The sequence below is a fragment of the Poecilia formosa genome, unplaced genomic scaffold, assembly GCF_000485575.1.
Source record: "Poecilia formosa unplaced genomic scaffold, Poecilia_formosa-5.1.2 Scaffold52, whole genome shotgun sequence".
Lineage (NCBI taxonomy): Eukaryota > Metazoa > Chordata > Actinopteri > Cyprinodontiformes > Poeciliidae > Poecilia > Poecilia formosa.
The window spans coordinates 1,640,110-1,784,288 of record NW_006799991.1 but is presented as its reverse complement, the minus strand read 5'-3'; the positions used below and the strand labels follow the sequence as shown (position 1 = coordinate 1,784,288).

Here is a 144,179-nt window from a genome sequence, read left to right as displayed (position 1 = left end):
CGAAACCATAAATACAAAATTAAAAAATTCTTCTGTCTTCTAAATCGGATGCAGGTCAAACAATATTACTGGCATACAGCAAACCTTCACATCTATTGGCAGCCTTGGTAAAAATGGGTGAAATTCTTTAAGTAAATCAACCTTTTATTTCACAATTATAATCTGAATATTTTTGTTCTTCTAATGTCTTGCACATAATAATACATTTTAACTAGTTTTAGAAATGTGAAAATACAATTTTACTGGCGAGAAAAGTGAAAACCTGTTTTAAATTATCTTTACCTCTTGATTGAAGCGTACCGTGAGTTTAACATGTTATTGTCTACTGTCAGACCCTTACTGCTGAACTTAAACTCACTCCCTATCTACAGTGAGAGCAATAATTAGGAAGTTTAAAATAACTGAAGCTGTGGAAAAAAGGCTGGACAGGGAACGCAGCTTATTTCACCACCACAGACAGTGAGAGTGGTAAGAGAGTTTGAAAACTAAAGTTCACAGTTTAAAGGACCGAACGTTCCATGGCGACATCATACTACTGCAATGAAATGGAGTTTTCTTTTAACAAATCTTGGCTATTAACACTTTCGGTTATTGTTCCTTGGATTTACCGTTGTTCAAACTTTTCTCTCCACACACAACGGCATAATTGCTGTGAAGTTCCATTAGAAACAATAATAAAAATATTATACGTTCATGAAATGAACTAAATAACTTAACCTCTCCGACGCACCAAATTTTCAGAAAGATGATTTACATTTGTTTTCCAAGAATGCAATAACTGTTTCAAACAGCGGTGGCGCCTTTCAGAGCTAAAAGAACGACGGTATCAAGCTCTACCCTGGTTAGCACCCAAAATCGCAGTTACCTCATCAACTTAGATCACCTTATCTAACTTAATTGTTCACCATGTGTTGATTTTCATCTCACTGGAAACGTATTAATATATAGTGCAGGAATACAATTTCTGTTTGGTGAGAATAACGGCATAAACGGAGTAGAAACACATTCAGGTATTGTTCTTCTTCGAGTCGTTTTAAAAATGCTTTTGCTTTCTCTTGCCACCCTGTGTGAAAATTATCCTTCACAGTGACTCCTGCAACCAAAGCCATTCGTACAAATCAGTCCAACAAAGTCGGTGTGCGACTTTACAGTCGATGAACATCCGGAGGACGCAAGTCGCTTCTAGGCTCTCGGTGAGGCACGTGACAAGTGTCAAAAATTAGTCAAAGAAATTGATAAAATGCCAGACTGAGAAAGTGTGCGTGTTCCAGCAGAGCTGTTATTGCCATTGATCAGCTCCAGGTTGAAGTCAGCTTTTCTCTTCCTCATTCTGTAAATGATTTGCCAGACATGCACAACAATCCAGGTACAAAATTCGAACCAGAAAAAAGGGTCAATGAAAGACTTTAATTACTTCCTGCGGTGGCAAGAAGCCAGTAATCCCAACAATCTTTACTACAACTACGTGTTGGCAAGTAGGGTCAGTCAGCGCTCTGCGTAGACAGGAAAAAAAAAAATCAAAACTTCATAAAGGTTAGAATAGAGTTTACTACATTTTAACAACACTGTGCCTGATGACACAACCAGGGCTACATCTGCTGGTGGTAAGAAAGGTTTAAAAATGTATGGCATGGGAAATACAAAATACTGCTGCTGTAATAAATTTCAAACACTGGATGAAATGCAACCTATTGCGCAGCCCTAAAATAACATTTAATCAGAGGCAACGTTTTTAAGTACCCAGCTGGCAACAGCTCGACAAACTTGGATACATTTCAAAGATCATAAGTGTTAACATTCGATGCAGAAGAGCCACAAAACAATCACTAATTAAAATAAGTTTTCCTATGGTTGGCTGGAATTAATTATCAGAAAGACTTTGTTTCCCCCCGTATTCATTAAACACATCAACACGTATAACTCCTACTTCTGTTGGTCTCTCAAAAAATAATTAGATCTCTAAAATCTATAATTAGACCAGCCACAATCTGGACTGGATTATCTTCATCTAAAAGTACAAGAAATGATGTGTCAGAGCTTTGTTTGGAGTGATTATAAAACCCAGGTTACCAATTTGAGGTGCAATCGGTTACGGGCCACAAAGTTACTCCAAAAACCTAAACTGAATGCAAGAATCAAGGATAAAACATAAGTAACAGAAGTTTACTGCATTTTTACAAATTCTGAATCTTTTGTCAATCGAATCTGTAAACTGAAACATTTTTTCAACACTCATTTTTTCTGACTTATCCTACTCTGGAAAATGATCTAAGAAAAGTCAAGACTTTTTGAGACTGTGTGTGAGTCCTGCAGGTCAGACCTCAAAGGAAATCAGCATCTGCCAGAAAAAGCCACGATTAGTAAAACCCAATCAAATCTTTTTACAAGTGCTGGCATGAACCATCCGGAGCATCACTGTCATTTCTTTCAGTCGCTATCAATTTGACAAAGTTGGAAAGCACACAACAGGGTTACGTTCAACAGATTTATTTAAATCCTCCCTCAGCAGCTAGCAGGGAAAAGCCAAATCATCCATTTCTCCCGATAAGCATCTCATAACATCTTAATCAGCACCAGCGGCTTGCCTCGGCCACGCCTTCCTCTTCCTTTATTGGATACTAACCGTATCAGGCACCAAAACACAAAAACACACTTCCTCTGCGTGGCAGCTGCCGTTATTACCGGTGATAACAGCAACCTTACACCTTTTTCTACCCTGCCTGCCTTATCTGCTGGACACATCAAACAGGGCCGCAGGCCTCCTACTCACTGTCAGCTGCCGGCGCTAACTGGACGCCCATTGTGAAACACGACAACAAAACAAAAAAGTGGTTACGCAACAGCCAGCGGGGCCATGGCGAGAGAGGGGCCCCCTCAAGACGCACCAAGCGGACACAAACATAACCTTTTACGGATGACGTCTTTTGTGGAGGACAGGTTGGCGTTAGTGAGGGGAAGCAGACTGAGCTCAGTGAAAATGTAAAATGGAGTCTTCTTGACTGACAGGAGCAAAAAAAAAAAAAAAAAAGGGGGGGGGGGGGGGTTGGTCATCAGAGGGTAGATGTGAAAGAGCCGAGATAAGGGGGAGGGGGCAGGAGCCCCTCTGTCTTTAAAATAATGAACAATCTCCTCCCTCTCTGCTCTCTCTAGTCTGGCAGTCTAAAGCACAGGACAAACGGCAGAAGACAAGGGGAAAACGTGGGTCGAGGAGGGAACGGGGTCGTAAGGGGGAAATTTAAAAAAAGAGGAGAAGGAGGAGAAAGTGTACGCTAAGCCCAATCAGGAACGCAGTGTGACGTAACAAACCTACGGAGCGGTTGGTGATCACATGCATGAATGGAGAGTCGCTATGGACCACAGGGACAAGACATGCAACAGTCTGCATGGGTGGAGAGAGAGAAAAAACACAGGAAGAACTGCTCTCTGCCATGTGCATCAGATACATATGAACTTAGTTAGAACATAAAAGAAACCTTTGTTATTATGGAGGAAGCATAATAAGAGAAGTGACAAACACAGCAGAATACACAGCATGAAAAAAAAAGAGACAGCCACCTGCTGCTTCAGCATACACTGTAAATATAATCTGTTTTAATTTAAAATGTCCCCAAAATGGAAAAACCACATGCAGTTGTAGAGTGGACAGTGAATGAGATCCCTGTGGCCCACCCTGTCGCTCCGGACCACCCGGAAGCAGAAAGCTCGGTGTTCTCACGGGATGTACAGGATCTCCTAATTACAATAACAACCCAATCAGCCACTAATGAGCCCGGGTGGGTGGCGTGGATAGCTGGGCCCAGGCTGGAACTTACTGCACCCCACTGTAGACCTTTTGAAAAGTGGGCCATCAGCCTGCCTTCTCTCTCTCTCTCTCTCTCTCTGTTTGACACTTAATTTGGCACCAGGAATGAGGAAGAGGAGGAGTACAGGGGTGTCAGAAAAAAAATAATAAAAAAAACAGAAGAAAAGGGTTCCAAATATGATAACTTCCCAGTGACACGATATGCGCAAGAGTAAAATTTGTTTCATCTTTCTACGACGTCCAGGAGCACAGCTCAGGACGCCGCCTGCAACAATGCCTTCAGACATGCCAGCACTTCTACTCTATTCAGCAACACGCCAGATTTGAATCTGCAGGTAAAAAAACAAAAAAAAAAAAAAAACAAAACAAGATTGTATTGAAGTTCAAATATTTCCTGGCTCACGTTCTGCAGAAAGGCATGGTGATGTGGACACGATCCAAACAGAACATGAAGAAACAAAATGTTCTCACCCTCTGATTTTGCTTCTTCTCTAAAGACTTAAGTTTCTGCTTCACTGCCTTTAAACCATGTGCTAGTGTGATTGCAAAAAAAAAAAAAAAAAACTAATAAGGAGTTATTCAGTGTTATTTTTAAGATATACAATTATTCAAATAAATTATAAGCAGATTATATATTATTTTGGGGGGGATTTGCAATTGTTTTAAAACAGTACAAGTCCACTGGTCTTGCCCCCTCTTCAGCCGATAGTAACTAAAACAGGGCTGATTGATCGATTATTGCAATGATCATCAACTAAATTGATTAATTGTTAATTGGAGCAAACAGAGTGGAAAAAAAGGACATTTAGCAAATCAACACACTTAGATCAGTAATTCAGCCAAAAATATTTACATTCTGCATTTAAGATTACTGGTAAACGAAAAATCTTTGTAAATACTTTCTACACAGAACTCCTCAAGTGGCACAGTTTTAGTTGAAATTCTATAAAAAAAAAAATATATAAATACATAAATAAAATGTCCTACTACTTCTAAAAGTCACCTTTCGCTAATTACTAATCGGTTCATCCAAAAAATATTTTCAACAGATTCGTCCTATACTGTAGCGATGTTAAGTCAAGCAGAAAAGGTTGAGCTTGATGGTGTTAGGCATTTTTATTTTGTTTTTTAGATTTAGATGGATTCTTTGCTACGATTAATCTATTACTGTCAGAATAACAGATTAATCGATAACTAAAATAATGGTTCGTTTCAGCCATAAAGTAAAACTAATCTAGATTCATACAAATTAAGACGCCAAGAGGAAATTTATCAACTGATTCTAAAAATCATTTCAACATTTGCTCTCAGCATAACTCCAATTTCTTTTTTCAGCACATAAATAACTTAAAAAAAAAAAAAATAGATAAAAGGTACAGCTGGTGCAAGTGAGGTGATCTCCTCATCAGCTGACCCATCTCCTCTGTTCAATGAGCCTTCACAGCTGCAGCCTCAGTTACAGTGTAGCTACAGTTTCAGACAGATTCTTCTCTTATTTTTAGAGTTGTATTTCCTGCTGAGAATTTAATATGCGTCAACTAATGATAGCTGGCTGGCAGAGATGAAGCGCATTACGGTAGCGGCTCGGGAAGGGGCATGAGAGAGAGGGAGCCCTTTACGGCGCGCAGAGCGGCTCGACTCCGCTGCGCATTAGCTCAGCGTGAAATCAAACCTGTCCTTCATGAGACCAGGTGCTGGCTAACTATGGACTGTGAGAAGTTTCCTCTCTCCCGCTCCCCGATGAGGTGATCTGCTGATTATAGATTTGTCAACAGTTCGGTTGCTGAGAGGGAAGATGTGCGGCTGCGGTGCCAGGTGGAGCTCTGGTGGAAAAATGCATTTGTTAATATGAATGTGGAAAGTCTTGAGACGTGAAGCCAGCCTGCCTGTGCGCCCGCTGCCAATCTCTGGTTTCTGTAGTGAGAAGAAAAAAGGAAAAGAAAAGAAAAAAAAAACACAGAGAAACTGCACGAGAGGCATTTTTAGTAACAAGTGCCAGCATGTACCTCCAAAACAAAGAGAGACGAGGACGTGAGCCAGGAAGAGACACAGAAAGGGTGTTCTGGTTATGAATAAGCTCAAAGCAGAATGGTAGGTGAAAATTATGGAGACGCTTGGAGAAGTTTTGGTTTCAAAATGTTCCATTATGCTGCTCCTACATTGCCGTGTCCTCTGTCCTTCAAACCAGGGGTTTTCTCTACCTCAGGGGTCTCCAAACATTGGCGCAGGAGGGAAACTGTGACCCTTGAAATGATTTTGCATCAAGTGAAAAACGGTCAAAATTTGGCCAAAAAAGAAAAGCAATCGACCACAAAAAAAAAAGATTTGACAAAAAATTTTGAGGAAACAAATTTTGGCATTTTTAATTTAATGAATTTTGTGGCACCCCACTAGTTTAAATTTGCCGGTTTTGGCCCCTAGGACAAAACGTTTGGACACCACTGCTCTAGCTGTATAAAGCACAAAGTAACACTGCCCCTCCCCTACCTGTTGCTGCACAATGACAGCCAGCTGACTGAAAAGAAGTCTACAACTTTTCCACAGTATTTATAAAACAACATAAAGACACAATCACCGAGGCGACTGAAGACATCAGATAGCGGTGGAGGGGAGGAGCGTGTGGGCCGGAGCACCTGTTCCTCCATTGCCTCAGTCTCCCATTGAGGAGCATGGCAAACCAAGATGACCCAGCCTATTTTTATACAACACCGGGTCCAGTTACAGCTGTGGCAAAGGGCCAGCTGGTGGCAGATTGGAGCAGCTAGGAAGGAGCAGCACGCAAAGCCCGCCTGAGCCGTCAGGTGGCTCGCTGAGCAAGAAGAGGAACCCAAATCAGATCGCTCTGGTGACTTTGGCTCGCCTCCCTCTCCCCACCTTCTGGCACCGCAATGGAGGGACAGGAGGGGGGCAGACGGTAAGGAGAGGGGAGACACAAGTACAGACAAGAGGGCGATGAAAAAGAGGCGAGGGGAAAAGGAAAGATCTTGTGTCACTGCTGCATGTTTATAAAAACAATGACTCACCGTATTCTAGCTCCGACAAGCTGAGCTCGACCTTGGACTCAAGGCCTTAAGGTGCCGGTGAGGGGGTACGAGAGGAGGAACGACAGGTGTGCAAGGAAGTGAGAAACAAGACTTTAAAGAAAACAACAACAGTGTTTTGGAGTAAAAGTGCTGAATGTTGCGTTGCGGACCGCTGGGTGGGTTTAAGAGTGTGGCTATAAACAGAGAGTGAGGCAGGAAACCATGGTATGCCAACACTGCGCTGAACACGGCCATGACGGAGGAACGCTGGGTTAAAGATTTCATTTCAAATCACATCTTCATGTTCGAGTTTAGTTTTCTTTACTTCCAAGAATAAAAACAATAGTCAAATACTAAAATGTTATTTAATTATAGAATATTCCTTGATAACTTTACATTATTTCCTGTTATTTTGGGCCAACTGACTTTCACCTTCAACGTCATTAGAAAAAAAAAAACAATTCAACAGCTTAAAGGCTAACGCTACATGTGCTGCTAGCATGAAATCAGACAGTAAGCTAGTAACAAGGAAAAGTATAGATTAATCTTTACTTTTTTAAACAGAGCTCAGAGCAATCAACAACAGGAAAACCTAATTCCCTTGATATAACCATAGGTAGGTAAATAAAACATCCCACTTTGTTCCTAATCTTGCAGCACAAATTAAATCATGCGTCAAAGTTTGGTTGAGGAACAAACCTGGAATCAAGACCTTAATGACATATTTTCCGTTTTACCCAGCAACTTGCAGCATTGTCTCACTTACTGTAGTTTCAACATATCCTGATTTTCTGCACTACTCAGCTTCTTCAAAAACTGATGCAAAAATGTGGCTTTTGAAAAAGACACATCTAAGCAAAAGCTGCAAAGATATTTACTGAATGTGCACATTTTATTACCATGCATGTTTGAGTTATCTCCCCTCGTTGGCTTAAATTCTGTTTTAATGAGCTATTAAAGTCAAAAGGACTGCAGCAAAATATCCTAAAGGACAGCTGGAAAAACATCAGTCCCACCAAGTAGAAAGAAGAATCTGAAAAATTCAAGCCACGCCTATGACAACAGCTAAACCAGGTGGTGCTAAAAACAAGGCTGGGGGGCAGGTGGGGTGCAGGGAGTGGTGGCTGGGAAACAGCAGCAGGTAATCAACAGCAGGCCGGGCGGCTCTGAGGCTAAACAGCACAGCAGACACAACCACAGACACAGAGTGAGTAATCCCAAAGACATGTGATGTTACTTTTCATCTTTCCACGTTAGCGAGCGGAGCGCGGTGTGGTGAGTAGAGGCCTGAGAGCGAGGAGGCTGGGACTCCATTACCCCACTTGACTCGCCGCCACACAGCAGCAGCTGCAGGGACCGGCTCCAACCAACGCTCTGACCCACAAACCAGCGCTACACACGAGTCTGGATGAGCTGCGCCTGCTCTGCTCAGCCCGCTTCTTCCTGTCCATCCGTACATGTTCCCTTCTTCCTTCTTCTTCTTCGCCAAGCTGTACTCTAAGAGAGTAACTCGATATCCTTAACTTCTTTTCCACAATGTAGTTTTTTTTTGGTTCCCCCGTGTCACTTTGTAAGGACGATTGCCCCATGCATATCTAATCTTATAGATTTTTACCAAATATGGCTGCCAAATGAACCCAAAACCAACAGACGCAGAGTAAAGTGGAAATTATTTCGTTCAAGCTGACATTTTTCCATGTACGTTCTGCATGAAGAACTCCGTGTGTGTAAGTGGAAAAGATTAAAACTATTAAGAGACGTCTAGGGATGGAAAATCGAGGAGGAAAGAGGAAGGAGGATGGTCGGGGGGGACGAGGTGGGAAGGGGCTCAGGTAGAATTTCACAGGAGAAAGTAAAGAAGCACGGGAGCAAACAGCATGACGGAAGTCGAGGGGATGGAGAGCCGAGGGTCAGGTCAGTTTAATGGCCCGTTTGTCTGCACCGTGAGACCACCGGCTCTCACTGGCTGCTGTAGGAAAACCACACACACACACACCAACTCTGCCTCTCTCCTTCCTTCTTTCCACATCTCTCCCTCCCTTTACCTTTTCCACTGCCCGGGCCTGGTCCAGCTTCAACAACTCATTCTCCAACCCACAGGCAGGCCAAGAAATCTGCATCGTTCACGTTCACTTCATCCACATCGACAACAAGCGGAAGTGGCGCGATGATCAATGGAGCTCCAATCAATCAATGAGTCACGGACAAACACGTTTGAAATAAAATGGAATACCGTATAACATATCCACAAGTCTGGATGGATGATGTTACATGCAAACGTTGACCGGCCAATAAAATTCCTCAGTGTAACGTCTGACAGTCAGGTCCCTGGAGTGGGAGGTCTGTGGCCACAGTGGTATTGTAAAATGACTTTCATTTATTATGCTGCCATTTAACAGCAAGGCATAATTCAATATGGGATCCATTTAACTATAATAGAATTAGGGAACACTTGATGTGGGCTCATAAACAGCTGCAGGAGCGTCAAGTCCACGTCCTTTCTCACAATGTCTCACCATCATGCCCCTTTACTCTAATTTGTACCCATTTGTCTGGTTTTATTTTATTTTTTCCCCAGTCAACAAATGTACCACCTAATTGTTCATTAGACACATTAGAGACAGATTACATTTGTTCTTTCACTCCTAAAACTATAGAGAGCCCTTCAGGGGTCCTGACAGTGGATCTCAAGGGCCCCCGCCCTTAAACTAATACTTCACGTAAGCACATTTTGATTGACGCTTTTGGTTCCACACCCAACCTCAGTTACAATGTGGTGTATCTGATCAACCTTTAGCTGAAGCCACAGTTTGTAAAGAGGTTTGAATGAAAGGGATCAAAAAGATATCATGTTCAGATGTATCAGTCAGGAGCAGGGTGCAGAATCCCAACAGCCTGATACAGAAACCAAACCACAACAAGGTGGTATCAATTGGAGAAAATGTGGAGCTGAACTGATGACAAAACAAGACTCAGGATGGTGCCAAAAGGCTCCAACGAGTTCTGGTTGTGAAAAAAACATCTGCATTATTCTTTATTTGTCTGGACTAAAGAGTGCCATTACAAGACAAAAGCATTTTCTTCTCAACTACACATCCCAGCATGGCTGAAATCTATCAAAGCTGAATACTGTATGTTTGTGAAATCACACCGATTACTATGAATTTAACATGAGTTAGGAAAACATACAAGTGTGCAACAAAAGATCCCATCACCAGAGGAATAAATTAAGTTCAACCCTTCCATGCTGTTTATTTGAAATATTGCTCAGCGTCGTTTTAATCTTTAACACACCTCACGTGACCACCACGCTACTGAGCTCTTAAATTTTTCAAATCTTCCGGTCCGAATTATTTTTCCATGCCAGCACTGGGACTTTGATCTCTGCTAATCATTTTCAGAACTGGAACATATAGCAGCTGTTTACCAAAAGACACCGACTTCCGGCAAATGCTTTCATAAAACATTATCAGTTTTACAGCCACAAAATCAGGGCCGGAAGCCCTGTTGTTTCTACCATCTTTAGGTAACGCAGCTTTGAACGGAAGCTCCTTATAAAGCACATAATGTTAAAAAACTTAAATTATGTTATTGATTGAACCAGCAAATGCACTTGAGTATATGCAGACAAACTGTCCTGGCTTTCATGGTGCAGATATTAAAAAAAAGAAACAATTGTCCTTACTGGAAAAATAATGTGCACATACTTGAATGTTAAATGGTAACAATCGATCATCCAAACGCCTCTGACTAGCTCTTCTGTCTTTAGAGAAAAAGCACTCACACATCACGATGCTTCTACTTCCATGTTTCACCATGGTAATAAAATGCTCAGCAATGCTTGCCCCTTGGGATGATTTTGGGTGGCCCCTGACTGCAGTTCAAGACCGGTTCATATTTGACTCTCCAGAAAAGCTGAAAAAGACACTTTTTGTAATTTCTATAGGATGACATGTTCAAATTTATTTCTTCTTCAACTGAAAATATCTGTTACAAAAAGTATTTTTTTTATTTTACTATACATGTTTTTTGTGATTTCACTTTTATATAGTAAACTGGGCCACCTTCCTTTTGTCTGAGACCCTTTTCCTGACCTAAAAATCTTCTGTTTTCTACTTTGTTACAGTAAAATGTTGATTTATTTTTTATTTTTAAGCAGATAAAAAGACAGCAACAACATTGTTTTGCTTCTCTAATTGACGGGGAAAAGAAGCACGACTCCCAAGTAGCATCAACTTGATGATTTTGGGCCACATTGCACAAAGTTTGGACACCAATGAGTTTTGATTTAAAACAGAAAGCGAGCTGCTTGGCTGGAGGTGAGAAGACTAACGAAGGACAGAGAGAGATTCACTGATTGCATCAAAACAGATGACAGTAAAAACAACAACTCAGAGCTCTGCTAGTACAGTTAGGCTCATACTGAAATCTGAATCTAATCAACAGCAAACAGACTGCAGTCTGGGTGAAAGGACTGATTGGTAAAGGTCCAACATGAATCAAGGTTGTAAAGTCAAATATTCTAATGAGGCAAAAAGAAGAAATTTAAAGACAGATTAGAATCTGTTCACAGTAAACACCGATCTCGGCAGTAGAAACAAGGAGTCGTCAAACAGGGGATGTTAGTCTACTGTCAGCACAGCTCCTGTCACCATAGTAATCCGTCTCAGGCTGGTCTATCAGGACAAAAACAGAGAGCCCTGTCAAACATAATCAGAGAAGGCCATGTGACCAGGGGCTGTTGTTCAGGACGTGCAGGTGGAAATGTTCAGCATCACTTAGACTCTAATAAGACAGGATGAAACAAAAACAAGCAGGAGAGAGAGAGAAAGAGAGAGAGAGAAGGGAGTGGAAATGTTGAACGAAGGAGGTTTTCCCACACCATAAAGGCCAGATTAGCAGGTGCGCACCTGTGTGTGTGTGTGTGTGTGTGTGTGTGTGTGCGCGCGCGTGTGTGTGTGTGTGTGCGTGTATGTGTGGGGAGGACGAGTCTGCGTCTGCAGGCTGTGCGCATCTGCTGTGTGAAAGGAAAACATCGCAGCGGCTGACAGTGAACTCGTTTACCCTTGAACGCAACGGCACACGGAGGGAGGGAGAAGGATACACAAAGAGTTGGAGCTCCAGCATAGAAGGGACAGAAAAACAAGAAAACACTTGTGAGGCGTGGACCAAGGAGGGGCGCAGGGAGCAAGGAAGCTTCTGGAGCAAGCAAAGAAACCTCAGCTAAATATCGCTTCATTAAATAAATCCGAAAAGAAAAACAGACCTGTGTGACTTTCAGGCAAAAAGATCACTTATATGCTCCTGTGCTTCTCTAGATCCAAATTCAGGAGGACGAGGGCGCCTAGGCTGCAGCCTGTTTTGGTGTCTTTTACACATGCAAATTACAGTTGTCAGTAATATTCAGCAAGGAGACAAAAAAAATAATAATAAAAATGTCACTGATGTTACCAAAAGGTGATGAATCTTGTTTCAAACTTAACAACTCCATAGAATTACCCAAACACTACTGCAGATGTCCCATAATGCCTGAGCTTGAACTCATACAGCTGCGTTAATGTGAACCATAACAAACACTGAAGCACATTCTAGGAAACACATGTAATATTTAGTAAGGAAAGTAAATAAATACATTTGGAACTCTAATTCACTACAACTTCAATCAAATTTCAAAGACTAACCCTATTTCAGAGTACATTTCAACTGAGATTTAAGAAGTAATTTCCATGTTTTCTCTAGCAGGTCTATTTTTTTTTTTAAATAATTAAAAGTGTGCTGTTTATTTTAATAGCCTTTGCTCCCCCATTAGTTAGCACATAAAATATACTAACTATTGTTAGTTAGTATAACTAAAAATATATAAAAATACTAACTACTGTCAGTATTTTTATATATTTTTTGTTTCTCTGGAGTATAAGACATGAAAAATAATGGCATCAAAACAATTAAAGTTATATTACTTTCAAGGGTTTAAAATCAAGATTTTTTTTCTTCTTTCTTTTAGATGTTTCTGGCTGGAAAAATGGAGCCATGGTGTGGATATCCTTCTATCACTCTTATGAATAAAAAATGTTTTTAAAACTACAGTTTGAGTTGCAAACTGCATGTCTGATAGTTAGAATACCAGCTTTTGAACTTCATGTTACTCTGCAAAGAAATCTTTAAGACTATCAATCGAACCAACGTCACACATAACATTATCATAACTTTAATAATCAATGTTCTGCTATATGAGCAGAGTTGGATTAAATTACGTTTTTCTGTTTTTGAATCAAAAGTAATAACGTCCCTCTAAAAATAGCCATTCAGCAGAAACGCGGCTATTAGTGAGAACGTATTTATTTTTCAACCGGAGGTGGATTTCATGTCGTTTAATAACTGTAAGCATTATTTATTTATTTGTTTGTTTGTTTGTTTGTTTTTTTATCGTAGCTGAATCCGTGCCTCCTTAGGACAGACGACAAGAATTACGACTCTGTTTGTGTGCAGGTAATTAACTGCAGAGAGCCTCACTGGGCACTGTGTCAAATGGCCACTTCTCAGTCATATGACTGTCCCTAAAATAAATGTAACCCATCAGGTTTAGCCGGACGGCCTCTCGAGCCCACTGTACACCACACATGCACCCGCTGCCCTCTCACACTCCAACACATGATACGGATACAAAGAAGGCATCTGTCCTTTGCACAGCGCAGCGCAAGAGCCGGTATGTTAAAAATGTGGAAATCCTCTGAATTTGACTCAGCAGGGGAAGCAGCAAGATGAAGACAGTCGATCATCTTTGCTATGTAAAAAATGATTTAGTAAATCTAATATTATTTGCTTGAAATTAACAAGCGTTGACGTGTTTTAGTGAATAACAGGCTTTCTTTTAAGATGAGACCTTACGTACGCGTGTGCTTGCATGAACAAGGCCGGGCGCAGTCAGAAAGACGACCCCGAGAGGGAAGGGTTATGGATCAGTTTCAGACAAAGACGGACATGTTGACTTCTCAAAGAGACAGCCTCAAATTCCTGCAGAGTTTTCACAAGCTTCGACCACCAGAGTCTGCACTCAAAGAGTCCCACGAGGGACAAACGTCTTCATTAATTCGGAAAAGATCTACAAACACTATTTAAGAACCATAGGATCAGGGCTCTTTCGCTTTTCTCATGTAGAAATGGGAAACAGTTTTTATCCTTTACAAACATTTAAGAAAATAAAACCCTGAAGTTCACCATAAATTTAGATACACGTCAAAGAACAGAAACAAAGAAGACATGAGGGAGGAAACAAAGGAAGGATGAAAGGGGACAAGGAAGGTAGGAAAAACTGAAAAAAAAATGGAACAAAAGGAATAAAAATAAATAAAAAAGGAAAAAAGACTCAAAAAAAAGAAAGACAGCAGGAAAAGAAAGAAAGACGACAAAAAGGACTTTTAGGCAAATATTTAGATTTGCAAATCTAAATATTTTTTCCATATTCTCTTTTTTCCATACTTGCTAGATTTGGAAAACAGATGGGGTAGGAACCCTGTTGTACTTATTAGGACATATCTACATAAAAATCAAGAAGCCCTGATATAAAAAAAACAAAACAAAACAAAAAACACACACACACACATCCCGCATGGTCGAATTACTTCCTTTTCTTGATACTAATTTAAAAATCAGCTGGTTGCTGGTGAATAGTTAAGCTTTAACATTTCCCATCATACTTTAAGTCCTAGACAATCCTGAACATTAAAACTTGTTTTGGAAACATTTTACATTTAAAATGAACCAAGAACCAAGAGTAGAGATCTTTCAGATCTGATTTCATTTCTGCCAAAGGTGAAATTGCTTTTTATTCATGTTCATCTGAGTTCCATGTTTCTAATGAAGCTAATGTTTCTTCCACACCAGAAAGGCGTCTAAATAAAACCCTGCATGTAGGAGACCAGAGCGTCACCTCAGCGAGTCTCGACACCAAAACTGATTCGCAGTCGCAGCGACCGATACTGTCTCTCTGTTCCTGTTTCAATATGAAAATCTGTGCTATAGGCTGGAAAACGTCCTGCAGTTCATCATGAAAACCATGGACTCATTAGATTATATCCCACTGTGAGTTAGTTCATCTTCCCAGAATAAGCAGAATCTGGTCAAAATGATTCTATATAAACTTTTCTGCATTGCTTTTATAATTGTTTAAAGTTGACATTTTAATTAAAATGTTATAAATCCACCGTCCTGCAACTGAACATTTTAAATGCTACGTTTAGCAGATGCTAGGTGTGTTTTCTTCTACTCTATAAATCACAAACTACTAAAACTGTTACACATATAAAAAGTAAGTCATAATTTTAGAAGTAGAAATGTATTTTTCTCCTTTAAACCAAAGAAATTAGATCTTATTACAGATTTATTGGGGGGAATTGTTTTTTTTTTCCACAAGGCTGTTTTTTTTTTTTTAGTAAAGGTTAAACTAAAATGCACAGACCCATTCCTAGATGAAACATTTGTTTTACTCTATGACTTTTACCTACATTATCAAGAGCAAAGGTGCTCGTATAAAAACTGCACAAAACAAAACTGATGCCTGGTTTAAATAAGCCAGACGCAAACTGTTAAATCAGATTGTTGCAGCATGGCGTAACAGCACAGTCTGTGTTTCTTTGTGTCTCCCACTCCCCATCCATCCCCCTCCTCACTCCAGCACATTTCTGTGCAGTGAGCAGAGTTTTAGATAAACAGTCTCACTCCTCTATCGAAGAATGAGAGTCGAAGGAGACGACATCGCAGGAAAGAGAAATAACCATCACTGCGAATCTATTTCAGTCCGTCGCAGGACTGTGTTCCAGGCCGGAGAACAACGATGGCTACATTTCACGCTTTACACCCAAAAACATCACCGTCGCCGACCGCTTGTGCTTTTGCAGAAGCTGCTTGACTGTTATTTAAAATTCTTACATTTCGCTTGTCATTAAGTGAACAGGAGAAGTTCTAAGATAAGCTTTTGTAGCTCATTTAACTGCAGTTGAACAACCTTCCCAGTCTTACAGTAGAAGATATGATGTGTAATGTTTAACTCAGACTGTATATCCAGCAGATAAAGCTGGTGGAAATGCATTTCTCTGACATCTTGTGTCAAAGTGGAGAAGCTTCAGCGTTTGACTTATCAAACAATATGGCGAAGGAGGAGGCTTCTATCCCAATATGGAGCCTCATTTATGAAGCCTCAGGATCATCATCAGGTAATACTTTGAGTAAACCATCGTTTCTCTATCATCATTTCAATGATAGAGGGAAAAAAATACTGAGATGTATGTCTGCAATGTGGTTTATATTCAAATCAATTGGACACACTTATCTAAAACCTATCTAAAAATACCTGCTGAGAAAAATTATTTTTGGACTTTCTATGAGTCTTATAGTCTCTAATTGGCCAGTAGTTCATGGGCTAAAGGTTTCAGCAGCTACAGGTTCGCACTTCTTGTGACTATATTAATCCTGTTTTTATAGTGAAGAAACACAAAGTAATAAATCTAAATGTGTAAAAGCAGCACATAGTCCAATTAAAGTGTTTTTAATTGTCATACCTGACCTCTTTTATGCTATTATTTCAAATGTATTCAAAAGGTTGAGAGTCACTGAAATGGGAAATCATCTGATTTTACAGTATTTCACCAAGAATTTTTACCAAATGGAGTCAATCAAGAGAAGCTTCACAAATTACAATCTGTGGCTGGCTATCTGGTGGATCTCTACAATTTATTTTATTCTTCTTATTACCAGAGATGAATATGAATATTTAAGGTTGTCGCAATAAGCAATTAATCAATTAATTAAATGATCAATTAAAACGAGCTTGATCATTTCCATTCTGATGGTCAATCATTTTGAAGGGCAATTTACAGAAAACTCATAATCCATTTTATTTACGGTTTTGGTTGTGTGTGTGTGTTTGGTTGTTGTGTTTTATTTTGGATGTATAAAATATATTTCAGTCTTCTTTGCTAAATCAAAGTTTATTGGTCTTTGAGAGGGCAAATTTGCATGATTATACTATTATCAACATAATTCTTGAAAATAGTCTCAAAACAACAATATTATTTTTTATCGCAATAACCACTGGGACAATTTATCGTCAAGCAAAATTGGTTATCGAGACAGATCTACAAATATTATTGTAGATATAATTCTAGGTCAATTCATTCACCTGGCTGCAGCTTATGACAGAATTTCACTTTGTCCCATAAAAAACACTTAATTCATAGGCAGACTGTAAATATCACATCTTTGTCCTAAGATCTATCTGGTTCGTGGCTTTCAGAGAGTTATCACCCATTCTTTTTGAGATGCTCTTAAATAAATCAATGGGTTTAGCGGAGTACAAGCAGCTTTGCTTCGCATCGTGACATTCTTCACCTCAGTTACCACCGTCGTCCTCTTCTAAAACTATTTCTCTGTCTGATGAACTGGATCTATGGTGGGTTCCATAGGGCCCACTTGGGGTGCCCACTCTTGAACTCAAATGCCTTATACACATTGTTCTCATGCATGGCCCCCTCATCTGGATACACACAAAACTTGCACTGTGCAGAAATGCGACAGTCAGAAGCTGAGAGATGAGATCCTGCAGAAAGCACACAGAGGCCAGGGTGCGAAGCAACACACACACACACACACCTACATGGTGGGCCACTTCAAAGGCATTCCACAACATGCACAGCATTGTCGGAAAATGCCAATGTGCACTTCAGTGAAGAGTGCCTGTGAATCCAAACAGGCTACAGACAAACACAAACGGAGGGCAGCTCTTAGAGTCCGGGTCTTTTGATTTGCGCCACTTCTCTTGAATAAAACAAGCTGCTCTAGACATTTTATTCACAGTGTAGGAATAATGGACAAGAATGTATGGAAAGCATGTACCTATGCATATGCACTCCTGAAATACCTGAGCTCACAGGCCTTTAAGGAGCAAAAAGAGGGCGGGGGGGGGGGAGACTTCCAGTTGCACAACTTGTTTTTCAGAAGTTAGACTAATAGACAATTCAGCAGTTGCTTCAGAAAACATCTCACTGATAAGTATGACTTCGATAGCTTGTGCACGCTCATCAAGAAGCCGTGACAAGGAGCGTTTCTTATGAGGCCTTCTGGAAGTGCAGTCGGCACATCATGACCGCTGCCCTGCATGTGGATTCAGAATGAAATATTTTAGGTATTTTGCTTGTTGTCCCCACCCCCACGTTTGCTGCAAACATCTTGAGATCCAAATATGGGCACTTCCCAGAGTACTCATGAACAGCCAATGAGATATACCCCACTCTCTGAGAGACGCCGAGCAGGAGGGAGGAAGAAAAAAGAAAAACAGCAAAAAGGAAAGAGCTGTGTGTCTGAGACACCCCCTTCACTGGCCTCCATTCTGTCTGCAGACATGACCTGTGAATAGTAGTCAGATCACTTCCTCTCAAACCACTGAGAGCCACTCTACTGGAACACAACCAAGTCCTGCCGCTGCAACACTAAGGACAAGGAGAGGCAACTGGTTCATAATGAGCAGCTTCTTTAAGGTGATTTGCCTGCTCACTGCTCTGCTATGAGCTCATGTTCTGAGACACTTTGCAGACTTGTGCAACACATCGTCCGACAACACTAAAAGCAAATCTCCCAAGGAGACATAATGTAGGGCAAAGGTTAAACCCCTGACAAACAATGAAAATGTTTATTAATCTCCAAACACTCAAAAATTCAGTCTGAACAACTTAACTTTAAATTTACACACACAAAAACCCGAAGGGGATCACTTTCATGTGATTATACATTATGTCACAAAAGTGAAGGGAAAAAAAAAAATTAGTTTCCTCATGTGGCAATAACTCATATTTCTGATTCCTGTGTTAGATCTGAGCAGCTGAAAATTTTCACCCTGAATTTTCTAAAACAAGGTCATTAAGCAATCTGAAATGGGACTATTATCTCACTCAGTCGCTGACGCTTAACAGGGCTGTTTAATTTGTGCTCTGTTAGATCATTTCTGTAAAACCTCGGCTCATTAATAAAAAAACAACAACACGCAGCAGAGACGTCCTCCAGAGAGGAAGAAGCCTTTACTGCACCATGATGTGGAGGTAAAGAGCAGCGAGGGTTAATCCACCACCTATGAAGAGACTTCTTAGTGTCTGTGGATAATTTGTTTACATTCAAGCTGCAGCAAAGCCGCATGTGTGTGGCTCTATGGAAAGCTCATTTGGCATAAAATGCAAAGGCCCTTTAAATGCAGTTTCATTTTTAGTTGATCAAAATGAACATTTCGGCGACCTAGAATAAAAATCCTTTCAGCCACCGATAAAATTTTAGACAGGAATGCTCAAAGGTTGATGATGACATTACCAAAATATCATTTTTATCATCCTTGACTTTCATCATCACTCCCATGAGCTTCATCATCTCGGTTACTACAAATCTACAAAACCTGCAGAAATCGGAGACAGAAAACACAACCAGCTGGTCAAAATGTATAAGACTTATTATCGCACACTCCTGATGCAAAACAATGAATTTTCTTTTCACTGCAAGTGAATTAATGATTAGTTTATTATTTTGCAAATAGAAATTAAACTCTGTTCCTGTGTTCTGATTTATGTGCACAACACAAGTGCTTCAAACTTTAAAAATGTTTTGTTGTGTGACTAAACATCTTGTCAAATTGACCATTATTTTCTGAAGTTTATCCTGTTGCAGTCTATTTCTGCAACAGAGAATGACAGATGTGTGATATCAAAACTGAAAAGGATGAAAGTTCAGTTTCATTTTACCAATGTGATTCTTCTAACTGGAAGTAATATTGGCATTATGGAGCGATTTAGACAGAGTCCCCGCTTGAATCTGACAGAATCTGCTATAGTTGAGCTAAAGATTAGGGTGATGACAAGGAGGCTTTCCGAACTCAAAAACTTGGAAGTTATCACCAAGGACAGCCAATCAAAATGCCAGTGGGAACATGTAAAGTTGGCTTTTTCCACTGAAAATAGAGGAAGGTATAAATACAATTTTCAATACAGAATTTGTAATAAAACGGCATATAAACAGACATTGTTACACTGTTCTATCACCAGCAGCAATCATTAGCTGAATGAAAATATTTCAAAACTAAAATCTGCCAGAGGTATAAATAATTTGGGAAGTTTATACACATTTTAAGCATATTTAGTTTCAATTCAGAGTAAAGAATAATAGGTCCTATATCAAACAAATATAAAGGAGTGTCGTTTTGAGTGTATGGCACAATGTCCTGCCCTATCCAACGATGTCTAGCGTCGTCGCCATGAGAGGCCTCGCTGCTGCTCACGGGGCTACTAATCAATCCTGCCGTTCCCAGTTTGGGCTCGCTGCCGCAGACCACCCTGGTCCAGCAGCAGCGACTAATCCGACCCTGGGGTCGGAGCTACGAGCTCAGGCCGCCGAAAACAAACCCGGGCGGCTGGGGGTGAGGGGGTGTTCGCATAACAATCCTCCACAGCATAACGGGAGATTATCAATTATTATTACGCAGCCGCAGCAGTTGAAATGAACGAGCTGCAACAATTAGAGACGTGCGAAGAGTCTGGGCATGCGCGAAACCGTAGGCGAGGGTCTCGTGACAAGAAAAGAAAAACAAAATAATTTATTCAGTGGTACTAAAAGGGGTTATGTTAAATTTATCTCTGAATATTCACACCGTTAGGTTTCTCTGAAAAACAAAGCAAGGTTTTAAACATTTGTGTGTTTACAAAAAAAAACAATTCACAATGACACCTGCGACATAGCTTTGAATTATATTAGTAATAATAATTATTATTATACTTACTTTCACCGTTTATTAGCCCACACTGGCATATAACACAGGTACAGAGGATGAAAAACACCAATTGTGCTCGCAGTTTCAGCGTCAACCACCTCATTTTGATTGAAGTTGTGCTCTCTCTCCCTCTGATGGTGTTTATGAAACTCCAATCCTCGGAGGAGGGGGGGAATGTTTATATTAGAGCAAATATCAAGTTATTTTTCCTCCTCAGGCAAGTTTTTGATGTGCGCCCTGGTATATATGCGTAAAGAGACAACTAAATTATGTGATCTTGGGTTCTGGTAAGACATGTGCGAGTGAAAATCATTTTCCATAAGTGAAGGCGACAGTCCCCGTTCATCTGTTTGATGTTGATGCTCCAATAAATACAGGAAATTTTTAAATGATCCCTTAGTTTGGAGGTGCCCTAATTAGGTCCACTGTCGTGTGTATCTTCCACTGAGATAACAGGGAGTATTTTCCAGCTGAAATTAAAAGTCTTCAGGATCACCGCTGCAGCTTCTTCCTTCTCGTCTTCTCCAGTTTTAAGACCAATGGAGGTACATCCCAGGAAACTCCCAGCAGAAAAAACGTGCAGTTTTCCCCTTCTCTCTCTCTCTCACTCTCTCTCTCTCCCCAACACTACGACCTTCCTCTGAACTCCTTCACCCCCGCTGACCACCGCGCCGCAAACGAATAACACCCATAAAAAAACACCAAACTGGGGGGAAACGGAGCAGACGAGTCACCTTTTTAATCAGAAACCTTGAAGACTGAGGTGGAGAAAAACAAGACAGAAAAATGTCCTTGTTTAGCCCTGTGAAGTGAGAAAAGTCTCCACCACGCCGCTCCGATGTTTTTTTTTTCCCCTCTCAACGATGGAGGGGGGGTAGCTAACGTTAGCTGGCTAATTCAAAACAAACGAGGTTTCGGCGTCGGCGGTAGAGTTGGAGATAATTTTAAAAAGCGCACAAACACACTAAATGAGTATCCCGTGTCAGAGAGTCCACAAAATAGGAGGTAAATCCGAGTAAAAAGACTCAAAAATACGGGGGCAAGTGGAAAAACTTGGATTCCCGTTGCGTTTGGAGCTCGCTCTCCCTCAGGTTCCCCGTTTCCGTCTCTCTTTCTGCGAGCCTCTCCACCAGTAAACAAGTCCTGCCAGTCACCTCAGCTGGGCCGCGGTCTGCGGGAAAACACGGAGAGACAAGTCCGCCTTCTCTTCCTCCGCCTCCTCCTCCAGCACAGCCTGGATCCGGACCGACTGTCTGTCCGCCAGGTGGGCAGGAAACAACACAACAAGAGCACCCCTGTCACCGGAATAACACCGTCTACAAACTAGAGCGTAGTTACATGTTAATACAAACAAACACACAATTTTAGGATTGGAAGGTCTATCTTAATAGCAATGAAATGTCTCAAAACCATTTTTAGAGAAGAAGTAAATAGAGAAGAAATAATGTTTTTGGTAAATGTACCTTTAGTGAACAGTAGTGAACAGTCTCTTCTCTCTTTTCTTTATTTTTATGCGGTTTTTTTACCTTCATGTGACTTTACCTTTAACTAGTGTGACACCTGAATTTCTTCACTGTGGAATAATAAATTATATATCTATTATATTCTATTTTAAAACAATTACTTCTCATTTGTCCTGTTTTAAACCAATGCTTTACATGTCAGTTTATCTGTATAGCTCCAATTCACACTTTTTAAGATTAGCGGGTCCATTTCCAGCATACATGGAATCCTATTTGGTTCCAGTTCAATTGAAGTTGATTAAATTTATTCTAATATAAATATACAATATATCTTTCACCTGCATTGAATATTCAAAATTAATCATTTAAAAAAAACCTTGATTAACGGTACATTAACATGCATTACTTTAACAAAACACTCAGGTTTTTATTGAACTTAAAACAAGAGTAAAACGAGTAATAATTTCTAGACTTCTTTTTGAAGATTGAAGTACAAATAGCACCATGTGAGACTTTTAAAACAGTGTCCACCTACATCAGATGCCTGACCAAACAATTCTTGAATTGTAGTGTTGCCACAAAAATTCAATTAGGCCCCAGATGGATGCAGAGACCCCTCATTTAGTCAGATTTAGATCAAGTTACCTATATTTTTAACTTATCTGGAAGCTTTGCCTGCATGTTATTGACAAAATTAATGCCTCCCTGCATAACCATTTTAGCTAATTTTATGTGAGTTTTTCATAGTGCATGGGGTATGTTAGGTCAACATGCTATTAGTATGTTAGGTAGTTTAACGATTTAGCTAATTTTAGATCTTATATATCGCATATTGAATGGAGCTATCATTAACATTTCAGCTATCTTGAGTTTTTTTTTAGCTCACTGTAGCTTATAAACTGCTGCAACCTTACAGTTTAGCTTTGTAAGCAGTGTTCTGCACTAATTTCTAATACTGCTTAGCTGGGACTTTTGCATTGACCAAAAGTTTTCACTTATCTTCAACAGTTTTTCTATACATGTTTTGTAGGTTCTTGCAGGTTTTTGCAGCAGAAAATGCACAAGCCGCATTCTGCGGAAATTTGTAGTTTTCTGCAGAAATGTACAGAAAACTACATTTCTGCAAGTTTTCTGTGGTTGACATCAAAATATTCTGCAATTTTGAGCAGTAACAATCAATGTACAGTTTTCAGACTTCATTTTGTTGCTAGCGTTTTTAGCTTATCCAAAGCTTCTGTGTACAGCAGTTCTTCTTTTTTAATTTATGTAACTGGTTTTATGGTGTCAGTGACACTTTAAGGAAATTCCATTTGGCATAAAATATAAAGGAGTTTAAATGTTACATTTTTAGTTGATCAAAATAAACATTCCAGTGAAGTAGAATAAAAATCTGGTTAGCTACTGCTCAGATTTTAGACAGGAAAGCTCTAAGCATAGTGATGATATTACCAAAAGAATGCAGTTGCAGTGAGATTACTTTATTTGGAATACCTTTAGCTTCCTAGACTAATCGGGTTTTTCTTAGAGGATAGTTATTGTCAACAGTGATATTCATAATAAAGCTGAGTCCTGGGAAATTTGCAACACATAACAACACCAAATCCTCAGATGGGAAAATGCAAATTTTTCTGAAACAAACATTTAATCAGAAGCAACTGTTTTCTGATACAACAAATTGATTTTATATCAGATTCAGTGAAACCATCTGTTTTAGAGTCACACTGGAGTCTATGTAATGTACATTATTTCTTCACTGCAAAAATATTTATCTTCAGTCAGGAAGACACACAAAGTTCTGCCATCTTTGCATAACAAATATCCCCCTAATAAAGCGCGTCCCATAAACTTGACGGATTTTAACCGTAAACAATCCCTGGGAATTTTCTTCCCACCTCTGCGGTTCTGCCACCTGTTCTGTTGCTTCAGAATGGAAAAATAAATAGATTATTTATCACACAGGGGTGCAGTTTGTCCGGCTGGATAGGTGCATGTGGCTCTGCGGGGCTGCGGCGCAGGGGCAGGCTTGTTGTTAATCTGAGGAATGTTGTTGCCCAGTGAACAGAGTAAATGAGTTCCTAAGATTAAATGTCACAAGTCTGAAGGACTAAGGGTTTGGGAATCTAGTCAAAACAGATCTCTTTGTGGCAGTCACACTGTCTGACGCCAACTGGAGGCGCGCACCTCCCTCTTCACACTTGTCCCACTTCCTCTCAGGTGCTGAATATCACTCCGATCTCTTTCCCTTTTCTGTGGGTGTAGAGGAGGTCGGATGAAGAGCTTTCTATCCCACTAACCTACCTAGAGAGTCGCTGTATGAGTGCATGCATGCATGCAGCACTTGTGCACCACTACAGTCCTACTCCTGCTCAGTTGTACTACAGCTTAAATTCAGTAGGTGGCACCAAAAATAACAACCAATTCACTCATTCCAAATGTCAAACAGGGACAAAGGGATACAATGTTGAGGGTAAATAGGATTAAATTCCACCAAAGAGGCAACCGAGGGGAGCTTTGCACCCTGTCAAATGAACAAAATGTGATTTTATCAGCATTGTGTGGCTATAGGAATTCTTAAGCTTGCAAATGGGGAATTTAAAATCTTTAGGGTGTTTGAAATTCCTGTAGTTTTTCCAAAGAGATCACCTCTAACATTCACAAAGACACTATTCTCCACACGGACATTGTTAAGCAGCAGTGCCCATCAGTAAATGAAGCCAGGGCTGAGGCTTTTGATTGGATTTGGAGCGATGTGAATAATAGAGAGTGGGAAGTAATTTAGGAAGCATCAGTCTTTTACTAATCCAGTGTTGCAGGTTTGTTTTTTGTTTTTTTGCCTTGTTTTTTTTTTATGTATTTAATTCATCCTAAAAATAAGGCTGATTTCCCATCAGTTCCTGTTTTTCTTTTTACAGTTCCACATTTTTGTAAATGGAGAGGATTTTCTTTCTTTGATAAATTTTGGCAGTCCAAGTTCCTTAGAATTTGCAGCGACATTGCTGGAGTTATTTGCAAAAGTATTTACACCTTTTAAACTTTTTTTTCTCCCAAATTTTTTTAAATTATGCCTACAAAAGACAGCAAACAGATACACAAAAGGGAAACCCTGAAAAGAAAAGACACATCAATGTCTAAGAACAATTAATTGAATTGAATTGAATTGAATTGAATTTAATTTAATTTAGACAGTGAACATTAATAAACATTACAATTCATTGCAGCATAAATACACAAGAAATAGCACAATAACATAATTTCATTGGTCTAAGATAAATAAGCACAAAAAATACAACACCTCACAATTCACAAGACAGAATGCATTACATATTGTACTACTAAAAAAGAAAAAAGAACAACACCATGAAAGAAAACATTTATACCCAAGAAATACCTATCCTACAGACAGAAACAGTATATAAACAGGATACAAGATTCTCCTCTCTTAGCAGTGGAAGACATTATGAACTGGGACATAACTGGTTTGTTTTTTTGTTTTTTTTAATAAAATGGAGTTTCACTGTCTCTGATATATTCTGGTACTATTAGAACTAATTTTAGATAAAAAATAAAATAAAAACAACTAATGTTTATAAACGTAAGCAGGAAAAGAAATATTAGTTTTAGTAGTTTTAAAAAATTTTTGTATTACGTTTTTGAAACAGAATGACACTAAAAGTACCAGGACTATCTTTTCAGATATTTTATCATCATTATGTTGGAAGCTTCATGCTTTTTTTTTTTTTCCTTACATAAATTTTCATCAACGTTCCATTAAGGAAAATGTGTTCCTTGTCTTTATGCAAAGATTTTAGGTTTTTGTTTATTTTTAAACCTAAAAAGAGAAACATAATTGAGATTCTATAAAAAAAATGATAACAAATTTCCTGTAGTAAATATGTTTTGAAAATTATCATTTTTCAAAAGGTAACATTTGCAGATAAAAACAAGTTTTGATGTAGAGAGAACTGAGGTTTAAAATGACTCTTTGGACTGTAAAGGCTGCAGACGTCTGGTTTAGATTAAATCATGTAGTGTTCAAAAGACCCAGTCAAGGGTCAGATTTAAATAGAATTGAAAACATGAAAATCTCTCCATTCACTCTGACTGGGTTTGGGCTGTTTTTGCAAAAGAAGAATGCTCAAAACTTTCAGTCTCTGAATGTGTAAAACTAGCAGAGACTCTCACTGCAGGACTTGCAGCTATTTCAAAAAAAAAAAAAAAAAAAAAAACTACATTGGACTTTATAAACATAACAGAATAAAATAGTTCCAATAGATACACAAAGGATCAATGGTACAAAACTTTTTCCATGAACTAAAATCGACGTGATATAGTTCAACAAAATTCACAACAAAATTACATTGTCTTGACATTATCATCATCAAATGATTGAATATTTATGAGATAATCTGCCTTTCCCTTCATGACATTGGGTGGTTTGCAAATAAATTCACTGATCAGTTATTTTCATCCCTGGCAGAGATTCTTCCATTACTCAGATTTTCCCAGATTTTTGTATAAAATAAGGTCCAGAGACTGTTGTGGTTGGAACAACTGAGTCCTTATCCAGACTTTGATTTTTATAAAACAAAGAAGCTCAGTTGTTCCCTTTGTGGTAACAAACTGGTCAGTCTCTTTTGTGATTAATATTATATTATTGATTCAGACAACATGAACTGGACGCCAGAGGTAATTCAACGCTAGGCTCTGCGGAAAGCAAATGTGGCTATTTTATATTTTGTCAAATTTGATGTGTTTGTGTTCTTAAGCTGAACCCCTAATGGTGAATTTGTTAGGAACTGGCAGCAGAGTCTATATGCACCTTAACTGTACACTTTAAATTAAAAAGCAGCAGATGCGTGCATTAACATTCTCTTCATGCATTTAATCTAAAATGTTTGTAAGACTGCATGCCTTACACTCACACAGATGAGGGTTAAAATAATTTCCACCAACTCTTTCTGCAGCCGCCTGAGCTGCAGCTAGTAAACAGAAGGATTAAGACGTTTCTGGGGAAAGAGCATCTTTCCTTTGTCCAAGTGGAAACCTCAGTAATTAGCTGTCAGGGGAAGGCAGGAGGTAACGTTTGGTCTCTGTGTGTGTGCGTGTGATTGGCTGGGTCCACCAAGGAGAGGGTCACGGGTTTAGAGATACAAAACATGCTAGGATTATCCTCTTCAGCTCATTCCCTGTGTTGTTGATTTGCTCCTTTGTGCTCTCTGCTTCTGCACTTCAGACCCTCCTGTTCATGGTTCGGGAAAAGCAAAAGCGTCTGTCCTTTCTGACTCCACATCTGACGCCAAACCACTCAACCAACATGTCGTCATGTGTATGATACTGTGTGCACCCATTTTAATATTTGTCCTTTGTCCCTTTGTTGGTCTTTGAGTATGAAAAGGTGTTTTCAGTTTTCTTGTTTTAGGTTCAAAGTTCAAAACAGAGTGCCTTGTAAGTGCCCCCTGCCCCCACTGTTTTCTTAGTTAAAATTAGAAACTTCAATGTATTTCATTGGGATTTTTTGTGATAAATCAACACAATATTGTGCATATTTGGAAAGGAGAAGGAAACTGATATTTAAGTTTCAAAAACATAAATAAATAAAATTAAACTCGAAAACTTTGGTGAGTCAATCCACTTAGCCAGAAATGTGGAGACCCATGTTTCAACTAAAAGACTAATAAACATAATTAAAAAACAGGAAAAAAAAGTGCATCTAGAGAAAGAAAATTTTGCACATTCTTTTGTAAAAAAAAGAAAAGAAAAAAAAAGCTTCATCTGCTTCTCAAAATAATTCAATCTGACTGGATAAAGATCTTGCCCCAGGCTGTTAATTGGATTGTGGTTTGGACTTTGACTTGGCCACTTTTAATATATATTCTTTAATCCAATCCTTTGTTGACCTGATTTCATGTTTTGGTTTGTTGTCCGGCTGCAGGACGAACTTCCACCACTGTGTCCCTGGTCTTTTATAGAGTCTAATAGTTTTTCTTCCTCCATCTGTCTTCCCATGTCGTCAAACTGTTCTTTGTGAGAAACATAACTGCGTTGGCCTTGAACTGGATCATTGTTAGCACATACAACAATCTAACCTTCAATTGTTTTCCTGTATGTCAGTCTGAGTAAGTTGATTCTTCACACACCGTGAAGACAAGATGTTCAGGACGTGGTAGCCATTTTGTTTTCTAAAGCAAAGGCTTCACATCCTGAATGGGGCAGTTTTATCTCTTATGTAATGTCCAGAAATATAGAAGTCCGCCTTCACTCATGCTCTTTCCTTCATCATGCATTTTCTGTGACGTCGAACACACAACTTGCCTCCGTTTACGTGGTTATGCACGCATCCTCTCCTCCCTGTTCTGTCTCAACCATGACCTTCCACACAACCTTCTGCACTTTTGTCCTCCTCATTTTCACTTCACGTGTGAAATCAAATATTCCCTATTCTCACACTGACGTGCTCCTCGAGGCCCCAGAAGTCAGAGCGCAGGGTACCATGACCTGTTTTATCCCAGATAAGAAGCGGGGAAGGAAGGCCACTCCATCTGAATATGCTTCCTAAGAGGATGTGTCGCTGACAGCTTTATCCACATATTGTAAGAGAGCGACAACAGAAAGCAATACATGCAGGAGGAGACGCTCCTTAAGTACAAGGTCAAAGTCACAGGTCTCGGGTCGTGGAAAGGACTTCAGGAAGACGAAGTGGACTGGACAATATCAGAAGATGGCTCTTCTGTTTCCTCTCAAGTCCAGATTGGACGAACGCTGTTGTTTTGTTGCTTCTGTTCCCATGTGCAATTGTACACGTCCAGTCACGCATGCACAATTTTACATACACGTGACTAAGAAGACGGTAATACACTGAAACTTTTAACTTTGAGCTGGACCGCATAGTGGCACATGGTGTGTTGAGATGAAATGCTGCAGTGCTTCACTGTCTCCCATTGGAGGAAGAGATCTGAAAGGTGACTTTGTGGAGCAACAGCCAGTAGATAGTATCTTACACAAACATGAAGAGCAGTGGGGTCATCCGGTATATTCTATCAGTTCAGTTTTATTGCTTTGAAGTTATTTTTCCCCAGAGTTTTAGTTTTTGTGAGTGTCTCTGGAAAGCTACTAGTAAAAGTTTCCTTCTGAAATTTAGGAATATCCGGCCATCCTTTACACCTGGGAAAAAGAAGGTGCAGGAGCTTGAGGCGGCAGGCTTTGACCCACCCTAGAGAGCGGGAAAAGCTACCTGATGAAGTGAATCGACCTGGGAATTCTCATGGGGGAAAAGCAGGAACAAGACGTTTGGGAATAGAAGAGGTGGACCTGCTGTGACTCCCCAGGGGAGCTCAGGAAGAGCGTAAGGTATCAGAGCAAAGTTAATGTAGCAAACCCACTGTGGACATTAGACAGTCACATGTGGAGCCCATTATTCAGCCCATTTATTGCCCACTAAACCCTCCCATATGCATGTCGGTGGGGTTTGAACACCTCGCTCAGAGGGAACACAAGGTGGAGGTTTTGTTAGAGTTTCTGTAGAAGCATGATGTAGCAGGTCAAAGGTCAAGCAATTATTAGTCACCCATTGATTACAGATTTGAAAACACAGAGAAAAAAATAAAGCAAAACTGAAAAGAAGGTAAATTCAGTGTTTAGAAATGATGTTTTAGTTTTGAACAGCAGCAGAAGTGTTGTGATGTTTCACAACTGATTATTGAGTTCAGCAGGACAAAAACGCTGAAAAACACAAACTCTTACCAAGTCATTTTGGGTTTAGTTTCTAGTGCAATGTCTTAGTACACTTGAAATAAGACCAAAAAAAAAATAACTTACAAGAAATAGGAGATTGTTTTAAGTCAGTAATTTCTTAATATTGATGAAAAAGTAGTTCCACTGAAATAATCTACCAGTGGAACTAGTAATTTTTCATCAATTTAAGAAATTATTGACTTAAAACAAGCTCATCTTTTCCTGCTAAAAAATTATCTAAAAGTTAGTTTTGTATTATTTCAAGTGTACTAAGATATTTACACTAGAAATTACTCCAAAAATGCGTAGTAAGATTTGCGGGTTTTTCGGTAGTCGGCACCAATACATGTGTTTAAAATACAATATTTACAGCAGAGCTGTATCCTTTTTATGGTTTATAGCAAACAAAGTGTTGCTTTTCTTTCAGGTGCATTCGCAAGGCAAACCCCCTTGTCTTGTCACCACACACGGATCGACTGGAGCCAAATAGGAGAAAGGGGAAAACACTTAATGACTTCCTGAGAGCGAGCCAGGGTTATGGGATAAATGCAGCGGCATTGTATTGGTGTTTACAGAGGAACCAGACCGGGCTGCACACCACCCATCCTGGACGCTGCAAACGCCACATCCAAGGCGAGAACTGTTTCTTCCCAGAGGATCAAAGGCGGATTGCGATTTTCGTGGCAGCATCAATTACAGGGGAGCGGAGGAATAACTGCTACTCTTGACGGTAACTTGGCCTCAGGTCGGTACAGCTATTTCCTCCTCCTCGAACAAAATTACAAGTAACAAGGCGGCCAAACAAACTGCCAAAGCACTTGATTAGTTTCCTCCGCAGTGTACCCTTTTGCTCTTGCTGTCGGCGCAGCGGAACGAGGGCTAAGTACGAGCTGTTTGTCGCTTGTTTGGCATTTCGGTCAGAGGTGTGTGCCCGCGTTTACGTGTGGATGGGGAAACGCGGATTGACGTAACACCGTTACCGAGTTGCGGGAGCAAGGCTGCAAGCGTCCGCTCTTTTCGCATCCTATTTCTAGCCGCAGCCCCCGGGGCAAAGCACTTCAACATCCTGCAGCTCAGACCTGACTGACCGCAGCGCTGCCCTCTGACCTCCGGGAGGCCCGCTCCCTAGAAGCTGAGAATGGGAAGGGGAACTTGGTGTGGAGGGGGGAGACTGTTGTGTAGCAGAACTTCCCACAATGACAATAATAAAAACAGTGTTTGTTTACGTTCTCACATGGAGACGGATGAGGAAGTCGGGGATCAGGGGAAGTCGGATGGGTGTAAAAGTTCAGCAAGAGGTTCGCAAACTGTGTGATGGGGTTTAAACTTGACGCTCTGGTACTGCGTCAAGTTTGTGTGTGGCGATTGCGCCTGACAGCGGCCAAATTTGAGGGCACAGTGTGTCGGCTCTCTTTAAATAAGCCCCAGTTTAAAAACACTGGAGGAGGAAAATAGACAAAATTAGAGCATAAATACTCGGAGTGTGCAAAAATAACCAACCTCACCAGGATGCTGGTAAAGATTAGTCAGGTGGCGACTGTTATCGGAGTGACACGTCGCTGCATCTTTAAACACCGACTTGTTTGGTGAGTTTAATTTTAAACAGCAGCGGTTGGTTGTTTGCTTTAAAGGCATTTTGGGATGTCAGCTATTCCTGAAATTTAGGACTTTTTCCAAACACATTCCTGGTGGCTTTTACAAGTTGATGCAACGCTTGTTTTCACTTGCGTGATGCGCAAATGTCAACGCCAGAGAGGGAGGGAGGCGTGGTTAAAGTTTCCACACCTCCAGTCACACAAATGATAATTTAAAGTAGCGGTTCTCAACGTGGGCGGTACCGCCCCCCAGGGGGCGTTCAGAGGACAGCAGGGGGCGCTGGCGGACATTTTTACAAAAAGGGAATGCCTTTGGTCGAAGGTAAACTTTACACCTTATATGCACAACAATTCCAGTTTAGACTTTGAGCAACTTGGTAAAACTGCATTGTGTAACATTAAATCATGCTTGGCTGCAACTGTATCAATAGCAGCTCTTCTTCTCTTCAGTGTTTGTTAGCTTCTGTTAGCTTCTTGGCGCAGCTCCGTTCTCCTGCTACTGGTAGCTAAAATCACGATACCCTCACTGTGTGTCCCTCTGAAAAATGAACCCATAATGAAATAAAGAAATCCCTCCATTGGTGATACCACGACAGAGAGCGTTCATTTTTAGCGTTAACACCGGTGCTGTAAGGTCTGGTATGAAACGGGTGTGATAGAACAACACAGCACTTTTAAATTTCAATAATCAGAATGCAGAAATTGTTTCCGTTGTTTTAAAAGGTTTATGTCAGTCTGCCTTTTCCCTATCGATACGCTTCCCGACCGCCCTGCACCTTAGGGGCTTAAAAAAAAAACGCGCACATTGCGCACAACTCTGAAACAGGAGAAGCGGGACATAAAACGGAGTGACGAACTAGATGTGAATTATGGCATAAAAACAAAGAATCCGACGCTGAGCAGTGAAAAATCAACACATGATGTGAAACATGACGATCAGGCGGCGCAGCAGGTGATGAGTGAAGATTAATGATTGTCAATAAACGATCAAATAAATCTAGCAACAGGAAAGAAACTAAAGTGGACATAGCAATATCCAAGAGAGGATAATACTAATCAGATGAAATTAAATGGAAATGAATGAAGAACAAAATGCAGGAATAAACTAAGAAAAAACTAAAGTAAATATAGAGGAATAAACTGGTATGGCAAGACCTTTCGAGCAATAATTAATACAGAGGACTGTATGGCAAGAATAAACAGACACTATTTCCAGATAAAAGGTAAAATAATATTGATGAAGTACCATGGGTTTGTTAAGACCAACTGAGAATAAATATAACTTACAGACCATAACAGTAAATAACTTATCACTTATTTATGTTTTTAATTAGTTTTGATATATTTATTTCTTCAATATTATTTTCCTTGTCAGTGTTAATGTCATGAGGCTGATGACTCTATGACACTTTCAATTTGACTCATTAGGACTTGATTAAGAACCAGATTTGTTCTTTGTAATTTCTGTCCAGTAAAACTATTAATCTATAAATCAATAGACAGGTCTATATAAAGATATAATCAATGTTTCTGTCTCATATTTGTATGGCATTAAAAGGACCTGGAACTTTTGTTTTTCCATTGAAAGCTCTGGTTTGCACAATAAATGCCATGTGGGTGAAGTTTTATGGATGATACTCTGATGTCCCATTCTCCTGAAGGCAGCACAGAGCTGCATCACCAGAAACCGACAGAAACACTGAAGAGAAGAAGAGCTTTTTTAATGCTGCAGAGCTCAGTGGTTTTGCAAATAGTTCAAAGTTTAAACTGGCATGTTGTTCATCTTTTATCTGATAATTTTGTGCAAGATTTAACAGCTAGAAAATGGCACAAAATAAAAATATTTTTTCCACTCTGATTGGCTGCTGTTAGGGCTACTGAATTTAACTTGAATGTTCATTGCATTTTTTGTAAACACCTGTGAAAATAATTTCTATTCCCATTACTTTTTTGTTCTCTGGGAAATAATTTTTGATGATAAATACAGAAACAAGCATAAAAATCAAAACATCTACAATAGTGATAGTAATATTAATGATAAAAGAATGGTCAGTGCAAAGTAGCCTGCAAATTCTTTGGTGGGGGGGAGGGACCTGGATAAGGGCTGGCACAAAAAAGGTTGAGAAACACTGATTTAAAGTTATATGACTGAGCCCGTAAAGGGTCACAGTTTGGACAAATATTTCACCTGAAGTATTTCCAAAGATCTGTCTCAGAAATAACAACATTTCACAAGAAGCTGAAGTAAATTAAAAGCACTACCTGCTAGCCTGCAGTAGTGTTGAGAAATTTTGGCCTCCTTATTAATCCCTTCTCTTTGTGCTCCAATGCCAAACTCAAACGTTTCAGATCTTAAATAAAATCAGTTCAAACATTTGAAATGCAGCATCTCAATCTAAATTAATTCTTGAGGGTTAATTAGGTCTCTTCAAAACCTGCATTTTGTCGGTGTTCTTGGATGACATCGCCTCATCCGCGCTGCAAAACTCAAATATTTTTGAAGTTAAAGTCACAAACCGGTGATCAGGATTTTGTTCTCTAGAGAGCTTTTTACAAAAAAAGTAATTTCAGTTCATCACACATGCATTCCAATTAATCCTCGTTATCGAACAGTGATCATTATTCCTATTAAATTAAAACATTTATGTCTAAGGAAACGCAGCGGATTGCATCAAGTCCGACTTGTATTTTGGTATAAGCCCAGGTTGTTTTAGGTAGAGCTTTATCTGTCAAAAACAAAAAACAAAATTGTATGCTTTTGTGTGTTCACTCAGATTATCGTCGTCTAATGTTGACATTTTTTTAATAATCTGAGTGATTTAAATGTGAAAAAAGCAAAAGCAGAATCAATCTGAAGGAGATACATATTTTTTAGTCCACTTTTACACCCTTTCTCTTCTTACATCTCCTTCTCTCCTCTGTTGCATGGACTTCCTGTGTTTTAAGATGTCCTGCTGATAAGTTCAGTTTGCTCTGCTTGACTCTCAGCTATTATCAATAGCCCTGCAGGTGTTTTTCCATTCTCTATCACAGGTGCGACGTCAGGCCTTATTTGCTGTCTCAGGCATGTGAAACATGCATTCAGACATACTTTCAACCCCAAGTCAGACTTCCAGCTAACATTGGGAGCCAGTCAGTCAGCGGTCGCCGTCTCAGCTGATTTGCTGACGAAAAGGAGAAAACACACACACACACACACACACACACACACACACACACACACACACACACAGTACATTAAAAGGACAAGGCATCTCAGTTCAGCTAAAACAATCCCGCTCCTAATGTGCCGCATTGATTAATGGAAACAAACAGGAGATGAAGAGAAGAGCTGCATGCTGAGGCGAACAGCTAAAACTGAAGAGAGAAGAAGAAGACACCAGATTCACGCCTACGAAATACAGCAGCTGCAGTGTTATACATACAGTATTACATGTATACCAACCGAGTTTACCACAGGACGGTCTCCTTGGCAGATTGCAAGCTTTCATGGTGCCATGACAATTTCCTAATGCAATAGTAACAAAGGTGAACGTCTGTTTTTCAGATTTCATTGGAATTTCATTCATTTTCACAAACACTCCATCTTCTCAACACAGACTATCACTTCCAGTTTACTGTCACGTTTATTGCGACAGTAACCTGGACGAGTCTCCTTCTACTCTTCAGGATAAATTACAATAACAATGAATTTATTTAAGTCGAGCTTTGAGTCAATCTGCTGTGCGTAACACTGAAAACTTATTAGTGTTGGATGTAAAACTGAAGATTTTAAGGCACTCAACTTCAGGAAGGAAATCAATATAATTAACAAAAACAACACAATCTAATCTATGGATCAAAGTGCAATTAAAAAAAAGAACAAATTCTAAAAGAGAGACCAGCACGCAATTAAAAAAAAAACAAAAACATGACATGTTTTTATAGGACAAAACAATTAAATAAATTGTATTTGGGTTGAAAATAGAAGTCATAATTTGTTTTCTGTCCTGAAGGCTGCACTCAGAAAGCAACATGTTTGTAAAAGCTTCAGATTTTTGCTAAAATGTTGCACTTCTTGTATTTGCAGACTGTGACCGACCATCTGGCTGGCCTTGAAATACCACCTCTGTGTTCAAAACAATGTGCTGAATGTCGCTCAAGCAACCGTTTGGCCACAAAAATGTTCTCACAAATCATAACTCACGCCTTTTTTTTTTTTTTTTAACTCCACGTTGGACTAAATGTGATTGAATTTGACTCCAAGTTGAGAATTTGTTCATGTAATTTTCTAAACGGCATAGAGAGAAACTAGAGAGAGAAGTCCTTGAAGGCTGGTACGCAGCCCTGGCCTGTTATCCCGTTGTTAGCAGGACTTGTCCTGGACCTGCTGTTGTGATGAGGCTAGTTGTGAAGCAAACTGAGGTGCTCCTCGTTCCAAGATGCATTAAATAACATTTTGTTCTTGTATTTAGACTGAGCTGGGAAAAAAACATGCACCGCATCCACATCACCTGCAGGTCAACATTTGTGTTTCTTCCTATTTTCCAGCCTGAGTACTAAAGAGAAGAACACTCTTTAAAAAAACAAAACAATTATAGCAAAATCTAGACTTATTTCATGTGACTGCGGTCAAACTGTTGTGTTCACAGCCAAAAAGACTTTAAAAACTGGAGGAGTTAAAAAGATTATATAACCCCCCGCGCCCCCAAAAAAAAATTAAAATAAAAATTAAAAAAAACTCTAGCAAATAAGTGGCAACAATTTATCCAGAAGTTAATAAACAAACAGCTATTATAATTACTATTATAAAATGTCACATCCAAACATCAGAATAACTAGAAAAACTAATAATTTATGTTCAGGAGTCCAAATAGCTGTTTTTTTTTTTTTAAACGAATCAATTAATTGTACTTATTAATTTGCTTCAGTAGAGCAAAACCAAGCAGGCAGTTTCCACGAAGACGATAGCCGCACCACAGGCAGGAAAACAGGTATATTTCCTGACTCTGATCCTTAAATCTGCCGTCTCATGTTCGACCAGCATCTCTTCTCAGCATCAACCCTCAAAGCTTCCAGTAATTCAGCTGCAGCCGTCAGTCCTGCCTGCTGGGAGATTCTGAAGTACTGAAAGGTGAAACAGCAAAGAACCACAAAATAATAATAATAATAAAGCCTCCCAGCTGCGACTTCACTACCTGAGCTCGGTACATCTAAAGACCGAACAGAAACCAGCAGGGGGGTTTGGCAAACCCGCGCTTGCCTGATAAAAAGCCTGAAAGGTTCAGCACATTAACCCACATGCTGACATGAATCTGTGAGAAGGACGGAGGGCCAGTCAGTAGCTGAAGCTTTACTTTACTGATCATGGTGATTGAATGGGATCACAGATGCATATGTGTGTGTTTATAGGCCTGTAGAGGAGCTCCCATCACGGCCACAACACAGACGGAGAGATGCTCAGAAACACAGCGAGGCTGCTGAGGAAACGCAACGTCAAACTGACACACACCTGCTGCAGACTCAGGAGACTGAAATCAGCAACGGTGCCACGTCGATCACAATCATTATTTTAAAAAACCTGAAAAGCTCCAACTTTTTGTGGTGATTTGTTTTGTTATGTTTGCAAAATTAATACTGACGAAACTAAGAATGTCAGGACAGTCAAAGTGGAGCAGGATGAAATAAAAGTGGAATTGATGTGTTTTGGGGAAACCGAAGAGACAATGACATTGACACAATTTGCAACAGAACCAGAGGTGATATCACAGCTCTCATTATGAGCTTAGAAAGTGAATACGCTCTCCTTTCACTGAAACTCATTCGGCAGAAAGTCGGAGACTTAAAAAGAGAAAGAGCCCTTCACCTCTGATGCTCTCTGACGAAAGTACATGGAAAAAAAAAAGTCAGAATGAAAACAAAATCTCTTTCATCTCTGTGGGCAACCCAAATCCTCAGTGCCGGCGCCGCTGCTGCTGCTGCCAAATTTCAAATTAAAAAGGTGGGGCGTCGGGATGCTTAAGCGCCACAGTAATGTGTTGAGAGCAGACAGATGCTCGCTCATGCCTGGGCTTTTGTTCCAGAGCATTTTTGCCTTTTGGACGGATCAAACTAATGAAAAACAGCATTAAACACACACGCCCAAACATCAGCCGAAACAATAACTAATGGGGGATCATTTGACTTGTGTGTGGTAACAAGAAATGAGCAGATAGGCACCTTTTTACCCCAAAGTTACTGATTTTATTTCTTCAGAAAGAGACCGGAATACAGTCTGAACTCTGTGAGTTGTGATCAAGCTTAGAACAAATTTATTCACTCTATTACTGGTGAAAACACATTATTAATAATACAAAAAATATCAAATATCTAGTTCACCGTCGGTGAAGAAAATCATCCTAAATTCACCATATGGGTCAGCATGATGCTGTGGGGATGCTCTTCTTCAGAAAGCTAAAGAAAAACAACTCAAACCTGGAGACTCAGGCAGAGGTTATCCTTTAATTAGAAAGGAAACATGTAGTGGAAGACACAGTGGAGTGATTTAAATCAACGTATAATAATGCGTTGTGATGGTCCAGTCAAAGTCCGAATCTAAATCCAAATGAGAGTCCACGGCTAAACCTGAAGACTAACGCTCACCAACGCTTTCCGTCCAATCAGACTGAGCTTGAGTGAAGAAGGCTGGGCAAAGATATGCTACGCTGGTGTTGAAAACAATTGCAAGCCACACTTTTCAGATTTTTATATGTAGGAAAATGTAGGAAACCAAAAAGTTATGTTTGTGATACGTTGTATTGGTCTGACATTTAAAACAACACATCATAGTTGTTTGTGAGGAAGAAATGTTCACATTCATATCAACAACCTGCTGGTGAGATTATTCCAGCAAACAGATCCTGGTAAATTAAAGTTGACTTTGTGTCGGCAGAAAGACCAGGAAGTCACAACTTTAACGTAGCAAAGTAAGACATGTTCCGGTGCAGCCTTCATTTCCTGAGCTTCAAGAAAGAGTTTCAGAGTACTCAGAAAAAAACAAAACAAACAGCCAGAAACTTTAGATAACACAACATATGCAGGGATGAGAACAGAAACAGAAATACTTCACTACTACACAATTCAGATTTTTAGTTGGACTTTTACCATGTAAACATTGAGTCAGAAACAATGTTTTCTTTTTTTTTCTTTGGTGGCACAATAAGCCATAAACTAAAGCGCACATTTTATGGTTTTGTTTTGTCTTTATTTTACACCTCGGTTCATAGCGTCGTGTCATGCTGTCGTGGGTTCTTTTTTAGAAGCGGTCCTTAAAGTTTACAGCACACGAATCTCATGCAGGTGAGCCGAGACAACGTTAAGGACAGCAGGAAGGAACTTATTCAGGTTTCTTGTGTTAAGAAGCCCTAATGAGCCTCACAGTGGTATTTTCTGAGTACAAAGAACTCATGTTTATCGCTACATCTCAGACTCTAGAGGCTACTTTGGAAACTAAAAGTCCCCTTCAGCTTAATGGGATAATAAAACCATAATGGACCTTAGAAACCACACCAGGAATGAAGTCATGTTGGTGCTGCAGCCTCAGAGAGCAGATCACAGAGTCGGCGCATTAAGGAGGCACAAACAGCTGTGATTAAACCAAGTGATGATGATGATGATGATGATCCTCTGCTTTGACACAGCCTCATTTGGTCTCGTGGTTGCCTGCATACTTTGGCTTCCAGCGGGCAAAATACCCCCAGGACTCCTAAAATACACAGCAGGCTGATCCAGTCAGCGAGAAGCGACGAGGCAGGTCTGCAAGCCCCAACAAGCTGGTCAGCAGCGCAGGACTCAGATAGCAGCCAGGCTGGGTGTAATGGTAGCAACTTCTTGTTTTGCAAAGAAAACAAATCCTTATTCTTTAATTGTGTAGTTTGATTAAAACAAAACAAAAAAAAAGACATTTGTTAAATTTAACAACACAGCTGGGTTATCTTTGAGAAGTTTTTTTTTTTTTTTTTTTTCCTGCAGCCAACTTTCTTTATTTAGCCGTACCTGAATCCGCAGAGCACTTCTAAAGGAGTATCGGAGTTAATTTAGAAGTCAAGGCTGATCAGGCCAACGGGGTCACTGAGGTTGAGGAATGCTGAGGCTCAAAACGTCGAGACTGACACCCAGTGGCCACATTTAGTTACTGCATCAAGAGATCCAGGATCAAAGAGAAAAGTACAAATTAGAAATCCATCGCCAGAATTGAGATATTTTTCAAATATCTCAATTCTGATAATATGCAAATTAACTGCCCACAGGTTGATGCATTTCCAGCATTTATCTTTAGGTGAGTATAGTTCATAGCTAATAAAAAAAAGCTGTAGTTTATTTTGCAAGAAAAGAGAACATAAATGTTCTGCTGTGGTCAAGTCAGTGTGTTTACAGTTATGGGGAAGATTTCTGACTTCATTGTTGTCCACCAGAAAGTCACACCTTGCTTAAGAAAACAACAAAAGAACCTGGACCTACACATTGTGCTTTGCAATGGAAAGTTGGATGGAAGGAAAAAGTCTGCACAAGCAAGAAGTTTCTTGAGCCTGGACTGGTTTGTTGTCAGAAAGAGGGGCGGGGAAGAATAAAGTCCAAGTTGCTTAAGGTCCAGTGTGAGGTTCCTGTGGTGATTTGCTGAGAGTACAAAGCGACCTACATAACTAGTTCCTCAATCATTTATTAAGAGGATGGAGGCGCATGTGCTGCGTCCAGATGGGTTCTTAATGTATAGGGATGTTTTTTATGCATTTATTACTATTGTGATGGTTTGGAGGAGTGCAATGTGTCTGTGCAGTATACTTGTCCCATGCGAGGGAAATGTCTCCGAGGGGAGACGAACAGAGACCGGGTTCGTCGTCGGTCCGCCGAGCCTAATCAAAGTCGGTGCCTACGAGGGAATTTTGGATCACTTCATGCGTCAAGCTCAGAACTGAACAACTGAATTAAATTAACTTTTTGCTGATGTTTTGACTGACCTGCATATTGAAACGAATCATCAAACGAAAGAAGGGATTCGTCACAGATGTGTGTGGACGCAGCAAATCTTTACTAACAAAAAAACTTACTTCATCAACAGCTGCAGCATCAAAAGTCATCACTGAACCAGACTCAAACCGAAAACACGAGCGACGCTCTGGACTGACGACGGAGGTAAATCAATTCAGCAAAAAGAATAGAGGATATTTTGACATCTTTAACAATTAGTGTCTTTTATAAATGGATCGTCCAGTCAGTTATCAGATCTGAGTCCAACACTTGTGTGACTGGAAGCCGACGTCCTTTAAAGAAGCTTTTAGTTCATTCCATTATTACGTCTGATTAGCTCGTCATCCACCAGTTATTAAGAGCTTAGAAGGCAGTAAACACTAAACAGAGCTGAAATATCTATAAATAAGAACCTCTTGAACTAAATGAGGCAACATTTGAGTCCAACAGCTTCAACTGAGTCGATCCGGCTCAGCTGAGAGCAGACGGCTGCTCCTCCACCTTCAAGCGCTCGGAAATGTCTGTCTGTCTGTCGAACCGGCTTGGTTCATTCCTCTGCATCACAGACACAGGAAGCCCACGGAGGAGTACAGGGCTGGGCCCGGCCCGTCATCATCTGAGCCTGGGAAAGATCCTGATGAAGAGGATCATGCTGATGAAGGTGAAGGAGACCAGGATGAGCATCAGCCACAGCAGCCAGTTGACGGACTTCTTGGTGTGCTGCTCCAAGCGCTCCGACTCCGTCTTCAGCTTCTCAAAGTTCAGGTCGGCTTGACGCATGGACTGACTCAGAGTCTGGAGAGCAGAGAAGAGTCAGACGTCAACATCCAGATAAACGCAGCGACATGGATAACCGCTGGCGCACGCCGTGTTTTATACAAATGTAAATGTTCTGCCTACTTGTGACCAAAATTAGCTAAAAAAAATCTGGCCAAATCAGTTAATCAAAGAACACAATATTTGGAGTCAAGCCAAGCTTTTCTCGGAAAGTTTTAATAAAAATAAAACGGATAGAAACGTAAGCTTGAACTCTTATTATAGTGAAGCTTCTAACTGCTTCTGGGTGGTTCCAGGTGGATTGGTGACCTCTCTCTTCAGTCCTCCTCCCTGAAGAGAGGAGGCAAATATTTATGAAACCATGAACTTTATACAACAAATCAACTGACTGGTTTGTAAAAATGTATTTTCACTTTGTTAGTAAACTGAATTTTTTTTTGGAAGATTTGTCAAAAACAAGGCGTGGATCCATTTTAGAGGCATTGTAGATAAATTTGTCATTCTTTGCAAAAATGGTTAGACGCTGATTAATTCTGATACGTTTCAGGAAAGCAGCGCTCTTTGTGCCTGTGTAGATACCTGATTATCCTGCTTGATGATGTTTTGAGCAGCCAGAGTGTTGTTTTTAAGATTTCTGGCCAAGTTGAGCATGTCCTCCGCCAGCTTCTCCTGCAGGTTGTGGTGGTGCTGCAGGACCGCGTCCAGCTCGGCTGCAGACTGCCGCTCATCCAGAGGAAGAACTCTGAAAGATTTTTTTAAAGCGTTGAGTCGAGTCAGTGGGGGAAGAAAAAAAACAAACTGTAGGGGCTTTTGTTTGGTGAAGCAGTGGCGTTTGAGTTCACCTTCTATTTCGCAAGTCTCCGTCTGCTGTGGGTGAAAACATTAGATTGTTAGAAAGTGCTTAAAGTAAAGATGCTGAAAACTAAACGTCTTCAGACTTAAAAGGTTTCTTACCTTTGCCAGACGTCCGCTGCAGAGTAACAACATAAAAAACATGAGTTAAACGTGTCGCAGGATTTTTAAGTTCACTTTTCCATTAAAGTAAAATCAGGAGGTACACGCTTTTAAAGAAGAAGAATCACTTCAAAGAAAAAAATATATTATGAAACATATTATTATAGCATTAAAACGCTTATTATCTAGTCTAATTTGCCTGATAGTTGAATAACACGCATCTCATCTCACCGTGCCCAGCAGTTCGTCTCTCATCTCCCCTGTACATCGCGCCTTGGACTGAATGTGAACGGTTTTAGTGGCCGGCATCCTCTCATTGGCTATTGTCGGCGTACGACCTGGAGCGAGGAACTGATTGGCTAAGGCCTTCTCTGTTGGAGATGTCTGTGGAGGATTACGAGTTGAATTATTGTTTACTGTCGTTTATATGAATAAGCTGAATGATCTCAAATCTTACCAGTTTCTCTGCCTCTAAAAGTCCTTTTAGAAAATCGACTTTTCTTGTGTATTCAGTCAGGATCTCTTGTGTCGGTTTGCTGCGAAACGACACAAACACAGAAGCATCAGAACGTTTTTAGAACATCAGCTGTGAGCGCAGTGACTTCTGTACAAATGTTCAAGTTGCAACAAAGAAAACATTCTCAGTATTTTTGTCATTTAGCAGAACGTGTGTTTATTAAATGTCCACAATTTAATAAACAGTAGGGGGAAAAAATCGAGGTAAAAAGTTAAAATCAAGGGGGGTGTAACCTTGGGCTTTTCCTGAGAGCCACCAACATGTCCACCAGGGCTGCAACATACTACAGAAAAACAAACAAACAAACAAACAAAAAAAGAATAAACATGTTTGCAGAAACCGATAGTGTATGGTTAAGAATCTTGTCGGACTTATTACTTTTATTTTCTGCTGTTTCCATGGGAACATAATGGAATGCTAAACTTATAGACCAAAATACGATAAACAGGGTTCAATAGGCAGAACATAAAAACTAGATTAAAAACATAAAAATGAGATGGAAAGCGTATACCACAGTTCCTGCTTTCTGACGACGTGGCTAACAAAGCAGCTAGCAGCTGTTGCGCTAACAACAACAACAGTAAATCTGTAGCTCAGATTAAACTTTTTGAGCTCAGCTCTGGTTTACCTTCTCCAGTCTCCATTCAGCCTCTCCTCGTTTTTCCGACGCCATAGTTTCACAGCGAGACAATAATCTAATAAAATTGATCTCTAGTCTAGAAGCCATGTTGGAATCGCAGTGTCGCAGCTGTATGACGTAACCAGCCGCAGCCGCTACAAAACACGTCTCCATGTACGGCAGGACGTTTTATCATAAAATCGACCTCACCACACTTCATTTCCCGATTTGTGACACAACTATATGATAATCAGACATAATAATTTAAGAAATCTCTTAATATATTTTGACTATAAAAATACCTATATAAGATATCGCTAATTACCTTCTAACTAGTATAAATTATGTCATACAACCATCAAGTTTTATGGAAGCTTTAATTCAAGATATCTACAAATTACTATCTGAAACATATAAATTTCAGGTAACACATAAATAATGACTAATCAAAAAGTAAAATATCTCACTTTTTGTTCTGAAAAGTCATAATTCTAATTATGAATTATGACTTGAATGACGCCATAATTCAAGATATTTTAAATGTACTTTTGGATTGGAAAATTTATAGATTTGAGTAGAGCTAATTAAATTGCAGATGCCTTGAAAGCAAATAATGACTAGGCAAAACAAACAAAGAGATATCCAGAACTGTAATTTTGACAAGTCAGAATTCATTTAAGATATCTCCAAATTAAATCTAGGTTTTTCTATTTCAGATGTCTTGAATTAACTGATTACTGATATCTTAAAAGAAATATTCTGTCTAGATAAAACATTCCAGATTTTATGTAACAATTTGAAAATTCTAATAAAAAAAAACCAATTTTAAAAACCTTTTTGAAAATGCTCAATTTTCAGCTTTAGAATAGGTTGACAGCTGTTTTCAACTGCAATGTGAGTACTGGAAGTTTCATTGATATAATGTGAACATCCCACATTATATCTATGAAAATGAACATTTTCTACATTATGGCATTTTGTGACAATTTTGTGCAGGAAATCCTAAATTCTCCAGGCTGTTTTTTTTTAACAGTTCAGTACAGCACAAGGAAGCCTTTATGCAACATTTCAATTGTCTATGTTGTTTATTGCCAACTTGGTGGCATCATCTATTTTTCAGCCACAAGGTGCCATTAAGTAACATGTATAAAACACGAGTTAAAAGCAATTTGACGCCTTGAAATTGGCCTCTGTCTCTTTAAGAAGCTCCTACCCCGCCTTCATCATGTCGCCACAATGCTTCTCACTATGCGTTTACAACGTCGGACTTTGAAGTAGAGAAAAGTTAGTGAGAGCAAGCGTTTAGGCACCCCCTAGTGGCTGACACGGGAGATTCAAGGATTTCTGGGAAATGCATGAAAATCAAAAAAAGACTGCCGATATGGTTTTGAGGGAACAACATTATAACATAATGTAAAGGTCAAACCTTCATTCAAGTCATAAAAATATTGATAATCCTGACTAAGCTATAACTGGAAAGGTTTAGTCTGATTTAATGAGAGTCTTTTATATACAGCCTATGTACGCATCTGGTTTTAGGTGTGTATCAGTTTACCAAGTGCAATAATGTGAGTCAAGCACACAGAAGTATGATGTCCTGTATCTTTATGTTAACACTAATAACCAGTACAGTTCTTGACATTCAGTCCCAAACACACCCTCAGGTACACATCAGAACAATCTTCCTCATAAACCAGACAGACTAACAAACATCATTCAGCAGTCAATAGAAACATTAGTATTTAATTCAATCTGCGCTCGTCGTCGCGACTGTCCACATCCGAGTGAAGGGTGTGACTCTTCGGGGAAGTCGTGACACGGCGTCGTGGTCGGGCTTGTGTTCTCCTCTTTCTTTCTTTTCCATTGGAGAAAGTGGCTTGTGCTGCTCCCATTTCCCTTTGCAAACTGAAAGCAGTGATTTCCTCTCTGGTGTTATTTTGTGAGATGGGTGAAAGCGTGATTAGGTCCTTTTTCTGAACTCGTTTTGTTCCACTTCAAGACGTCACACACAAAATATTGCGGCAAAAATCCCCTCGTCGTTCTGGACATCCCCACCCCTCTCCTGTTAGCACTGTTCAGGAATTATGGTGTGAGAAATGGGTTAACATCATCAAGGCACTAGCTAGCAATTCTCAGCATTAGGAAAGAATGGAAAAGCTTGACTAGAACCTGCAATATTTTCTTTTACAAGCCAAAAAAAACAAAACAAAAAACAACAACAACATGAGGCTACAGAAGATGCAGCCTGTAGTCAAACTGTCCTCTCCACCAGTAACCACAGCATATTAAAAATGATAGAAAAGGTGCTTGGCAACAATTTGTCCAGTTATTTCTACTGATGAACAGCACAACACAAGACTTTTGACACGTTTTTAGCGCCATACTGAGTTTCTGCTGTTCAGTCTACAGCAAATTCACACTCTGTTACATTCTTCTCCTCCGTAGGTCAGACTTCGTCGTCCATGTAGGGTATGTCTGGGTCAGAAAAGCGTCTGTGACTCTTGGGGGCTCTAGTATCCTTTTGCTGGAGCGTAGCCGTGGCGATAGAGGAGGAAGAGGAGGAAGCAGAGGGAGGGCAGGAGGAGAAATGCAGGAGCATGCCACTCTCTGGGTTGTCGAGGTACAACGACTGGGTGCTGTCTTTGCGACGGCCGGGATACTCCCGTATCCTGACGGGGTACAAAATCTCTCGATTTCCAGGAGGAGGGAACGTCTGAGAAGAACCGGTGGCCATCTGCTGGGTGAGGACGCCCGGGGGCAGCTTGACGGTGTCTGGGATGACGGGGTTGCGGCGCTGCGGGGGCCGCCTGGTGGAGGCGGTGGAGGTTTCGGACGCCGTGGAGGCGCAGCTGGACAGAGAGGAGGTGGAGCTGGCGGGGGTCAGGTTTCCCATAAACGATCGTCCAACAGAGGGTTTAGTTCGCTGGACGATCTCTGGAGGCTTAACAGGTTTAACTGGCCTGTGTCTTCTCAGCTGGACGCCACTGTGTCCTGGAAGAGAAGGAAAGACGAGAAAATGACGCAAGAGCAAGGAGGAAAAATTGTGATTTTTTTTTTTTTAGATTTCCCACAACAGTCAGGAAGATGAAGAAAATTGGAAGATCATGCAACCATGTTATTTAAAATGAAATACAGTCATGTGAAAAATATGGAGACAGCCTGAAGAGTTTTACCATATTTGGACATGAGTACATTTAATATATTAATTACAATGACAATAATATGCAATAAACCTTGAAGATATTTTAATTTTTTTGTAAAAATTAGCATATTTTTGTTGAGAAATACAACAAATTAGTTAGTCAGATACAACAAATTAGTTAGACAGATGTTAGTCCTCTTTCTGCAGAAAGAGGACTAACATCTGTTGAGTTAAATGAAGTTACAGGTAAAAATCAGCTTTTCTGCTGTTCAGGAAACAGCCTCCATGTGGGGAACGTTCAAAACAACAGCAAACAAATTCAAGGCTGGCTGGCCGTCCAAGCCGGTTCAGCCTGAGAGCAGAGATGCTAAAAAAAATAAAAAAAACACTCCAGAGAAATAAAATGTCATCACAGGACCTACAGCAGACTATCGCTACTAACATTTACCTAAAAGAACAAAGAAAAACACCAGATCTGCTGGGATAATATTCTCTGGACAGGTGAATCAAAGTCAATAGATTAAAACACGATTAAAACATGCATCTTTTTTTTGTTTTTTTTCCCTTGAATTAAATCACTTCCTTTTCCAGAGATGACAACCAAAGAGATTAGACGTCAACATGGGAGCCCTTCTTAACAACCATCAGAATAACTAACAGGTGTTCTCATTTTTTACACGACTGTATGTTCAGGGAGTTACATTTCCATGCATTTTAGTGGATTTGGTGCCAAAGGTGTCCATGAAGTTTGAGCATGGATCTGTGCCACACGTGAATTTACATGCACACAAACACACAAACACGGTTGCTGTTCCTCCGACCTGCTTTGTTTACAGAGCAGACATCAGCGCCCCATCACCATCACTGGTCCAGACCTGCACCACAAAAGACAGGAAGGGCCCAACCCAGCGGCCCCGGGGTCCGGTCAGAAACCCACAGGTGTGAGAGAGGAACAGGCAGAAGGAGGGAAACACCGGACTGTACCTTACTTACTGACCTTCTGGCTCGGAGCCGTGCGCGGACGAGCGCTGCTGCTGCTCGTCCAGAAGACTCTCGGAGCTCAGAGACGCTTCAGAGTCCAGGTTCTCCTGGTCTGAACCGGGCTGCTCCATCTCTGGCAGCCGGAAAGCCAGTTCCTCTCTTGAGAGTAAACAAAGAAGAAGTTAAACAAAAAAACAGACAGCAAATCAACGTGAAGAAAAGAGGCAAGGGAGCGTTCCGTACTTCTCTTGTTTGATGGACTTGATGCGTTCCACCAGGTTGTTCTCCGTCTCGATGTCGGAGTCCAGAGGCTCGTTCTCGGGGACCACGGTGAGATCAGAGCTGACCTTCTCGCGGATCTGCACAACACACAGCACCAAACACTGATGATGACCCACCAACTCCATCCGTATGTTAAACCGCAGTGACTACAGAGAGATGTTAAAGTACAAGTTAAAACCAAAACCCCCCACAGTAGATTCAAACCTTAAGGGGAAACCGAGCCAAAATGGTTAGTCAGGTCAGGAGAAGAGCAGAGTGGACGTCGCCTGCGACCTTCATGCATTTACATTTATTAATACTTACGGCATGTTTGTGAGCAATCGTGGAAAAAAATAATATCCAGTGCCAAAAGTGCTGATATCCCTTGAAGTTGTTCCCATTATGCCAGGTTACAACCACAAACTCTAACCATCTTTATTGGGAGTTTGTGTAATAAACAAACGCAAGGTGGCATGTGAGTTTTTTTTTTTAATGGAGGAGAAATGTTTTAATTCCCAAATCCGTAAAGATATAAACCTAAAAAAGCACACCAGCACTATATAAGGCGACCTCTTACTGCGGTAGGAACATACTTGCGCCATAAGCTCTTTTAGACTGCAGGTTCTTTGTCAAATTTCAGTTTAGACTTTGACTGGGCCATTTTAACACAAAAATACTCATTATCGTTCGGCTGGAAGGCAATACTCCATCCGAATATCAAATCTTCTGCAGTCGGTTGCACTTGATTTCATTTAGTCGTATCAGGACATAAAATCAACGTGAAGTTTGTTGCTAGAATAGAACAACTAGGGAAAAAAATGTTCAAGGAACATCAACACGAGGCAGCAGGTTCCCTCCTCCGGAAAACATCAAAGTCCAAATAAGGTTTAGTTCCAGTTAAATAATACGACTTTCAGAGCTCTGTGGTATATATTAAATGCTGAATTAATACCATAAAGCCCTGAAGGTCACAATAGTGTTAGATCACTTTCTGATAAAAGACCGATCACAACCCAGAATCCCTTCACATCCTTGGATCAACAAACGCTTCACATCACAAGCAGAATAAATACTGAACCAACAGCGACATGCAAACGATTCCCAGTTAGTACAAACAAACTGCATTAATACAAGATAACAAGAGAAACCAGCAAAAAAAAAAAGAAAAAAAAGAAAAATGACTCAGCACCCTGATCTAACATGCCATGCACAGGCGCTCGGACATGGCAAACTACTGCACACTACATCTACAGGATCTACTACACCTGAGGTCTGGATGATACATACCACCCCTCCTTTGTAATGAGCTGTCAATCTGAGAGATAAAGGGCAGCTGGTCTAAAGAGAGACAAGGAACATTAACCGTGTTACCAATGTGAACCCAAGAGGCCATGCAATGGGACAAAGTAATGGATGTTGATGGTGTATACTGCGTGAGGGAAATTATGAATAAGGTTAATGATCAGTAAGTACATTAAAAATAAATACATAATCTCCAACATGGGTGAAACTTTGTACATGCTTCTTGGATTTTTGTTAAAGGTTTGACAAAATGTTACGCAGAGTTAAAAAAAAACAAAAAAACAAAAAAGAAAACATGGCAATTTGCTGCAGATATTTTCATGTCGATGAAGAGCAGCAACTCCAAACGTCAAACCACAGAGGATGATGTGAAATCAGACCTGAGCACCTGACAGAGCTTCACTTCCTAAGATGACAGGCAATGACTGGCACTGCCTTTATTGTATTGTGCTTGCATGTACTGCTTCATGAATGTATGCTTTTATAATAAACTCCCCATAATGTGGTTTATTTTCTTACAAAATTAAAAGCTCATCTAGGGACAAGCATTGCATATAAACTTTGACCAAATGTTGCAGAGTTTGGTGCTTGTTGGACTCTGCCTACGCTACGTAAGCTAATAAATGTCGTGACACGATGCTGGATTCACGCGACAGAAGATGTGGGACTGACGCCTGTCACGGTCCATTTGAGCTGATCTAAAACATCAGACCAACAGTAAACGGCTCGGACGTATTTGATCCCACTCACTGTGTTCTTCCTCTTGAGATTCAGCTGCTTGACGGCCAGAGCCTCGGCGTACTCCAGCTGCTCGATCTCCTCCATCTTCTCATTGTAGCGTCTGATTTGCTCGATGATCAGCATCTCCACGCACCTGCAGGCGAGCGAGCGACACCGGGTGAGTTCGGATCAAATGTCAACAGCAGCAAGTAGGTTTCGAAGGTTTCTGTTTTGCGGGCCGGACTCACGTCGTCGTCTTTGCAACGTCCTTCATGCTGAGCAGAGGGTCGGCCGTGTTGGGGCAACGCAGGATACACGGCGCAAACACTATAGCCAGCGAGTTGGGGGACATGCGGTTGTGCTCCTCCTCCTTTGAGACCCTGCAGGAACACAATCAGAGAAATGTACCTCATTATCTGCCAGTTCAGCTTCTTTTAGTGCAGTTTTTAGATGTGTGGAAGTACAGCAGGTGGAGAATGTTTACTTGACAAGGTGGAAGATGAGCCGCTCTAATGTGTTGAAGTTTGCGGTGGGAAGTTCCTCCAGGACCTTGTAAATGGCTTGAAGCTGCTCCTGCTTCTCTGGCAGCTCTAACAGAGAAACAAAACAGATAGGAGTTTAGCTCAAAAGAACAGTTTATGAAGATTTTCTAGTACTTTGTGTGACAGAGGCACATATTTGTGTAGTAGGAAGAAAATTAAAAATCTTCAGTCAAAAATTCTGAAATGTGTGACATACGGCTCTGGAAAAAAACTGCCAAAGAGCCCACTGCACTAAACCTCACTGGAAACCTCCTGGTGATTCCACCAAATGTTGATTTCTGAACTCTTCCTGAGTTTAAAAAAAAACATTAGTATCGCTGTTTCTAAAAGAATATGAACTTCTGAAAGCACTGCATCTTTTTTTTGTTGTTGATATTTTGACCATTTCTCCTTTTCTGCAATTAAATAGGAAATTTCTGCTTGGAATTTCGGAGTCAGCAAACGGTGGATGACGGAGATGTACAGAAGCAGAGTCAACAGGAAGACGGACGGAGCTAAATGTGAGGCAGTGATGGAAGAAAAACTGTTTTATGCTGCAAAACACTTGAGAATGGTCAGGGGTCACCCTCCAGCGGGGCAGTGACCTCTAACACAGAGCTAGGGATTTAATGGAGTAATGCACAAGGCAACCAGTTGCACTGGATTTTATTTAGGGGTTGAATAAAAATACCCATTTATTATATATTTTTTTACTTTGAAGACTCTGAGAATTTTTCTCCCGCCTCAGAACCATGCTGTAATTTCGAGTTAGTCTGTAGCATCAAATTCAAATGAAACATGTCGAGGTTTCTGACTGTAATGTGCAAAAAACGTGAAAAGATTAACTTTTTCCAAAACTCCGCCATTTCCTGTAGTGGGAGAAGTCCCGTCGGGTCTCCACTCACCCACAGCATGCAGGAAGTCGTTGTAATGGGCGAAGGTCATGAGTGGGTCTGGCAGCTCCCTTAACCACTGCTTCACCAGGCCTGTCACCGTGTGGATGGGATAGTCCTCAAGAATGTCCACGTAAGCATCTAAACACACGAGAACCGGAACAGCAAAACAAAAGTCAAGACTTTTTTGTCTCTGCTGCACATCCTGTAAGTGAAAAGGGGACTAACCCATCTCTAGCCGCTGGTGCAGCTCCCTCATGCGGTTGGCAGCGCCTGATTTGCGGTAGATGCCCTCGGTGTAGAGGCCGTGCATCTCCACGTGCTCCAGCATCATCTCCAGCACCGTTGGCACCGGGTTCTTGTCGCTCACCAGGTGACAAACTCGCACCCCGAAGTTACATCCCGACACCTCTTCATCATTCTGAGGAGCCGCAGCAGCAGCAGCAGTCAGTAACACAACGGCACGAATTTATTGCTAAACTAGCCCTCGTAGTCATTGTAATATGCAAAAAAACAAAACCAAAAAAAACCCCACAACATATAACTTTCTTATGGAAATCACTAAGCAGAAACATAAAAAGAAGAAAAAGGAGTAATAATTGAGTGTTTTTGAAGGCCCATTACACATTTTTAACTCCATGCTTGAATCATTCCATAACTTAATTCAGACAACAGAAATAAAAGCCTCTGCTTTTCTCTCTTCGGCTCGTTTTTTAATCTGTTGCAAATCATATTTGGGTTCATTTAATACGAAGAATCTTTGCACCCCAGTAAACCTAATTTTGCGCTAAAAATTCACGATGAAACGAATCAAGGCATACCTTTTTGGCACAGAAGCTGGAGCAGTTGATGGCTATCTTATTAAGGCACTTCTTGTGGCACACCATTTTACAATCTGTCAGAAAAGTCAAAACAACATCCTCAGATACGGATCAAAGAGGAAACATGGCCGTCTTTATTGGGGCTCGTACTCACTGCTGCACATGTAGGCTTTCTCCATCCCCCAGATGTAGGAGCTGCACTGGTCACACGACTGAACGATGCTGACCTGATAGTTGATGAAACCGTGGTCCAGCAGGGACTCCATCTAATTAAAAAAAAAAAAAAAAGAATTTACAATGAACTAGAACAGACTTGGTGGGAAAAGAAGGAGAATGCAAACTGCAGGCTTACAATTTTATCTTTTTTCCTCCTTTTCTTTCTGGCTTTGGTCGGCTGGAAGACAGAAGGCTGTGAGAACATCGTTTTGTTTTCATATTCGGACCACTCTATCGTCCTGAATCCGAGTTTCACCTTGACGGGCTCGGCTTCCTCCTTCTTCACCTCTCCTCTGATGAAACCGTCCAGGACCGACTGGAACAAGTTGACCACCAGCTGAACATCTTCCTGCTGCTTGTCTGTGGCCAGGGTGATCACTTTGTTCTTGAAGCCCGTCATCAGCGCTTTGTAGCCGATGGTAGGATTCTGTAAAGGTCCAGAGGAAGTTTAGGCAGGCGTTTTAACACGAATTAGCGCGCTTCATGAAGCGTGTTTCAAGTCTACTCACTGAGAGAGAATACATAGATTTGATATGCTCTCTAAACTGCATGGTGGCAGTGACAAAGATGGACTCTATGGGCGACAGCGACTTGCCTCTGGAGCGGAAATCATTCACCTAACGCAGCAGCAAAATCAAGTTACGTCTTGCTTTATAAACCCGATTCAACAGATCGAACAAAGAGTCGACGCTTCGCTGCTTTTCGCTCACCTGGTTACCCAGAAACTCGTCGAGGTTCCGCAGCTCGTTGCCGTTGGCAATGACTCGGTCCAGTGAGGCGTCCCAATGCACTGAAACTCGGGTGGCGCGGCTGATCTTGATCGTAGGGTTTCGGCCTATACTTTTACCCGTCCGGTCACTGAACGGCTGAGCAACGGGACGCACCACGGGGCCAGGGGGGGGCGCTGTTTCAAACCAAAGATGAGCACGTTAATGCATATTTTCCAAGCATCCAAATGGATTAAAATATAAAAGTTGATCCTATTCGTGCAGTGAGGGAAGGTGTGGTCTGAGAATATCAACACACTATATACAAGCTGTGTAATTACAAATCAGTTAATTCCTCCGGCAAAATGGGCCAAAAGAGGCCGAACGGATATTAAAAAGTAAAAAAAATTTTAATTGTAAAAGATCAGAAAGAAAACCCAAAGATCTGAATGATTCTACCTTCCCCGAGCATCGACTTGTCGTTGAGACTCTGAGCAAACGTCAGCTCTCCGTTGTCTGGAGTATGAGCCTCTTTGGCTCTCTTCTTCAAAATCTTGCTGAAGAAGCCGCCAGACCTGCCGGGCGGGGGAAAAAAAAAAAATCAAAAGAAACCATCACCTCAGAAATAAGAAAAAAAAAAATTTCACAATCAAGATTTTCGGGATAGAAACAGTGGGGATGATCAGAGTGAATTCAGAACCGTACAACTCAAAAACGACAAGATAAACGTATGTTTATTTTGTTCTTATGTCACAGTGAAACTCAGAAACGTTTCCACCTACTTGTCCGGTGTGGTCGCGTTAGATGGAAGTGAGTCTGGTTGTCCAGAACCATCCTGGTGTCTCTTTCTAAATGAGCTGGACCTGGAGCTGTCCCCTTGACCGTCTTGATTTCCCTGCAGAGTCACAAACCCAGTGAAGAATTTAAAAATAAATCATATAAGGAAACACCAACTGAGTTCATCATTCTTCCAAATTCTAGTTGTTGCATTTTCCATCAGTTCTGGACATTTCAGTAAAAAAAACAACAAAAAAAAAAAACATGAGGTTGGTTTTACAGTATTCAACAAAACAGAGATTAAAGCTAGCTTCTGTTCTGATCTTGTGGCGTGACATAAAGCTCAAGATATAAAAATATAACACTCCAAAAAAAACATCTGTTATGATTTATCCTGCGTTTCTCTACCTCTCTGGCGGCCACGCTCCAGGGGTCTCTGACGGAAACCGCCAAGGCTCCATCAGAGCTTGGAGACAAGCTGTCGATGGACGAGTGGGACACGTCCCTCCTGCAGGCAGGTGATAAAGACAAAGCGGCTCAGGTTTATCAGTTTAAGACAGAAATGTCAAACTCATTTTCATTTCGGGTCACATCATGAATCATGAATGTCCTCAAAGGGCTGCATGTGGCAGAAATTATTAAGATATTGTAGCTTTCTCTGCACTCGATGAGCATCTTATATTTGGCATTCAAGAAGTTTACACAAACAAATACAAATTTAATTTTACTAATAAAATAATATTTAATGGGGCAGTATTATGTGTTTTAGGCACACTATCATTTTATATCACTATCTCTATAAAAATCCTGTTTGTATCAAAAACTAGTTAAAAGAAATTTGACTTTGTAATTTAATGCCTTGAAATTGGGCCTCTGTCTCTTTAAGAAACTACTCTTTCCAACACTCTACATGCAGGGAGTCATCACATTAACTTTTTAACGTTTTTACCAGCTTTGCGCTGAGACGTAGCTCGTATAAAGAGCTCAGCAGACGAGCAGTTCCACCAGGTGTTTGCTAATTGCTGCTGCTGGGTCTGTCAGCTGAATGGTTGCCATGGAGAGTAAAGGATTTCTCAAACATGCGTGACGGTGTCAAAGCAACACTCTAGGCATGTTTTGAATGAGGGAATAAACTTATAACATGATGTAAAGCTCAAAAATATATATTTCAGATAATACTGCCCGTTTTAAAAAAACTATTATCTTGAAGCTCCATTTTTGTGGCCCTTTGATGACTAGAGGGCCACAGAAGTAATTATGGCGGGCCGAATTTGGCCTTAAGTTTGACACATACGGTTTAAAACAGTAAGAGAGGAGTGATCAGTGTAGTGTCAGACGTACAGCGATGGTTTCTTTGTAGCCTCCTCTTTGCTGTGAGGCGGAGGCGGCCCGGTGCCCTCATAGCTCTCCCCGTTGCTCCTCCTTCCTTTCCATTTCTCCGGTTTCTCCTTTATGGCTCCAGAGCGCCGCTGCAGGTTCACCGCCCCGACGCCTTCCCCCAAACCGTTTTTGTCCTGTGTGAAGTCGGGGGCATGCAGCGGTAACGTGGATGGACGGACGGGGCCGGCGGAGGGGGCAGAAGTTTTCCCCTCCTTCTTCCCTCCTTTCTCCTCCTTCACCTTCCAGGCCACGAAGGTGTACTGGTCCAGCTCCTTGCTGTCCGAACGCTCCTTCAGCTTGGACGTCTCCTGGTTCCGGCTCTTCGTCGGGGACGTCTGGTCTCGGCTGGTGGCTGAAGATGAGGATGAGGAGGAGGCGGCCCGTTCGGACTCTCTCTGGCTGTGCTCCAGGCCTCTTCGTCTCCTCTGCTCCCGCTTCTCCAGGCTCCTGGATGAAGGGACCTTGTTGCTGAGGCCAGGCTGCGGCCGCTTCAGTTCAGCATGCGGAGATGTTGTGGCGGCAGCACTGGACTTTTTGTCCTCCTGCTGGGAGGAAATGCCTGTAGGTGCGTTTGGAGCCAGACCAGGTTCTTGCTCTCCATCTAGCTGGGGTCCAGCCTCAGCTTCCGTACCACAAGGCTCCAAGTCCTCCTCCTCTTCCTCCATCTCTTCATCCTTCCCCTGCTCCTCCTCGAGGACGTTTTCATCCAGCGTCTCCTCCGTAACCAGCTCAATGTCTGGATCCTCCCTCGTCTGAGGCTCTCTCACCTCCTTTTCCTCCAGTTTTTTCTGGGCTTCCTGGGCTTTTCTTGCCGCTTCCTCCTCTGCTCGTCTCTTCACTTCTTCTTCTATTCTCAGTCTCTCTTCCTCTTTTCTCCTGGCCTCTTCCTCCTCTTCTCTCCTCCTCCTCTCCTCCTCTTCTCTTTTCCTGGCCTCCTCCTCTTCTTCTTTCTTTCTTTTCTCTTCACGAATAGACTGACACCTGAAATGAACAGAAATATTTGGTCAGCTGTTAAAAGCAGAATCACCACACATTTATTCACGTAAAAATTTGATATTTCCAGAAGAAGCATTCCAGAGTTATTTGTTCTTTTCACACATTTAAAAATATAAAAGCTAATAATAAATAAATTTAAAAAAATCCACCGTTGTTAATATTTATAGAATTCCTGTTGTTATGTTGGGACTTGCTGAGTTTTTACCTCCTGCGCGCCGAGTGTCCTCTGACCAGAGCTTGTATTTTTGTTGCTCCGTGTTTCTGTCGGTGGTACTCGGATCTCTGTCTGTGTCCTCGCCACACGGCTTGGATCACAGTAGCTGCCTGTCGCCGTTGCTCCTTTCTGCAGTACCTGCGCCACGAAGCCTAGCAGACAGAACCCTCAGGTTGGTTATTCAACGAGAATGGTGAGCTAACTATAAAGCGAGAGCGGAAAAACCTGGACAGAGCATCCGGTTTACCTGGATCAAGATGGCTGCTCTTTTCATGTCTAGGAACTCGTTCCTCTGCAGGTGAGCTCTGAACCAGCGCTGGAGGAAGATGATCTTCCGCATCACTTCTCTGTGCCGCATGTCCTGCAGCTGCTGTCGCTCCAGCTCCTTCAAGAAGACCTGCAGCAAGAACACACGAAAGTTAGAGGGAGGAGTTTAATAAGAACAGCACCTTCAAGACAAAATTTTGGGAACAAGAAATAAAATGGACATGTTATTGTTTCTTAAGTCTTAATGAGATGCTTTCATCAAAAACATAACAGATTTCATTGCAGAAGTGCTCTTATATCACCTGCCTTCCTTAAAGATGAAATTAATTTGCACAAAAACAGACGGTGTTTGGATGCAATATAATTTGGAGGAACGTAACCAGACATGTCCTCATTTCCAACAACACTTTGTGGAAATGAGGAGGTTGGTGAATTTTAAAGTTATTATTTCTGAAAAGTCTAACCCTGAGCTAATTTGAGGACTTTGAGGGAATCTTCTGGGTGTGATACAGTGTAAGAACACTGCATAATATGAAATCATTAATACTGTATATGTTTAAAAGTGTTCAACTTGGCAGGGGTGATTCAATGTTTGTTTCTCATGTTCCCTAAAGGTGAGCCGTTCCGTCTAGCAGCAGGAGAACAAAGTGCTTATTGTGATGTGAGGTCATAAACGGCTCCTATATGCTTTCATGAAAGACGCCATTTCAACCAATCAAACACGTTTTTCTTAAGATATGCCCTGTAGATGAGCATGCTGGTACCTTGGTCTTGCCGATCTGGTATGTTGTTGGCTTGAAGCCCATTTTCTTCTCCAGCAGCTCTGCAATGTCTTCTTTGGAGGCGGAGGAGTTCTTCAGCAGCAGAACTCTGAACTGCTCTGAAAACTCCTAAATAAACCAAAGGACAAACACGGGAATGAGATCAATTATGTAGCTGAAGATTACATCATAATACTCAATATTCCAGTACATATTGTTTTATCGTGCAGAATTAGGTGCCCTGAACATTTCTACAAGCATTATAAATTATAATCTTTATGTTTTCCTTTACTCCTGGCTTTAAACTGAACTGCATCCCTGACGACGAGGAGCCGATCTGCATTACCTGGAAGGTGTACTTGGCCGGATATCCGGACCTCCTGATGCGGACGGTTTCTAGCATCCCTGTGTAATGCAGCTGCTGCAGCACCAACGCCTCGTCCAGATGCATCTCCTTCTGCTCACGCGAACAAATGGTTAAATCATAAGTGTGGTTGGCGAAAGATCCACGGTTCGGGAACGACTCGTCACCTGTTTGAGAGACTCACCTTCTCTGCGTTGGAGCGGATGCAGCGAATGAAGAAAGGCTCGGCTTTGTTCAGAGTTTCTAAGAGTTTTGTCAGAGAGTTCTGAAGAAAACAACAACAAAAAACAAGAGGTTTGATGCAGTTTCAGGAAAACACGGATGTGTATAGCTAACGCTTTGATTACCTGGAACTGAGCGCTGATGCTGGGCGGCTTCTTCTTCTTGTGCAGGTGGAGCAGAGACTTTGTGGTACGATCGTGTAGCGTCAGACTCACAATGAACTTCAGAGACTGCGAATCCAGCAAACTCTGCACAGTGACAAACCGGACTGATTGGCGTCCCGATTGTAGACGTATTGGAGCAAACAGCTTACAAGTGAGAAGTATTTACCTTTGGGATGGCCTGCTTCTGCCTGACACTCTTGTTTTTCCTACGAACAGAGAAAAAGACGCAGAGTGAGTTCAGAGATGAACCACGAAGGTTTGAAGATGGAACGCTCAGGCGGAAGGTTAGTACGGCCGGGCGACTTCTTCATGCAGTCAGTGAGTGATGGAATCAAGGCTCGCACCTAGATGGGATGAATGACGAAGACGCCTGACACTGATAGAGAACAAATGTTGAAGAGGAAGACGAAGCTTGCTGCAAAAGATGGAATGTGATTCTAATCAGCCCACACAATGTCGGACATGCTCCCCTGGTTGCAGCATGATAGAAATTTGCAGTGTTTTTCACACCCTGAGAAGTTAAGGCTGTGCATCCGTGGCAGGACAACAACCCTAATGATACATCCAGAGCTACAAACAGATGACTTCCGTCGAGTTTTGGCACGTCACATTTGTGACCCACAATTGTCAGAGTTTTTTTTTTTATTTTTTTTAATCAAAATCATAAATCATGTTTTCTTCTCTTTCCACTTTATTATGAACTACTATGTGTTGTGAATCGGGGCATAAATATGTGCCAGGCACCACGCCGTTATGTTCCTCCCTGTGGGGATGCATCACACTGCAGCGATTTCTACCATGCTGAAAAGCTTTTGTGGAGCTTCATGCTGCAGAGAAAGTATTCCCTGCATCTTCAGGCCTCAACAAAAGCAGCTCCTCAGACTCTCAGACTCAAACAGAGCTAATCACAAGATGCACGATGAAGAAGCAGCGGTGCGTTTCATGAAACCTCAACGTTCTGCTGCAAATGAATGTTAAGAGCAATGTTCAGTCTGAGCGGATCAGGACCGGGGCGATCTGGAGCAGAGCCGATGATGACGGCTCTGTCTGCAGACTCACTGGAGGACGTGGCGCGGGAAGCGGAGGCGACCCCAGGATTGCAACAGCTTGCGAGGGTCCTCCCCATCCAGCTGCAAGTTCTTTATGGAGCTGATGATCTCTGAATGCATTTCTCTGAGATCCGCACCACACACACACACACACACACACACGCACAAGAAAAAAGGCAGAGACGGAGGAGAAGGGAGAGCGGGAATAGTACGAAAAGACAGGAAGAGACAAAATAAAAGGAAAGGACAGTTGGAAAAAAAACACCACTGTTAGGTCACCTCCAAAAGAAACATACCGAAAACGGTTACCCAAGACAAAAAAACAAAAAACAAACACACGGTGCAGAACGGCTGGGGGTCGGACGGCATGAGAAACACACAGGTTTCACACGCTGCTCATCTGTGAAGCAAAATAAGTTCTCCTGTCGATCATGAAACCACAAGGCACACGAGACCACCCAACCATGCTGTCACATCCTCTATGAGAACAGAGAAAGACCCGCACACAAGCAGAAACAGAAACAGATGTATTTAGAGGATTTTTCACAAAGACACACACACACACACACACACATGTACACAGTCATTTTTTTTCGCACCCTTGCTAAAGATGTGTGAAAAATCTTAAAATTAGGTGATCTGGTCACAGATGCATTATCTCAAGGTGAAATAAGTAAAAATCCAACTTCTAATTTGAGCACATTTATTTAATAAACACAAATTAAATCCGGTATCCAAATAGAAATTGTGTTCAAATAAAACTGTCACTGTTGATGCCACTAACAGTTCTTTTAAAAATAAATATAACTGAGGCGTTGTTTATACTTTATACTTCAAGACTGTAGCAGGGCTGACACAAGTAATCGGATTAATTGCGGTGAATCAATTGATTAAATAATTATCAGCTAATTTAGTAATCAAAGAATTGGTAAGTGGAGAACACAAACTGACAGAAAAGGGCCATTTTCTGAACGAAGAACATAGTCAGATAAGTAATTAAGACAAAAATAAATAAAAAAAAATCTATACATTTAGCACTGAAGATGAAAAAAAAAAAAAACCTTTTGAATGTAAATATTTTCTACCCAAACCTCCTCAAATGGCAGTTATAGCTTCACCTGGTTCAGATTTTGTAAACAAAAAAATTTAGAAAACATCTTTTGCCATCGAATTATTTGGATTAATTGGTTAATCACAAAAAAACCAAAAGATCAGCCCTGCACCGTGTTAAGCTGAGAGGTCTGATCTATTCCCATGTTTCTAATATTGTGTAAAAAACGGCACAAAGGAAAAATCCACAGATGTGTCAAATTTTTTTATCCGATTAATCGTCAGAATAATCGATAGATTAATTGATAGCAAAAATAATGGTTAATAGCATTCCTAATTTGTAGTAACTTCCATGTTTTTTTTGTTTGTTTTCCCTGCAGAATAAATACAATATGATGCAAAGGCTAATTTCTTTGAGAGAGAGGGAAATATTAGAGAAGACTTGGTCCTATTTGTTAAAAGACGGTTGAACAAAGTCAATAAAATCACTGATAGGGATTTTATTAAAGCAATTTTCATAATGTGGCATTTCCCCCTCTAGTGGATAAACGTACTAAAATTAAATGTTGGATTATACTAGTGCAGTAGAATATAAATTTATTTTAAGGCTTGTCACACATCTGCGTATCCCTGCCACTGCGGTGGTTAACATGCAGAGCTGAGCTGAGGATCGGCGTTGCTTGCCGGCTGGCTGTTTCCATGCTGTGGCTGTTACTGGCTTGTTACTGGTAAAGTAGTGGTTGTGTGTGTGGTCCCTTAACTGCGGCTGGTGGAGTTAATGTGGAGACTTTTCCTGTGTCCCAAAGAGAGTCCATGCAGTGCTTTCCTTATTCTGGCCATGAACACAGAGGTCAGGCAGGGAAGGAAACAGTCCTTCATGTTTAATTCTCCCATAATGAAATAAATCTGCAGCACATGAGCCCAACAATACAAAAACTAGTGTTCGTGGTTTGATTAGCTTCTGAGAAAGCTCTCATGGTTGTGTTTGCATATTTGGAAGCGGCCTCTCTGTGCGTATTTGAAGAACTGTGAGCTTTTAAGGCATCGCAGCTAATCCGAGTGGCTACTCAACGGAAGCCTGCACAAACATTGTTCTGTGCTCTGCAGCTACAGTAATAAACGTCCAAATGATAGATTTGAGGAGGGGCTCTGCAAAGTACATAAAAAGGAAGAGGATTACGCTGAGGGAAGACTTGAAATGTAAGTGAAAGGGGAACTTTTTTTATTCTGCTTAAAGTGCTACACAGCTGAACTGAACTTCCTTATACTGCCGAGTCTGGCATGTCAAAAATGCAGATGCTGAAATACAAGAAAAAACCCTGCTATTTCTCTAAAAGCAACATTACATCAAATTAGACCTGACGTGATTTAATGAGAGCAAACTCAGAAAGCAGAACAAACCGAAAAAGCAACAACTAATTCCTTCGTCCTGCTTGGCCTCTTGTCCTCATTCTTCTCTGCTTTCCACCAAATTCACTTACTTCTTATTCTCATAGCTAGCAAAGATGTCTTCAAAGGCCTCTAGAGGGCGCTCCTCTGAGTGATCAAAGTAGAAATCGAGCATAGAAGCTCGTCTGTGGAGGGAAGAGGAAGAGGAGAGAACCGCACACATTGGGGTCACCAAGAGGTGGGGAGAATAAGGGTGACTGAGATGAGGGGGAAGGAAGATTTAAAGACGTTTTCCAAATATCCGACCTCATCTCACTCAGCACAACAGGATTAAAGTGGAGGCCCATAAAACAACAGGTGTAACATTTCCAAATGGCACGAGAAGAGAATATTTTGCTGATTTTACGTGAAACAAAAAGGTATCAACCTCAAAGGGTGCAACACCAGTTCTCGCAGCAGACAGATCCACTCCAGAAAGAAAAGCTTTTCAACACTGGATGCAAATGACTTACTTGTACATTCGTTCTATCGGGGTGTTGGAGCGCTGCAGCTCTCCTAAAGGAGTTCTGGACGCTGGACGGATAACACCTAAAAAAAAAAAAAAAAAAAAAGAAGCTTGTAAATAATCAAAACGTGCGTCACGATTTTCCGCTTTTCACTTTGACCAGTCTATGAAGTCTGTTGCGCTCCTTTTAAATACGTCAGCGGACGACTTATAAAAGATTGAAAATAAGCAGAGGGATTCAGAATTGCAGAGAAAATCTCAGAAGTTTGTGACCATCTTTATTTTTCATGCCGACCTTAAGGCTAATTACAGAGTAGGACATCTGCTGTGTGCCGACGCTGCGGTTCAAACGCATCTGCATGACGTTACCGTTCCATCAATCCGCATCAGGAAAAAGCTGACGTTTTTAAAGGGAAAGTTTTAAAATGAGATTCTGTGAAGTTATTATGCACCGCATGCAATATAAAGATGCCACATTGCAGTGAATTTGTAGAGCTCAGGCGAATGTTTTAGCTTATTTTAACAGGTTCAAAATGTTCCTAATCTCATGTTTTAATCTCTGGAGAACAGAAATATTGGACTGCACTTCACAAAAATGTTCCTTGTTTTACTCATTACACTACGATTTAGACCAAAACGTTGCTTTATGCATGAGGTAAAAGTTCAGAGAGACGCTTCTTTTAGCGGACTTTCAGTCTTTGTTTTCTTAACTGGACTTTGGTGAATCTCTGGCACATTTTGTGTTATAGTCAGTAAATAGGGTACGATTCCTTTCCGATTCTGTTCCAGTTAAAACATTTTTTCAAATTCTTCTGATGATTTGTCAGTGGTGAGCTAACTAGGTCCTGCTGCAGCACAGCAGCATTCCCAAACCATGACACTTCCCCCTCCATGCTTCTCAGCTCGAACGAGGTCCGTTTTCTGGAATGCTGCATTCGCTTTAAGTCAAACTTGTCCTCTGTTCTGTTGTCCAAATAATTATATATTAGACTAATCTGTCCACATTAGTCCTGGTCTTTGTTTGTGCTCCCTTAGGAAAACTTCAGTAAGGCTTTGACATTTTTTTGGAACGAAAAAGTTTCCTTTTTGCCCTCTTACTGCAAAAAGTTAAACTTGTTCCATTTCTGATTGTACAGACATGGACTTTCAGACACCCTGCTGTATGTCCTGTGGAGCCATTTTAGGATTTTTTCTTTTCAAAGGTTTTTTTTTTTTGCTCTAGTGGCCTGTATTTGACAGTGATCTGACAGGAAAGCAGGCTGTGAGAGCGGGGAAGTCAACAGACCGGGTCTCGAACCCGTTCGATTGGGTTCTGCCCCTTTGCGAGCTCCGCTAAGCATTTTGCGTTCTGCTTCCAGGGAGAGCGTGGTTCAGACCTGGGCGTTTTGGCAGCTGTTGGGTGAATGGGTGATTTTACATTTTGTGACACAGCTGTGTGTAATTTTAGTCACTTAGTGGGAATAACTGGAGGATTGTCATAATTTACTTCTGGTCAAAAATTGTAATTTTAAAATGTAATTTTGCAGATCACCTGAATATTTCAATGTTGTTGCAATTGATAGTAAATATTCATAAGACACGCAGACTGAGTTGGGGATCTTAATTTTCCTTTGATGCATATTTTCTACATTTTGTCATAAAAAAAAACCCGGTACGTTCCGGTATTTTTCTCATATGTTGGCTGGAAACTGTCCCATCAAGCTTTCAATAACTGATCCACAGAACCGTGAACCCTGTCCCTTCAAATAACTGATTGTTAGCAGGTCTACCTGCTGTTTTTGAGGCCCAGGAGCGACCCGCCTCGTTGAAAGCGGCGAGGCCCCTGATGGTGGCTCTCAGGATGCCCCACCGGAACATGGCCACCGGGTCCATGCCGATGAGCTGCCGCACGAAGGCTCTGTCGCTGCTGCGCAACAGCGCCACGATGTCTGGACGCATGTGGTCCGTGTTCTTCTCCCGGAAATCCTGATGAGGTGACAGACAACGAGACCGTCAGAGGCAGAAACACTTGTACCTGAATTTGAATGAGGGAGCCGCCGTCATACCTTGATGTGATATTTGACTTTCCCTGCAAAGTGCTGAATGACGAAGGCGGGCTCCATGACTGGGGTGGGTATGAAGTACTTGTTTCCATGGTGCTGCTGCTTGAATTTGGCCAACAGGGTCTTATCTGTTGCATGTGGAAAGCTGGGGGTGCAGAGAAAAGACCGAAGGTTGAGAAAAATTAAGATCAGAAGAAATTAAGTTTTTAATTTTTGTTCCTCTGACATGCATGAGTGCAGCTGTCCTTACTTGCTCTCCTCATCCAGAAGGTACAACAGGCCTGTGGGTTTCTTGCTGATGAGGTGGATGCAGCCCACATTGTCTGTGTAGTCAATGTTGTGCCAGGTGATTCCCTCTGACTGGTACTCCTCCTGAGCGCGGCAGAAAAGACCATTTTTGGTCAACAAGCTCATGTCAAATGATTCGATTCCACAAAACACCAAATAAAAACATAAAAACATTTTAGCACAGGTTGTTTTTTTTTTTTATTGTGTTTTTGCTGAAATAAATTTAATTCATTGCTGGAATAAAAACCTCTATGTCTCTTAATACCTACTCCACTGTGATTTGATGAGTAAATTAGCTAGATTAACCTTAATTAGAAGATCTGATAGGTCAGTTTATCAACTATGAAGTTAGGATTTGAATCAAAAAGGCAAAACTACTCACCTGCTCCAGATTAAAAATGTGATTGTTAAAGTAATACTGCAGCTGCTCGTTTGCATAGTTGATGCAAAACTGCTCAAAGCTGTTGGTTTCAAAGTCCTCAAAGCCAAAAATGTCCAGAACACCAATGGACAAGCACTGCAAGACAACGTCGAAGCGTCATTCGTTCACATGTAGCTGGATGTTAAACTGGTTTTGGTCATTATGTGGTGCTGTTTTCTTACGGGAACAGATTCCTCCATGTCTTTCTTGTTGAGCAGTGCATGGTTGATGCGCAGCACGATCCAGTCAAACAAGGCGCCATACAGAGACTTGGCCATGGAGTCTCTGGCTGTGATCGCCTGGAGGTAGAAACAAAGGACTTCACGTGATGCAACTTTATCAGACTTCAGGTTTTCGAGGGGAAAAGGAGAAGTTTGCATCAGGTGTCTGAGCAGCAAAGAGGAAGATGAAGAGAGCTTGAAGAAATGTTTTTGTGGTTGGAGTTTACCTCAGAGTGGCTGTAGGGGAGGATCAGCTTGTCGTTGACGGTCACCGTTTTCCTCTTCGTCAGCGCCTCGACCAGCAGTTCCTCTTTGACCTGAAGCGAACAAACACGAAGATTAAAGGTGCAACCCGGAACGCTGGTCATGAAAATGAAGAAATCTACATTCAAGCTTTTTCCAAAACACACATAATATCTAGCCGAGAAGTTGAGCAGGAGAAAGAGTTGCGGTGTGGCAAATCAAAGATAAAATATTATGTAAATATAAACTAATGTAAAAGCTCCTTATTTCTATATTTTGGATAACAGAACAAGAAGTTAAGTGTGGCACAACTAATTTTTTTTCACGTTCCACTTGGCTCCACTTGGCTAACATTTTATCACAATATGTGAAAATGCAACCAAGGATATACCTTGTGTATAATTTGTCAAAACATTGAAATATAAAACAATTAACCAAGAATCTAATCCAATAAACCCAAAGAGTTCAATGCAAACTGTGCTTATTAGTCTTGGCTTATTTTTTGTTAAATTCTTTCGCTCATTAAAAAATAATCATGCTTTTTTACTGAGTTTGTGCCGTCAGTCCAGATTGTACTTCTATTTACTTTGTTTTCAACCAACTTATCAGGGATCTTTCTGTCACTTATTTGAGGATAAGCACACAGTCTGATGGCGTGACTCCACTGGAAACCACCAGTGGCAAAATGATGCATTAAAATCAGCAGATCACCTTCAGTAGGTCAGAGAGGGTAGCCAGGACTTCAGGCGGGCCTACATCCAACCCTTCGTCCCGACCCGACGACTTCCTTCTGTACGTCACGTTGCCAAGATACAGGATAGCAGACAGCACAGAAAAGATCCTGCAACACAATAACAAATGATGACATAGACTGAAAACGACTAGATGTTACGACTGCGCTGCACTCTACACGTCTGACTGAGGTCAGAGAAACGAGGCACTGCGAACGACACACCGTCCCCGTGAAACGGCTCAGTTAGGCCATCCGTTCAGAGCTGAAGACAACGTTTTATTTCTCTGGTCATGTGACTCAGTGAATCAAAGAAATGCTTTAGGTCAGAGAATAATTGTGTTGCTGCACAACACATTTATAGCATGTCTTTAAACACATTTAAACAGAGCGCGTTCATACGATAAAAATTACATTTCCAGGACATGTTTAAGCATTTTCCCACATAAAAGACTCAAATTCTCAAAGCTTTCAGTCCTTCTAGGCAATTTAAGAACATAAATACAATAGTTAACTCTGATTTTTATTCAGTGGTTAGGATTTAAATATGGATGTATTGATGTATGCATGGATGAATGAGACGGTCGGACGGACACAAGGATGGTCTGATGATCAAACAAATGGATTGATAGATAGATGGATAAAAAAACTGGATGGATGGATGGATGGATGGATGTATAGAGGATGGACAGACTGATGGAGCTTTAAAATAAAAAGACTGAATAAAGTCTGGAAATGAAAATATTTTTCCAAGTTTTATTTCCTTTTCCACTCTTCTCCAGAGCTAAAAATTGCTCAAACCCAATCCCCTGCTTTTCTGGGCTTTAGGAGCCCCAAACTGATCACTGCTTAACTCACTGTTTCTTTGTGGCTGGAAGGAAGCCAACCATCTGCATCGCCTGCTGCAGCCTCTCAAAGTCATGACGCAAATCTTCCTCATCTTCGATCTTAAAATTCTCCTGCAAAGAAGAATCGGATGGAAACCAGTTGGTTAGGGAGGAACAAACAAAAGTGAAATCACACGACATAAAATGGCCAACCTGGAGGGGAAAGGGCTCAGAGAACAGAGGGCTGTGAAAAGAAAGACGCAACAAAGGCGGCCTCATTAACATGCAAAGCACATGTGTGGAGCGAGCTCAGAGTGTACACAACAGCTTATTCAGACGCCTGGCAGCTTTCATGAGCGGCAGATCCTTTCAAAGTCCATTTCAGAGACTAAAATACTCATTTTTCCAGCTTGTGGCTAATTAAAACATTGAAGGTGGAGTTTATTGAACAGAAGTGGGAAGGAACAGAAGGGAGACTAAATGAAGTTTAGAGTGCTCTGTACCTGCTTGAGGTAGAAGTACTCTTCAGGCGGCAGCAGTTTAAACTCTGTTCTCTCCTCCTCTGAAGCACCAAGCAGCAGGTAGTAAAACACGTGGTAGTTCCTGGGAAAAACAAAACATGGCAGCTGTTTCACCGGGCGCTATATTTAGAAAGTTGTTACAGCCACACACAAATCTGGCTGCCAAACATTATTGCGAACTAATAAATTCTTGAGATTTTCAATTATGTCGCCACTATCTGATCGGTCGGAAGTCTGATGTTTGCGGTCACACGTAGAGATTAAAAACGCGTCGTAAAAAACGAACAACGTATGGAAGGCGATATCTGCATCTCGGAGATGTTCATATCAGTTTTCCACTTGTGCAATCAGCTGAAAGGTAAACAGGTGACATGAGCTTTGTTGTACAAGCCTGCCGGATTAATGAGTTTCCATGCTTATCGCGAAAAAACAACAACATAGAGCCGACTCCCTCTCCCCGACTAGACAGGCAGGATATTCAGTCGACAGCAACTACAGGACAGGAGATTAGCTGAACTGTGAGCAGACTGTGAGTAGGCGGAGGGTTACGTAGAGCGACCTGTCAGAGGGCGGCGGATAGATTTTCCAAAACTAGCTGGAAGAAATCTAGACAGGAAACGTATGAATGAGTAATGCTCTGCCCACTCAAAAGAAGCTGCTGCTGTTTTCTATGAGGCATTCCCAAAACACAGCTGAGAAACTTGGGCTTACAGTGTAAATTCAAAACTTTGTAGTTAGGGACGGACTGAAAGTCACAGGAAATGACAAATGCTTGCGTGGTCTTGCTTTCGGTACAGATGCAATTCAGTCAAACTCTGTCAATTTTCCTTCTTCATTTCAGGGTACTTTTTTTTTTTGTTTTTCTCAAAATACCTGAAACAAATTTCCAGATTTATTTTTCTGTAGTTTTTATAACATTCTGTCCATTTGAGGCAACACAATTACTTCGCACTGTCCACAGTCACAAATCACACTGCACTTTTATTTATATACATTTCTTATTATGTGTGAATTTTATGAAGTCTACTGTGTGAGCTATTACGTTTTAGTCCATTTTTGCTACTCGTTCCCTTGAAGGGACGAATAAAGTTATTTGAATTTAATAGCAATTGTGTCTTATTATCTGTAGGCTTAATAAACAATACCAGAATTGGTTTCCAAAATGATTTAGAGGCATTTCATGCCTTTTTCCCCCCATCTGGACAAAAACAATTCAGCCACTTTTCAAAATCAATACATTTGTTATTAAGAACTGGAGTAGCCTAAAGTAAATGCATATCTTTGCCATTGTGGAACAAAAAATATTATTTTTAGTCCTACTTCTACCACACAGTTTAAAAACAAAAGGTTTAAGTTTAAAACTGTCTGGAGTAAAAAAAAGAAAATGGTGAAGTAGCCCTTTTTACGCGTAAAGTCAATTAAGTCCAAAATGAAAATACCAAAACAAAGTTGTGACGTGGCAAATCAGACACAAAGCACCTTCTTGAGGCGTAACAATAGGTATGTGAAACCTATAGATATTGTTCCAAGACAGCACAGGAGTGGTCTTGAGAAGTCTGAGGTGTCTGAAGCCAATAACAATCCGTCTGTTTCCCAATAACAACCAATGAATGAAGAATGAAGCTGCTTATTAGTCACACAAATAGCAACAGAGTCTGGTGTGAGTAACAGCGGATCAGATGGTATGCAGAGCAACATGCCATCCTGTCAACACCCAATGTTTTTGTCTTTGTACAGAGACAGGAAACACAACATTTAAGTAGCTACAAATTTGACAAAACCACATAATTTGTTTTAGAAATATGAAATAATGTTATTATTATCTGTTCATGCTGCCTTCAAAGAGTGAAATTTAATAATCTACTGTGGATATACAGCCTACCTAGCAAGAACACTTGCATTCAATTTTTTTTTAATTGCAGTAGTGTTATCCTCCATTGAAAATATTTGAAAAACATAACTTTTAATTTTACCACATTTATCCAGAGGGTAGAAAGAAAAACTAATTTGGAAGTATTTGTTTTTGTTAATATAATAGCCATGGCTAAACGTTCAATTTCTGTAAAATAAATGTAACTGAGATGTTTTTTTAAAAAATGTTTTTATGTTGCACTTTTAGCTTCTATCGTGTTGGGACAGGATCACAGCTTTCATCCGTTAAACCACTATTTAAAGGTAAATTTACCAGGAAATTTACCAGGAAATGTACGTTTCCTGGTAAATTTGGCCTGGAACCTCCACTGACACGTTGACAAGGTGTCAAATAAAAGATGAGTCAAGACGGAGATATTACAGCGACTTATGCTTCAGGTGGGTTTGGCGTTCAAGAGAAGATGAGTCAGCTCATAGTCACTGTGAAGCACGGTGAAGGATCTGTCATTCTGTGGGTTTGCTTCAGCATCATAAACTTGTTTAAATCTAAATCTGGTTTCATATACCGATGGACTGAAAACTGGTTATTGTTTCGATCCAAAACCATAAATGGATAAAACTAGAGCAGTGCTTACTTCCAGCCTTTACAGTTTCCGACTCAGAATAATTAGTAAATCAACGTATAAATTTATGACAGCACTACCAGCACTGCCCGTCATTAAATAGCTTGTGTCTGATTTAAGAAGTCTTTCCTCTCCAAACAAATGTCATCCTGTTCATAATGTTGAGTAATTGATTCATAGCTGTAAATTGGAGCACTTTATTCTTTTTAGATTCAAAGTTCTCTTTTTTTTCTAACGTGACAAATGTGTGCCTTCTGTTTTATTCTTCTGTGTTTCCACATTACTATTTACTAGTATTTTCTTCTCTCTAGCTTTGTTCCAATAGTTCAATAGAAAAAAATAGTTTAATTGTGTTTAAAAGTGTTACATTGGTCTCTGTTGTGTTTGGGTTGCAGTTTGTGTTAAACGTACAATATAAATAAAGTCAGACGGATTCATGTGTTGCATAAATTTGCTTTCTCTTTATCATTTTGTTTGATTTCTCAAGATGATGTAAAAAGTCTACACTTCCTGTTAGTGAGGTCCTGACCCCAGCTTTGGGAAATTGTGCAAAAAGGGGAATGACCAAAGATCTCTCTCAATCATTAAAGGAAATGGTCCCGTCCTACAGGCAGGAGGAGGTTTTACCTAAACGCAGAGGTGCTAAAGCTTACAGAGAGCATTCAGGACTCCGGTTTAGTTGTGCTACTGCAATAAAAGAAGGATTCACTTCGAGGGTTTTTACACATCTTTCCCAGGTGTGCCGATAAGTGTGCTGAAATCACATTCAGCGAGGATAAGAGCGTGTGGGAGTGTAAGTGTTTCTGCAGATGAATATCTGACGACTCCACGTGAACTTCATTTTTAACCATCAGGGTCTGCCGAGCGGAAAAACTTCTCATGTTTATCCACCAGACGGCCTGATGAAGCGCTCTGAGGGTGGAGGGTGAGAACCGCCCCCGGGTCAATCCATACCTCTCGTTCTTTTCTCTGGAGACCAGGCGAGACTTTTCCAGGAGGTACTTCTCAACCACAGCCCTGAAAGAGGGAATAGAAAACACGAGGAAAGGTAACTAAACAATTTGGATATTTCAGCTCGGCGTGAGTCAAAGTCAGCTTGTAAGAATAAGTGAGGGGAGGAGCACGAGTGGACACGAGGACAGACGGTTGGAACAATCAGTGAGCAAAGAAAGACACAGTCACACACACACGCACACGCACACGTCGGAACTCGTTACAAACTATAAACTAGCATCCAGCAAAACATTAAAATGCCATACAGATGCCGTCAGGAGGCCTGTAGATTTAAAAGCAGTGGTATTTACCAAACAGACCAACCCGAGGCCATAAAGTCTTCTAAATCAGATTTTATATGTCTAACTTGTTTTCTCTATATCCAAGAAAAAAACAACACTGACGCCAGTCCTCATGACGCACCAAGAATAGAGCTCCGCTGTGAGAAACTCGGTGGTGTCCATCCACCAAAAATGCAGACGACACGACAAAGTTTTCACACTGAACATTGTTAACTGCTAGTTTTCAATTACTGCTGTGTTGGGATGTGCTGTGTTGGACGTTTCCTGGCTTCAAAGCCACAAATGGAATAATGATGTAATTCTCAAGCTGTTGAGAAAAAAAAAGTTCTACGTTCAAGATCTAGAAGAAAGATAAAATGTTAGACATTTTTTGAGAAAGCATTCCTCGACAGGAATTCAGATTAGGCTGCACTCACAAATACCTCTGAAGCCGATTAGAGCAAAACCTGACAAGTCGGACTCATTAAAACCTGCAACAACTAAAAAAAACAACAAAAAAACAACAAAAAAATAAATATAACAACGTTTGAATTACTCCTTGGTACTTTCTGACACTGTCAGAGTGTTCAGGTGCATTAAAAATGCTGATGAAAAATACAAGATCGTATATGTCAAATAAATTACGAGGAACCAAAAACACATCGGCTACATGCAGAATGAGGAAAAACCTGAACCTGTCGGTCGTTTTCGTGTTCACCTTCATGCCGCTGGAAATGTTTTGTATCTTAGTGCGACAATGCCATCCTATGTTGCACAATAGGAAAACGACTATGACCTTGTTTTTAAATTGCAAGCAGCTGAAACATTTTAACCACCAACACCTGGAGTTGATTTGGTGGATTCGGGTCTCTGACTGGTTTCTTTCTGCTTAAACGTTTCGATTTTTTTTTTTTTTTTTTCACGTTTCAACACAAACTTTGGATTTTAACACAAAGCAGTGCACGATTGTGAAGTAGTAGGAAAGGTCTTCGAAATGTTTCAGAAATAAATATTGTTGTGCGCCATTATACTCAGGTCCCACAGCATGATGCTTCTACCACCGTAATTCAAGGTGGAAATTACATGTTTGGTAGTCTTTTTTTTATTTTTTATCGTTTTGAATGTAGGCCTGGAAGACTCTCCCACCTGAGGCGTAGATCTATGCAGCTCCTCCAGAGTTAGAATGACTACTTTATCGCTGACTTGTCTAGGCATTTACCATCCTGTTTGTTCATTAACGTTCTCTAACAAACCTCTGTGCTTTTCGCAGAAAAAGTGGATTCTTGCTACTAATTAGGCGACTTTTTCAACTGGCTGCAACAGATGTTGGGGGTGTCGGCGTGAGAAGGGACAGAAAACATCTGTATCAATGGTTACTGCTCTGTTTTTCTCTACCAGCACTATATGCTCTCCTCTTTGCAGCTGCTTCCATGACACAAATAACCACAGAAACTTGCTCAAGGCACAGCTAGCAGATACGTTATTTGGTTTCCCTGTTTAATGTGACCTAAAATCAAACACAGACTGATCTTTATCACATAAAATCCTCCCCCAAAACACAATGAGGTTTGGTCTTGCATAGTGTCACAAAGTTCAAGAAGAACAAAGGTTTTTGCAAAGTCAAAGCTGGTACAAGACGTCCCAAAGACGAGCTCAAACTGACACATAGTCGCCACGAAACACCCCGTGGCAAGAAGCTCCTTTTTGAATCGCAACAGTAGAGTGTAAAATGCACGACACCGTGAAATCCTCTGATTTCTTATAAGTAGGTAGAGGAAACTAGAGCGGCAGCCTCCCTTTATAAAGCTTCTCTGTTAACTAGTGGAGTGGCTGCCACAGCGGAGCTGGACGCACAGGCAGGCAAGGCTGCGTAAAGTTTAGTGAGCAGAGCTGCTGTGACGCCCTGTGGCTCTTTCTAATATAGCGTTCTGTCTCTTTATTGTGAAAAGTAACAGAGCCACACAAGCTCAGACAGCAGCTGTTAACCATCGTCTCAGAAGATTCAGTCTGAAGCTAAGAAAAGCCTCAGCCTATTAAAATAGATTCTGCAGACATTTGTTTGGGCAAACAATCTAAAAGAGCACCAGGTGCCACAGGGGGATAACCGAGGCTGGGGATGCCCACTTGTTTTAGCTCTGAGCAGCTGTCAGCGCTGATGCGAGTCTGAAAATCCCACTCTGAGCTCTCTGCTGGTTTCTAGCGGCTGCTCTCCCCGGCCCTGACGAGGGAATAAGGAAGTCACCCGCTGACTAGACTTTGAAGCAGCTTCTAACCAGAATGTGACTGCAGAGAAAAAGGAAGAGCACACTAATGGCTCCAAGTTTCATCCCACATGCACACTGAGCACCACATGACCGCCCATTTAAAAAAAAAAAAAAAAAAAAAAGCAAAGAGGAAGACGTTTGGCTTAAGATCCAGATGTGGGGTGGGGGTGAGGGGAGGGAGCAACAGGAAGCAAAACACAGAGGAGCTATTTTACAAATGTCGATTACTTACCCTCGGACTACTCCGCTCTCCAGATAATTAACCTGGATGAATTTACCGAAGCGGCTGGAGTTGTTGTTGTGGGCTGTCTTAGCGTTCCCAAAGGCCTGGGGAAGAGAAGACAGAAAGTCAAAAAATATTTGAGTAAAACTATCAAACCAACATTATCACATCTCCATTTACTGACATTTGCACCCTTAGATAAAGCCGAAGTTTGCAGAGAGGTTGAAGAAGGAACATAAAGCATAGAGCAACAGAGACGTTAACGAAAAATGGATGTTTCTCATGAAGCTCTCAGAGAGGCAACAAAGAGCAGCACGTATTGAGCCACAGGAATTGTTTGCAATCATTTATTTATGTAGTCCTTTACACGTCCGCTATATTGCTGGTCAAAGCACTTCAGAAAATCAATATACAAAAGAAAACATAAAATAGGGACGTGAGAAACAGGTAGATAAAAGCAGAATGTCGTCATATTTTTAAATATTAAAAGCCTCCCTGAATACAGTAAAAAAGTGAGCAGTCTGACGTGGAACAGTCAGAGAAGCTTAGCAAGCTTAGTAACTCTGATAAATAAGGCAAAGCAATATATTAAGAGCTTTAAAAACAAATAACATCCATCTCCTTTATTCTCCATGTCTCTGGACTAAGAAGTGAGGTTATAAGACAAAAGAATTTTAATTTCAAAGAGAAAATTTATGTCTGGTTAATGTCTCCCTAAATCCAATGGGAAAATGTGTATTTATCAGACGATGAAAGACGACAGATAAATACACTGAAACACTGTGGTGGCAGCACCATGATCAGTGGTCACTTCTCTCAGATGGAAGAGAGGCTTTATTCAAGTTGGATCAAAGTATGTGGAGGTGTAAACACCAGTCAGGTTTGACTCAAAACCTTTAGCTGTTGACTATAAAGATGAAAGGGGTTACCGACATACATCACAATCAACAACAACAACAACAACAAAACAAACCTTGTGCAGGTAAATTTTAAATTTTAAAACGGCCTATTCAGAAGCAGAAAATCTGTGGCCTCAGTCGAAGGGAGCTGTGGACAGTAGATATCGTCGCAATCTGAAAGATTAAACACCTTGGCGAGGCAGAGCGGAAGGACACTAACACTCCTAACCAAACAAGAACGAGAGCTAGAATTCATTCATTTTTATTCGTTCAACAAATCTGATGAGTTTTCTTTTGACTGTGCAGGACACTTTATTATATGGGGAAAAAAAATCCATCAGGGTTTGATATTTTTACAGCACAAATACCTGACATTTTCACTGAGCTGAGAGAGCTGCTGTTAATGATCCACTTTGCGTCTTTTCCATTCGTCCCCACGGCAGGTTTCAAGCCTCTTGCAGCTCATCAGTGATCTTCATCTCTGAACCGTATTGACTTTCAGACCATATATGGAAGTTCTGCAACCGAATCTAAAGTGGAGTGTACTTCCACTTAAGCACGCAACTCTGCCAGCAAACTTACTTCATCAACAACAACAACACCTCCCTGACAACAAAGAGGCCCGCGACCCGACGGCCCAACGCGCTCTGTTCTGGCTGAGGCTGCAGAGAAGAGCGAGTCGATTAATCTGCCCTCCTCTCGCACGTTACTCATCCATCTCTTTCTGTTTTCCCCTTTCACTCGGCCTTATCTGTGTGCATCTCTGCAGGTAGGAGAGCGCAGAAGGTCAGCGATGATAAATGAGTGGGGGCTGGCGCAGCATGTGCAGACTGTAAGCAACAGAAAAGACTGTTTCCATCTAAGGGGGTGGAGTGATTTCCAGTCCAGCTAGAAGCTACCAGGCTTCACCGAGGGGCCCAGAACGCCGCATTGGTATGGTGACAGAGCAGCAGTACTTTTTTCTTCATGATGCGCATGTTCACATGGTTACACACACACACACACAAAACTAAAAGCCACCGCAGGGGAAGTTGACTCAGTGAATGCTAAATAGGAGCCACATTGTGTTTTCCAAAGCAACATGCAGGGTGAATTTGATATAAACGCTCAGGTGCAGATCAGAGTATTGGGGACAAATGTTGATTTCTTGACTGCACTTCTTTTTTATCCCTCCTTGTTTTAAATTAGTGCAAAACTTTTTTTATTTATTTTTTTTCTTTGGGTGCAGAGAAATCATTCAAGCGAGATGTCACTCTATTCTGTAATACTTTCACCCTTGAGGGACGTGTCAGGTAATGGTTTCTTGTTCATGCGTGATGAAAGAGGTGGGCTGAAGCGTGACACCGATTCCCTCGAGTCAAACCAGAGCTTTTTAAGACTAATTTGCAAACTCAAAGCCCTGCAAAAGCATCAAGATGTCTTAAACTGAAAAACTCGAAAGTTACACACTGCTGAACTCCATTTACGAACGAGATGCCTTCTGAAGGTTGCGCCAGATTTTATGCGGTGATATGAAGAGTTAAAAAGGCCTAAATACACACAAATGCCTGAAGATTTTGAAAACATTTTGTCACTCAGCTTCATAATTAGTTAACGGGGTTCTCCAACTCCTGTTCATGACAACTTTGAATCATGACTCATTAAGAAACTGTGCAGCCATTTTAAATATCAAAAAAAGAGAACAAAAATATCGAATTACATTTTGAAAATATGCAACAACTGACTCGCAAAGGATTGCTTGGATACAATTCTAGGTCAAAGTGTTTATAGGGTCATTAATTAAAACTTTGCTCAGTGGCGTGAACTTTTACTGGCTTTCATGATGACACCTGATGTCAGCCTGAGATGCTAAAGCTCAGATGATGGTGGTGAAGAGGAGAGTCATGAGAAGATGCTGGATAATTACAAACAATAATGTCTTTGCCATATTCAACACAATTATTGTTTTCCTACTATTGTGCAGCCCCAACATAAAAGGAATATTTTTTTTTTTTAGTAGCTTTAGTTTGAAGTTTTGTTTTAATTTAAAATGACAATTCTTCCATAGAAAAATGAAAACAAATTTCCTTTATTGGATTTCTTCTTAATGTTTTTGTGGCTTCAAACTAATTTCATTCATCTGGGACTGAGGGGCAAAATTGCTCTTTGGATTGTAAAGGTTGCCGAGTTCTGGTCTGGCACATAAAATACATTAGTTTGTGGTTGCAATGTAGTTTAAAAAAAAAAAAAAAAAAAAAAGGTGAAACAGTTCAAGTACTCTTGAGTAATTTTGCAGGAGACTAACCCCTAACCCTTATTCATGCTTCAATTCCTGTGCTCAGAGTATTGATCCTGTGGCACAATTGAGCTCAGCGCTCAATGCTGCTCACTGTGCCCAGTTTTCTCCCCGGATCCCCTCCCTCTCCCCCCCCGCACACCAGGAGCACAAAAACCCTGGGAAATCTCTGCACGGCCCGCACTGCTGCACCACGGAGGGAATTACAAACATCTCGCAGCCTCGTTCGTATTCAAACATGCCCATGAGCGTGATCCGATCTTTAAACTCAATTGGCTGGAGCCCTCAGTAGGTATGAGGAAGGAGACCGAGACCTTGCCAAGCTGTGACTGTGGAAAATAGACACGGCCTTACGAAACAGGGGGTTTGCACACAAGGAGGTTAAGAAGAAAAAGGAGGGAAATAAAGAAAGAGAGAACGAGAGAAGGAGGGAAGGGGACACGCGGGGCCACAGCACTGTGCAGTGTGTGCGCGCTGTCGGCCACGGTTGACTCAAATCTCCCTGCACGCCACCGCTTCAACTGATTTATCTGTGCTGTGAGCTGGCTTTTCTGGTAGCACTGTTCCTGGTACGTTTCCACTCGTACCGACAGACCCACCAGTACGAAGTCTCACATCCCTATTTAGCACATAAACTTGCACACATACACACACACACATACACACACACACACACTGTTCTCAACAAACACAGCAGGAGGCGTGCCTCTCAAACAGCACAGATCAAGTTGTTTGCCCCAACAAGCAACACAAACAGAGCGAGCTTTGAATGTGCCAAAATATGAAGCAAAAACTAATTCAGTCATAAGATCTGTGACAGATTTAAAAGGTCATGGAGGGAGGACAACTTTCAAGGATTTGGATTGATGTCATATGAAACCAATTTATGGATAATTCCAACCAAAATGCAAGAAAACAATTATCAGTAAAAAATGTGCTGCTGCTAGACCTCTTTTGGATAGCTCTGAAACTTTGAGGAGCAAACCTCAAAACGAGCCAAAGGGCTTCAGCGAAATGTTTCCACAGGGAGACGCCAAGCGGGCTCTGACACAGACGCCTCACTACAGCACGGGCACAACAAAAGTCAATTCAAACATTTCATCGGGGACGTTTTAACTGTAGGATCTCCAAGCAACAAAAATGTTGCGATTTGAGACACAATTTTGAAAAAGTTCTGTGAATTTCGTGTTAAACCAGACGTACGGGGAAGTCGGGAGATCAAGTATGTAAACTCTGGTAACCTGGGCTAACCTCTCACAATACCCTGTGACAAAATAATCAGTGTTTGCTGTCGGACTGAATGAGTCTTTGGTGAGATCACATGTTGCTGGCAGAGACTGAACTCGACCGCGTCGCTACACAGTTCCTCCTCCGCACGGCTTCTCATCAGGTCATCAGTTTATGACTCCGCTTACGTCTGAACCCTCGAAGTTTCTCTCAGCTGAACTAGCAAAACCAGCTATGCAGAGGCAAAGTCAGTGGCTTTAGTATTGGCATTGTATGGTAGCTGATTAAGCGCTACCAAATGAGTGTTTTTGTATGTTGGAAAAAGATAAACAAACAAACCTCCCTTTTGAAGTTTGTGGCAAAAAGAAAAAACCCTTTAGCTGCAAAATAGCTGTAGATCTGTTGCAGTTTGGGGTTTTTCACAATTATATTTTTTAAAAAGTAGTATCTAAAACCAATATTATAACACATTATGATGCTGCTCATTTTAGACTTAAACACCTATTCTTCACAATCTAATCTTTTCACTTTAGGAGCTGTCTGAAAACTGACTTTTTTCCTATGATCCCACATTTGTTTCTCTTCAAGGGACATTGAGTTTTTAGGTAGGGAAATTGTTTTACTAACACCCAACGGCTCCCATGGGCTGTGTTGAATGCCAGCATGATGAAAATAAAATAGTGGTAATGGTGGCTGAAGAAAGAAGAATGTAATTGCTTCAAGATGCAATGGCTGACATTAGAAATTCAACATATTCTTAGCAGTAAGTGAAAAACAAATGATCAAGAAAGGATTTAAGAAAATAAACCTTTTTTTTTTCTCAACAGTCATCATTTTTCAACTACAGAGAGAAGTTATTTAAACATTAACAACAGAAACCCACAAACATTTGCAAGAAGGGTACAGTATTTTTGGCTGCATATTTAAAATGAGTGAAACATGCACAGATGGGAAAACGAGCTAAAATATGTCCTCCGGAAAAGCTGCAGCAAACGGAGCAAATCAAGTTATGAGGCGTCTGTGCATCCGTCACAGAGAGATCATAATCCAAACATGGGGGAAACAGGAACAGACAGCTTCTCTTCCTCATTTAGCCCGCAAAAAAAATGTAAGTAATTTTTGATGCACGCTTGGCAACATCTTAAACAACGCTGGACTTTCAGCCTCGAACGTGCTGCTTTCGCTATATTTTTAATTGTGTAAATGAGCACAAGTCAAAAAGTTTAATTCGATTTTTATCTTCTAACTTACATAATTTTGAAAAATATATTATTCCAGTTCTTAATAGATGAACAATCTCATGCTTGTAATTTAGCTCAGGTCTGAACGTTTAACAGGAAATTACTGTTCTGCTTGTATCGTATTCCAAAAATTTAAATTAAAATTATATTAACATTTGTTTTTGTTTTTTTTACTGAATCTCTACGTACTATTATGCATCAAAGCATGAATGTTTATTTGATTTTATTTAAGTCAGGATAGCATTTATAGCTTTTGGATGATGCATTTACAGACTTAAAAATATAGGACTCCTTGTTTTCATGCATTAATTGAAAATGATTATTTTTCCTTTCACTTTTGACCAGATAAAAATGTAAAAATGTAAATGCCTGAGTAAATCTAGAACTCACTCTACTGCCGGATTAGAGTAACTTTAAAAGCCTGAAACTGATCTCCGGCCATTTTCCCAGTACATCTCTATTTCACCTGAACAGCCCTATAGGTGATCATTCACTAAAGGTTTAAAGTGACAAGTTAATGCACAAGACACGTTAAAGGTGCAGAGCTTTAATAGCTGGGCCAGAGCGTCGAATGCCAACTTGCGGTCCAGAGTTTTGCCAGATTGGAACCATATAAAGCTGCTCCACCCATGCCCTGATGAGTCCCACATCAAACTCCAGCTTGTGGTGTGGTCACAGCACCACGAATAGCTGTTGAAACGGCCTGCAGACCGATGCAGCATGTACGCTGCACAGAGCCTGTAAAGAAAAGCATATTCTAGCCTTCAGTGAGTTCCTATATGGTGTGATTACAGGAAGGTGTTTGCGTATAAGTGTCTGTTTGGGCGTTTAGACGAAGAATCACGGGCACGGTAGGCGACTTAAACGCAGTAATGCCAGCCTTTCCCAGACTCGTACACAATGCCACCCCCTCTCAATAACCACTCATGCAGGAGAGATAAACAATAGATCAGCAGGCAGAATGGCCGGCTTCTCCTCCGCACTTCCTGAACAACAATACGGTGCTCTGGTGTGTCCACACCCTTCAAGGCTCTGAGCTAACAGCAGAGGGAACCACTGCCTTTGCTTCCTGTGTCGTAGCCGCTTCCTGTCGAAGGGTTCCGGATGATAGGAACTTCCTGTCTGAAGCCGTGAGACGGAGCGGCATGGAGCAGGCCGGCCGGGGACTTTGAACAGGAATGTTTGCTTTACTGGGACAACAAACTTAAGTTACAGGGCTAATGTAGGGGCCCTCGCAGAGCGGTCCCCTGAGAGAAAGCAGAAATATGATTCACACTTCAGCTGTTTTACTAATTACCTGTAATGTTGGCTTTACTTTGCCTGCTTCTTCCTCTTTAAAAACCTGAATTGCTAAAATGATTTAGTTTCATTCTCAATAAGAGTTTAATCTCATTTCAAATGTTACTGTAAATCCATTCGAAGGACTACTTATCAATCTGTTCCTATTAATAGAAACGGCTACAGTCGAAAGCAACACAAAGTGCTTCACAAAAGCTACAACCAATGAAACAAGAATGCAAAAGAGTTACAAATCACACCAGAAAATCAGAACTACAAAAAAAAAAAAACAACAGAAATTGTTTTTGTGAGAAAAAAAATATCTCAGACAGATATAAGCCATGTATGGTAAATTGTAAAAATTAAATTAGAGATGCATCAATCTGCCTTTAATGGTCGATATTCAGTAAAGTCTGACCTGCCCTTATAGATTTAGATTTGTTTTTCCTCCCCTAAAAACTGTTATGGTTCAGTTTATTATGTTAAACACAACATAAAATGGTTTAAATAAACAAATAAAAAGCACATTTTCTCTAAATCGTCACCATCTACTAGTTTGTGCATGCATGGTTGTTTGTCCAGTGAGAGACTGCTGTGATGACCCCTAGAGATAAGCACCAACTCCCCAATGACCCTGCAAGGATAAGCATTATAGATGATGGATATCTCCTCACAGAACAAGCAGCTTAGGTGACACAGATCTTTTTAGGGTGTTTGAGATTTCCCCTCACTCCTCGCCTTTTTCTAATCACAGCTGTCAGATATGACTTTGAAAAAAAAAAAAACACCCAAACCCCCTCTGCTCTGACACATTTCTGACATCATCCCACATATGTGCCAGCATGCTAAAACAGAGGCAGCTCTAGCTGACGATGAGAATAAGAAAGCTTCAAAGACGGGTAAAATAATACGAGAGGTAATTACGTAACAGCGGCTCAACCAGCTGAACCAGTTTATGGGAAAACCTCGGAGATCTTTTCGGCTGTTAGCAGGCAGAAGTCGTTTCATCGTTTCTGCCCACAGAAGGTGTTAAAAACAATCTATTCTCTATGTTCAATTAAAGACAAACCCAAATGATTTATAGAGCGGTAAAAAGAAAGTTGGATGGCCACTTTTCCAACACGTCCGAGGTTCAGGACATGCAACTTGCCAGAACTTCAGTGCGGAGTCAAAATCCAGCTCTACAACTGGTGATCTCATCTAGTCAAAATGCTGCTCAGGCTTTAAGACCTCCAGTATAGCTGGAGAAACACTAACAGACTGGCAGGCGGACTAGCAATGTTTTGATTAAAGTAATCTGATCGACTCCCGGCACAAAAAGGCACCAAATGAAAACCTTTTGCAACAGCAAACGTTGACTTCTTTTGTAATCATTCATTTCAGTTTTTTTTGCTGGGATGTCATTATTTAGATGACAGTAAACATTTAGCTAACACTATTGTTTTAATTTATTTATTGAAAAGCTGGCACATAAATAGCTACCCGTTACTGATAAGAACGTACAGGAATGTTCCCTAGATTTGCCACCAATCATCTAATGAATCGTGTTAATGTGTCCAGGTTCTGCTCTTCTAATACATTCATATTGCGTTTTGTCTGCAGAAATGCCCAAATTTCTTAGTCCATGTGACCCACTTTTGAAATCAAAAGGTCCCCCTTGCTTGGTAAAAGATGAAAATATTGAAACAGTCTCCATAAAAGTGCTAACCCTTCTGAGATAAAAGAAATGTGTGATAGCATGATTAGGGCCACAGGAAATGCAAAGCTGCACAATACCCATTATAACTGCAAGACTGTTTCCAGATGCAGTTCAGTTTCAACTTCCTCTCGTACCCTGGCCAGCTAAATTTGAGCCCATCTCTATGTCTGGCCCTGAAACCGCAGCTTTGGCCCAGGCTGACACACACACACACACACACACACACACACGCACACACACACACAGAAAAATAGAGCAGCAGAGTGGCAACCAGTCTGCCAAAGGGACACGACTCTGCTGATGGAGGGGGAAAAAAAACAAAAAAAACACCACCACCACTCCACTGCCTCCCCCTCTCATCCCTGAATCTGACATCCGGAACAAGAGACTGAAGCACATCAGGGGACTGAAGCTGCGCTCATTTACATGCATCTGAAAGCTGCAGCGTGTGCAAGAGATGACAAAAACCTGACAGGTGATGGATGGCAACAAAGCAACGGCTTCTATCTGCTCCAGATTGCTCCAGATTCTTGGTGGGAGTTTACTGCTTGGATGCTTGTGGTAAACTTTTGTGCAGTTTCCCAAGTATATCGAGTTTCTATAAACTCACATTTACAAAACATTGGTTTTTGCTTTTCCACAATATCTTGTACGTCGAGCGAGCTGCATTCCACATCAGGCTTTTCTGACTTAGGATCTATTTTTGGTCACATTATTGTGAAATAAAACTGAGAAGTATGTGGAGCAGATTTGCTTCCAGATCAGCACTGAGGTATTAATTCCCTCAAAGCTACAGAGCCAATCAAACTAAACCCAAGTAAAGGGATTTCAGCTTTTAGGCCAAATGCAATTTTTGTATCATTTTGGGTCTATATTTGTTGAAAAAAAAAAAAATTAAACTACAAAAATATCTCACATGGTACTGCAAATACAAAATATTTTCATCCTGTTAGCAAACGTAGAGCAGCCTAAAAGAATAAAACATTGCAGCAGATAAGCCTAGAGATTACTGATAGCTGCATGCGAGGGAATTAAACCGTCAGTTTTGAGAATGCAACAGGGTCAAAAATAATGAGAGAATAAAGTTACAAAAATTACTGTTGTCTAAGGCAGGAGCAGGAAGAGCATCTGATTATTGTTGGTGGTAAGAGCAGCAAGATTTTAATACCATATACTACAATACTAGTATTTTCCATCATCATAATGTTGCTACCACTTTCGCTTCTTAGTTGATTGACTGTGGGTATAATTGAGAGAGAAAACCTATTAAACTAAAGAAGTCTATTATTAGCATGCAGTGCTTTGAATGAATACCACATAAAAAATATCTACCAAGCAAGTTTTTGCCACAGCAGTGATTTAATATATCTTCAGCTCCAAGAGATTAGTAAAAAAAAAAAAAACCCTGAATTTATTTTTTACTTTCCCAAAATGGTTCAGCTTTTTGGGAAACACTGAAGCACAAATGTTTGCATGGACAAAGTAAAAGCTAAGAGCCATCATCTAAATTTGTTCATGAAAGACGGTAGCATGAAGGTCTTTCACATGGTCGACCTATTTTAATACAAGAGACAGCGTACAGCATGTCCTTAATTGTTCAAACAACTGCTTATCTTTCTTAGACCCAAAAAAGACTCCTAAATGAACTCAAGTTAACACAGAGTATTTAAAAGCCACTGCATGTGTACATCTAAGAAAATGTATAACCAGATACTAAAGGTCCAGACAGCCTGAGCTAATCGGTATTCATGTCAGAATTTACAATATTCATGTAAAATTCACCCAAAGACTCCAGATTTTGGACTGATCCCCCCCGTAGAGTGCTGTCGTCATGGACACAAGTTAAAATAAATTCACTTTCTATTGGCGTAATTATTGTCATGGCCGTCCTTGTTGTACTTCCCCTGCCATGGCTACACTTTTCTTGTTTATTAACAGTTTAACAGATTACTTTAAATGATTTCAACACAAAAAGTCCAAAATGTCTGCCTGTTTGAGCACTAATATCTTTATTAGTGAGGTTTCATCGTGACTAGCCTCAAAATCCCCCCACCAGGCCGTCACACCGCTCTCTACTCAGTGTGAAGCAATCAAAGAAGCAGCCATTGCTCAGACGCTTCTCCTTGCCTGGCTTCTGCTTTCTCCTCCTCGGCATCATCATCTATACACCAGCGCGGTCAAAACTGGCTGCTTCCTGTCTGAAAGTCACAAAAGGCTCAAATATGGATGTAGATCAGATATTCAACAGATCCAGTAAATCTAAATCATCCTCCACACATAGCATCCAGGATCTCTGGACTGTCTGTGGGAGGTTAGACATACTCATGGATTTATCTTTGCCAAACCGTCTGCTTCCTACCGAGTGAGACGTCCGCCTGCTCAGCACGTTCTTAATTTAGAGATGTTCAGGACACGGTTTCTGCAGGTTTCACCAATAAAAATGTAAGACTTTTTGGGGGAAATTTAGGACCTCTACGACAGAGTTGTACAAAAGAAAATAGCATACTATATATAATTTTATAGCCAAGCTTTTTTTACTCACAGTATCTTACAGATGGGCAACAGAAGTGAGCCAGTGGCAGAGACAAACGTTGCCCAGCCAAACTCATGATAAATTTACATTTACATAAAAAGCTAGATGCAAAACAAGCTAGCTAGTTAGCAAGAGTTTATTAGCAGCTAGTTAGCGGTAGCCTCAATTGCCTCAACTCACAGAACATAATGAGGATGTCGCTGTGCAACTCAAACTTTTGCCTGACAGAAAAGTCCCACGAGAAAAATAAACTACAGGACATAGAATATTGGAGATTAAATTGTACTGCTGCAGCAAAATTTAAGACCTGTGATTAACGCATTCTAAATTTTCTAATGAATTTAAGACATTTTAAGGCCTTCATTTCACATCATGAATTTGCAACTTTTTAAGGATGCGTGGACAACCTTCAGGACAGCAAATTGAAAACTGCAAGACTTGACATGAGTTTAATGCAAATATCCACAGGGACGTAGTCATGATGAAGAAGGGAGAAGAAAACCTGGATTTTCACCATTTCCAAGACAATAATGAGGAGGAGGAGGAGGAAGAGGAGGCCACTCACTGGAAGGCTAAAGGAAATCACATAGCACCTTCTTCATATACTCACACACGATCAATACTAAATCATGCAACTGAACTCTCTCTGCCAGCATTTATTTGTTGGTAGATGGGAAAAAAAAATTCTGCAATCTGCTTTGCAGAACCAATGACCACAATATGAGAAGTGATCCAAATTTAGAGGGAGGGTCTGATTCATCTTCTATGCTGCAGTCATCATGATGTCAGTCTGTGGCACAGATCACAGAGGAGCTCTGCATGCGACCAAGACTTGAATGTTTAAAGGTTTTCATTCTGTTGCTTGTTCTGTTATCATACGCGTCATAAAAACCTAAACACAAAAAGTAGAGGGCGAACCTGAAACTTGTGAAACAACACACAATAACCACCGACTCTGCAAGGCATAAAAATATGAACACCATTTAAAATATTTTAATAAAAGGGCTCTGGTATTGTCAGATATTTAAATTCAGGAATATGGATAGGAGGTAAGAGGCCAAAACAAGGTGGCTTGGTTACATTCTGGGAAAAATAGAGTCAGGAAAAATCCCTCAGAGGTCATAAAGTCTTAACTTTTCTGTTTCAAACAAACAATCCATCACAGTCGACTGTGTGCTACAACTACAACCGGGTTGATTTTAAGCATTTTGTTCAAAGAACCTTTAGCCTTTTCTATGTTTTTCTTGCATAACAGATAAACGTCTTTAAAAGTTTAAAGTTTCCGTTTGTGTTCACTCGTGTCTGTCAGCGATTAGACTGAGCGAGTCAGCATAAGCTCGTAAACTCTGCTGGAAAAGAAGCAGGAAGAGAAGCAGTCACCTGACGAAAACAATTAAACGTCACTGCCTCTAAGCTAAGTTTAGAGCTGGCATGGAAAATATGATAAAGATTTTAGTGTTGCCTCAAAGTGAGACAAACATAAAGAGCTTCAAGCGTTTCCAGCAGCTCAAGGAGACATGAAGGGGTTAATGAAGCCACTTCCTTCTTTCTTTCCATTTCTTCTTTCAGTTTAGACTACAGCCTCTTTGTCTAAGCTTTTACACTTTCATTATTTATAACTTTCATCAATCATCTCCAAATATAGTTAGTTTCACACAGCATGACGATCAATTTTGAGGGAGGATCTCCAATTACTGGACATAACTTCATCAAAACGGCAAAACGTTTTCATCCTGACAAGAAGTAACATGACTTATAGCAAACACATACAATGCACTGCAGAGGTATTTGGACCTCTTGATCATTTTCATAATTTGTTGCACAAGAACTACAAATGTTATTGTACTTATGGGATCTTATGTCATAATCCAGTACATCATTGCTCTTCTCTCTAGTCTACCTAAACATGGAAGGTACCAAGAGGCCCATGGCGACTCTGGAGGAGCTACAGAGATCAACAGATCAGGTGGTATAATCAGTCTACAGACTGGTAGGCTGCACAAATCTGGCCAGTATAAAATGAGTCAGAAGAAAGCAAAAAGAAATCCTGTTTACAGATTCCTGCCACACTGAGTGAAAATGTGGAGGAGGAGGTCTGGTCAGATAAGGCCTAAACAAAATTGCACATGTGTTTTGGAAAGACAACACGGCACATCCTGACTCAAGACACAGTGGTGGCAGCATGATGCTGTGGGGATGCTGTTCCTCATTGGGGGTAGTAAATGTGGCCAGATTTGACTGGTTTGTAGATTGAAAGTGGCCTTTGATCAATATGTGTATTGATGATTTAGACTGACAAAATGTGATGTTTATCTTGTTTCACAGTTGGTGACATAATCGTGTTTTTATGATCTAAACCACTTTGAACTGCCTTGTTGATGAAATGTGCTATGCAACTAAACTTCAAAGATATGAAACATTTTACTATTTAAGTTGAAGGGAAAAATAAACTTTTTTTTTTATTTCCCCAATATTTCACAATTATTCACCTGTATTTATAAATGAAGAACCTGATTATGATTCATCAAGCCTGTTGCAGTAAGCAATTAGTCAATTAATTGCATGATAAATTAAAATGGTCTTGATGATTTCCATTCCAATGATTAATATGTTTTGAAGGGGAATTTTGTTTATAGAAACATAATCCAATTTATTTATGGTGTCTGTTGTGTGTGGTGTTTATTTCCATTTCATTTATTGTTTTGGTTCTTGTGTTTTATTTTGGACATTTAAAATATCTTCCACTTCCTGTGTTAATTGTTCTTTACTAAATTAAAGAACAATACCTTAATCGAAAATAGCCTCAAAACAACAAAAATAATAACTGGGGCAATTATTATTGCTAATAATTGCCCCACTAATTTTGTTGGACAAAAATTAGTGTCCAACAATTTTTGTTGGACACTAATTTTTGTCCAACAAAATTAGTTATCCTGACAGGCCTATGAGTAAAAAGAGTTACATTAATCCAGTCGACTGCATGGATTCTTTCCTCCATCTCGATCATGTCCCTATACTTTGACTTGTTCTGCTGCAACGCGTTTTTCCTTCCTACCTCCAGGACGGGTCCGGCTCCCAAGATGGTCCTCTCCACCCCGCTGGCGTAGCCCTTCTGGCTGAGCGCGGTCAGACAGTGGATCAGGAAGTTGGTGCTTTGGGTCTTGCCAGAGCCGCTCTCCCCAGAGATGACGATGCACTGGTTCACCCTCTTCCTGAGCATAGCGTAGTAGGCCACGTCGGCAATGGCGAAAATATGAGGTTCCAGTTTGCCCAGCTGGTGGTTCTCGTACATCTTGACATATTTGGGGTTGTAGATGGGCAGGAACTTGAACGGGTTGATGGCGATGAGGATGCTGCCTGCATAGGTGTAGATCTTTTTCTTGTAGAAGCGTGAGCGCAGATTGTTCAATATGCTGTCCTCACTGAGGACGGGGAGGTTGCAGAGGTCTGCAAAGTCATCCTGGGGAGGGGGGAGGAAGCCCCTCGCAGCGAGCTGCTGTACTTCCTGTTCCTTGGACGAAGGTGGGAGGTGAACGTAATGGATGGAGCCATCGCAGTTCCTCTCCTGGATACAATGCAGAAAAACACATTTTATTGCCAGATTTCTGTTTTTTCTCACTCGATACAAAAGCAACTCTTAAAAATACACCTACGCCTGGGGCCAAGTAGCACTCTGGTTTGTCATATTTCCTATTATCAATGCGTAATCTATTGCTTAAGTTCGACGACTTATCACCACAAAGTGAAAGAAAGCAGAAGGAAGCACCATGCAACAAACAGTGGCAGCACTTCTCTTGCTAGACTGAATTTGACAGCTTGAAGACAGAGTTGCTAGTTTCACCTGCAGCAAGAAGTAAAAGCCAGCGCTCTGAGGGTGTTGCTCCTGAGCTTTTCGGGGCCAAAGCAGAACCCTCTGTACGGGCAAGTCTCCAGCCTCCAGGATCCACTCCTCCCCGCCGCTTTCCTTCACCTCTGCCAACACATACAGACCGCCGGGGTCCAGCCCCAGCGTCGCAGCAGCGTCCGAGATTACAGAGGCTGTCGTTGCATTCTTCTGCACTCTGAAGGCCAACAAAAACACGCCACAAAAACCGTTTTCCAATTAAATTTTATTATGTTTCATTGGATTGTCACTCTTGTATAGCAAATGCAAATGTTACACCTCCACCAAATCTCGGGGAACCCACCTGAGGTTGCAGCAGGTGGACGCCTGGGAAGCGAGCCGTGGGTAGATCTGGAGCAGGTACATGCGGTCGTCTGGATCGTTACAGCCCACTCCCCCTCCTCCACCTCCACCTGCGTTTGTTGCCATGGTGGCAGCGCCATCTCTGACACTCATCCTGAGCCAGGGGGAGTGGCCTCAGCATGCCGCAAGTCCACCGCCTCTGTCTCACCACACACCTACAGATGACAGGAGGACCGATTACAAATCCACACCAACTATAGAGCAACATTTGAGAAGCAGAAGCACTTTGAGACAACACAGTTCTTGACTTGTTTGAAACTTAACACTAAGAGGAAGAACTTGGCACGATAAATGGGTTGAATTAATACTTTGAAAGGAGTTATTTACATACAAGGTAAAAAACAAAAAGAGACATAAGCTTTTTATTTTCACTGGCGTCATCCTTGGATACTATTTCCAAATGCCTGAAGGTGCAAAAGTCATTTCTTCAACATTGGGCTGCACAAGGAGGAAAACGGCTCACTAAAATACTAATTTTGAATATTGCAAAGACTATATTAAGGCTGAAATGATTAATTTGAGTTAATCGTGATGAACCGATTACTGAAATAAACATAAAATAATTTAATAAAATAAGTGTTCACTGCTTTTTTAGAGTGTACAGATTCTAAAAAATGCCATTTGCTGAAAGAACACAGTCAGAGCAGTAATTAAACCAAAACTGTACAAAGAATATATACATTTTTCATTTAAGATGAAAACACAGACCGCCGTAGAACATTGTTACTTTGTCTGTAAAATTGTTCTACCCCCTTTAAAAAAAACATTTAGCACAAAATTTCTGCAATTGAACACTTCTAATCTTCTGTTACGCAACCTTTCCTGTTCAATTATTAATCAGTCAATCCTAAAACTAATCAACACAGCACCCCTACACTGCATTGAGGAAACCACCTCAAATAATTTAATCAAATTAAAGCTATTCACATGTTGATATTAGAAGTATTTTTTTTAGCTTCAGAAGAGTCCTTTGCACCAAGAGTAAGCTAAAGGAACGCTATGTTACTGCATTTTAGGCAAATACATTTGTAGTTTATTATTTAGAAAATGAACTGAATTACATGCTTATTTGCATTTTTAGGTATTTTTAAAATTGCAAACGATAATCTGAAGGGGTTACATAAAAAATCTGCAGAACGTGCCAAATTTATTTCTGATTCAAAGGGTTTGTCCAATATGAGCATTATCACAATGGGAGAAAAAAGGGCAATGTGGATCAGCAACAATCCAACTCATGCTGCTAGTTTGGTTACAAAGTGGATAAAAGACAACAGAGTTACCATTACAAAGCCCTGATCTCAGTTCCATAGACAATCTGTGGGCAGAGCTGAAAATGTTTATTTGGACAAGGTGGCCAGGAAAGCTGACTCAGTCAGACCAGTTCTGTAAGGAGGAACAGGGCAGAAATCTGTCAGAAGCTGAAAACCAAGCACTAAACGTTTCATGAAAACTCCAGGATTTGAAGAAAACAAACAAAAAAAGAAAATCCAACATTTACTGAATATAAATATTTTGCTAATTTAACTGACCCGACAGGAAAAGTTGAATTACATTTAAAATCACACACTCAAGATCATGTGTTTTTTTTTTTTTTTTAAAGGGATCATTTATCCAAACGTTTGGTTGTGCGTAATTTCGTCTCCGATCCGTGGGTGGGTAATCGTCATATTGTTTGTCATTACTGTGCAAAGAAAGGTGTTAAGAATTACTCATCCTGTGAAAATAATGGGAAACTAAATGACAACATTTCCAAACCACAAGGACAGCCAGAATGATTGTTACTTTAAACCAGTTGATTAAACAAATCCCTGGGATTTGTTTCATTTATTAAACAAATAAAACAAACAAAAAAACCCACTCTTTTTATTCAATAAGTAAGTTGTTTTTAGAGCAGTGTTTGTTTTTATGGTTGTAAATTATTTAATGAAATCATCACAATAATCCAACCTCTTATTATCTAATTTTCACACTATGCGTTTCATTCCTATTCCGAGCATTTATAAAAACAAAACCAGAATAACAAACTTTCAAAAATAAACCTTAGCCTGCCTGGAAAACACATCTGTGGTATTTGAGTCATAAGATTTCCCTCTCAGCAGACATGACGTGGCATCAGAGTTCTCTGTGTTAACCAGAAAAAATTAAATATACCTTTAAGAGTTTAGAAATGACAGAAGCTCTGACATGAGGTATTAAAAATAAAATATAGTAAATGCCACCTTCAATTCAATCTCTAATGATTTCGGAAAAACGATTTAGGTAAACCGTCAATCTTCATAGAAAGTAAACGTTGCCTCTTTTCAGGTTATTTGTATTCAGTCATTGGGTCAGCATTAACAAATTGAAAACAGATTTCTACTTTCACTGAGCAGGCAGGCAGTACGCCTGAGCGTTTAGGCCGTATTGTGTTCAGATCAGATCTAGATGGTTCTGCTCCTGAAACCCAACCAGAGGTTGCAGCTGCAGACCGTGCACAGAAATTCAACCCATCCGCTCCGGGATGACGACAACACCACTTAGGTTAAACCACAAATGTTGTAATGACAGCACACTATCACTCCTGTGAAAGTATGGCTGTCGAACTTGTTGACAAGACAAAGAGGGCTCAGTCGCTCTGCACAACAAAACTCGTATCTCCAATCAAAGATAACAAAATTACTTAAATTTTTTTCTCCAGCCAAAGATGTGTGTTCTTACAAATCTGATGCTGTTTCAAAGGTAAAATAATTTTATTTTTTATGAAATAATCAAAAGTTCAATAAAGAAAAATTGTACCAAGAATCTACAGCAAATTATTCAGTCATGCGCACATTAGAATCAGTAACTGGAAAAGATGTTCAGAGGAAACTGGTAACAAACGTATGAATAAGTAAAGCCAGTCTAGTTTCATTCTAAGAAACAAAAACAAACAGCAACCACAAGTAGATACGTTGATGATAAAGCAATTTTCAGAATTATTATAAGTCTCTTTCTACAAGAAAAAAAAAAATCTTAGCCCAAAAAACAAAATGACATAAGTGTGGTGGCACAAGGTGCAGCATAAGAGCAGGAACTCCCCTTTAAATGGAAGCAGGGCAGATTGAAGCTGTGTTTGCTAGTTTAGAACAAAGAAACTGATTTTGAAGTAACATTTTGAATTGTGTTTAGCATCTTGTATAAGGAATTGTGGTCTCTGGAGGCATTTGGAAGAGAAACCTGACATCTCAAAAAACAGACTGAGGTTGAAAAGTAGGCAGGAAAAAAAAAACAGAGCAATGTTGATGAATGTAATCAACCTTTCTGTTACCTTCTGATATCTGCTGTTACTTTTTTTAAAGGGGGATGTGTATTTTACGGCTTCATACTTACATGTGAAGCCGATCTTATCAATTGATTTTATCTACCTTAGCAAAGGTCTAAAAATCAATCTCTGGGCTCGTTTGGTTTGACTGACAGATCCACCAACCAGGTCATGTCTACACATTTACAGTTAACAGTAGTTATCACACTACTACCAACTCAGTGACTTTCTTGCTTATTTAGGAACATTTCAGATAAAAAAAAAAAAGAAACGGTATCTTTAAAAGCCCACTGGCTTTTAAAGATTGGTAGTCTGCAATTTAATGTCTTGAAATTGGGCCACTTGTCTCTTTAAGAAGCTCCTACACTCTCCAGCACTGCACTTTCAGCAACAATGTTACTCATTGTGCTGTTTACAACCATTCCCAGCAGCTTTCGATTGAGAAGTTGTTCGTATAGTGAGCTCAGCAGACGCACAGTACCACCAGGCGTTTGCTAAATGCTGCTGCCGCTAGTCTGTTGGAGCTGATAGGGGAAGGCGCGTGGCAGGGCGACTCTAAGGAGGAGATTTGTGCAAATAGCCAGCGCCAAACATGTTTGAAAGAATTAAAGCAAAGTATGTTTTTAAAGAGGGAATAATGTTAGAACATGATAGAAAACTCAAAAGAGTAGATTTTACAAAACAACACCTTCAAATTGCCATATATCTATGCTGTAAATTGTGTTTGAATTTAGAGCACAACTGTCTTTAATTGATCAGTGAAATATTTTTAAAACCCAGGCCATCATCAGAAACCTCCTATCATCATATCTCTCTGCAGCCTTCATAGAACAGAGATTACACAAGTTGAATGCTGCGTCACTCAAGCATTCATGTTCGTACAACTTCAAACCACGCTCACATTACTGATGTGTCAGTTGCCGTGGTTACTGTGCCCGAGCGGCTCGATGACAGCGTTACAGTCATCAGCACAGAGCAGATGTCCACCGTTATGATCAATGATTCACTTTAAGTCAAGTCTAGGAGCACAACGCTGCAAGATTTATGGACTAAATTAGAGCAAAACCACTTTGGATGTCCTAGTTCAAGGCTCCATGTTCAGTCAGAAGCAGTGATCTACCACCGAGTGACTCACAGACAGCAGCTGGGTAAGGTTTGTCCCAATAACAGTTTGTGTAGCTTGTCCTTGAACCAGCAATGCATGATATGTAAACTGTGAGTCCCCCTCAGGGAAACAAGAACCTGGCTGAAATCGCTGTAGGCTGGGTAGAGTGCACTGCTTAGGTAAACTGATCCTGTATCAGCTCCTAAAAGCTCTGAGACTGCAGTTTATCACTTCACTGTGTTCATTTTCTCAGACTGACAAACAGAAAATACAGCAGGCAAAAGCGCTCTGCGTGAGCAGCGGCCCTCTCAGAGCTGCGTGTGTTACGAAATCAAATTCTGAATTAAAACAGCTGAAAAAACCTGTTTGATTACAATTTGCAGTGACTGATATATTGTACGGCATTGTTATATTTATGTAGGCAAGGAGGATCTCTCATTTGAATATCTGGTTTCGTAGTGGTGGCAAAGATAATATTTTGTGTCTTCCTGTCAGTCATGGGAACAACAACCATGTTAGATCTCACAGAGCCTTGCCACACTGTGCAGTTACACAACTCGCCACTTCTACTAATGTAGTAAATGTAAAAATGGCCGTCATTTATCCTTAGGAACAATGAGGTGTTTTAAATCCAAGACAAACACACATTACTTTGGATTCTTCTGGTAGCACGTTGTAAAAAGAAAGCAAGGTCTCAGAAACAAACCAAACCCAAACATTACTCTGGAACGTTTTAAATCGCTGTAGGGGGGGCAGGGGGGAAAGGAAAAATAGTGCAACTTGAGACTGATGAGTTTACGGCCTTGCCAGGCGAGTTGACCACAGTCCCAAAAGCGTGAAACATTATAAAATGCCAAGGCATGCAGAACTTCAGAGACCACATAAGACGGCATCTTCATTATCCCCCATCATGGGGGCGAATTTGTCACTTTAATGCCTGAACTGCTCACTCTACTACTTTTAAGAGGGCATATACAAAATAGGGCGGGGGGATAGATGGACAGAGAAAGGCAAACATTTACAGGAGGGGCGTCGGGGGACAGTAAGAGGAGACGGGGGGCTTTGAGATAACAGAGCTTCCTCCCTGCAGAGGAGATCCTCTGTGGCAGTGCCCAGCATTCCACAGATAAGACTCGGGGTTGTCTGCTTTACGCAGGCTTAGCCTGGCACTTTAGCTGCTTACCGGGGGCTGACAGGAAGACAGCAGAGGACAGCGGCTCTCTACCTGCTTACAGAAGGGGAGTCAGCAGCCAACAAGCTCCTTACGCCTGACATTTCTTATTAAAAAGCAGGCCCTGGTCTTTATCCTCGCTGAACCCGCCAACCCCATCCCAGCCTAACTAACCCCTTATAATCCAGGCAAGGAAATTGTCTTGGAGTAAATTACTTCCACTGAACGCAGGAATGTTACTCAGCTTATTTATTACCGTCCAAACATTTGGGGTAAAAGAAGCGGGAGGGAAAAAAAAGAGAAATTAATAAGATTGCTTTTGACATTTTTATGTGCATGCAGCATTTTATAAATGCACTCAGTTTTCCACATTTTGTTGTGTTGCAACCACAAACTGATGTTTGTTGGACCAACACACAAACTACTCCAAAACAGTAAAGTAGCAAGAAAATTATTCATAGTTTTTACTTTCTTACAAAAAATAAAAGTATAAAATAGTATGGCACACATTTGCATCAAGCCCTCTTTACTCTGACACCTCCAAATGCAATCCAGTAAAGCCAAATGTATGAATTATTATGTAAGGGTCTAGGGCTGCATTAATATCTCTAAAATATGTTTTCTTTGCACTATTAGTGTGGAAAATTAATATTGCAAAGAATTTATCAGACTGCAATAACATGAGCTAATTATATGCTCACTAACTGCTGTCTGTGATTTCAATAAACATTACCAATATGCGCTTTTATATTGCAAAACATGAAACAGCAAATAACAATCTCATATGTTTTTCAGATCTCATGTCGCCAAACAAAAACACTGTACAAAAAAAAAAAAGGGGGAAAAAAGTGTGTTTTGGCTAATTTAAGTTTATTCCGTGTCATTTTTGCAACCAACAATTTTGTGCCAACAGCAATGGCTTCAACTTTCATACCAATTATAATGAACTACTCCTGAAAAAAAAATCTGTATACAAAATTCAAGTATTCAAGTGGAAAAATGACATATGTGGCAAAAGTGAGCTAAACCAGCCCAGCATTACTCACCCCTTTTCAAGCAAACACCAAATACTTCATACATGAGAAGGCAGAACAGCGCCATGAGTGCAGAGGGACGAGCAACGGAGAGGGAAAAGGAGCACTTTGCCTTTTTTGGACAGTTGATTTAGGTTGCTTCATACAGATGTATGAGAGGTTTGAGTGTTATGCTCTCACTCTGTGCTGGAGGCAGTAAATTTACCTACTAATGAACCTCCCAAGGCTCATACAGGCTGTTAAAAATAGGGAGCAGCCCGTTACTGCGGAGATACCAGCTGCTGACTCAAATACCAGGCAGGAAGTCTGTGACCCAATGACAGACACTCAAGGTCAAAGGACTTCAAATTGGTGATGCTGTTTAACTCTCGTTCCCACACATCCCGTCGCAACAACTCGCAGTTCGAATCAACGTCAGGGACCAAATATCCCGACAGAAGAATGGTACAGTCAGTCTTATGTGGGGAAAAAATGTTGCGACTCCACAGACTCCATTATGGCATCAAAGGAGTATCACTGACAGATCAGTGAATCAGCATATCCAACTTTCACCATCTATTTACTCCCTGATGTTAGCATCATCACAATTCAAACAGAACATGCAAATTCATCACATGATTTTCTAAAGCTAAAGCTAAACATTTACATTTTTGTGAAAATAAATTATCCCTTACAATTATCTTTTGTACTGTGTAAATAAAAAGAAATCAGTTTTCATCTTTCTTCCCAGTGACGTCCTCCAGCTCATTCTGGGGAATCCCCAGGCCAGATGGGAATGCATCATCCGTCCAAGTGAGTTTTGCTCTTCCGTGGGGTCTCCATACAGTGGAACATGCCCAGAAAACCTACTGATAAATGACAATGACTTTAGCCCCTTGCAGAGTTCTGCTGTGGAGGAATTCTGGCCCACTCTTCTTTGCAGAATTGAATTAATTCACCCACACTGGAGCGTCTCTCAGCAGGAACCAGTATCTTATTTGAATTGGAAAAACTTTAGGCAACTGAGAAGTGGACTTTTCGCTGTCCTGCTGAATAACCTGAATTAGCTTTAGATCAATGTCAAGAACCGGTCAGACACGTTCCCTTAGAGAGCACAATGCCTGAAGTCACCTGGTTTCTGAAGCAGAGTCACTTTGCAAAACTCAATTTTTCACAATCAGTGGACAGAATATTTTTTCTAAAAGTCTAGTGGATCATCAATATGTTTTTTTTTTTTGGGGGGGGGGAGGGGGACAAGAGATGAGCATGTCTGTTCTTTTTGGTCGGCAGTTGTTTCCGACCTGGATGCCATTTTTTGTTCGCTCTCTTTCTTTTAGTAGAACCACAAGCACAGACCTTAACCGAGGTACGTGTGGCCAGCTGTGCTTTAGATGCAGCTCTGGCTTCTCTTGTGACCACCTGGATTGTTTGTTTGGAGACCCTTTAGTCTCTTAATCTTAAACTATCTTTATTCTATGTGTGCAGGTTGTGTAACTCTAAATAATTTTGGAGTTACTATAAAGAGAATGAAAATTCTGACAAATCTGCTGAGTTTATGGATACAACAACCCACCAGCCACTTTTCACTAAATCGGCATCTATCAGTGATAAACAGGCCGGTGAAATTCAGCTTCTCCCAATTTAGTAAATGCGTCAAAACGAAGCACTGCTCTTCCATTTGCAGACTATAAACTCATCAGCCAAAGGCATGGACCTCTTCGGTTAACACAATCAGAGAAAGTTAAGGAAGAAATTATTTGATGCATTAATGGAGATAAATGTCACCTTTTATTTTCTGTTGGACTAAAAACTACCACTAAGCCTGTCATTATAAGCAATTAAGCACATAATAAATTAAAATGAGGTTGTGTTTGGTTTTGGATAATAAAAATATTTAGGTGCTAAGTGTTCTTTACAAAATTAAACTTTATTGGTCCTTGAGAGAGTAATTACCAATATATCACTTGAAAATAATTTAAAAACAACACAATTGTTTATTGCCATAATTACTGGGACAATTTATTGTCCAGCAAAATGTGTTAATCTGACATGCATAGCTACTCGTTCTGTCAAAGAACTTGAAACTTTTGTTTTCCTTTATGTGTTGCAGTCTGCCGACCAGGTCAGACCACAAACCAAACCAGAAATTAGAAATATAGAGCAAAAGTCTGATTGGTGTGTTTCTAAAGGAAATATCTGCAGTTAAAAGAAGATGTTGAAATCAATTCCTACTCAATTTCAGCATATCCTTCTTTAATTTCAAATTTCTTCTTTTATTTTTAATCTTTCAATTTCCCACTAGTGCATCCTGATGAATCCTCTTTTCTCTCCCAGGGGAAAAGCAGGGCTGGAGCCTCTGAAGTATCTGTCACTACAACAACTCTCTATGCCTGACGTAATGAAGATGAGGAGGGCTGGCTTTTTTCCAAAGGAGCCAACATTGTCTGAATCTTGGCTGAATGACAGACCACACAAAAACAAACAAACAAAAAAAAAAAAACAGATTCAGTCTACCGGGGTATGTTCTCTCTGTTTCTTTTTTGGCTTATGTTTTCTAAAAGACGCATTCGTGCCCAGATGGAGTGAGGCTGCAGTGTGGTGGTAAATCAGCCTCAGGGCTGAGCTTCACTAGTAGGAGCAGCTCTAAAAAAAAAAAAAAAAAGACTGAATAGTTTAGAAACCTCCCCCCAGATCACCGGTCTTTTAAAATATGCAATTATAAAATTGATAAAAACAATTAACACCCAACAGACACCAACTAACCCATAGGGAGAGGCAACGTGAGACGAGGCTGTAAAAGCTCACCTCCCCCCACCAGCATCTTCAAGTCAATTCCCAGCCTGACCAGCCGCGAACAATAAAACCAGAGCTGAGCAGCATCTGCCGTCTCCGTCTAAAGGAAAGCATAAAGGCGAGAGAAGCCACAGGGATTCCCTTTGACTTGTGGACATTAGCCTATTCATGCTCATGGTCAAAGCAATCCCCCCAGCAACAAGTAATCTGCTAATAAAAAGGAACAAAGCAACGTGGAAATACATTACTATACTAAACGCCTTACATTTCTGCCAAGGTATGAAAGATGAACAAAAGTAGCTGACAGTCGGCTGCTTAGCTTTCAGAAATACAGCCAAACACAAGCAGCCCAGCTGTGCGACCCAATAAATTACCATCACTGTGGTGGACTACGCTAATCAATTACAACATGGGGATTTGACCGCTCTGCATCGACCTACCACTCCCAATATCATGTGTCAGAGTTGTGTATCGACAAAACTAAAGAGGGCTGCTGTTCCTCTGCCACCCCACAAAAGTATGCATGACCCCATAAGCACGCACAAGTTAGGCAAACCAAACAGCACTGAGATGACCTCGTTTCAATCTGCTGGCTGCAGCAGACTTTTCTGGCCCCCCTGGTTTATTAACTCTCACTTCTTGTTCATTTTACAGTGTGGCTACGTCCTCACACTATAACCTCCCTTTTCTCAGCCTTACTGCTGTGTACTTAACTCCTTCCTCAGGAGTGCTTCTTTCTCCGCCCCACCACCTCCTGTCGTATCACAGGATCTCCCCCAACTCTTCCTCTTTCAGCCCCCCATTAACATTTGAGACTGTTGTTTTAACGCAATCCAGATGCCAACTTTTTTACAGAGTAGAGGAGAGACAAGAAGAGACATTGCTATGCAGCAAGCAGCTTACCATACCCCCCCAAAGTCCTGTTTTAGATTTAAATGTAATGCTTCTTCATTATTTTGCGGCTCAGTCAGTCATACTGCAGGCTCAAGCTTCACTGAGAAAAGCAGAGATGCAAAAACAGGCAAAGAACCGGCAACATATAATCCAGGGTTTGAACGTACGCCCTACATTGACAGAAGTCCCAAAGTTATTTTATTCATAAAATACTGCATGAAGAAAACGATGCATGGACGTCCTCAATCAGCGTGATGAGCTTGAAATTTGAGATTCAAAGCAAGCGGGTTCATGTGGGACACACCAGAGCAGTGAGGCTGAGGCATGTCTGACTTAATGCAAACCAGAAGCCTCTGCTTCCAAAATTGGCTCATCCTGGGATACCATACGGGTTAGTGGTGACAGGAGATTCCGGAGAGATTTCCGGACCAGACATCGCAGCCATGCTGTAGTAATAGACTTGTTTAGGTCAGCACTGGACAAAAACAGTTCAAAGGAAAGACACATGCTCCAACATAAAAGCTCCTTGCACTATAGACTTGAGTTGGATGGCCAAACTTAGACCAGTGGGATATTGTGAGATGCTGCAAGTAATTTATCCACATATTTTCTTAGATCATGCAGGTTTACATAGATCTCAGATTGTAATAAACAATGCTTGCCTGAACAACTGATGAATATTGTGGAATAATGTAACATTAAGTCTTCAAGTAAGAGAATCTCACAAAAAATTGGCTAGTGTTGTGCTTCCTTTGCCATTTCATGGCAGCATATTTCCATGCCGTACTCCCCAACAAACCATTCTATAGATCGTACTTATCCATAGTTTATTATTCTTATTTTACTTAAGCATGACATTAAAAGACAGCAATAAAAAAGCACAATAATAATTCACACCATAATAATATTTTCATAGCACTTGAACCAGTTAATTTCTATTTATTATGATTTAATTTGAAATATGATTGACACTCTGTTTATGGTCATTAATAACCAACATTATATGTTTGTATAATTTTCTACAGTAAACCAGGAGTTGGTTATAGATAATTATGGCTTTCATAGTGGATATAAATCTAAAGATGAGTATAAGTCAATACATGTTCAGTAGTACCAAAAATGTCCCAAAAAAGTCAGGTACAAAAAACCCCAAAAAACAACATGACAAAAAGTTCCTAATGACCACGATCCAGCTATCTGATTAAAATAAACGAAAACAATTTATCAAGAAAAAAAGGAAGAAGTAAACCGAAACTGATCGATTTCAATCCCTTGAGCTGATTGAACCTGTTGTTTTTGACAACTTTCACATCTTTCAGGAGGAATTACCAACCTCACCAGACTCCAATAATAAGCACAGCAATAACTGCTGCAGCAACAAGCCATGCAGTCTGGAATATTTTATTATGCACGCTGATGGCAGGAGATACTTTCATATCTAATGCTGACATTAAGGCGTGTTCAAGTCCCATAGGATTTTAGAAATCAGGCAGTCTGTCCAGGACCTAAGGGCTATTTGGGGGTTATCCAGCCCATGATCAAATTGCAACCAAGTTTCAGCTGTCAGACAGATGGTCTCACATTTGACTTTACAATTCTTTGGTATTCAGAGGGGTTTTGGTTTGTGGTCAGTTCAATTGCTGGCAGGTGTCTGCATAACAAGCCAAAATTATAACACCTCTTCCACCATGCTCTGCCGTTGCTTTGAGGTGCCAATGTCTTTGGTTTTTGCCAAGTATCTTGGTGCATTTCATTTTTTTTTTTGTTTTAGTCTAATTTTTGGTCCAATTTGTCACCCAGGCATTGTTCCAGATGTCCTGTGGTTTATTCAGATGCAGCTTTGTATAATTAAGTTGTGTTGTCAATTGTTAAAGACATTTCAATTTTTTTTTTTATTTAACATCCTAGCTAAGGTCCATAGAGTAAAAGCTTGAATTCTTAGGTATTTTATCTTTGTGGAGAATCTCTCTTAAGAATGATGCAGTTCAAACTATTAGAAACAGCCAGAAAACCCTTAATAGATTGATTAGCAGCAACAATTAAAGTCACTGATGATGTCTTCTCCCCCCTCCCCCCCGTCATTGTTTTATCACACACACCGGTATGCTCCAGCCACATCATGAAACCCTGCTTCCAAAAAGGTGATCAGATCTGCTAAAGATCAGTTGACTAAGCACATTAGCTCAGCAGCATCTGGTTGCAACTTTGTGTCTTAAAAGCTATGACAGAATTGAGATTATTCCTGTTTTTATGACAGATTTGACATTCATAGAAAACCTTTTCCATCAGCTGGAATTTGTTCAGTTAAATTTTGTATTGGTGAGACTTTAACATTAAACCTGCATTGAGCAGATGTAATTTGTTCATGTCTTATAAAAGATGATGCCCTAATGAGACGAGCGTTTGTTCGGTCCAGGTGCGTTTGAAAGGAGGGCAAAAAGCAGTAACCCAATCTAGATTCCTTTTTCAGGAAGTACTTCCTCTCTTGATTTGGCTTAATAAACCACATCTGACACAAACACTGAAACATACAGTGCGTCATCTGGAGACGCGGAGCAGCTGCAGGCCAATGTACAAAAAAAAAAAAGAGAAGAAAAAGAAATCAGGAAGAGAGGAGAGAAGGAAGCGATGAGAAGGCGGAAGACAGAGAGAATTATTGTACATGCTCATGTGGGCTGCCCAAGACTAAAAACATTTCACAAACACATGACTCTATTGTAAGACCAGAAGAGTCATTGCATCACATCGAGCACATAGTTATTCAAGACATAATCTGTCCCGTTCGTATGTAGGCAGCAGACTATTCTTTGTTGCAAAGAAAAGGTCCAGACAGGTGGGTGTAGCTTTTCCTTTAGCCCAACAATTTGCATTTTTGGAAGCATTCAATACTGGTAGCAGAATGACATAAACAACATAGAGATTTAAAGATTTTACTTTAAATCGCAAATGAAAAGACCAAACCCACCTTACTAAAGAAGTCTTAAGAGTTTGCAGTAACAAATGTATAGAAAACCTTGCAGTGACTTGGTGTGATACTGACTCGTGCATTAAGATTTTTGTTAAGCTGAATATTATATTGAGCAATATGAATCAAACATCGCATTTTGCGAAATATGCAGTTATTAAAGCAAACCCCAAAGACATAAACTTTACAGCAGCTTTCCAAAAGCCCCAACCATCTCCTAATCCATCACCGTCTCCTCTTTTCATATGGGTCATATCACGTCTCCGTCCCGTTGAACTACCTGGCCCAGTCACGCTGAGCGATCATTGTTGAATGTAATCCATCCAGCATATGGAGCCATTCATCAGTTACCAGACTCAGACTACATGGTAAAAATAGAGCAAAAACAAACAGAACAGAGGGGAGCTCAGCCAATAGCGAGCACGTAGCCAAGGTCTACTGCTCCATTTCTTCCTCCTTCAACTTTGGGCTTGTGTCTTTCTTTCCATCGACTTCCCCCTCTGTGCCTCTCTTGTCTGACCTCTTCTGGTACTTTTCTCCTTCTCTTTCACTTCTCCTGTCACTGTTCACAGCCTTTCAGGCATCCAGTGGTCAAATGCAGCTGCAGTCAGCACAACAAGGAACCGATAAAAACCTTTGTGCTGGAAATAAGCAACCAAATTGATTCAAAATGCATCCCGCACGAGCTGGTAGGTGTGATAAATCTACACGAAAGGGTTACTTAAAACACCATAAAATGGTTAATGTGACAAATAATGTTTCCTCAATTTGATCCACATGCTGTTTTAAAAGCTATAACAATGTCCACATATTCAATACAGCATAGATCACCGTTTTATACCATTTAATGTGTTTGCGAGTTGAGAAATTTGGGCTGGTGAGTCCTTTTTGCCTCAAGTAATACGCTGGCTTCCTCCTGCCTTGGCACGCCGAATGGGAATGGTTTGTCATCTGCAGAGTCTAGCATGGCTAAGTTTACATTTTTCTGCCCCTCACGTCATTTTAAAACGAGTAAGGAACAGCCTTGATCTCCATCTGCTTCAAAGTTGAGCAAAACCCTCCAAAAAAGATGCCAGAAAGTTGAATTTATGTATTAAAACTCTGAGGGGATTTCTGGTGCAGTTAAGTAAAAACGTTTTACATATTTTATACTTCCAAAGAAAATATAATTCACACAGATTATCACCTCAGTGAACTTTACTAAACAGCTCCACTCATTTCCAGTTTGAGAGACCAGTTTGGCATGAATTAAATGTTTTTCAACTTATTCACAAGATATTCACTGCAGTTCAGATAACAATTAACTACAATCGTAATGCTGCATTTGAGAGAGTTTGTGGCCTCTTAATTCCACGTGTTAAGGCGATTTTGATTTTGCAAAACAAAATAAATACAAAATAAATATAAAACAAAATTTTTCTCGTTTATGTCTAAAAGTTTAGAGTAAGTTGTTGGGTTTTCTTTGTAAATAGATAAAAGGTTCTCTCTCTGAATCACTAAATAGCAACAAATACAGCAGAAATCTCCATGTAATGTGTTAGTAAATGTTAATTAAAACAAAAAAATAAATACAGAGCTGCAGCTCTCCAACATTTTAAATACTTTTTGCACATCTAAAAATATAGAAGTGCACCACAACCCACCACATTCAGATTCTTTTCAAAATTCACTGAAAATAAATAGTATCCAATTTAATATTCAAATCAAAAAAGCTCAATTTGCTTTGTGTCAAATCATTTATTTCTTAAAAACACAAACAAGTCTTAATCTGTCCCTGGGCAGTAGCTTGGAAACATCAGTGTGTGCATGAACGAAGACGACTGATTTCATGTACACTGTGTTTGAATGTCCCAATAAAGCACTATATAAGTCTGATGTCATTCCTTTTCAGTTAACCAAACTTTCTCTTGTAATTTTTATATTGGGACCAGTGAAACCATTAATATGTGTGCAAAAGAGAGTGATAAAGCACTGCAGTAAAACAGGGTTTCACTAATATTAAAAAAAACAAAAGATTTTAGAGTTTTAACCTGTCTTTAACAAATTATTAGGATGGTTAACAGAGATAGTAAACAGCAGTTTTTCTGTCTATTCCCTAGAGAATGTAGAGCTTTTTTTCCTTAAAAAAAAACAGCCAATATTTCTTAATCCAGCTTGTTCAACGACAGATGGAGATGGGCTCTAAAATAGTGTCAGCTTTTTGTATTTGCTGAGGTGTAACTGCATGCTGTGGCTTCCTGATTGAACCCCGGGACGCCTCTGAGGAAACTAACTTCCCTTTCTAGAAGCCTTAAACCTTTTGAGCTTTCGCCAACGTCATTCTAAGCACGATCTTCTTCCTAAGTCAATAGCAATAAGTAATTAATTAATTAAACGGATGATAAATCAAAACAAGCTTGATAATTTCCATTCTGATTATTAATATTTTGTTTACAGATACATCATATTCATTTTATTTAAGGTTTCTGTTGACAGAGCAAACTTGCATTACTATGCCATTATCAATACATTATTTGAAAACGATACCAAAACAACAAAATTATCGTTTATCACAATAATTACTGGGACAATTTAGAACAGGCCTACTACTTCCTTCAGTAACAACATCCACAGAGAAGAGTGTTGACATCAGCACAATGGCTAAGTTCACTAACTGAAGTAAAAAAAAAGCTTCTGAACAGGGCTAATCAAACATCAAATCATCCAGAGATTCTGTACATCTGCACAGTACAAAAAAGTAAGATGATGCATTTGGTAGCAGTTTTCTACCTAAGAAGCTTGGCTGATTGCACGTCATTTGCAGTAACTATCCTCCTGAACATGTGGAGATTTTATATTATCTGCACAGTTACATTTGGTGTGAGTTAGTGTTTTAAAAGAAAATAAACAGTTATAATGTTTTGCAGCCACTCTCATGATCAAACTTCATAACAGAGACTTCAGACCTTTCATCAGTTTCATACTGCAAATGTGGGGTTTATGACAAGCCAATGAGGCCTGTGTTCAATCAAACAATTATGGTAGTTTTTATTTTTATTATTATCAGCACTAAAGCCATCCTGCAGACAAGCAGGAACACACAGGTAAGCAAAAAGAAACTGATATAAATGAGAATCGCTCAATAGACACACAAAGAAAAGCAGATGTAACTGGCGCTCATTAGCTGTGGCCTGGGCCTCATAATTACATTTTGCACTATGGCGCTGAGCAACAGCAAACAGAGCCTCAGGGCGTGCCCTCTCCCAGTTTGCCCACGATCCAGAGTCAAGGGACGTGATCAATGGCTACCGAGGACAAAAGAGGGAGTTAGCAGTAGTCGGTCTTTATCCACACATATGTTAGCATGGATTAATATCTGAACTTGATCGTAATCCAGTGAAAAACAGACTTAAAAGTCATGCAACAATACCAGAACCTAATGTGGATCTGATTTTGTGAGTACTGTGTTTATCCAGTGCCATTATGTGGTTGCTCCATATTTCTAGCTGACACGTTGCAGACTCTGAGTTTAAGTTCACGGTTAGATGAACAGTGAAAAAGTGAAGGCTGAGTTAAAAAAAAATAAAATAAAAAAAAAGGTTAAGGGTCTCCAGCCAAAAAAATCCCAACAAGAAATAAAGATAAAACATGCTGAAATAAAATCTTAAAACCACATAAAATCCCTGCGGACAAGCTGCTATAAACTAGACTAATGCGTCTTCCATGGCGCTGGTAGACCACTATTCACGTCGCTATGGAAGAGTTTTAAACTGGGCATTTTTGTGAAACTCCTGACTCACAACAGTCTCTAAGCTGACTTTAAACAAGGAGTTTTAACATAGTCATCATTATAATCATGCTTTGCTCCCTATCAACTTGATTTGTTTGGGCACGGCGATGATAGCCGAGTGAGGTTCAAGGAACAACAAACGATTTAACTGCAAGTAAACCATCGTTTACCAGTCAGTCTGTCTTTCCCTCTTTCATTAAGACTGGCTCTATTTATAAAGGCCATAAATTCCCCTAACCACACTGAAAGAGCATTCAAGGAGAGAGTTAATCAGGAGTTTGTAGAACAAAAACAATCTCACTTCCCTCCTTTTTGTAGCTTTTCGATTTGCTCACTGAGATTAGTCGTGTCGTTTATTTAGAGTTCCTCCACTAGATTCCATAATCGATAGATGGACGGTGGGACAGCGTAGACCACAGAGAAAGGGAATAATAACAGGACTGTTTTTTCAGACTCCATTTTCTTCATCGCTACTTATGGAGACCTGAAAACCCTTTTTCTTTACTTTTTCCCCACCTGGCTCAGTTTCTACAACACGTTACGTCCTTGCAGCAAAGCTGGGTCAAGAGTCACTGCAGAACTTGTAGTCGTTCTTCCTGAAATCTCTTGGCAAAGAAATGCAATCCCTGGAGCATTACGGTGATGGAGCTAAACTAAGCTCTGACACACTTTATGAACACATCCATATGCATCCTGCTGTCCCACTTCTTCTTTCTGGCCTTGTTCTTTCCCTTCAGTATCAGGACACAGGGCAACACTGTAGGGAATTGTCTAATTTTAAAAACAATCTGTTACAGTTACGGCCAGAAAAAGGTGGGAAAAAAGTTGAAAGACTAACCCAACTAGTCCTAAGGTTTCACAGCAGCGGAATGACAAAAGCATTTTCCTAATACATGCGCACACAAATAGAAATGCAAGCCTCAACAAGTCTAACATATCTTGCCAAGCCCTTAGCAATAACCTTTTCATTCTCATGAGTGTGGTAACTTTAACTGACTGTATTCACACTTGACAGGTCGATAGCTTCGGTTTGATTGGAGACCAAAATTTGTTGTAATACCAGTTAATGGTTTGCTCATGAACCAAACACTTGGTTCATTTGGTTCACACTGATTAACCTGTTTACTCCCTCACCTGTGGTGGGGTTGCATCAAGAACTTCTGTAAGAAATGACATGCCAACCTCTGACGAAGACATGAGCGCAACTTGGACAGAAAAATGGAGTGGGATCAGATTTTAGCGGATGTAGGACTTCTCTTTTGTCAGAAACAACCACGAGTCATTTCTCCTGCTGGTGCTAAACACGTGCGTCTGGTTTGGTTGTAATTACCGAGAATGCCCTGTGCTGTAGCCCATTTCCTGCTTTTGGAGTGGCCTCCAGTTTGCTTGGCATTCACAAATGCATTTGAGCCGCACCTGAGTTGACCTCAATCAAGCCAAAACCTAGGTTTGTAGGCAAACCAGAGTTCGCGTTTTTGGTCCACATCAGACCAAAAAAACTAACCAAAGTTCAAATAAAGCAGGTTTATTCAGACAAAACATATGCCTAATGCTTCTTTCTCCCAAAGCTACATTGACCAATGCCTTAAAGATCAATCAAACTGAACTGTGTCAAAGTTTCAGATCAATTTCACTTACTTCAGACTCAATTGCTAGATTATTCCTGACGCAGTGAAGTAAATATTCTCTAAAGATCTTCAGAATCTGAAAATAAGTGTAAAACTAGAAATCGCAAGTTCAGAGATGGATAACTGTTACAAAGTGCACTCATGATTCTGCTAAATGAAGCAATCTAGTGAGGATCGCCTTTAAAGTCATGGGACTGCAGATGTGGACGTCATATCTCAGGTAGCCTTCATTACCAGGTGCACCAGCTGTACACAGGGACAACGCATGCTGCAAAGGGACTCATTAGAAATCTCCTTGCAGCCACAGTTCAGCCTGTTCCTTTGCACTCGTTCTGCCTCAGACTTGACACAAAAACTCACGAATAACCTGAAAGTAGACTCAGGAGAGCGGGTTACAAATTTGTTTTAGATTAAGTCAAATGAGGAGGTCAGACAACATTTTGGTTAAGCATTACATATTCACAAGCTGTAAAAGTAAAATTTGTAAGAGTTAACCGTGAGACAAGTTTTCCAGTAGTACTAATTTGCTCCCCACACCTCTTAGGTCATCATGCAAAACCAAAATGCACATCTAACCAGACTCAAGTAGTTCTGATTAGTGTTGCATTACAAAAAAGGAAACAACCGTTTTTAATGTGATTCAAGCTGAGGAGGAAAACAAGCTTCAAATCCACAGGGTTAACAGGAAACCTGGATTATTAGAGTAAATAAAACATACATGTGTTAGGGTAAAACAAACGCACTGTAATTTGAAAAACACAGAATGAATCAAACTAATTTTGAAAGATAATACTATTAAGCAACATAATACTGATCAGTTCTAATAATAGGCAAGCATGATCTCATCAAAACTAATGAGAGATAACAAACCCAGTTCCTTTGTGCCACTTTTCTGCTTCTCCACAGTTTCACACAACCACCAAGATGTGCTAAACTCCAAACTGAAGGTTAGCTGGTATTCCTTCCCATCCCCCCCGTCTTATCCTCCACCACTGTCAGATCTGTAGCAGGGTAGAAACCATTAACGGGGGCCCATATGGCCCCTTTCTTTCAATTGATGGCAGGGAGCCATTCTGTAGGCCGCTTGAGCGTTTTCAAGCACTTTAAGGAGGAATGGGGTATAAACATACTGAGAGGTATTGATGGATTCTGATCCTAACAACAGCATTTGTGTAATCTGTGAAATAGACGAAAGAAGCTCATACTATGTGGGAAGCGCTAATTCAATAATAGTAAATTTGATTAATTAGAGGTCTTACAACTATTATTAGTACATCAAACATCATCAACGATCTGAAGATATGGAAATTGTATATTTCTGTTGCTCACCAGATTTATAATTTGCATTACATATTGACTATATCTGGTATGACAACACTTTGCATATTATTATTTTTGTCATTAGTGGTGTTCTTATAATTTTTTTCTTCATATTATCTGGGTGGATTTAAGAATCTTAAGCTGTCTTTCTCTTTCAATCTCCAATATGCTAATTAAGCTATTTTTGTGCATTTTGGTGAGCTAAGTAACTTCTTAGAGACATGAAATTTACATCTAGCATTTTAAAACACTGTGCTACACACTATGCCAACAACTGTTTGGTTTGTATCCGTTAGATACTATATTTTGACGCCCAGAGCAAATGCCAAACCCAGCACCCATATTTGTTACCCACTATAACCAAATATGGGTTTAATTCAGTAAGACATTATTAGACCATCAGTAAAACAGATAAACCAAGTAATCAGCCAAAGATTGGACAATCTTTTTTTCTTGATCGGCTCTGATCGATGAGCAAAAAAACATAATTGTCTAAATATTTTAACCATTAATTAAAGCATCAAAATTAAGAATTCCCAGCTTTATTTGTCTATAAGTACATAAACAATCAGAATAGATATTGGCGCACTTTTTGTAAACTTATAAAAGTCTAAGGACACAAATAGTAATAAACTTGCCATCACTGTTGGGAATCCAATTTCGAATTGGATTCCTAATTACCACCTTTAGCAAAGTGTGTTATATTTCTTGGAATCAAACATCAGCATTAGTGAAATCTTGCAGGTTAAATCTCAAAGGGTATCAGCATTGCCCAGGACAAGCCTCAAAAGTGCATCTCTAATGTATAAGTATTATAATTAAAATATCTCGCTGTAAAGTCTGAGGATCAGGGCATCAACATATGGTTGCCAGACTGACATAAGGAAGCCTGCCTATGAAGTTTCAGAAATGTCATGTGAATAATCTTACCAATATGTCACCTAAGTGCTAAGCATAAGAGGTGACACATTTGACGCTGTGGCAAAGGTTTCAGCAGTCTGTCTCTCATTGCTAATATTACTCATCAAGTCGGATATATTTAGAAACGGTAACAAGTTACAAAGCAGTTATGTGTGAGAAAATGCATTTAGACAACAAATACAAGAGTTCAGCAAAAGCAACAAACCTTCACACAGCTCGTCACACCGGTGTTTTGTATAATTTTACCAATCATAGGCAATCGCATCTGCACTCAGCCATAAATTGTGCCCCGTGCAGCACATAAAAACATCAGTTACCATGAAGTGGTGATTGTGTTAAGCTACAGCAGCCTCTCTTCTGGAGAACCCTGGCTGGACTGCAGGGAGACAGCGGCAGCTATAAAACCATGGACTCTCATTGATTTCAACAAGGCTCCTGCTCACTCAAACAAAACAACCCACTGTCATTTGGACTGATAAATCACATTATGCATTTTGAACAAGTCGAGCTACATTTTCCAAACTCCTTTAGACACACGGTAAAATACCAGGCCGTGTTCTTAACACTAAACACCAAAATCAGTCCTTTTGGGGGGTTACAAAAGCTGTAAAACCTCAATTTATGATGACAGACACGGACCAATAGTTAGAAGCGACTACACAGTAACTTCCTTTAAGCACTTAGCTTCTTTATTAGATAAATAATTTAACAACAGAACTCAAAAAGATTTCTAAACGACTTGATGAGCTTAAACTTAAAAGAAAAAAACTGCTTTCAGAGACGCGAGTTAGATTAACAGCATTCATTTAACGTACCTTTTCCTGCTGTTTGTCTCATTGTCCTGGTGTAATCCTCACAGCAGCATTCCCCGCGATTCAACAGAGTATTTGTCTAAATTCACAAACACGGCGCTGCTGTGTTTCTTTGTTTTCTTCTCGTCTGATAGGAAACAAGAGTTGATTCAAGCAGGCTAACAGCAGCGGTGGGTTCCCAGTCAGACAAAGCTCAGTGTTCAGTCAGTTTCGGGGTTTGAACGGACGAAACAGCCCGAGAAAAAGACATATCCGCATCCTCCTTTTTGACGTTTCAGAATAAAAACACAATATCGTCTCAGTGAGGAAGAAAACAGGACCAAAAAGTCAATTATATCATAGCAAACGGTGTGGTTATAGTTCGGCTAACCAGCTAGCCTGCCGCTACTTCCTTTCTCCTTGTCTTTAATAACAGTAGCAGCCTGAGCGTTGAGAAAAGTTGAGGAAAAAGGCAGATTCTGCACAATGAAGGCACCCTGTTGCTGCCAGGCGTTTGTTAGAGGGCAGCGCCCCCTGCAGGATTCGAAGGTCAGTGCTGCAGAGTGGAACAAAAGCTTTGAAACAAGCTGTGCGGAATCAGTAGCGCCACCAAGAGGAATTTAGGGGGATAACTTGTTAGGCAGAAACGATTATGGCGCATACGTCAAGGTATGCGACTTAATGTGAGCGGCAAAGTCGTTTTAGAAATTAAAACTAAGCTTGGAAAGGTGGGATTAAAACATACAACGGTCTGTGTATAATTTTGATTGATAATTTGTATAAAAACTAATAAATAATCAAGTTAGTGATAATAATAATGGCCATAACCAAGCAAAATAACGCTGTAAATTTAAAATGTACCTAAATCTACCTTAATTTGACGATGAAAATACACCAAATAACTACATTTAATTCGCTTTTAGTGACAATATCTACAGTATGTTTATTCCAGCTGTTTTGTTTTGTTTTGTCAAATATTAAAAATGAGGCGATTGGCTCTTTTAACCTTGCTTATTTATTTATTTAATTTTTTTTTTGTGTAATTTATCATCATGGATTAATTACAAGTGTCATGAATGCTATATTATAGTGTTATATAATTACTTATGTTCGTTTGAATATAAAAATCCTGTGGGGACAACGATCTTTCTCCTTAAAAAGCCCTCCAATTATCTTCCATACATATTCACACTAAACCTTATGCTCAGATGCCCCACAGGGTCATGTTTGGAGCTAAAAAATAAAAACACTTTTTTTGCAGCAAGCAAAGCAAACATTTCTGCAGGCATTCTCAACTTTCAAACCAAGCTCATCGTAAACTAGCCTTTCTTTATATCATATAATACTTCGTTAGGCCACAAGATGTAGTCATTGTACACATTTTCACTTAAGTAACCCTGCGTCATGTGTAGGTGAAGGGTCACTGCATAAATGACGTCGATGGGTGCCACCAAGTAATTAATATTGAATGGTGTTTATAACACACCCTCCTTGCTCCTTTTATCAAGCACCCCCACTTATAAAGTGCCATTTGCCACAGATAGCAGGAAGAAGTAATTTGTTTTGAACATAGTTCAGATTAAGTTTCTTTTGTAACATTAATAACCACTGTGGCCAGTGTTGCAGAACTGTTTTTGTTAAGTGCTCAGAACCAGCACAGGTATTTTCGTCATGATTAATCATCAGTCATAACAATCGGGATTAATTGATTATTTAAATAATTGTCACCTCAACTAATTATGTAATTTATTAATCCTTAAGTACATAAATAGTAGTTAAACTGTTCTTATTTAAAAATGTAACTGAAATATGTGTTTGTTGGCATCTTTTAATGTATTTCTAAAATTGCATAGACATTCTTTAGTAAATGAAAAAGCTGTAGAATGTGTCAATTTTTTTTATCTGAATATTCATCAAATTAATCGATTACTGCAAAAATTGTTAGTTGCAGCCGTAGTTCGCTCTTACTAGTCAACACCCTGCATGTTGTTTGTTCGTTTTTTGTTGGATTTGCGGGATTTGGTGGCTGTCATTATTTAAAGCACAGCAAACATTTAGAAAACACTCTGTTTAAAAATGTGCCATATAATTGGCTTCCTTTTAATGTTTTGGGATATTCCATAAAATTGTCACCAATAACCTAAGGACTAATTTGTTAATGTTTCCTAGTTCTGCTACTCTAAAACATGAATATTGTCTGCACAATTGGACAAATTTCTTAGTCAAATTTGATGTAGCCCATTTTAAAAATCATGTTTTCAACACACTTTTAGTTCTAAACCAAAACAAAAAGAAGATATTTTATGTGCTGTTTAGCTATAAATAAATAAACACATTGAGTTGAATGGGGTTAGTTTCTAAACACAGGTGGCTAAATGCATTACAATCGTATACAAAGATGTAATATTGAATATTACTAAAACTCCTGATGTAGTTGTGTTTGTTTTCACACACAGTCAGTTCAAGTCATTGTTGCATTGGTACCCAAAACACTTGAATTAAAGGCATGTAGACTAACTTTCATGGCTTTTGCAGGGTTTTTATTTCTAATATAAATGATTTGAGCTTCTAAACTAAAAAAAAAAGAAGATGTTAAAAAAATAATATCTTGTCAACACTAATTTAATTTAATCTAGGGAAAGAACAAGGCCAGAAAGAAGAAGTGGGACATCAGGATGCATATGGATGTGTTCATAACACTAATCTAATTTAAAGTGTCAGTCATAATCAATAAATATGAATATGATTGCCACATATGCATATTGGGACATTTGAACCTCCAAGGGTCACTCAAAGTTCAGCTCTGTAACAACACAACCTGTACTGTTTAAGGCAAGTAGGAGGTAATACTGCATTGATGTCTCAAAAAAAAAGTAATCACTCTCAGCTCACTAGACCTAATAATAGTTATCTTCTCAGGAATCTCTCATGACTTCCTGAGAAGAGGAAGAAGGGAACGTGACAGCATATAGAGATAAAGAGGAATTTAAAAAAAAAACATCCTCACTAACAAGTTTCTTGATGTCCACGCCACAGAAAATCCTCTTATAATTGCACCGAGCTTAAATGTTTGACTAACTAATGACTAATGACTATGCAATTTATAGTCCCAGCATCATCCACTTCACAGAGGTAAATCATCCAGTAATTTTTCTCCTCTGTCAGAACGCTGATATATGTTGGTGTTTTCCCCTCTTCTTGTGCTAAATGATGTGCTCTCTGTATTCCTCTCTGTCTTTTTAGTGACTTGTTCCCCCTGACACTTCCCTTGATGCTGTGCAGAGCTGATGGCAGAGTTGTGGCCCAGCAGTAGAAATTTAAAGAGTAAAGCATGTGGCCATCTTTGCTATCAGTCCAACCCCTGCTAGTGCAGCTTTGAGTCTTGTTGCTGAGGCAATTTCACAACCATTCACACCTTCACACATTAGATTAAAACATCTGAACTCAAGATACAAAGACCGAACAGGTGCATCAGTTTCAAATGCAAGACTTCACAAACTTCCAAAAGTCTGAAACTCACCCTTCACTTATTTAAATCTATGCACTGAAAAAAGAAAACAGGTGGTCCTACTTTAAAAAAAGGAGTTAATTAGTTACGACTAATCAAATTAAGTTTATCCAAGTGAATATGTTAAATCTATTAAGTTGCCATGTTAAGCAAGTGTAAAAGTAAGTTTGACAGACTTAATTTGATTACATGTAATAAAATGAACTCAGTTTTTAAAAGTTGGAGCTCCATTCTGTTTTTTCAGTGTAGGGGTCTTTCGGATGAGAAGTGAAACATCTTAAAAGGGTAAAAAAAGGAATCCCAGTTCTGCCCTCTATTCAAGCGCTCAGTATCAATATGAACAGGATGAATCTATGCAAACCTATATCACTTACCATCTGTGGTGAGGTGAAAGTATGATAGACAGTGGGAAAATATTTTTTTATACTGTATGACTTGGATCAAAGGTTTTGGGTTTCTTTCCACAATCATCTCACAATGGTTTGCTACAATTTTGGTCCATTTCTCCTGACAGAAACTATAACTGAGTCAGGTTTATTGACCGCCCAACACACATTTTCAGCTTTTCCTACAAATTTTCCAAAGGATTGAGATCAGGGCTTTGTGTTGGACACAGCAAAACATTAACTTTGTTGTCCTAAGGTAACCCTGAAACTAATTTAGTGGGATAATTGGGGTCGTTGTCCCTAGGGAAGAGTCATCTATGAAAAGCTTAAACATCCTGGGCGATATCTCGAGAAGTTTTTTTTCAATATCAACACATAATATTCTTCCCTCTGTTATTACAGGTCTCAATTCTCTGTGAGTAATGACACCCTTCCCCCTTAAATGTGATACGAAATGTGATTTACACATCTGGAAATGATACCCTAGGATGGACTAGGATATCCACATATTTCCAACTTTTATCTTGGCTAATTTGTTTACATTTTTTCCTCAATGTCACACAAAGAAGCAGTGAGGTTCAGGTTTTGGCTTACAATACAAGCACATGTGCACCTCCATTTTACTGAAATGTTGTGAATTAACTTGTTGGAGGCCATGATGAAGCCATGACTTCGTCACCTGAGTGATGAAGTCACTCTCTCATTCATATGGCATTCAGCAAACAGAAATAATATTTGTAATTTTTACTGACCTAAGAGAAAATTTTAGTATGATTTTTCAAACAGTGCATTTTTATACAATGTGTGTGTAAACTTATGGTTTGAACTGAAAGCCCTTTCTTCTTTCATTCAGCTTCTAACAGAGAGCATCTTTGTAAGTTTATGATTTTTAAATTTGTGTCTCCTTTCTTTTATCCATATTGGTTTAGGTTTCCTTCCAACCCAGATATGCAGCATCTGATAAGAAGGTGTAACCCCAACAATATAAACTGCCTACGTGGTCAGCCTCCTATTTTGAGCAAAGTGAAACTCTCCTCCCGACTTCGTATTGCTAGGCAAAAAATGAAGAAAAGAATAATAATTTACTGAAAGTTGGTGAGTGCAAATTAGTATTTCTATCCTAACTAGAACATTGAAAACGTCACTATTATTTGCCCTCAGTAACTTGATGTTTACCTAACAATAATGCTTAACTTAGCCTAAAAAAGTTAGGATTATTGACTGAAACTAAAATAACCTCAAACTTTAGACCAAACCGTTACTGCTTATCCTAAAAATGTTAATCAGAAAATTTAGAGCTGGACAGTAATCCCAGTCAGTGATCGACTGGTAACTAACTTTACCAGAAAAGGCTTACAGAGGCAACATAAACAAGCCCACACTCTTCAGCACACGCACTTGTGGTTAAAATATCACTCCTTGTGGTTACAGTGGTGTTTGAACACATATTTCCAGAGTAAGGGCGTTTTCAACAGTCATGGGTGTTTTTTGACACCTCTAGCTGTTGCAGGCTGTTGTCTGTTTGCTTCCTTCTGCTATATTTTCCGATTATAGAAGCAGCATTTTATGAAAAAAATTTAATTTATTCATTCACTTGTTCTGCGTCAACTTAATTTAAGTGACGCATCAAACTCACCCACTCCCCCCCCCCCGACATCTCAAAACGAGAAGTGGTGCTCGAGTGCATTGAGCGTGAATGCACAGAAAAGGCTGGGCCTTCCCTCAGTGCTGGTAATGTAGGTCAAGTATGTTGCACAGTTCATAGCATCATTTATTAGACTAAAATTTTAATTCTGTGCATTATACAGATGGGAAGCCCAGGATGACTTTTGCATTTAAAATCCCTTTATAGATTCATTGTTTAAGATAATTATTTTTTCAGAAAAAGAGAGCTCTGCTGTTTGATATATTTAACTGATTGTTTTTTCTTTTTTAAGATTTAAGTTAATTTTGCATTTTTTTTTCAGCAAAGAATCACATTACAAGAGTTACAGTCTACTTTTTTCCCAAACATGTTCAACTACAAGCGATTTGCTTATTTCTGATGGTCGCGTGTCTCTTTGTGGAGCTTGCAGAATGCCTCATATGTTGGCCGTGAGCATGATTTTGTGTTAACATTTACAATAAAAGCAGTTTTTGATCTGTTCTGTTGACTGTTTTTATTTTGTGACCTAAAAGCAGCAAAGCAACAACCACAGCTGTGCGACGAAGCTAAATGAAACCCTTTATCTACAGGGAGGGGCACCTTTCCATCTGATGGGAGTTCCTGTTTTTCTCTTGCACCTTCTGAGAAATACCAAGAGAAAGACAAAAAAAAGTCCCTTTAAATTAGATACTCATGGAGTCCTGAAGCTGTGAGTGCAAGTGAACAGTCTTGCCACATATCCTTCAAAATATTGAGTCATGATTCAGTTTTTTTGCAAAACATACAACTGTTTGAGGGGGTGGCAGATGTTTTGAAAGACCCTTTCCCGCAAAAGCTATTGGAGGTCAGACTAAGATGAATATCTGACGCTCAGTAAAAGTTTCCTTTATGCATTAGTATGGAAATTCACTATAAGAAATTTCATATTGCTGAAGTTAAAAAAAAAAAATAATAACATTATGCCAGAAGGATTTCATTTTAAAACTTTTAATTTGTGGGTGTAAATGCTCACAATTGTTTCTTTAGGCAATGATGACAGCACAGGACGATGGTAATCTCTCTGTTGCATGTGCAAGTGCATCTATGTGTGTGTGTGTGTGTGTGTGTGTGTGTGTGTGTGTGTGTGTGTGTGTGTGTGTGTGTGTGTGTGTGTGTGTGTGTGTGTGTGTGCGCGCATTTTGGGTGGGGTGTGCAACTTTACTCACACAGGCTTATTTCCCCATCAAAAATGAGCTGCAAAAATCTGTTGACGCTCACACACACTCAGCATCAACATCATCAGCAGCCAGAGTAAGTACTCTCCATGCTTTTACATTAAGCTACACATATTAGAAATACCTGCAAAAAATGTAAAAAAAAATATAAATTAAGTATAAACAAAAGGATCAGATATTGTTTAAAAGATTTTTTTTTTGTTTTAGGAATTAATCTTGAATTTTAACTTGAATTTTTTATTTTATTTCAGTTTTTGCTCAATTTAAAATCTAATTTACATACATTTAATTTCCAAAAAGATGATTTGGAGCATGCCCTCCTCTTCAGGGAGGGCATGCTGTTTGTGGCCCTAAATATATTCTAATATATTGATTTTTTTTCTCCGTTTTTGTGAAAAGTGTTTTTTGAAGAAAAAAGATGAACAAAAAATTCTGTGCAGCTTTTTACAATTTGATAATAATTTAATAGAGCATACCGCTGCAAAGAAAAACATTTTCCAATGTTCTCGATCAAAGCAGCTGCTGCGTTTCCTCCATGTGGTAATTTAAATGCCCTCGTCGCTCACTCATCCTGTGTTAACCGCAGAAAGGAGGAGATTGTAGCGCACATGTTAGACATTTAAAAGATGCCTTTTAAAGTACTTCAAGCCCCTCACCAAAACATGCATCGCACAGGACCGGAGGGGGTTTCTATTTTTTGCTTTAACTCCTGTATGAAATGAAGTTGATCTTACTTCTTCTTTTCTCCCTCTCAGGTGTGTGTTGTGTGCTGGCTCTGCTGGTTAGAGGTTGCAGACAGCCTGTTTGATCACAGGAGTTTTCTGTGCAACTCTTGCCAGCTTGGTGGTTCAGCCTCGATTTTCATCTCTGGTTTGTCACGATGGACGTCCTCTCCTACCTCACCTCCCCGTCCTCCTGCCCCCACGTGTACCACCTGCCAGCTTACCCCAGCAACAGCTCTGTGCCAAACGAAGCCACTACAGCCACAGGGTCCAACCAGGTGATCCTGAGGCACTACAACCACACGGGCCGCCTGCAGAACAGGACGACCTCAGTCACCCAGGCCCCCATCAGCGTCTCCATGTCCGTTTTCCTCTTTTTCAGCGTGTTTATAGTCCTGGAGAACTTCCTGGTGCTGGTGGCCGTCATCTCCCGCATCCGCCACAGCCGCCGCTGGGTTTACGTCTGCATTGCTAACATCACCCTGAGCGACCTGCTCACTGGTGCGGCCTACGTGGTCAACATCTGCATGTCCGGCAACCAGACCTTCCGCCTCACCCCTGCCCTGTGGCTCTTCAGGGAGGGCATGCTGTTTGTGGCCCTGGCAGCCTCCATCTTCAGCCTCCTGCTGATTGCGGTGGAGCGCTACACCACCATGATAAAACCTCTGCACCAGAAGTCAACCAGGAAGACCTTTCGGATCTACGGCCTGGTGGTGCTCTGCTGGATTCTGGCGCTGGTGATCGGTTTCCTCCCCTTGCTGGGCTGGAACTGCGTCTGCAGCCTGGATGGATGCTCCACTCTCCTCCCTCTCTACTCCAAGAGCTACATCTTCTTCTCCCTCATCATCTTCTTCCTCATCCTGCTGACTATCGGGGTGCTTTATGGTGCCATCTACTGCCACGTACACAAGAGTGCCCAGCTGGGCCCTCAACGCAACCGCAAACGCTCCCTGGCTCTGCTGAAAACCGTGATCACCATCGTGGGGGTCTTCTTGGTCTGCTGGGGTCCGCTCTTCATGCTTTTGCTGGTGGATTTCTTCTGCGCCTCCCGCCAGTGCACCCTGCTGTTCAGCGCCGATTTCTGCATCTCCCTGGCCGTCTTCAACTCGGGCCTCAACCCCATCATCTACGCGTTGGGCAGCAGCGACATGAGGAAGGCCATGGCCGAGCTACTGTGCTGCTGCTGCCTGAGGGCCGGCCTCTGTCGCCCCGACAAGTTCATTTCCAAGGAGACCAGCAGCACCTCGGAGAACAGGAGGGACAGTCTGAGGAACAGCTTTAGCAAGGCCAGGAGTCTGAGTGTGGCCTCCCCACCGCCGACCCCAAGCAAACCTCGCAGAAAGTGCAGGCTGAGCACCACAACCAGCTGCCTGTCAGTTTCAAGTGGTTAAACCACAACGTGCTCCCCTCCCAAGCAAGCAAGACCGGTGTGCACTGACACACGTCTAACCGTTTCCTCTGACTCTTGGTTTGACTGTTCACAGCGCGGACGATAAGATGTTTAAAGAGAACTTTAAAAACAGGAATTTAGCATTAAGTATGCAAGGAAATGAAAACTCTCAGGGAATGAAACATTCAGTTTGTCAATGCAACTCCTACATCTAGTGGAAAACTCTTTGTACTGGATCATTTGGATGACATTCAATGTATATTAATGTATTTTGAATGAGGAAAATGTGATGTAGTTTTGTACAAAAACTGATTGAAATATAAATAAATTTTATTTTGTGTTAAATATGATGTCTCGGAGTAGTGATACCGCTAGATTCCTCTAGAGGGAGACACTTTATTAAAGGAGTCATGCAGATTTATATTAAAAATAATAAACAACTTTAAATTAATCATCATAAATGGCATCAGATCAGAAATTTATCTTATTTAGTCAAAAGAAAAAGATTGTTTTTCTTTTGAACTAAGCTTAAAACAGACTCGTCCCATGCTGTTTGGCACTTCCTGCTTTTTGACAGGATGACTGATGGAGGTTTCAGCTCAGGGCCCGGTCTGCAGCCCTAAGGGCACTAACAGCCAGAGCTAATTGATAAATTCATTACGACTGTCTGGCAGGCCAGAGAGATAAGCTGTAGCCGATAGTCTGCACATTCGAGTACACACGGCCGACTGTACCGCACGTCTGCTGCCGAGTACTGGAGCAACTTGTTTTGTCTTGACTTTGCAGTAACTATTTTTACAAAAGCAAAACTGTGACTTTCTCACAATTCATTTCACAGCGGAAGAGCAGTCACAAGAACCGATCTCACGGCTGGAGGGGGAACTCAAAGCAGCGCTTGTTGGTCGAACATCAAAATCTTTCCGCTTTCATTGTAATGTGTTTGCTTGGTTTTCTGAAGCATTAGCTTTCACTCTGAGGCAGTGAGTCATTTCTCACTTCATATCTGTAGAGAAAAACACTTCACTTGTGTAGCTTTAGTCTTCCATAACACTGAGGATTCAGGGTTAATGAGTAAAATCAAGATACTAATGTTTTAAGCAACTCCGATTATGCTGACTGAGACTTTTTGAGCCTTTCGTGTCTTACTTTGTTCAGATCAACTTCTCATGGTCATCAAAAAATTGAACTTGAATTCATTTTCATGGATTGGTATGGAAATGACCCCTACTGCAGCTGGTAGTGGTACTGTATGAAAAACTCTGTGGAAGTACACAGGAAGCTCTGTAATTAAAGAGTTCAGGTTAGCTGCTGTAATAGAATCAGGGGGAATAAAAAGACTTGAATGAGAAGCCAGTAACCTTTCTGGGATCGATGAATGAGCTTTGATCCGAGGGGTGGTTCTCCTTCAAGTGCTTGTTAGTGTGAGGATCCAAACGAATGAGGCTGTGCAAGCAATCAAAAAACTCCTCTTCTGCCTGGGCGGCAAATCACTGAAAACAAAGCTCAGCATGCAAGAGGGACACAATAGGTTGCTGGGAATCAGAATCCAAGACAGATCAGGTTCAATCAGAAACCTTATCAAAGGACCAGGCAGAACTTGGTGGTCAGGAGCAGAAATGATGCTCAGAGGTAGAAAAAGTAGAGGACTAGGTGAAAAAGGAGGATCCACGACAAATGAACAAAGTCTAAAGAGACTTTAGACCAGTTGTGCGTTAGGGAAAATCCACCATATTATAACTTGTGCACCTAATTCTTGTTTGGACAAAATATCTATTTTACACTGTGACAAAGGGAAAAGGTCAAACAGATAAATTAAAAGTCCATTTTGTTCTTTCTACACAATGTCACTATAAAAAAATTACCTAAGTGTTAAAACTGAGCATTTCACATTTACTCATGCATCACAGAGTGTTTTAATTTTGTTGTTGATTTATTTTTTTAACAAGCAATTTACCAAAATTGGTTGAAATAATATAGGTTTAATGAAAACATTTAATCACTTGTGTTCTAAATGTAGCTAAATGGTTTTTAAATGTTATATACATCTTCAAAACTTCAGAATAATTATTTGTATCTTGTAGTAGTATTTTTTTCACTCTTTGTTTTTATTACATTATAGCAAGACTTTCTACAGATATTTTTATCTTTTTTAATCACCTGGGCCAAAATCCTCTAGTCAAACGTGGATAAAAAAATAAACTAAATTCACAAAAACAATGTATTGTGATTTCTTTTACCTACTTAGTAATAAAGTATGCAAATAATGTTTTAAATAAGCAACTAAAATAGTAATACTTTGGTAGGAAAGGGATGTGTAAATCATATTAAATCCAAACCGAAAACAGGTATTTTGCATGTTTGCCTTATTAAAAAAAAGGTATCAAGTTTTCAAATTATTTTGGGCTCAATAGAGAAAAATAGCCTATTCCCAGCAATTAAGACACAATTTGGGTCAGTCGTTCTCTGAAAATGCTCGCTATAAGAAGCCAAGTTTCATAAACGAAATAAAAGTAGATTTGGGTTCACTTAAGTCTGCTTTTTGAGTAGAAACCACTGGATAGATGTGGTTCTATTTACTGTAAAATGAAATATTCAAAAAGCACTGTATTTTATTGGTAATAATTTTGCTCTTGATTAGAAATAAAAAGACTTTATCTACATCATCCACTTGTGCTTGAGGGCCAATTTTGCATTGCAGTCAGCAGCAGCACAAAATCAGTTCAGGAATCAAAGAACTTGTTTACTATGACTGGTTTACTAGGTGTAAAATTAACACTTGTTAAAAGACTAGATGAACCACTGCACCTTAGTGATGTATCTTAACAGTTTCAGATCAGGATGACTAATTGTGATGGTGATTATTGAGGTTGACTCTCATAAATAAATGCGTGTGGTTAATGAATCATGGTCACAAATTCACTACCCCAGTTAAACAAGGTGTCCAGTGTGTTAAATGTGTCTTAACAAATTAGCAGATTGTTGCTGTAAATGCCTGGAACATCCCTGCAGACCACAATGCTCGTCATATTCCCCTCCCGACAAGTTAGCGCCAGGCCCATTAGCCTCAACAGGAAGAGCGCGCTCTCAGAGAGCGGGTTTAAAAGCTCAGACATGATTCTGGGATTTTATGTTTACTGTCTAATAGCACTATGTTTTTAGTTTTTTTTTTCTGTACCAAATACCACTCTGGCATTTCATTAATTTGCCATTTAGAAAGATATTAAGCATCCAGTAGCTCATAAATGATTTCTGAGACTGGTAATGCCTACAAAATATGTTTAGTATCCTATTATTGAGCTCAGTTTGCATGACTACATATATTTTCTTCACATCTAGCATTCTATGGCCTCTGAAAAATTTGATTACCAAAAGCTGCGACATAAAAGATCCTTCAAGATGTTGCAATAATTAACTGCAGCTTCCTCGTTAAGCCATGAACACTGTGTTGCAATGCATTCTTATTTGATGAGAATGTTCTAGTATCATTCACCCTCAAGAACTTGAGGTTTGAAAGGCCACAGTCAAAGTTTCTTTTGTCTGCTGTTTTCTAATCGAAAGAGCCAGGCAGCTTAGTTTTTGGACGGGTTCCTATGTGAGTTGTATTTAAATATTTTACAAAGAACATTTCAGAGTTTGGAATATGAATATGACAGAAAAATAAGATAGGATGTATTGATAGCATAAATTTATTTCAACATCTTGTTGAATGTGTGACAAAAACACTGAGATGCTTTATAGCTTCATGAGAAAACTGGGGGGAAAAAAACTGTAAAACTTGTTTAAAAACAGATGTTGAGCAACAATTCTGCACAAACTCTGTGCCAAACTGATGTCAATGAACACAGCTTGTTAAAAGGGAGTCATTTAGATGGCTCAAGGTCACTGTCATCATCTCTTTATGAGCTACCAATAAACCACAATCGAGTGCTAAACTACTGAACCTGTGTTGTTTATCTCAAAGTCCAAAGCATTTTTTTTTTCAGATTTCACAACCACATTTTTCTCAATTTACATACATACTTCACTAAAGCATTAGCTCTCTATTGCCCCATTTTTACTCTTAAAAAATACAGACCTAGAGGTTTGTTCAGGTCATTGCTTGTCTTAAGGCACTTTGAATTGCCTTGTTACTGAAAATATGCTATATAAATAAAATTACCTTACCTTAAATCTTAAGTTGAAATTCAAAATAGACCAAAGCAACAATTTGTGTCTTTTGATGTCATTAATGATGTCAAAGATGCTCCACACTCACTCCAATCTATCAATGTTGAGCTCAAATGGCTTGTGCAAGCTGCATGGCCTGTCGGTGTAACAATTATAACAAACAGCATTTTCCCCTGAAACACAGACTGATGTCTAAACCATCCAAAAGCAGGCACTTTTTAGGACTGCCTTACTCTGAATTCGTCTTTATTTAAAGCAGAGAAAGCAAACTCATCTCTGTCTGGATGTGTGCATTTGTGCCGGCTCTGCTAAACATGAGGGATAAGCTTCCTTCATCCCTCGGACCTGGCACATCTCCAGATCTGCTGCCTGAAGAAAAACCAACAGCAAATTCCTGCCTTTATTAGCTCAAGGCTCAGAGACATTTGTTGTATCACATCTGACTTGTCAGGGGTTGATCCTGGGCCCTCGTTGTTGCTCTCTGCCTCTCTTTCTCTCTTCTTACAACAACAAGGCCCGCTCTTTGCTCCAAATGAGGTACGATGGCTTAATGATGGTTGCGTGCAGACATGGCTATGCCCTCAATAATTATCTCGCTGCCTCTGCCTCCAGGTGTTGCGCAGACAGCTAATGATGGGCTGTCTGAGAGCAGGAGAAGGCAGTTGGTGAGGCAACGATCGGTGCAGAGGGCGATCGGCGGCTGTCAGCACCGCGACAACTTAGTGGCACATGAGAAAATTTAAAAAGAGATAAGAAACAATACATTTCTGTGTGGCCTATAGCTTATTTTAAAATTTGTCAGTGTTTGTCGTGAAGCAGCTCGCAGTGTTTTCACATTTTAAATTGATATTATTAATTATTATTATTATTATTATTATTATTATTATTATGTCCAATAAAAATACACATTTTTATTGTAAAGTGGAATGAAAATTTGTTTTAATGTAAAAATATGAAAGCATTGAGCTCACATAACTCTGACAGCTGCTAAAGAAAATCCAGAATCCACCTGTGTGTAAGTTAATCTTGTTTAAAGCACGGTGGTGGCCGCATCATTCTATAAGAGAGGCTTTTCTTCAGCACTGACAAGTAAGCTTGACAGAATTGGTGAGAAGATGGATGGAGTTACATGCAGGGCGATCCTGGAGAAAAACCTGTAAGAAAGAGCGTGAAACAGATTTTAAGCCTGAGGTTAGCAAGACAACAACCCTAAAGATGCAAACAGAGCTATACACCAGGGGTGTCCAAAGTCGGTCCTCGAGGGCTGGCATCCTGCATGTTTTAGTTCTCTCCCTGGTGATAATCTTTTCAGCTTGTCAATGTTCCTTTTAAGCCTCTAATGAGCCATCATTTGATCCAGGTGTGTTAAACCAGGGAGAGAACTAAAACATGCAGGATGCCGGCCCTCGAGGACCCACTTTGGACACCCCTGGTATACACTGTTCTAAAAATAAAACAAACAAAAAGAATATCCATGGTCAGACTTGTTCAGTCAAAGTCCACAAATTAATCTAATTGAAAATCTGGAGCGAGACATAAAGATTGATGTTTACTGACTCTCTCTATCAAACTGATTGAGCTTGGACTTATTTGAAATCAACAAGAGGCAAATAATTCAGCATCTCTATGTGCAAAGCTTGTAGAGCTGCCTGGACTCATATTTTCCTCCAGTATTTTTTTTTTTTTTTTTGTGGGTATATGGGTGTGGGTTTTTTTTTTCCAAATGACTAATTGCTTTCAATTTTATGCTCTACTTTTTTCTCACCCAAAATTTCAATCTTTTTGTTTTTCCAACTTTTGTATGTTTTCCAAAATAAACACACAAATGGAAAGTAGTTACCAGCTGACATGAGTAGGTGTGCGCATAGCGTTGACAGCAGGAGAGTGAGATTCAGCCTTGGACTCGCACTGGAAATAAAGACATTAAACTTTCCAGTTAAACATCTGTGACCAAATAAGAGCTTATGCAATGAACACGTACTTGAGTTATATTTATCATACATCTGTAGCTATGAACACTAATCGCTGTTGCCACAGATGTCTTCCTGTATGGAGATACGTCAAGAAAGCCGATGACGTGATCCAGTTGAAATGGTCCGGCTCCACTTTTAGCTTCGTCTGCATGCATGCAAAGGCCCGGTCTGATTAGAAGACATGTCAGTGGCTAAATGTAACCAGGTCATTCAGACAGTAAAATCAATTGTATTGAGGACAAAAACTGTATGGTATTTTGTTTTGACACAAGCGTTTCCAGTGCCCTGCTGCTTGATTGCCGTGGAAAGACTGATCACAAATCACTTGAGCTCCTTGTCGGAAGAACGTCAAGTTTCCAAAGTGGTTGAAACTAATCCTGCAGCGACTGGGTTTGCATACTGTCAAGTCAAGCGACCTGACTCTATAGGAACAGAAAATTACCAAGAGGAGAGGTTTAACCAGTGTGTATAAACTTTAGGGTACCTGAACTGTGAGTGACACCAACACTTGATTAAAGACATGCAGCTCATCATGCTGACAGAAAGAAAAGGAAAACCTCCCACAATGTAATAAACGACAGAAATTACAAGAATGCCTTGACTCAGATGAGCTGCATCTCATCGAGTGAAGGATTATCATTCCTTTTGCACTTGCACACACCTGCAACGTGGAGCAAGAGACACCTCGTAAAAGATTGTATAATGTGCCAGCCAGTTTATCTGGAAAGTCCAATCAACTGCCAGGATGATAAATAATGTTGCATTTAACTAACTCACTAAAAGGTTTCCAGCAAATATCTATTTATCTTGACAGCAATGCATCTTATTGTCCAACAAGATTTGTCTAAATCAGTATGACGTTACTGTAGTATCCAGCTATGGCTTCTGCCAGACACCTTTACTTGCTGAAGGGGTAAACATGTCCAATGCAGTTCTAGTTTTTTACAGAAAACTTGTTCTCCTGCTTCATAAATTCAGTGCTTTGTTTTGAACGTCATTAAACTTAATAACTAGGGTTTCAGCTTCTCTCCGTTTGGCTCCCCCCCGCAATAACAGCTTTCTGACCACAGCATGCAGGGCTGGTCAAATGACAAAGAAAGAAAAATATAAGTATAGTCTGTCTTTTGTTGTGTACGTCAATATTAAGGGTGAAGTATCCTCTAGTTTAGTTTACAGTGTTTCTAATCTCAGGATCTTTGCTGCATGTCGTATCCCTTTTGCGTACGTTTGTTTAAAGGAGCGGCAATTTGTTTTTCCAGGCACATTGTGCCATTTTTCACCACAATCAAGTAAATATGCCGCCTTCTGCTGTGTATATCAACAACAACTTTAAAGAAATCAGGATGTTTATCCTTTATGCTGTTAACAACCATTCTTAGGAGCACTGGACTGATCAGTAGCTTGTATAAAGAGCTCAGCAGATGGTGCTAATTTCTGCTGGCTAGTCTGAAGGGGCTGAGTGGGTGAGAGGTGGGAGGTGGGGTACTCAGTGATGTGTAAACTCAGCTGGAGTCTGCAGCTCCAAGGAGGAACTTTGTGTAAATACGTGGCACGTTATTTGAGCAAGAGTTTAAGCAACATGTCAGAGCTGCTGTTGTGTTTTTGGACGTGCCCAAGAAATTGGTGGCAACCTTGCTTTGATGGAGGTCATGTTTGCTTTGTCAAAAGCTTAGGAAAATTGGAATAGCATATTTGTAAGGTGGCATACTTTCCTATACAAGTAAGAATAAGGGCAGATATGGTACAGATCATTTAAAAAAGTAATTCAATCTGAAACTTTGGACTTCATTTAGACATCCCCAGCGGACAGAGATCTGGGCACGTTCACGCAAAGGATGGATTCCCGAGGGATGTACCCGAACAGAAACCGCCAGATGTGCACTGAGCCGGTCGTTCAGTATCTGGTATTTTTCATTCATGCAGAGCATGAGTTCATCCATTGGCAACATCAGGAAGCTCTTCTTTCTACTCAAAGGAAAAAAAAAACTCCCCCAAGAACACATCCTGGTTTACTTGGCTAGCTTTCAGCGTCCCATTCCACATTCAATCGTTAATGATAAATATCCAGTGTTATGGTTACAGTTGCACCCCGTCAATCATGATCTGTCTGTTTTATCCAGGACAAGAAGAAAAAATTTGCATGTAACCTTCTTCATGCCCCTCAAGTCAAGAAACCGCTATTATTTCTGAATTTTATCCAGGATGATGTCTTCTTGTCTGTTATGGTTTTACATCATGCCTTTTCTCTAAATAAAGACATAAAGACAAAAAGATTCAGCAAACATAAAGCAGAGTGGAAATAGGATAAATAAAACAAAGCGGAGCACAAACAACTGTGGAAAACTAAATTCTTGAGTTCTTTTATAATTAAGTGTAGAATGCCCTTTCACCTTGACTCGATTATGTTATTTTTTTTTTCCCCTCTGCAATACGACTTAGAAAAAGGGTCATTGTAGGGAGATTTTTTTTTTTCTGATGCCAGTGCGAACACATGTGGAGGAGGCAGCTCTTTCAAAATCTACAGCAGCCCTGAGAACAGCTGTTTCCTCTTTATCAGATTTCAGATAGCACACAGCGGATACACGGGAGAACCGCCAGAGGTTATGAGATATAAAACGACAGAGGCAGCCAGACTGTCAACTTAGATTCTCTTATTAAACATTTGTTTTGTTTTTAATGAATAAATAACATGTTCCAGTCAAAACAATGAAAAAAGACACCACACTTTTTCAAAGTACCTTTTCTTTGCGCTAACGTTTTGAGCCGTTAAAATACAATTACCAATAACAACACGAGTTTTCTCCCGAGGCCTGGATGCTGGCCATCTGCTCCGACTTTGTTGTCAACCTTGGGAATATATGTGAGAGTTTTTCCCTCTCTCCTCTTTTCTTAATCCTCTCTCTCTCCTTCTTGTTGTGCTCTGGACTGAGAATTGTGACCACTTAACTAATTGTGTGGTGAAAGATGTTCTGAGGGTGATTATTAGGGTTTGGTTGCAGAAAGTTTCCAAAGCGATGAGACGGGCTTTCTGTAAGAGGAGCACTCCAGGCGACTGTTAAAAACAAGAATCCACAGCCATCCCAGCAGCTGCCCCAGGCTTACGTGTTCTCATAATAATACACTGGTTTCAAGCAGTCGGTGGTTATAAAACTGGAGTATTTCAACAAGAAGACAAATAACTTTTTTTTTTACTTGTATTCCAACATTATTATTATTATTTATTTTTTTTTTTTTGTATTTTGGAAAAATTGCAGAAGTTGAAACCCAGGAGCCAGAAAACCAAACTTTTTTTCTAAACTCAACCAAATCATTCAGTCCTGAATGATTTGCAACCTATCCATCCTCACACAGAAAAGCAAAACATAAAAATTGGCACAAAGTTTTATAGCATTCTTTCTTGCTTCACGGAGAGCACATTTAGTCATGGTTTTCTATGATTGTACTTGTTGGGAAGGAGAAACTGGATGATCAACTCCTGATTTAAGAAATAAATATTATAAATCAAATATAAATATTTCTTTTGTCAAGTCAAGAGCTTTATTGTCCTCTTGGGCTTAGACAGACGACACAACCACACTTGGAGTGGAGATAAATAGAGCTTTAAACTAAATATTCAAAATAATACATTTTTAAAAAATTCAATACACAATTACAATGGAGCTAATATTGTGCAAATGTGGCAACTATGCAGGTTTTGTAGCGCTCAGTTGCTGTGAATCAATGTGATATTTATATATTAGAAGTAAGACGTATTTGTTTCTCAAAACTAAAAATTAAAACTCTGCTGCTTGTGTGGCTTTAGAACACGTCTCAAACCTACAACTCTCCGTATGAAGCCAGTAAAGAGTATTTTTCATTACCGGCGCCAGCTGAGCAATAAACCCTGCCCCAACTTCGCACATTTTCACCCCGCACTTCAAAGCGCTGTCACTCTTCTCCTCTCAGGGCTCAGATTGGTCTTGAGAGGGTTTGGACCGGCAGGTTCTGAGTTTCTCGCTTCGCTCCATGAGGCCCGAGGAGTGGAAGGAGCTGCAGCTTTGTGAAACAGATGTTCCCGCTCAGCTCTAAACCAAATTACGCAGCGAGCTCGGAGCCACAGGCCACAACCGCATGGATGCTGATTGAACGGCAAAGAGGGGGCAACGAAAGCAGATCCGGCTCAATAAAGCGGCCACATCACGAAATCTGGTCAGCCTTTGAGACGCGAAGATGAAAGGGATATTGACATCACTATGGAGACTAAAAGGAGAGCTGGAGGCTTTGGCGTTGGTACCCCGCTGCAGTTTTGTTTTCAGCGTCGACGCATTAAAAAAACGTGACAGATGTGTCTCAAAAATAAAGTGGAACCTCACAATTCTGATGATGCTGAGTTAAATTCCCCAGATTTGCAGGGAAAATTACATCTTTTTTTTTTTTTAACCTAATTCTATTATAAGCAGAAATAAAATGTTATTTCATGGTGTGGAAGCATTACTTTGAAAGGTGTTTCAAAGTAATGATCATCGTCTGTCTTGAGAATAAGTACCAACTTAACGTTTCACCATCTCTCAATTCTGTTATGAAATATCAAGTTGCATTAAGATATACGGCTTAAAATGTTTTCAGAAAGGTGCAAATTAAATTCCTTTGACTTTATTTAATTCTCATGTACTTTCTAGTTTTAGTACATTTTGGACGACTGGCTTTGTTTCCTTTTGCATCAAATCACTGTTAGTAGTTACATGTACCGTCAAACAAGTATTTGTTTTAGTATCCTTTGCAGATGAGGATACACAAAACCCTATGCATTAATTATCGAACATAGGGTTATGGTTTCTAACTTGTCTGATCTAGTAAAACAATTATCTTTAGCTAAAAATGGAAGAATGTAGCTTTAATGTAAGGTTTTGAGATTCAACAAAAGTTTTCTTTAAGAAGACCTGGCTAGCTTTGTTTCGCATCTATTGAATATTTGTTTTATTAAGTTTCTTTCTTAATTCTGCATGCATTATGTTGTGGCTTTTTTCCTCATAAGCATAGCAGGACATAAGTTGTAGTCCGTACCAAAAAAATGATCAAAATATGTTTAAACAGTAGTTTATGTTGAATAAATGTGGTCTGGATAGGGTTGAGTACTAATCTATCAATTACAAACATTCATCCTGTCATCGTAGATATTTTTCTGCGTCGATTATTTTCTGCTTTAGTAGGGAAATCTAAAACAAACACGCTAGGAAGCAGGTCCGGGCGTGACAAGTGAAATTTAACCAACAAAAACCCTAATGGATAATCACAGATTTAATGAGAGTAGCGATTCCTTTCCACACAGAAATAACTTCTGCACAAATTGTTTTGCCTTTTCCCATAATAAACCAAATCACCATCTGACAACTGTACTTTTTTTTTTATTCATCAGTGTTGTTTTTTTTTATCCGATTAAAATAGTCTCATGGTCAGAAATATTTAAGTGCGACAACAAAGCAGAAACTGAAGGAACTGTAGTGTCCTGTGAGTCTTGTGGTGAAGACAAAATGCGGAAATAAATCAACATTTAGATCATGGCAAGGAAAGGAGGGACAACTAGCTGGAGGTTTGTCGTCTCTGCGTTAAATTGTTACTCTCACCAAATAGTAAGTTTGACGTGCGGATTGAAGCTTTCGGAAGCTTAAAACATTTACAAAACAGGTGAGAAATTGGTCAAAATATTCAGCTCAAATACATAGAAAGTGCACAAACACTGCTGTTCAATATTTTGCCAGGACTATAGTGTAAATGCAGATTATTCCAGAAATTTAATAATGGAAGAATAGAAACTGTTTTTTATTTTTATTTTGTGAAGATAAGTTGTTTTTTTTATACAGAATTTTAAAGATTTAAGAAAATATTTCTCAGACTTATTCAAACTTTATCACTTTGAATTATTACTGGACTAGATCTGGAATGAAAACATGGCTAGACCTTAAACTAAGTCATGCATCAAATTGTTGAACACTGTTGAAAGAGTCCTGACATTTAGAATAATGGACGTTATGCACCATCGTCTAAAGCATTTTGTTAGACTGAACACTTACATAAATCACAGCTAACTTGTCAGTCGTACCACCTGATCTGAACAAAACTCTACACCCATCACCTCCCTGTCCTCTTTTTACCTGATGATCTCCTTTAAGCTGAACAATTATCCTGTGAAATTAAATGCAACATAAAAAAAGAAAAAAAACTTTTACAGTCCCTGTCGTGAACGGCGAAGCCACTGGATTAGAGAAGATTCATCAAACTTAATGACGAGCTTCCATTTTCCTCTGGGCATAAAATGTACCACAAAGCTCACTTCCTTTAGTGGCCACGGGAATCTGAGGAGTCGGCAGGAATCAGCTTTGCACACATTCCCCATCAGTGCAAATGGGAACTGCTGGGTGACATTGATTACCCAGGCAGACATTTCACTGGGATTACGCCACAGTCTCAGTGGAAACAGTGGGAAATAAAAATGAAAGCTGCGCAAAACAACAAGATCAGCTGCGTGGGTTTGTTACACAAAAAAACCCTAAAAAAAACCCAAGTACAGACCTGTATGTAAAGAAAGCTAAATATGACTCATTTGTGTTTAGCTCAGAAGGTGCAGGGCTGCTGATTGACAAGTTCAAGAGCTTGACTGTGATTTTCATGGCTGACTAAAAGCGAGTCTTCAGTCTATTCGGGGAAGGGTGCGGCCACCTTAACCCAACTGAAATACTGAACTTGGGTTGGGTTTACTTGCTGCATGCAGGACGTGTCCTCCAAGTTAGTGAGCTCCACTCCTGTTCCTGCTGAACTGAGCCAGTTTTCAGGTAAAACACTGATACCAGTTCAGTAGGCACAGGAGGGCACAGCCCGGCACTCTTTCACAGGGCAAACCTCAGCGTACGAAATTCTGCAGAAGTCAGGTCAAACTTATTTATAAAGCACATTTAGAACAACAGGGTCGATCACAATGATGCACAATGAACCCCCTGAAACAGACGACAGGATTTAAAGGAAAACAAACGAAAATGTTTGGAAACCGTAAAGAAATGGTGATCATACAATGCTAACGAGATTCAAAACTAAATCAAAGTAATTGAGAATAAATGCATTTTAAATGTTTTTTAAAGCTTAGTAAGCAAATCTGAAACAAATAGACATTAAAAGAGCACTTAAGAAATATTCAAGTGGCAAACCATTCAAAACTTCTTCCAACTTTTACCTGGTTTTAGGTAAAAGAAGGAAGCAAAGAGACGAATTGGAGAGTGGCTGATAATCAGATCTTACGGTCATAAAAGCCCTATAGCTGTCCTTTTTTATTGTTATTGGTGACAATGAATTAATTATTTCAAATATTTGAGTTGTAAGGAGCAGTTGTTCAAGAAATTTAATATTTCAGAGGTATTTTGAGGGTCACAAATGACTATCTCAAGCAGGCCAGCATTTAACCGTAGAAAATTATAAAAACCTCCAGGATCACGTCATTAGTGCTGTTTAAAATGTATATTTATTCTGCGTGATTCTCAGAATCTGAGAGAGAATAAATCTGGGTGAACATTGTAATGAAATGCTGCATTTTTCCCAGGAAGCACATATAAGGTAAATAAACACTATCCCTGAGGAACACCACAATTTACAGAAAGGTTGCTTCATTTATGCAGTATGAAAAATAACAATAATCATAAAGCATTAGCTATTCTCTACCTCATCAATACCTCATACTCCCTATCTGTTGTTTGTTGCCTTATACATAGTTTTATAGTTAACTAAAAGCAATCCCACATCTATGCTTGAATACCAAACAGTTTAAAATACAGTGAAATAACACAAAGCTGTTCATAAAGCTTTGCACAAAAGCAACAAATGATTTGATTTGTTTTTAATTTAGTCTGCAGAATATTTAGAAATACTTTTAGTTAATTGGGCGCAAACAAAACTTACAGAAAAAAATATTCTCATGCTTCATAAACTTAGTATTTGCTTTGAACGCTCTAAGACGTAATAACTAGTGTTTTGGCTGCTGTCTGGACAAAGCTTGCAAAGCATGCTCAATGAAACAGAAAGACCAGAAGTGCTGAGACAAAACCCACATTTCTTAGCTCAGTCAAATGTGCTTAGTCTACGTTTTGCACGCCATGCACACAAATATAAGTCATGCTTTTCATAAACTGTCCACACAAATTGTATTTTCACAGCTCGCTGGTGTTGCCACAAATATTAAATCCCAGACATTATCCTAACAACAAATGGTATCTGACATCAGTCTCCAGCAACAATCATCTAAAACAATCCCCAGCATCATAACAGGATCATTTCTTGCTTAAGACTTTTACTATCGTTTTTTTCTGCATCTTATCTTGTTTTACTGCAATGTTTTTAAAAGCTGAGAAAATATCTATTAAAATAAGTCACTGACTGATGTACAAGGAAAAATATTTCAAGCTTACACATCTTATGCGTACGACAATATCTCTAACTTCAACTAGACTATGTGAAATCTTTACTTTGCGCAACTCAAAATGGGATTAAAAATCTATTTATGTTAATGAAAAAAATGTAAAAGTAATATAGTCACAAAGGAAGGATACAAAATGCTATATACTCTGAGTTTATCATGCTGGGAGTGTTAATATCACTAATATTTACCTGTATTACTAGTTTCCATTCTAAAAACAGAGCTGCACAGGAAGGACCACGACAAACTTCAAGTTATATTTAAGAATCTTTTTGTTTCACTCCTTTTCAATAGGTTGCACCAACCCTGTAAAAAATGAGTTTAATACTGAGGTACACATACTGTGGCATTCTCACAGATAAAGATTAATGGCATCACTGTAAAATGGCTCCATTTCAGACTAAAGATGAATGTTACCATGAGTCAGAAAACACAAGTGCTCGTGTGTCGCCTCCAAAATACCTCAGACAGACTCTGAAAGTCATCAAGTCTCCAGCAAACTCAATTCTCGGATCCACTCGGTCACGATGTACGCCTTGGGGTTGTGTTAGTCAGCGGAGTGGGCCGGAGCGAGAATATTAGGAAACGCTGGAAACTGTAATTCAAACTTTTGTGGTCAGAATGAATGCTGTGATTTCCATCATAACAGGAAAAGTGTTGAATCTGGTAAGTGGAAAAGATCACCATGAACACACCACAGGCTAATAAAAATGTGATAATTTTTTTATAAATTAAAAAGTAAAACTGCCTTAAATACAATTACAACTTGTCCCTTTCTTGAATTGGATTGGTATTTCCTTCCTTCCTTCCTTCCTTCCTTCCTTCCTTCCTTCCTTCCTTCCTTCCTTCCTTAAAAACGTCAGTAAAAAAAATGCAAGCAAAAAAAAGAAGCAACAAATAAATAAACGATTTGTAAAATCAAAAACAAAATATGTTTGAAGAGGAGCAGGAAGAAGCAGTGACTTATCCAGTCACAATAAACATTTAAACTCTCAATCAGTAATGACACTCTATTCACTTTATGATGATATATATTTAAGATTTTTTTTAAATTATTTTGCACAGGCTTGAATGCTGTTAATGCAGGGATAAAATCAGAAGAGACGTCATGAGGTTGCTTCAAATTTTTTTCCGATCGCGTAAAGTTCGTATAGTATTTTAAATTATTGTACATGGGTCACATGGTGAGATTTTTGGGTCGGTTTATGAGAATATTCTAATCTAAATGACAAAAGTTTCTTTCATGCACAAGGAGAGCAGAACAAGTTCAAAAATCACACTTCAGGCCATAATCGTGACCTTATCCTCCGTACACGTCATTTCATCTCCTCCTGACCTCTCACTCCTCCTTCCCTTCTTCTTTCAGCTTATCCGAGATCATCAAGTTCAGTCCATCCACCGGAACAAATCCTCCACGTTGAATCAACTATTTCACCTCAGGCACTGAACTTAGCCACTGTGAACAACACATTGCAGGGATCAATGCTCACCAATTAGCTAAGCTCTGTGCCTTTAGCAAGTGGGCGGCTGGCTGAGATTTATGCAGACCTTTACGTGAGACGTCGGCAGTGAAGTCAGTGGTTTCAGATTCTGCAGAGTGTTCAGAGGGCGCAGTGGAGGGATCTCCACTTTTATCTTAGCTCTCCAAATAAATTCCTTGTTTATAAACCCTAAAATCCAACATCTGAAATATAAACCTTCTCCTGTGTGGCTCTGGCTTGCATTTACATCCATTTCCTGGCACATTAGAGCACAGAGTGGTGAGGATAGTTTAAAATTTCAAACAGCTGCAGCCTTAAATACACACAGACACAACTTAACCTTTTAGAGGTCTGCAGAGATGGGTTGATAGCGTTTTGGTTTAATTCCTCCACTGCTCCAGAATCGGGCCTCAAAATGAGCCCCTGGGTTGGAAATGTGAGGTCGGGACAGACGTCCTGCTGAGCTGTGAAGGAGTGGAAATCCCTGGCAATGTGATTTTTGTTTCTCTTTGTGCATCAAATCACGGTGCCAGGAACCCTCCCCTAAAACAGCGAGACCAGAGGCCCGGTCTCCACCTCTCTGCCCTTTACCGCCCTCCGCACTGTTACATTGTTTTTGGACTCCAGATGCTTCTTTTCCGCAGCAGCTGTGGAACACCTGTGACCTGGAGAAAAAGAAAAAGAAAGAGAGAGAGAGAAAGCGAAAGAGAGAGAGAAAGAGATGGAGAGGGAGAGAGAGAGAGAAAGAGAGAGGAGATTTTAGATCCATTATTTCTCTCTCTGTGAAACAAAACCTTCATATCAGACCTCGCAGTGTTTTGATGATAATATATGATGCACTTAAGAGCACTCATCCAAGCCCTGCATTGGAGGATGACGCAACATAATGTGCGTAACAGAAAAATTGCATTTGTGAGATAAGATAAAAAATAAATAATAAATAAAAAAACTCTGCGGGTTTTTTGTTGCAGTGATCAGCAGGAAGCAGCAGATGTGGAGTCTAGCTGAAACATGCAGAGCCAGCTACCTGCTCGATTGTTTTAACGCAAACCAGGAAACTCTAGCGGTGCGCTGCCAGTGGGTGTCTGTGCAGTCCCGGTTTCAGTTGAGACAGAAAGATGTTGGTTTGTTTTTCAACTGTCTAAGGCTTAATGTTGCTTGATGAGGACACAGAAAAAACAAAACAAAACAAAAAACACTTCTGCCATTTTCACAACTTTCTCCTTGCAGAATTGTAAATGTCGTGGTGTACATCTATTCCATGTTTTGTTGTTTTTTGTTTTTTTTTTGTTTGTTTGTATTTGTTTGTGCTGCTTTGCAGAGAAATTTTCCGGCCCACCCGGGTGGGGAAGGAATAATGACAGGATTGTTGAGCAGTGAAGAGGAGGATGAGGTTAGGGCCGAGTCTCGGCGGTTTTTCCTTGATCACTTTTTGTGCATCATCTCTTCTCTTTCATTCCGGACTTTAAACCATCTGGGCTGGCGGAGTTTCCTAACAACAGGGTAAAGATGCCGCTTGGAAAAGTCTGGAAGGTTTTAAAACTTCATTCACATGTTTTCCATAAATAAATACAATAACTAAGAGGAAAAGTCTAATGTTTTCTTCTGTTGCAGGAGAGACAGTCTGTTTTACTTAAGCTTTAATTGATTTATGTACACAGAAACACATATTACATTAGAAAACAATCAAAATCACAGCCTTTAAAAATGAAAAACCTTAGCTATCCTCTCTGAATAAAGATTCATATTTCTAATTTTTCTCCATAAAGCCTTGGTATTCATGCGCAGAGCCTCGGTACACGTTGTACAACCTTTAAAAAAAAAAGGCATGCAGACGTCTTCCAGACAGAGAAATATGCCTGTGCTGTCAAGCAGTGTGTTAACAGTCAGCCACTCCCTGCACAGGAATCATGAATAAAAATGTTTGTGTAGATTGTGGGATCTGGAACACAAAGTTGTGCATCAGTGAACAGCAAAGGCAGAGAGAGCGAATGCCTGCGTGCGTGCACTTCATTTGCATGCACAACTTGTGGCGTGTTTGTCTGACAAAGGAAAACAGAGAGAAAACGCTGAAGATGTGTGAATGAAGGGAGTGGCCGCTGCCCGCTAACACCGCGGTGAGTCAGTGTTTGTTTGATGGGCGTGAAAGTCGAAATGGGAAACGAGTGACTGGTCAGGCTGCTGTCAGACTAAAACGAACGATTGGTCACATCTGGCATGAAATCGAGGGTAACGTGGCAAAGATTTAAGTGATTCAAAGGTCCTGTTAATAAAATATATATATATTTTAAAAAAGCATGTAGAAATTTATAGATGTATGCTGTTATTTTTAGACATGTTCATTCCTAATCTAGAGCCCACATGTGTACAGGAGTTACTCATCACTTTAGTTGGTTTATGAAATTCCAGATTTAATACATTATGTCTGTGTGTGTCCAGTGAACAAGATTTATAGCCTGAAGGAACTTATTATTGCATAAAAGGCTGAAGATGTAAGCAAGTCATCAAATTTAGAAAAGCACATGGTTTGCACACTCAGCCAAACAAACTGACCCCATTCACGCTTGTTGGGAAAACCAGTCGACAAAAGGGAGTTAAGGCGGCGTAGCAAAGGGAAAAATGCAATAAATACCTTCAAGGACATAAACATCTTCATGTGTCTCACTTTTTAAACGTTCTCTCGCTGCATTTCTTCCCTCAGGGGATGACAAAAACCTCAAACCGTTTACTGAAAAGCACTTTCCCATGTAGCCCAGCTCTGCAGTTGGCAATGTTTACACAGGAGATGTCAAGATAAATGTGGTGGCGACTGCGGGTGCAGCATTCACATCTGAATCTAGCTGTGCCATGCTGATGTCACGCTGTGTTTCTCACTTCGGTGCAACTGTGATTTGTCACCTTTCTCAAGACAGAGCGCAAGGAAAGTGTTTGGATGGAGACGGTGAAATATCTGAAAAAAGTTTTGAGTCAATTGCTGGCATGAATACAACACCTGGCCGATGCATTATTTAAGTTAGCATTAGAGTTGCTGTCTGTTTTGTGCATCTAAGCTTGACAGCTTGTAGCTTAGAACATTAAACTTTTTTAATTAATTCTTCAGCGCCATATTTTGAGTTACTTGAAAACAAAATTATTTGAACAATGGATACCACAAGCTTAGGAAATTTGCAAAACCCAACAATTAAACAAAATAATTTTTGCTTACCAGCTGTATAGAAATCGCAAACTGTGTATAAAAATGGAGATAATATAGTTTCTAATTTACTGGCTACAGTAAAATAAAGTAATTTGTCAATGCAGAAGCTAAATTTTAGAAAAATCCAACCATTAATTTGCCGCAGTTGTTCAGTTCAGAAAAAAAAATCTAACACAAAAATAATAATAGCTTGCAACAGAATACCGTAATTGTTGGTAGCCCCAGTAATAAATGTAACTGGGGCATTTGCAATTCATGCCTTTAATTATTTGCAAATTGACCTAAAAATTCAGGACATACTCTTTCTGAACATTTTCAAAGGACTTTTTAATGACTCTGAGACAGAGACATCTGGCTGTAGATGCTTTCCTTAATTATTCCTCAGAAACGTCTGTGTGTATCTGTGCCTGTGTTCTGATTTTCGTACCTTCTTCTGCCTTAATTTGTGCCTGTTTTGCCCAGAATACACAGAAAGTACACAGCAATTTAGAAACTTTTAATTAATAACCACAAGCCTGTTTCTAATAGCCACTCTTCAGACAAAAGAACACATGATTCAAGAAAGATGCGTGTGATAATCTTTATAAATTAGAAAATAAATACTCATCTAAACCTACCCACATAAATATCAATTCAGTCAGGGCGACTGGCAAAACATTTAAGTCATCATGAAATGTGATTTTTAAAAAAAGGCTGGACAAAAAAAATCTCTCCAAGGTTCAGCGTTAGAATTGAGCAGACAGTGGCAAATCAAAATGAAACATTTTCACCCCGTTAAATATGTTCAGTAATAATTAAACTAAAACTAATATTGAAGAAAAATATAAAAGGAAAACTGAATGTGAATATAAACTGTAGGTGCAAGTATTAAAGGTTATTGGCAGCCTTACACTTAAATGTAAATAAGGCCAACATTAAGATGCTGCTCAAATCTAAACTTTGATGCATTTTAAAATGAAAGTAATTAAAAATGAATGTTTTAAGTGGGTATGCAAAAAGACCACTTTCTTCCAGAGTTGTGAGGAGATGCAGAGCTAATACTTTTATTAGATTATCAAGTATATATTGTCTGCGGTAGCTAATGCTCTTCAAACCCGGCCAGCAGATGACTCACTGAGGAAGGAACTTTAATCAGGGTGGCTATAAATCATTAATATCAAAGCATTGCCCTGAGCAACATCAGTATTCACCGCTGAACAACTGAAATCACAAAGTAACAATAATTATCTAACATGGTATTAAACCTCATAGCTAACCATGAACTCCTGAGTTTCAGCGGCTGCTTTTCTAAGTTCCTGTAGCATGTAGTTGAGCTTGTGTATCGTGTTAACAGGAACAATAGGTGGAGATCAATTTTCAGCTTGATTATTTACAGTCCTTTCCTCAGCCAACAACGTCTTTACTTAAAGGAAAACACAAACTTTCTCTGCTGCTGCTTGTGTAACAATACCACAGCTCCGTCTGCGTCCATCGGTTGGGATTTCAAGTCAGTTACATAATTTGTCACAAGACGTTTGAATCAGACATGACGCCCTGTCTTAGGTTAAATGACTTTACTTTACAGATGTTAAATAAGACTTTACCACAAAGTCATTTATTACAAAAAAAAAATGTTTTTTATCCTGGCAGCACAGTGGTACAGCTGTTAATACTGTTGCGTTGCAGCGAGAAGGTCCTGGGTTTGAACCCTGACCTGTGGTCTTTCTGAATGGAGTTTGAATGTTCTCCCTGTTCTTCAGTGGGTTATCTCTGGGTACTGCGACTTCCTCCCATAGTCCAAAAGCAGTTGAGCTCTAAACATTGCTACTCCTGTGTCACTGTGCTGCCATGTGACAGACTGCCAACCTGTCCAGGTTGCAGCTGACCTCTCGACCCAATGACTGCTGGAGATCGGCACCAGCCATTTTTAATCTTAATAAAACTTAAGTCTACATTTACAAAGGGTGAAGATCTTTGAGGTTAATGGGAAACTTTGAATATGCCTGTAATCAGCTCCAGGTTTAAAGAATGATTCACTATACGTGAGATAAAAGCTGTAATGTTTCCTTTATCATAACAGCCACACCTGTCTTTTCCCCCACAGCAACAGGAATCACCTCCATATTCCCATGCCCACTTTATCACAAAAAGTTCACTTTTCTCTTTTCGTGCGTCCTTGTGATGCACTCTGTTGAGACTTTCTCGATGAGCAAAGCTAGCAGAGACGTCCTTTGAAACATTTGCGTCTGTAAGAGTGGTACAAAAAGACTTGGAGGGGGAATTCATTTGATCTTTGAGTCATGCTAACATTTTAAGATTTTATTTGTTGAAAATTTAGAAGACTAACAATACAAAGCTACGTGTCATTTTGAGTTTACCCATCCCTTAAAATCCCATTATATTGAAAAAATGTTTCTGGCTGTACTTTTGGAAAATCATGGATATGGGTGGGCAAATTTACTTTCTATATCAAAAAAAAACAACAACATAATAATACCACGTACCGAACATACAGAATTGCTGCTTAGAAATTAGTCTCAGTCTGTCTTTTCAGTCCAACATTTAACACAATATTGTCCTTTTACAAGACTCCTAATAGACCAGTGGATGTCAATCTTTACTGTTCAGAAAAGCATTTTCACTCTTTTTCTTATTGTTCAAAGCCACAAAACCAACAAGTTGAAAGATGACTCATCACATTTTATAAACACCTCATGCAATAAAATCTGTTCTTTTTAAAAATAATAATAATAATTGTCATTATTATTATTATTATTATTATTATTATTATTATTATTATTATTATTATTATTAAGGAATAATAATTCATTTTTAAAGCAAATTCAATCCTTTTCCTCATTTATGGAAAATAAATAAATGTCTAACTACCAAGCCATTAGTATCATTTTGCTGTAGCTAATCTGTGTTGATATTACGTAAAAAAAAAAATTAAAAAAAAAGGAAAGAAGGGCTGATAAATCCGTTTATGTGCCTAAATAAAAAAAAATTGGGTGACCAGTGCAGGAAGCCCAAAGAGCCACATGTGTCTCTGGAGCCGCTGGTTGCTGAACCCTGACAGAGACAGCATTGTGTACAAGCATTTCCTACACGATGGTCACAACTGACCAAGCACAAAAGGCCTTATCTGAACCAATCGCACCTCTGTAGGTAACTAAAGAACCCACGAGCATTAAAAAGTCATTACCCGTGTTGGCTGGGGCTTGGCTTCATTATTTAGCTCATTAGATCACTCACTCTTGATAATCCAGCCCTCCCATGTGACTGATGATGGGAGTGAGCATAATGCGGGTGCTTTTTCACATGTCCCATTAACAATAATCCACTTTACATAGTTAATGCAATTCAGCGGAGATGTAATTTCATGAAAAAAAATCAATCATTACCAACCTTTTCTTAGAAAAGACACCAACACAAGAGAGCAAAAGAAAAGAAAAAAAAAAGTAATGGAGAACATTATGCCAAAAAACAACACCCGGTGTTAAATCACATGAATGTGATCTTTACAGAGGCAACAAGTCACTGGTTAAAAGAGGGATTACAAAATGAAAAAAAAAACAACAACAAAAAAAACAAAAAAACGATCCAGCCCTCCTCGTTGACAGGAACATGATCGATTATAATGCATGAGGGGAAATGGCACAGCTGCATTAAAGCCTGGCGTTGGCTATCTCTGAATCTGATAGCTTTAGCTTTTGCAGCTATTAGCTAATAGCTGCGGTCGCTCTGATAACATTTGGACTCTGAGGGGGAAGACTGTTATCGAGAACCCGAGAGGAACCCAAGAAGGGAGAGGAGCGAGACGGAGAAAGTAATGGTCCGAGGAGAGTAAAACCCCGAAGATGCGACGAATGTGTGAGATCAGGTGACGTAGCTGTGGAGAAAATAAACCCAGACACAACAACGTGGGAATGCCAGGGAACACTATGTGTCATTGCTATTAGTGGAGCCAAAGATAATAAAGTGTCTCCTGCTGCACTCAACCAATCCTTCCTAAATTTCCAACACACCTCCTCTGCTTTCAACGCCACATTTGAAAACAAAAGCATGCTCTGAAGAAGTTGAATAGGTATAAAAAAAATTAAAAAAAACAACCAAGAGAGCGAGAGAGAGAGAGACTGATTCACCTTTTAAAATGATTTCAGATTAAGGCGCAGAGGGAGTGGAGGAGGCTTGGGAGGAACTATTGAGATGCATCCGTCAGCATGGCGTGTGAGAAGGGCCAAGAGGAGTTGGCGTGTTCGGCTTGTGACCTCTGTAACCAGCAGGCTCCCTCCCACTTCAAGCATGCGATCCCTCCACAAACCCGGGCCTGTTTTTCCACCACACATGGCTTCAATTGGAGTTTACCGCCACCGCCGCTTCTGCTGCCGTTGCTGCTGCTGCTGCTGTTGCTGCTGTTGTTGTTGCTGCGTCTGCAGCAGCCAGGCGTAGCACAACAAACCCGATTATGAAATCAGAAACTGGCAAACACTGCGAGCGTCCAGCCGGTGGTGTCACTCGGTCACAGAGAGCTCTGTCTTTCCCAGATCCTGTTTGTGTTTAATTTTAATAAGTCCCTATTTTTTTTTCCCATATACTTACTTCCATTCACATGTCGTGCATGTGTATATAAACGACCCTTCTTTTGGAATCCCGCAGCAGAGCCAACAAGGCAAGCTGTTTACTACTTAGTTGCTCGTAAAAAGAAAATATGCATCTGTCGGGGCCTGTATCAAAGGCTCCTTCATTTGGTTGCTGGCTAAGATGGTTTTGAATGTGTGCTGCCTGTGATTGCCTCGGTTCAGACGGAAATTCTCTGCGGTAGACGCAAGGCCGGGCTAAAAGGGCCGAGGGAAACCACGCTGTCCCAGCCACTTTAACACTCTGCATTTGATCTTAGCGAAACCCACCTACCTACCTACTGAAAGGAAAATGCTGCATGCTTTTCCATAATTCCTACAAATTAAAATGCAGTTGTTGTAGTTGATTTACTGTGATAAAATAAAATGGCCTTCATGGAAAAGCAGAAAAAGCAAGAAAAACCCATAAGTGATTAACTTTAAGTCCAGTTTGTTGTTTGCCACACACCATGTTGGGGACACACACAAAACAAAAAAAAAAACATGTGAACAATGTTCAAGAGACCAAAGCTGAACTTTTTGTCCTCCATCAGAAATGCTTATGCGTCACAGAAAACAAACACATTCTCCACCACCATGAAGGACAAAACTACGAAACACATGAAACTGGAGTTGAGGTTCATCTTCCAGGAGGATAAAGACCTCAAACTACAGCCAGAGCACCAACGGCCTAGTCAAAGACCAGAGTATTCATTCATTTTGCTTTTGTCACTTTAGAATAACAAACGTTTTGAAGACATAATATGTGACAGACCAACAAAATGTAATCAATCTATCTATCTATCTATCTATCTATCTATCTATCTATCTATCTGTTCACTGTTGTCGAGCCAACGTCCATATTAGCATCTGTTAAAATGTAAATAGGCCCTTTTTCT

At 40.0% G+C, this 144,179-nt stretch overlaps 4 protein-coding genes and 3 long non-coding RNA genes across 13 annotated transcripts in view; 2 read left to right on the top strand and 5 right to left on the bottom strand.

Moving 5' to 3' along the window:
* The window catches only part of insrb (insulin receptor b), an 81,173-nt gene extending 59,203 nt beyond the window's left edge, over nucleotides 1-21,970 (bottom strand). The window contains exon 1 of the mRNA XM_007552728.2: nucleotides 20,633-21,970. Within this exon, the coding sequence (XP_007552790.1) occupies nucleotides 20,633-20,726 (94 nt within the window). The 5' untranslated portion in view covers nucleotides 20,727-21,970. The remainder of the gene's footprint in view (nucleotides 1-20,632) is intronic.
* Nucleotides 21,971-39,729: 17,759 nt separating this feature from the next.
* Nucleotides 39,730-43,453, bottom strand: use1 (unconventional SNARE in the ER 1 homolog (S. cerevisiae)). Of its 2 annotated transcripts, none has more exons than XM_007552725.2 (8): nucleotides 43,274-43,453; nucleotides 42,879-42,928; nucleotides 42,586-42,664; nucleotides 42,360-42,512; nucleotides 42,129-42,144; nucleotides 42,017-42,041; nucleotides 41,754-41,916; nucleotides 39,730-41,192 (listed from the first exon to the last, which is right to left on the bottom strand). In XM_007552725.2, the coding sequence occupies exons 1-8, from the start codon at nucleotides 43,436-43,438 to the stop codon at nucleotides 41,010-41,012; spliced, it is 834 nt and encodes a 277-aa protein (XP_007552787.2). In that variant the 5' UTR covers nucleotides 43,439-43,453; the 3' UTR covers nucleotides 39,730-41,009. The 2 variants fall into 2 exon arrangements, with proteins under 2 accessions (XP_007552787.2, XP_007552788.2); XM_007552726.2 differs by having other exon boundaries at nucleotides 42,017-42,038.
* A 1,399-nt stretch (nucleotides 43,454-44,852) lies between these two features.
* myo9b (myosin IXB) lies at nucleotides 44,853-111,088 on the bottom strand. 6 transcript variants are annotated; one of them, XM_016671824.1, is made up of 45 exons: nucleotides 110,586-111,087; nucleotides 88,855-89,069; nucleotides 88,509-88,728; nucleotides 87,723-88,232; nucleotides 73,525-73,619; nucleotides 70,709-70,771; nucleotides 67,242-67,341; nucleotides 66,770-66,870; nucleotides 65,893-66,022; nucleotides 65,166-65,255; nucleotides 64,900-65,016; nucleotides 64,679-64,813; nucleotides 64,259-64,380; nucleotides 64,012-64,153; nucleotides 63,736-63,931; nucleotides 61,974-62,049; nucleotides 61,554-61,646; nucleotides 59,033-59,146; nucleotides 58,140-58,179; nucleotides 57,935-58,057; nucleotides 57,772-57,852; nucleotides 57,570-57,680; nucleotides 57,227-57,352; nucleotides 56,443-56,592; nucleotides 56,187-56,347; nucleotides 54,947-55,966; nucleotides 54,014-54,113; nucleotides 53,611-53,723; nucleotides 53,288-53,403; nucleotides 52,832-53,025; nucleotides 52,631-52,738; nucleotides 52,378-52,548; nucleotides 52,258-52,299; nucleotides 52,060-52,171; nucleotides 51,906-51,979; nucleotides 51,313-51,505; nucleotides 51,097-51,225; nucleotides 50,155-50,260; nucleotides 49,919-50,050; nucleotides 49,701-49,824; nucleotides 48,936-48,986; nucleotides 47,631-47,746; nucleotides 47,404-47,546; nucleotides 47,228-47,281; nucleotides 46,169-46,255 (listed from the first exon to the last, which is right to left on the bottom strand). In XM_016671824.1, exons 2-44 carry the CDS (start codon nucleotides 89,004-89,006, stop codon nucleotides 47,268-47,270), a joined length of 6,306 nt encoding a protein of 2,101 aa, XP_016527310.1. In that variant the 5' UTR covers nucleotides 89,007-89,069; nucleotides 110,586-111,087; the 3' UTR covers nucleotides 46,169-46,255; nucleotides 47,228-47,267. The 6 variants fall into 6 exon arrangements, 5 of the variants coding, with proteins under 5 accessions (XP_007552784.1, XP_007552783.1, XP_016527309.1 ...); XR_001662216.1 differs by having other exon boundaries at nucleotides 46,218-46,255; nucleotides 47,391-47,546; nucleotides 110,586-111,088; XM_007552722.2 differs by lacking the exon at nucleotides 47,228-47,281 and having other exon boundaries at nucleotides 44,853-46,255; nucleotides 88,855-89,067; nucleotides 110,584-111,086.
* Nucleotides 70,717-75,113, top strand: LOC107836333 (uncharacterized). Its single transcript, XR_001662217.1, has 2 exons — nucleotides 70,717-70,802; nucleotides 74,858-75,113. It is a non-coding gene; the product is annotated as an uncharacterized LOC107836333 (long non-coding RNA).
* A 6,232-nt stretch (nucleotides 111,089-117,320) lies between the features above and the next one.
* s1pr4 (sphingosine-1-phosphate receptor 4) lies at nucleotides 117,321-119,769 on the top strand. The gene is made up of 2 exons (XM_007552720.2): nucleotides 117,321-117,392; nucleotides 118,072-119,769. Exon 2 carries the CDS (start codon nucleotides 118,197-118,199, stop codon nucleotides 119,427-119,429), a length of 1,233 nt encoding a protein of 410 aa, XP_007552782.1. The 5' UTR covers nucleotides 117,321-117,392; nucleotides 118,072-118,196; the 3' UTR covers nucleotides 119,430-119,769.
* Nucleotides 119,770-123,091: 3,322 nt separating this feature from the next.
* Nucleotides 123,092-125,688, bottom strand: LOC103138511 (uncharacterized). Its single transcript, XR_476289.2, has 4 exons — nucleotides 125,597-125,688; nucleotides 125,436-125,503; nucleotides 123,593-124,749; nucleotides 123,092-123,531 (listed from the first exon to the last, which is right to left on the bottom strand). It is a non-coding gene; the product is annotated as an uncharacterized LOC103138511 (long non-coding RNA).
* Nucleotides 125,689-135,018: 9,330 nt separating this feature from the next.
* Nucleotides 135,019-144,179, bottom strand: part of LOC107836325 (uncharacterized) — a 10,692-nt gene continuing 1,531 nt past the window's right edge. Inside the window, exon 2 of the long non-coding RNA XR_001662207.1 lies at nucleotides 135,019-136,151. This is a non-coding gene — a long non-coding RNA (uncharacterized LOC107836325). The remainder of the gene's footprint in view (nucleotides 136,152-144,179) is intronic.

Coding starts and splice junctions, on each gene's coding strand:
- use1 (XM_007552725.2), bottom strand. CDS start 43,438: ATGGAGACGTGTTTTGTAGCGGCTGCGGCTGGTTACGTCATACAGCTG. Junction 42,513..42,585: donor TTTTAGAGGCAGAGAAACTG/GTAAGATTTGAG, acceptor AATCCTCCACAG/ACATCTCCAACAGAGAAGGC. Junction 41,917..42,016: donor GGAGACTTGCGAAATAGAAG/GTGAACTCAAAC, acceptor AAAATCTTTCAG/AGTTCTTCCTCTGGATGAGC.
- myo9b (XM_007552722.2), bottom strand. CDS start 89,006: ATGAGTGTCAGAGATGGCGCTGCCACCATGGCAACAAACGCAGGTGGA. Junction 65,017..65,165: donor TCCCCTACAGCCACTCTGAG/GTAAACTCCAAC, acceptor TTCTACCTCCAG/GCGATCACAGCCAGAGACTC. Junction 55,967..56,186: donor GGACACTCGGCGCGCAGGAG/GTAAAAACTCAG, acceptor TGTTCATTTCAG/GTGTCAGTCTATTCGTGAAG.
- s1pr4 (XM_007552720.2), top strand. CDS start 118,197: ATGGACGTCCTCTCCTACCTCACCTCCCCGTCCTCCTGCCCCCACGTG.